Below are 144,179 nucleotides of genomic sequence, written 5' to 3'. Positions count from 1 at the left end.
ATGGCAGACTACACTGAAGGTAAGTTTCACTAAGTTGGACATTTGTATCTTTGAAAGATTGGATTTGCACATACTGTGAAAATAGGTCTGTAGTCTAATAACATCCACATTGCATATTTCTAAGTGCAACTTAACTTGCAAATGGAAACAAGTGTTTCTATTCGAACAAATCTGACCTTAACTACCTTAAAAAAAGGGTTTGTGTCGAGCTATAGTAAACTACCTCCCAGCTCCCTAGAATATAGGATCTTTTTTTGTGATGTTACGGAGCGTGAATTTGATAAGACTAACTGAAAATAATTTTAGGAATTTGCTGACAGCTCCTACTCATCAGGCAAGCTGTCTGTTGTCTGTGATATCTTTTCTTCATAGCAATGCCCTGTAGTTTGAAAATTGTAAGTAGCTGTGAATTTGTGGGGTTTTTTTCTCTTTTTCTTTATTTTTTTTTTTCAAATGTAGCAAAGGGAGTAGTCACAAAACGTGAGTAGTGACAAAACGTAGTCACAGAAGTGTTTAAAAGGTTGAAAATAAATCTGGGATATTTTTAATTGGGTTTTTCTTTGTTCTTATGGGAGTAGAGATGGGGTAGGGTTTTGTCTTGTATTTCACATCCCTTGTACTGCACAAACCTTCATGTACAATTTAATCAACATTTTAGGTTTGAGAGGGTTATGCTTTTAGTTTTGCATAGTCAGTAAGGTTAGGGCTGGTGGCAGAAGTGGAAAGATACATATGTTTATCTGTACAGTCATTTAGCCAATGATCAATAAATGTCTGATGATAAATCAATATGGATGTAATCTCCAATCTGTGGAGTTCGAAGAACAATCTCCTGAGCGTTCTTACCACAAAATCTATATTCACTCCTGTCTTCATTCTAGCTGATTTATGCTCTGATGCTGTTTGCTTTCAAGGACCTCCATTTCTCTAAGTGCTGCCTGGTAGGTAAGCAACAATCCATCAGCGCACTAACTAATATCAAGGAGGCTTATATTTAATTACAGATAACAGGCCCAGTGGGACTGAGAACAAAGTAACCAATCACTAAGATTTGATATACTAAAATATAAAAAGGGAGGGAAGCCATAAAATGCGAAGGGCCTGTATGAAAGAAGTAGGTATTCTGATGTTATGCTCAAAACATATGGAATATGAGAATGAATTATATGATAGAATGTATTTTCAGTCTGATTTTAATTCTTTTCATGTAAAAAATACTCTTGGTAAAGAAAGGAAGAAATCTATTAAGTAAGCGACCAAATATGCGTGTAGTCTACCTAAATTTGGTGTTAATTATGTGTATGTAGAGAATACATATGGGTTAGTTCTGTTTCTAAATATAAACGTGCATTTTTATTTTATTGTTATAAAAAAAATGTAGCTAATCTTCCTTGATATATAAGATGTTTTAACATCACTTCTTCCTGTACATTAAAAGTGATGTCGTTCCCCCATAACAGAGGTAGTACAATGTATTTCCTAAATATAATTTCTTAAATTTGCTCATGTTTGCATATGTTTGAGCTAGCTCTTTTGTATAGGCTTCCTAAGACTGGCCCTACTGATATAGCCAATATCATTATTTAAACTAGCACATGAGGAAGCCAGTATGGGCTGACCTTTAGGGTGAGCGATATGCAATAAGTATGAGCAACTTGTGTGCTGCTTTAAACCTAGTTCACGTAATAAATCCAAACATTCTGAATAGCCTGATGTTGTTAGGAAACTAATTTAACAGAAACACAGCTAAACAATGTCACTCCTATTTGAAAATTCATTTTATCTGAACCTCATATTAGTGCATTATTTATTCTGAGCTGATGAAAATAATTTTTAAGAGGCCTGTTTCATGAAATAAATTCTTGACTAGTTCTAGTCCCAAGTCCTCGCATATCAAAGTCAGAATAGGTACAAATAAAAAGAAATTTAAATAAGCATGTACAACTGTCATAGCTGAAGCTTTTGAAATGAAGTGGGGAAATCTTTGTTAGTTAGATGGAGATAAAAGAGGCAACAGATGGAAGAGGTAGGGAATAAAATGAAACCAAAGGCAGAGAGACTGCAGCCAATATGAAGAAAAGGGAAAATGCCAATGAATATATGTAAGGCACATGATGCAGTAACTATTATTGCAGCTAAAACGTGTATCTCAGCAACTGTATAAATGAAGATAGTTGCTAATCACTGACAGCTGTTTGTCTTTTGTTGAAGAAATCTGAAATACTGACCTTTGGTTTCTTAAAAGACAACCTCAAGTTGAGGCTCTTGGAGGTTATATTATGTGTAAAAATGAATCCGCGTGCTGGTGTAAAAGGATTATTGCTAACGTATCTGTGAAACATCAGTGAAAGCACTAATCTCCAGAGAAAGACGGTTCTGTGAGTTTAATTTACTGGTCACTGGATTTGTACCTGTTAAGGTTTCTGTTTTGTTTTATCCTTTTATTTAGAAAGGTAGCCCGAGGTTTGGCGTACTCTGAGGAGTTTCAGGGTGTCTTTTATGGGTGTGAGTTTGCAAGTACAGTTACTCATACATTCAAAAATCTGTCTAAATCTTTGGGGTTTTCTTAACATTTTGTTGTATTTGTAAATGAAAATGAGCTTGGAAAATTAGGAACTTTTATGAATATGCACTCAATAAAAAGCATAGATGTATAAGCAAAGGCTAAGCTGAATGGTTTGTGTAAATGAGGTGTGATTGTGTGAAGACTAAGAGGGAAGAATATAGATTTGTTTTAGACTCTTAAGGTTTGCTACCTACAGTTCTGTAAGTTGGCATAGTACTAACGATGAGTACCACAATTGGAAAATTACACAGATCTCTGTAATAAAATAATTCTTTCTATAAAGTAATGATGGGGTGGGCAGAGAGGCGAGAGCTGAATCTTGTTTAAGGTTGTGTTTTTCTGATGATATATGAAAGGCAGGCAAGGTTCAGCCAGCTTGTGAACTGAGTGCCCTGACTCTGCAAGAAGGAAGAGTTGAGTGATTCTATCCTAGTCAGCTAAAAATGTATTATATTGGGGTTTAGTAACACTGTTAAGGATGTGTATTAAGCACTCTGTGGATTCTTCAGGCTCTTTTGTGCTTCTCGGCTTCTGACTGTGGAGAGAAACCAGTGAAGAGTTTCCTTTGTTTGTAGATGATACTACTTTTTATAGCTAGTTTTTCTGTGGAATTTTTCCAGGAATGCCAGGCAAATTTGATACTTCTCACTGAAAATAGTTTATTTTATTTCATATTCAGAATGTCTGGCTATTCCTATTAACTAAAGTAAGAGAATGTACAAGCATCTCTGCTAGGTAGACCAGGTACTGTTTGTTAATTCCCACCCCACCCCTTCCTTTAGGTAAATTCCTCATCCTTTTCAGGGCTTGAATATTGATGGTGTGATGGGGAGTAGCATTATGTACTTCTGGATGATTTTTACATTTGTCAGCTGGACCACTGGTATTGCAGGCATCAGAAGAGGAAGAAACGTCTGTAAGTGTGCAGCTGCATATGAGGAAGCAAGCCTGAATACCTGGAGTTCCCAGATAGCCCGTAAAAGAGGATTTAAATTATTGTTTGGTGCATGTCAGTGTATCAGAATCCAGGGCTAGGATAATGATGTTCAAGAAAAGTAACACATGAGATAAAGTGGGGTTGGGAGGACACAGGAGAAGGAGAGGATGAGAGGCAAAGTCCTTTACAGTCCTTAGTTGGTAAACAGCATATGACAGGTCTCTTTATTTTCAGCTGATAATTAGATTTTACATTTTTTCACGTGTTAGATTCTAGGACAATCTGAGAGAGTAGGATTATCACTCATGCTTGGCCAAGACTTACTGTGGTTTTCAGGGGGGTTGTAGAGAGGAACTGGAATTAAGGGGTTAAAAGTACTGAGGATTCAGAGGCAATACACTGGTAGATCGCTAAAGTCATTCAACTTCTTTATCACAGCAGCACAAATATGCCTATTTCCCTGCATAAACCTTGTGTTGCTTGCATGATATTCTGGTACAATCCTGGTAGGTAAACATATACTTGCTCCCAGTACTTGGAATTTCTCTTATGCATGCGCTTCCCTCAGGTACATCATTTAATGTACACAGGGTGTTTGTTTTCCTTTTACTGGTAAAAACTTTAAAGAGACAGTAATACAAGTGTTTTAGTTCAGCTTTGCAAGGAATACCTGAATTGGTAGCTGCATGAAGTGACTAACTTTAGTAAAACTTTAAAATATATGATAATCAGAAGAACTTTCAAATAAGCTTAAAACAATCCCTGAGATTCTGATGCGCAAGTTGACTAGTGACATGAAACATTTTAAAAATTAACGTGTTTTTAATAAGGGTGTAAATGTGTTTGCCAGAAAAGCGCACATGCTTCTTTTCCTTTGTCCTCTGTAGTAGCCAAGAAATCCATCACACTCTTCCTGACTTGCCATTCATTTTTCATATGTCGTAGAAATGCTGTAGATTTCCCTACTTTTATGTAGATTGCAGATTTGTGTTAACTGTTTTCTGCTTCAAATCAATATTCTTAGAAACAAGCAAGCAAAAAGCCTCAAAATGAATGATATTTTGGAGAGGGAGTTTCTGTAAAGATATAATAATATGCAAGCAATTTAATCATCTTGGTTGCTTTGAATCTAGAAGATTAAATTATGTCAAATTCTATATTGGCAGGCATACAAACAAACTAAAATAGTTATCTGGATATCCTATTACAGAGAGCAATAAAAACCTCCATTTGGCGTACAGGCAATCAGATCTTGGATAAATTCTAAATGTTGTATTTTAATAATGTGTGCATATACACAAATTCATTTAACTCTGACTAAAAAAAAAAGTCACGGGCATAGAGCTGCTGTCGCCAACATACATTAGCAGAATGTACTGTTCTTGCTTGAGTGCCAAATAAATGTCCATATTCTTAGCCTCAGGTAATCTCAAGGGCATAGACACCTGAGCCATGGATACAGGGAAGAAGTGGGGAACGAAAGAGACTAGTTGACTAACAGCAGAAAGTGTGATTTATGAATAATTATTTAAAATTGTCAATGTGTGTAACCAGTGGGTAGATAGAATCTGACACGACATGGCTTGTAAATATGAAAAATAATGTGACAAATAGAAAGTAAGGAGAAGAGATGCAAAGTGTCACCTTACAATTACGAATACAAATGTGATGAATGGAATTGGTAGAACTCTCATCCAATTCTCATTATGTAGATAATTACAAAATAAGGGGTTCATACAATAGCTTTACTTAAACTCATATGCCCCTCAGCACTCTGAGAATATTCTACTTTGGAGCTAATGTTGTAGCAAGTAAGGATTCTTGCTCTTGGTTGTGATAATTAAGATAGAATCCCTGTCTGAAATCCTGTTAGTTCTATGGTGTGTTTTCTTCTAGTGCTTGCTTTTGAGGATGATGGTGAGATATAGTCACAGAGTAAATGATGGCACCGTATTGCTAGTTAAATGTTCAGATAATCATATTATATAAACGTAGTCAGACAAATGGTTTATTACATATGCATTTAGAACAGTTATTTAATTTATTTTTTTTCTAGGTATTAAGCTGCTTTCAGTGGAGACATAAAAATATAGTGTACTAGAGGACTTACTTTTGAATGACTTGCATGAATCCTCTTTAGCTTATGGTATACAGTAAAACAGTATTTGATGTCAGATAAATGAAATGAAGGGATATCATCTTATATAGATAAGATATATGATTTATTGCAATACAGTACTAAAGGTAGGAGAAGTTGACTCATTAGCAAATAAAATTCTCATTAGAATGCTTTATTTTATTTTATTTCTTGGGAAATCTTCAAAACAAACCATTTGCATGTGCATGACCCACTTCAGAATTCTAGCGATAATGATCTTTGTTCAAGTTTCAAGACAAATTGCATACAGACTATGCATGAGAATATCTCCAATTTCTAATTTGCTGTTATAAATGTGGAGGGTTATTACTTCAATCAGGCTGTTAAGAACAAGTAAATGAATGAGGCTTCGGAAACTTTAATAGAGAAAAAGCATAGGTGTGAACATGCGTAGTGTTAGCTGCTTCACAGGTAACTGCTCCTGTCCATGCTCTTGCCCCCTAATACCTGGAAAGTCGCTTGCCTTTGGAGGGCAACTGAGAAACTACTCTTGGACGTTTATACAGGAAGCAAATGTGATGTCAGCCGACGTTCAGCAGCTAAGAACAGCTTCATCTGTCACAATCTGAGCCCTGTCATCACTGGAGGTGACTGAGAGACCAAGGCTTGGTCAAGTAGAAAATGAATTAACTTGAGGCAGGTCCCGCGAATGAAGGAAATACTAAATCTTAATTCAGACTGTGTGGTACCAACCAATGTTCTTCCAGTACTAACCAGTACTCTCTTCTACAGTTTCCTTCCTGCTTTCCAAGGTTTTCTAAGTTTCCTCACGTGCTGGCCTCTGTTATCTAGTATCCATGTTCACTTGTTACCAGAAACTGAAATACTGATGACTGCCTCTCAACTAAATCCTTAGGAAGTTCTTGTGAAGAAACAAATGTGAAGGCTCTAGTCATTTTAGTTCTATAGAAGGTTTTTTCCACTGCAGAAAATGATCTGGGCCATCATGCTTGCCCTTCTAATCTCTGGAGCAACCTCTTTCATCTGGGGAGCAAAGGATTGTGAGGAGGCAGAAATCAGAGCAAATTGAGCTCGGGTGTGCAGGCACACAGTGAGATTATCCAGGGGAGCCGGGCGGGCTCTTCACCATGCCTCTGTGGAGATGAGGAAATAGATCTTCCTGAACTGATGTGGTCTCTGAGATGCACATGGACAGTCAGGAAAGAGGTGCTGTTCTCATATGTTTAGGGCAATCCTGTGGTTTCTGATCTTCATCTGCAAGGTGGTCATGGATCCATGGGGGGAACGCAAGCAGCAGTTGCTCCCTTCTCAGCTCTTTTGCCAGACAGTTGAGACTGGAGGGTAGGAGAGGGGGAGGAGGAGATGGGATTCCCTGAGATATCTCAATTCCCAGCATTTGTGACTGGAGCACTATGCATGGCGTATTTGTATTCTCCTTCACTTAACCGACATATGTAGTAGTGTATTCTAAGTGGAAACCCCACTTTTCCTGTCTGAACATTCCCTGTTGCTGCAAGACCTAAGGGAAAGGCTAGAAGGATTACTAAAGCTGAGCTACTCTGGAATCAAAACGAGGTATCTTGAAGTTAAGGCTGATGCAAATAAACAAAGTAGGGAAAGAATGCTTGTGCCTATTCTGTCAAAGGCTTCAACTACTGAGGCTGTCAAATTGGCTCTTCTTCATTGACTTTTTTAGTCTATAGTTTAGACTAAAAGCGAGTCTATTTTAGTTGTCTAAAATAAATAAATAAGTTGGAATGTAACGGGAAGCAAGCAGTGCGCGCAACTAACCAAACCTCAGTATTACAGTCAGCTTAAATCCAATGAACTTCAAAGAGCATAAGAAAACATTTCCATTTTTATTCTTTTTATTTTGGGGAAACAGGTGGGAGGCTAAATATTCTATTTCTTTAGTACTTAGGGAAAAAAAGAAAGATTGCCACTTTTTAATTCAATAAGGCAATAGAATGGTATGTGAAGAAACAAAAATTATTCTTTCCCTTCTATTGTATTAGGAGGCACAGACAAAGAGTGATGCTGTGACTATACTCTTTATTGTGCTGCCTCTGGGTACAGAAGATGATATAGAGAAAGCAAATTCTTCTTTTAAATCTTGGGACCTGGAAAACATTTGCAATCTAAAAGAGCTGTTGTGACTATGCTAGGAGGCCCTAGGGCTTTCAAACCCTAGGATTATTGTTTCCATTTGATTTTGGTAGAGGTGACCTAGTTAGGCAAGGGAGCCCTGGGAACTTAATGCACGAGGAGGAGCTTTCCTGCTGGCTTTTCAGTGTGAGATGAGCATGGGTAGTTCTTTGCATTATGATGCCTTGCTTTCTGCTGACTTTCATCAAACTGGAGGACCAGGGTTTCTGGATTTCCTCTGCTTTCCTGAGTTGGAGGAGTTCTCAAACCATATGAAGATTTGCTGATTGTTCTGTCAGCTGATAGAGATCTCCCAAGTCTGAAGTGGGAACTACGGGCCAGTCTGTGGGTTTGGGGCTTGGTATAATTATTAAGGTGGTTTTAGCATTCTTCATCGTACTAGGTAGTTTCTAAAAGGGACCAAGAAAAAATCCAGCAAAAATACCAGAAAAAAATAACCTCTGTGTGTGGAGGGAGTTACTAAAATATTCTATTCAGAAGACAAATAAATAAATGGAACAAATGCTGTAAAGAAAGAGGGACCGAATGTAGCGAAGGGAAAAATGTATATGCTTTCCCTGAGTTTCATTACACAGCCTTCCTTAAAAAAAACAATTAAATACCGTGCAGGATGGGGAGAAATCCTTATTTTTTTTTATTCAGAAGATAGTCCTAAACTTAGTTTATGCATTAATTTTATTGAATTATGTTCACTTACATTTAAATCTTGATGACCTGCCAAAGCTTTGTGAAAAATATTTCAATTAACAAACAAGCAGGTTGCTCAGCCAAAAACATAATTTTTCTTGAAAAGTGAGTTTTAAATAGTTTCTTTATAGAGTCTTGATGTTTTGGGTTTTTTTTTTTTTATTTTATACTAGCAGTTTATTAACTTGTTTGAGCAAAGATAAAGGCAAGAATATAGAGGAAAACCAAGCAGTACTAGTTGTTTTTCCTAATGATTTCTCTCTAGAGTAGTGTGCTTTTTGTAGAAGAGAGCACATTTCCTGCTCAGGAAAAAAAAAAAAAAAGTATTTTCTGCTCTTGCATCAGTACAGTGTTCCCTTGCAGCTGTTCCTGCCTCCCTGTGGGGAATGCAATAAGCTGCAATTAAATGCAGGTGCTTGGAAGCAGGAGTGCCCTTGCTCTGTTTAACACTCTGAGGCAACAAACAAAAGAACCAGAGAGACAGGAATCTACCTTCTGTTTAATGGGGCATGAACACTTTTTCTTGGCACCAAGATAAGTGTCTACCTTTTGTTAGAAGTACGTTTCTCTTTTTCCCTTGGTGAAAAGACAGAGGCCTACCTCTTGTTTATTAGTTCACTGCTAGGAGAGAAAGAAACTAAACAAGACCATATGCTGTGAGGGGAAAACAGCAGTCGCTAGGCACAGAAAAAGCTCCTGGCTTTGTAGCGTAACACCGTTTATTTCTGTTTCCTATAAGGAGCCGAGGAAGGGAGAAATAGCCCCCCTTCTTCTTTTCTTCGTCTGTGTGATACAGACATAGTTGAGGGGTGGTAATATGCCGATATCTCTTAAAATAGAATGCTGGTTGCTTTATTTTGGTGTATGAATCTTTGTGTTGGGGAGATACCTGGGTACAAATAACTGGCACAAAATATGGCTGAGGGTGGGGATTGACTCACTCAGATGTTCCTGGCTGTGAGCAGAAGCTCCTGGAAGAGCTGGGGCTCCCATTATCAGCGGAGAGGCAATCCCTGCTGTTTGGAGTGAGGTGGGTGAAAGGAGTCACACTGACAACTGGTCAGAGATTAATTGCTCTCCCCAACTCTTGATCTCTCAGATGCTCCAGTGAAGTCTCAGTAACAACTCAATAACTTCCCTTGCCCAGGGAGGCTGTTGAGGCCCCATCCGTGGAAGTGTTCCAAGACCAGGTTGGATGGGGCTTTGATCAGCCTGGTCTAGTGGGAGGTGTCCCTGCCCATGGCAGGGGGTTGGAACTAGGTGATCTTTAAGGTCCCTTCCAACCTAAACCATTCTATGATTTAGCACAGAAGTTGTGCTGTACCCTGACCAAATAGTTGTTTGCTTTTGTATAGTGCAGATCCCAGCCCACCATTTATCCCTTGATGCTGGACTTGATTAATAGTATGACAGAGGTATAACATCTCATTTTAAGTTTGAACCTTCTTGATCTGCTTTCACTTAAATAAACTTAATTTCTCAACCAAAATGCTGTATGTTTGCCCAAGACCACAAGACGCATCCCTGCACTGCCGTCGCCGTTGACTCCCCTCACCGGCGCACGTGCAGCACTCCTAGCAGTGTCACATGTGTCTGAACCACAGCCAAGGCGGGTGGCGCTGACTCTGCCTGTGGCTGGTGCCAAGCCAAAAAGATGTCTTCTGCCTCAGAGTCCATGCTTTTCCAAATGAGCACTCCTCAGACAAGGGATGTTCCGCCTCTGTTCAAGGGCCAGTCATCATGAAATTTCTAGGAATTTTGTTCTTCTTGATGCTCTTAGGCTTCTGTCAAGCTTAATTGCAATACATCAGTATTTATAGGGGAGCTGGTGTGAGCATATTTACATTTTTATATAATGATTATATATGCCATGATGAAAATACGCTTGAGGAAAAAGCAGAATGTTTGTATCAAGTAGTCTTCTGCAGGGGGGCTCTTCCCTCATCAAGTGTTACGAATGTAGCCTTTTTAGTAAAATGGTATATACTACTGGGAAGCTTGTAAAGCACTGTGGAAACCAATATCATCTATGCATGCAACTGAAAGATTATCTGTAACGAGAGATCCTGATGCAGGTTTGTAGGATAGAATTGCTAAGTAGGATATGAGCAATGCCTCAGTTTCAAAGACAATTCCTTCTAGTGACTTACCAGATTTACATAACAGATTTACTGTAGGTCTTCAAGCAAGCTGTGAAGCAAAATTTTATTTCCTGAAAAACAAAACGGAGAAATGGAACTTTTAAGGTGTTTCAGACTTAATGTTTTTTTTAGCTTTGAAGGTTCAGGCTTTGGGGATGCTCTCATCCTTTGGAAAAGTATATGATGATAATCTTTTATTGAGATTCTAATTAACGCCTGTATGCTATGGATCAACTGCGCACATCCTAGAGGTTCAGCTGGTAGTTGGTAGATTATGAGCTTGGTGTCATTTGGGATTTGGTTGCCTAAATAGCTAGAAGGCTTAGAGTATGCAAGAAATCACTGCAGAGTTGACAGATGCTCGGAATCCCACACACGATGCCTGAGCCCTGACTCCCTTTTGGGATCCCTCATTTTACATGGAGCGAAGATCATGATGTCTGTTCCACCAAGCAGTTTTGCTGATTACCAACAAATTAGGTGGAGGCAGCATGCCAATGGATTACAGTTTGGCAACAGTACAATAAACTTGCAGGGGGTTTGTTTTCTTTCGCTAAATCGCATCTCGTGTTGAAGTTCATTAAATTGCATTGTTTGAAACTAGTTGGGAGAATTTCCCCTGGACAGTTAAAGAAATTTCCATATTGAATTATTAATTGTAGTTGTTTCGGTAGCTGGGAAAAGTTTTAGGTTGATGTTTTAAAATTGATAGCATCATCACTATGGATCTTTGCCTTTTGTTCGAAAAATAAGGATATTGTGGATTTTACCAAGCTGTGTTATGAAAATATTCTTACTGGTGTGGTTCAGTCAACTCTTTGCTTTATGATGTGCAGTTCAGATTCGAAGTATCTTCTCTTCGCAGCATAACTTGTGTCAAAACTTAGTTTATGTAATCTGTATTTGAATCACAAGGCAGAATTTTTTCTTTCCTCTGGACAGCTTATAGTGTAGTGAAGGTTTCTTTATGCATGTCATCTCTCTTCACACAACTGTATTTTATCGATAACTTGAACAACTGGGAAAAGTTGTTTATGCTACTAGGGTAATGTAAATTTGCAGGAGCATTTGCAAGAGTATTCAGGTTCCGGATAAAACTTAGCAAGCTTCATTTTGTTTTGCAGAGTAATTAATGATGTCATTTGGTGTCTCCTCTTTCTGGATTTATCAACAGTTCAAATATGATGAGAAATAAATAATGCTTCTAGGCAGCAGACTCTGGGCTTGACAATTAACAGGCTCTTCTAAGGGTCAGTGAATCCTTCTGCATAGTTTTCCTAATTAGGAGGAAAACTAAAATCTATCTTTCAAAAGAACTAATGTAGGAGATGGAAGGGCAGATGTGTGCATTGGGAGGACAGGGAATAAGGAAGACACTGAGAAAGCTGCATCTGTGCCAAGTAAGTTGAATTCTCCATGGACTGTTCAGAGTTGGCTAAGCTTTAAGTATCTTGTTTTGGAGAGGGGTGAGGGGGATTTCCTCTCTTCTGATACACATCTGGCCAGCATTTCCTCTCTTGCACTCAGACATAGTGGCCAAGAGAATAGGTTTCAGACAGTTTTGAATCCTGTGACTTTTAAGAAGAGTAAATGTCACAGTGGTCTCTACATATTTTCTCTGAAAAATACATTTGTGTACCTGTGAAAGTTGGCAGCCATAGTTGCTAAACATCTTTTTGTTCTTTTACAGGAGGTTTTATCTTATCCGCAGGGTATGTAAGGGGGTGTCTTTAACAAGCTAATTAAATAGCAGTATTTTCCTCTAATGGAGATTATCTAATTGTCTAGCTCTTCAACAGCCTACTTTGATATTTAAACTAATCCATACCTATAGCTGTACATACAGTGGAAATAAGAGCTACCCATAATGAGAAATTTGTAAGAGAGGATAGGCAGAGATGGATTGTTAGGAGCCTTTTCGCACGCACACATGCGCACGCACACCCTCCACCAAAATAAGGAAGAGAAAAACATGACTACAGCTGGGAGAGGGTGAGGGAGAATTCATTCTTTTCTCTCTTAATAGGTTTGAGGCTAAAACACCTTCACAATATTCAAAGAGAATATTTCAGAAAGTGAATACAATGACATGATGAAATAGAGTCCTTCAGGTAGGTCTAAAGTATGAAGAATTGATTAACTCCATGCCCCTAGCCTTCAGAGGTCAAAGTTATAAGCCAAGATAACATAACTCTTGAACAAGACTGTGGCAGAAAGTGGAAGAGACAAGAATGGCTGAATTAAATCTAGAGGTTATGTTCAGGGTTATGAGGCATTCATCGAGTGTTGTCACCTTTATCATTAACGTTTCCAGGAGGAGGTCAGAGGGGACCTGTGACCAGGAATCAAGGAGCCCTCTCCCTTCAAGCACTGTGAAAAAAAACTCTGTGATGTGTGTCTGCCTTTTTCACTTGCAGACCTCCTTCCCTTCGTACGCTGTAACTGATTTTAGTAACGTGTACTGAAGGACAAGCCCTACTCTGCATGTCTCTTTTCCTCACCTGTCATCAAGTAAAGTTGGTTTGACTTGACTCCAGCTGCAGGCATTTGCTTATTTTTGCTGGGAAGTGGATGAAGAGGATTAAAGCCAGGTCATTAACAACAAAAAAAAAAACCTTTTCTGGGGGCTGCAGACAGCTGTCTGGACAGTGAAGCAGCCCAACAGCTGTGGATGCAGATTAAGTAGCACTTGCTGTGCCAGAAAGGGGAGGAAGGGGTGTAAAAACACTGTAGTGGCAATGAAGTTACAGCCCCAGTGATAACTTAGGAAGAGCTCTTCTCCTCAGTGCCATCTTCTTTCATGCAAAAAGTAGAAACTTCTTTTCTAATGAGATATGATATAATTGCACAAAAGGTTTTCTGTTTTTGCTGCACACCATCTCAGTCCTTTACACATCACTAAGCTCATCACAGTGTCAGCCCACTTGGACATGACTGAGATTAAGATCATACCTGAACTTTTTACTGAAGCTTAAAGTCTTTGTTCTGTTCCTCCCTTGCAGTAGTTCTGGTATTGGAGTATTCACTGTGAATCTCTGATGAGTAGGAAGCAAGCAAACAAAAAGGTCTCCAGTTGGTGTTATTTTTCTTAAAAGTTCTGTGAGACCGTTTCTTTTTCCTTATGTTAATTTTTTAAGATGAAAGCTTGTGCCAAAGTACCAGGTAAAAAAAATAACCTTCTTCCCTCCCTACCTCTTCGGTCAAACTTTTTAGAAGATTCCCTGCATGCCACTCATGTGATGTGTCAGATATTTTTAAATGCCAAATAACAGTGTGATTAATTAAAAAGTGAGGATATAATTGCATATGAACTACTTTTACAATCAGTATACTGATTTAACTAGTAAATAAAGCTGCATTTCCCAAAACTTTAAGAGACATTATTAAAAAAAAAAAAACATAGAGAAACGTAAAGCTCAGTGTGCATGTCCTTCTTGTTAGGTTGCTTTTAGAATGGTGATGGTTTTGTTTGTCTTTAAAGTTTGACCATTAACTTCATGTCTTACAGAAGTAACAGGAAATGCTGAAAAGACAGTGTAAAGATGATAAAACCTGAAGTTCTCTGGATCTCTCCAGGATGATTTTTCAGTTTTGATTTTCAGGTTAAAAACTGAAAATGTATCTCCATTGAAGTGTACTGATTTATGCCATAAATAAACCTGACCTCGGGTATCTAACCCTTGGTAGGGAATCAGTAGAACTACTTTCAAAATCATACCGCATAATGCACTGCTTTTGCCTTTAGGTTGGTGATTAAACCCTCGGTTCCTTTTCACCTGTCTGATTCTGGGCTGCTGTGAGATTTCTAATTCAATTCTATAATTAGGTAAGGAGGGGACATATTTGGAAAGAGTGTGTTGTAATTGCACAGCATTTAATGTAAAGGTCATGCAAGATCTGTATCAGGACTTTCCAAGTTGTGCTTCTTGCTGCTGTTACACAAGGTGTTTTTATTGATTTCCAAAAAGCGGTACCCAGTACCACAGGTGGCATCATGCCAGCCTGTCCTGGATAGATTCAGACAGAGGATCCAGACAAACGTGCAGAGATTATCAAAAGTCAAGCTCGTGGTTGCAACTTTGGCCAGTTTTCCTACTTTGATTTCCCTGCTTTGTTATGGTGACTGAGAAAGCTTTGTTGCAGGCTGGTAGCTTTTGGCAAAAGGATTGAGCTGCTGAGAAATGCACCAATGGGAGGATTGAAAGTGATGGAAATCCACATGATAAAATTGTGTTATTAGGGTTTTTTCCCATGGTGAGGTAGTGAATGTTGAACAGTGAGAAGCTGCTGTCGTGGCAGCAACAAAGGCTTCAAAGCATTTGTGCAAAATCAGAAAATACAGCTTTTTTTTTTCCATTCATAAATAGTATGCCTGTTGCTGGGCCACATTAAAATTTTGTCCTTTCCATAAAGGAACTTTTTCATTCAGTAGTCCTGATGTAAATAGAAAGAAAAAAAAAGTATTACTGTCTACTGTAATATGAGATATTAAGAAGTTATACTGTAAATGCCAAATGTTAAATGTGATGATTGTTGTGACCGTTTTTTAATTTGCTATGGTGTAGCATTCTAACTGGCTTCTGGTCTTAACCCTTTGGATTTTTGAGGTAACAAATTTTATAGGCCTGCAGACCAGGCAATGTGCAATAAAAATGCAGAGATCCCAGTCTTCATGCATGAAAGAAGATAGCAACATTTCCACTGAAATTAAATTGGAACAGGCTTTGAGATGGATGCCTGCTTACACATGCAACACAACAAATAAATACCTAATTAGATAACTTATATTTATAGTCTTGTAGACCTCTATGCAATCTTCATAAATGCAACACAAGCTGTATACAATGATAACAGCAATAGAAAAGTAACATAGCAAAGAATCATTTGAGCTATATAAGGTCAACAGTTGAATCAGCAATTTGCTCCAGGCCATTAAATATGTTAGCTGTTGATAGATCGCTATTCAGATGGAGGTTCTTCGTTAGAAATTCTGTCTTCAAGATCTGAACACGAGGCACGTAGCAGCAGCCAAATGGGTTAACTTTGTCCGGTTGCCTTCTGTTGGCTGAAGGTTATGCTGATTTGTAATGGTGGCATCATTTCTGTTCTCAGGTTGAGGTGAGGAATTTCTTCAGGCATAGGAATATATTGCCTTATCATCTTTAGTTTTAATGAGTTTGTTACTCAGTGAAAAGTGACAGCGTAGTAGTCGACTAAGTTCTCTGCTTTCTAAGAGGCATATTTTCATTATCTCAGTGCTATGGGCAGGGTAGATGTCACTGTTTTAAGCTGTTTTGATTTGCAAGGGTTTTTGTACTGTGACATTAATGATACTTTATAAAATGGAAATGTATCAGCTGCCACCTCACGAAGACTGTATTTGTTTCTTCCACGGCTACACTGAATTAATAGCTCAGTCAATCAGTCTGAAAAAGAAACCTAAGTCTCTGTATTCCTTTGTCACTTCCAAATAATTCATATCTAAAACTGGAAATGCTTTGTATTGATGGATAAATGATCTTGCACTTCGACTGAATATCATCAGTTTTACTGCTCCCATCACTTCCGTGAGTTATTCACTGTTACATCCAACTTTTTTTTGATGATTTTTCCTGATCAACACACTTTACAAGTCCATTCCATTTTTCTCCCACAAAATTATTAACATTAACCAATTAATATTAGTTTGAGACTTGTCCTTGGAGGAGTACTTGAACATCTCTCTTCCAGTCCAATGCAAATCACTGTTATTTTTCTTTAGTTAATTCTTCATACAATTTACAATTCTTGTACTACAGCCTATCTTTTACAGCTGAACTCATGATTTTTGTTGTAATGCTGTATTGAACATGGAGTAATTCATTTGAACTTAGTTACAGTTTATCTTGTTTATAAAGCAATTATTGCATTAGTCTGGAACAATCTTATTTTCAATAATATTCAACACAATTTTACCACACTTTCACTAACTTAGATGCCTGTCCTTTATACACAAGTTTTGAGGGGATACAGTTTTGGTCAACTGAGATAAGACTAATGATCTTAAATTGCCTGCCTAATGTTGCTTTTTCCTTTTTCTCTTCCTTCTTAAAGAGAGGTACAAGATCTATAATTTTCCTGTTGTTACATGTTATAGTAATAGTAAGAGCAGAACAATAAGTTCCTATAAGCACATTCCCTGTTCCTTTTTCGATCAACTTTAATTTGGGGATTTTATTCTTATCTCAGGATACAGGTTCACTGTCTGGTATTTCCCCTGGCTGTCTTACCTTTGATCATCAGCAATGTCCTTGCCTCTGTTTTCAATGCAGAAGAGTCTTTATTTGGTTTTGGGAAGATACCTGACATTATCTTTAATCTCTGTGTCATTCTTAGTGAATGCTATCCCTTATATTGCGGTCATTTTTCATTTTACTCTCTAGGCTTCCCAATACCTCCACTACCTTCCTAGGGAAAGTTCTGACACTTCTTTAGCAATTGCTTCCCTGCTTAGACAGAAGAGTGAGTTAGAAGCACACTTTCAGCATTTCTCTTTTACTTTTGTCAAATTATGCTGCCTGCAGAGAAACTGAAGTGTGAAGGAGGGGCAAGGACCAACGGTGGGACTGTGTGAAAGAGAGACCTACTGTCATCACTGTGCTTGCTAGTTGCTACTTACTGAAGCTAAATTAGATGGCTAGTTCTTAAAGAAAGTAGTGTGTTCTCTAATTTACTTATAGCAAGGAATCATTAAAATAACAGCAAGGTATCAGAGAAAAACTTGTCAATGCGTGCAAACTCTGCAAGGGAAACTTTAAAAAGTGCAATTTAAAGTCATCAGTAACAGACTAAAAATTTAAACAATTAGTTAGCATGGAAAAATGATGTAGAGTCTATGCAAATCTCAGAATCCCACAGAAGTCTCTCAAATGTATGACCGAAAGGAAGGGCTTTTCAGTCTCTGTGAGGGTCAAAAAATACAGATCATTTTGGAGTGTCGTGTAAGATAATGAATTCCAATATTGAAGTTCTGGAATTAATTATTTGGAGACTATATTCCAATGGTAATCTCTTTTATTAATTCTACCAGGTTTCCTTTTTCTGTGTTTTATATGATTTACCTGTTCCCTGAAATATAAATGCCTAAGAAGGGGAAAACTTTGTCCACACCTCAGTAACAGTGCAATTAAAATTATTGATGTAATACAACTATCCTACTGTAACAGACTCCATGATAAAGTAAATGAGATGACCTCATTAGCATGAAAAACTCTGTTCCTCAGTAAACTTGCATATCATCAGCTGCAAGGGGATTTCTGACATGTGTGTACTTTCTTCCATAGGGTGACTTCGGAGTGATTGTTATTCAATTTCATTTGGTGTTCAGTAAGGAAAAACAAAACCATAGCTACAAAGAACAGGAATGGCATTAAATAGCCCATAGGCATGCCAGTCCATACTAAGTATGTGCAAACTGAAAACCAATGTAAGAATAATTTAAAAAGAGAGACAAATAAAAAATAATCTGCATGTTCTCACTGCATTACCTTATTTCTCAACTAGCCAGGAAGAGCAGGCCCAACTTTATCCTGAACCGATGCAATTTTACAAATCCTTCTGCCAGCTCGAATTACTTTGGGCTCCCTTAATGCTAGACAGAGCTATTTTAAAATCTTCTGTTTCCTTACCAGACTGGGAGCCCCGATGGCCTTAAAGGTGTAATATCATCTTCTGGTTGACAGAGCCTGATCTGATCCCAGATATCCCACGACTCTCACTTTTCTGCTATTAAGTTCGCATAGTTGCTACTGCCACTCTACTTACCTTCCCTTTAAATCCAGCCAGCTGTCTGTCAATCTCAACTTTTAATACATCTCTATCTTTCTAGTATTTGGTACATACTACAAAACTGGCTTTCCGGAAAGCTGCCAATGGTTCAGGTTCTGAGAGAGCTGAAAGACATGCTAAATAATAGCAGTGTAAATGTATTATTCAAACATAACTTACTTTTTCTGGTTGCTGCTTGCTGTCACCTGAAAAAAATTGAAAACACATAGAATAACACTGCTGCAATTAGATATTGTTAAAATATTAATAACAAATAGTTAAAAATGTGTTGTGTAGAGACTTTTAGTTTTTTAAACATTTGGCATGTAATTCAAATTTCTAGAGACTGTAAGAAACCTGGGAATCCTAAAGTAAGAGTGTGCACTTCACCAAGAATATATTAGTATTGTCTATCCAACCATACTTGAAAAAACATCAGTCAGGATATCGCATCTTAAAAGAATATTATCTGCATCTCAAGACCAATATACCTTGGTAGATGGTCCACAGAGGAACAAGTTATTTATACAAGGGACCTGACAGTGCAGGTCTGAGCAAATGTTGTATTGTGGGTGCAATAGTGCTAACTGATACAGGACTCTAACCTGCTTGAAAGGACTACTTCTTAGCAATTGTTTCTAAAGATTTTAATTTTTTTTCCTCCTCTCTGTATGTTTTTTTTTTTTTTCTTTCATTTCCCCCCTTCCCCCTTATCTCCTGTCTTCCAAAAGTGAGTCATGGCTTAGCTGCAAGGATGATAGAGCTCTTCTAATTGAAGAAATGGATCCAAGTAAACACACTGAGCTTGCTGATGGACCAGACACAGGTCTGGGGAGGTATTTCCTAGGCAGGCATGGCTCAGTCTGTGAGTGTTTGTGTGTGTGAGAGAGATGGCTGGAGCACAGCAGTATTTCAAGCAAAGACCATTCTGGCAAACCATCTGGGGGGCGGGGGAGGGTTTTTCCCCATATTTAGGAAAAATTTAGAATCCAGGTCTTCTCTTCCCCTTGCCAGGATGTCCCTTGTTATGTCAAGATAGGAGAAGCCACAGATACCTTGCCAGGGCTTATGTCTTTCCACTAAATAACAGCTATCCCTGGATTTTCGTTTGCTAATTAAATTTGCAGGCATCTATCATTTATCTCATGTTTTGAACTCTCCATCACCCTTTCACCTGGCATCACAGCCAGTCACCTGGGAAAAGATAAGATATAAAATTAGTTAATATTGAAAGGCTGGCCTTGTTGCTGATGTGATCTTATCAGGCATTATTGAGTGATCACTTAGAAAGCAAAATTACTGGCAGCTTCTGCACAGTTAACATACTTCTACATGGCAAACTTATTGCAGTGCTGGAATACCCAAGCTATATTTAGAAAAGGTCATTCAGAAAACTTTACAGCAGCATTTTGCTTAAGCAAATTAGTCCTTTGAGTACCTCTGTGATATGGACTGACGGTTTTGCTCTTGACAACTCACAAGATTGTTGCAGCATAATGAAATGGGCATACATCTTTCTGTAAGTATTTTACGCTGAAGTTTGAGTTCACATGCTGGGATAGTGCTCAGACAGAATATTCATCTCTGTGGCACAACAATGTGTTCTGATTTGTTGATATGAAAGATAAAAAACATGATATAAACATAAAATAAGCTAGTTTATTGTGAGGAAGTAGCGTTACAATTTTCCTCTTAAAAACCTCGTAAAGATTTTTTTTGTCTTTGATAATTTAACTGTGTTAGTGTATGGCCAAGATATCACTCGGCAGTAGAGAAAAAAACCTAGGTTACTTTAAATGAATAGGTCACACATGACATTTGTGTAGATGTCCTTTTTCCTGTCTTCAGCAAAAGATAAACATCGTTACACTTCAACCTGTCTTTTCAAGCCAATATTAACATCCCATCTAATCCATCCCATTAATATCCCATCTTCAGTGCTGAGTATATTCTACCTTCAGAGCAAAGGGCAGATAAAGTTGTAGGGGTCAAACCATTAGTAATTGTAGTTATGAATTCTGAAGCATCATTCCAAGTGTTTATACAGGTACATAAAGCAGGGCGAATTGTCCTTGACCAGGCTAAACCATTCCTTTGGCAAAAGTAACATATTATTCAATACTCTGTTATGGGTGACGGTAGTGCTTTGTGATTTGTTTGGGACTGGGGTGCACTTGGGGTTTTTTCTACCCCCTTGCCAAGTTGAAGGCTGTCAAGGAACACGGTCTCTGTTGGCAATATGGAGAGCTCTGGAGAACGTGCATCCTGATGCGAAATATCAAAAGCCTGCATGCTGTTCTCTGATCTTGACTTCACAAGACAGCTGGGAAAGCACTTTTTTGCACTTTAGTTTTACCCAGTCAGAAAGTATTTGCCAGTATGGCAGCACCGTACAAGAAAAGGACCTTATTAATTCAGGCATCTAGTTTAAAGAGAGGTAGACTCTAATATGTATGTGATATAATGACCACTCACGCTGTTCCTGAAGTGTTACCCTTGAGCAACAGAAATTAAAATTCATCAATGCGGAAGAAACTGTGTCACAATGGATATCAGATATTTGAGTGTGGTGGGATAGCAAGACCAGTGTGGAAAAGACTCCTATTTCGTTATTTCTCTGCCTTCATAATTCTCTTACATCTTTAATGAGCGTTCATGAATGAATTCAGAAATAGATTTTGAGACGGACAGAGTGTCATTCTCCCTCCACTTCAATCTCAGAAGCCACAAACCATCTGAGAGCTGGACTGCTTTTTACTTCACGAGGAAGAAATTGGTAATATTTAGATCAACCAGAAGAATAAGGAGAGTGTCTTGGGGGGAAAACACCCAAATCCTCAAAGGGCCACTTACTGCCAGCATGAATCCAAGAAATTTTCATATGCTTGGAACAGGCTTGTAATATATTATAGTTCCAAAATGCTCGAATAAATAGGAAAGGAATCAATTGTGCAATTCTTACTTCTCTATTAGCTTAAAACAGAGGTGTCAAAGTTCTTCAAAGTGTCTGTTTGTGAACCAGTCAGAACCTTTGACAGGAGCGTCAAAGACTTGAAAGTATCTGTTTGTGAACCACCTATTTGTATACATCAGTGGGTACGTAACAACAATATATTTCAGTTTCAGAAAAGCACCAGAAGGGGACAAATAATGTACTCCACAGCTGAGCTTGGCAAATTTTAAGCCTCCCTTTAGCTCTATTATGGTTTGGACGGTATGTCTGTAGTCAGGATTGTGAAGCAACAGCCGTGCAGCCGCTGCTTTCTGTTAGCACCAGTAGAAAGTTTGTGCCAGGTCTGCTGGGTGGCTGAACCCTTGACTCCAGTGTAATGGGTAAGATAAAGAAATTCCCCAAATTGTCTGTTGTGTTCTGCTGCTTCAATCCTGCTCTGTCTTCTTGAATTTAAGACGTGTCCTTTGTGCCTTACGGGCAACTAAAGGTAAGAGCAAGCGTGAAGCAGCAGCCACGCACCAGGTAGCAGAGTGGCTGCCGTGGTCCTTGTGCTGCTGAGGTCCTGCGGCGCAGCCTCCTCAGCTCTCCTCCCGCAGTGCATGGGGTCAGCTTGCCCCGGAGGGGTGCAGCCAGCAAGCCTTAAACCCCGCTTCGCTCCATCGCTGGATTTCTAGTAGTGACTGGGAATGCAGGTCAGAGACAAGGGCCGAGCTGCGCTGAAATTTGTGTAACCACAGAAAAGGCCCTCATCCCCAGGGCATCGCTGTCTAAGCAGTGGATCAAATTGCACCGTGGCCTGTATATGGCTGGAGAAAAATACCACCTCATCTTTCTTTTTGCTTTTTGCTGTTGAGTAATCCTACCATTAACATCGCTGGCTGTTTGTACAGAATTGAATATGAGATCAGTAAAATCTTTGTGTGTTTGTTCTGGAATTATTTTGATTGTAGTGTCACAGTTCCAGGTCAAAACATTAAGTTTTCCTTGAAAGGAAGATGTCTCTGTACCCAAAGTTACCTTCTGTTATAAAGATGGGTTTGGCTGGCTTGTTTCTGTTTATAAGACTTGATATTTCAACTTTCAAATGGGGAAGCAAACATGAAAGATCCCTGGTTACTGGTGTGGCTCATTGAAACTTCTGCTTGCCTGAGAATTTTTTCACTGAAAAAAGGTTTTGATTTAAAAAGAGAAAGAATAAGGCTTCAGGTGCTTATTTTGATGCTACATCTCAGCTTCTGACATGGGATAGCCATTCATTTCACGGCATTTCTCTGGCAGAAGCTACCTTAATGAATCTGTCCTGTGCTTTTGGTAAGTCTCCAGCAGCTGTCAGCAGGGAATGGATACGACTTCCTTGCTCTGGCTGGGAGGGGTGTGTATGTTCTTGGGTGTATTAAACAGTCTTTACTGGGAATGCCGAGATGTGTTGTCTATAGCCTGTAGCATTCCTATTCATAGCTTCCTTAAAAAATTAGATTTTAGTTTGCGTTCCACAGCCGTTCAGCGGGCAATTGATTATAGTTCCACTGATAGCATGGAAGTCAGTATTTCTTATTTGTGTAATAACTACATATAGGAGAGACCAGCAGATGAGTACATACACATATCGAGGGCAGATAAGAAGTAATACTCTGTTCCAACAATCCAACTTCATATCGATGATGAACGGTGTAACGAGAGCTCTGTACTGCTCTAGGAAAAGGATAGCTAGGCACTAAAGCTCCCAAGATTTGTGAAGGGAAAAAAGTCACTAATTCTTATTTGCAGTCTAAAGAAATGTGCATTCTGTAGAGGGAGGCAAAAAATCTGTTTGTAATTTTTTTGCAGGGTCAGTTTAGTGCTTCTTTCTGTATTGTACCTGTTCATTAGTTACATTAAAAAATTTGTCTCCAGTGCTACAGATTTATTCTTTGCTTTTGCATAATGTTTGAACTGTTAGAGAAGTTCAGTTCAGTGCTTATGTTCTTACAGCAACTCAGAGATTTTTAGCATGTTACTTAGTGGGTTTTTTATTTTTGTTTAGTTTGGGTTGTGGGGGTTTTTGTTTTTTGTTTTTGTTTTTTTTTTTTTTTGTTCCCCCTTGCATTCCCAGCGAGGAGGGCAGGCAGGTACAAAATAATTCCTTGTGCCTTCACCCAAAATGATGATCAACACTCACTTTTGGCATCTGTTTTAGCGGTTATTGGTAGGATTTGCGTTTTTCCAGTTCTAGAAAAGGTTTCTTTTGGCATATTAGTGTATAACAATACATTTATTAATGTTAGACTATGCTTAAACTACAACTCAGCTACGCATGCGTATACATACACACATAAATGTTTTTTTATATATATAAAAATCAAAATCCTCACTTTAGTAGAATCAATGATAATCTTGTCCTTTTTTTTTAGTGGAGGACTACATTTCCTCCCAGACCTGTAACATTTCAACTCAGACTATACAAAATGACATAAATACCTAAGTGTAATATACTATGTAGGGCATGTTCACCTACGGAAGTAACGGCACTTATTACTCTGAGTATTTAAAGAAAAAATCTCTTATAGGGAAATGCTTAAATGTATCTCCAAGTTTGTGATGCATTTTATCCATTCCATATTTATTTTCTGCTGTGGTCCTAGTCAGAAGGCAAATTGAAAAGTGCCCCATCAAGTGAGTTATCTCTCCTGCCACTTCCTTATCTTTCAGAAGCAAAATCCTTATCAGCGACAGGATCCGTAGAAGCCAGCCATAGACCATTAGCTCTTCATATGTATATCCTTCAGCTTCACCCCACGCACGCTTTGTAGCTAATGGCATTCTAGATAAGCATCTTTCAGTTCTGTGTTTTAATTAATGATCATTTTTGCCATTATCAACTGTCTACTTCATGAGTGTATGCGAGAGCTTTGCCGCATATCATCAGTCAAATGCTCTGTGTATGTTTTTGCTCACGCATACACACTGACAGTATTTAATGCAACCTTTGGTGACTTCCTACCTTGTCTGAATAATTAATGGACCATCACATTTAAGAGTCTGCCTAAACATGAGATTTTGTATGAGTCCTTTTTATGGTCAAAAATACAGTTCTCATCTGGAATAAAAGGCCCCTCTGTCACTCATCACAACAGGGCAAAATGCTTAGCATCTATTAAACTGATCAGCTGTTACATCAGAACTGCTGTTTAAGATCATTTTATGCTGAATATCGCAAGATTTATGATGAAAGTACATAAAAGTCCCTGCATGTTTGCTTTATTCTTGCACATTGTCAGTTTTCTATCTTTCAGCCTGACTTGCTGACGCTCTCCTGGTCGTAGTCACTGTCTCAAAACATTTTGAATCATGAAATGAGACAGAATACTTACCAGTTCATCCTCTATTGCCTCTTCCCTTTCCTCAGTGATGTACACAGAAAAAAAAAAAAAAGAAAGAGTAAATAACTCTGTTACTTGTTTCTTTTTGAAAACAACTTGTCACTATTTTTGTGTGTGACTGGAAGGGGAAAGGAATTTATTATTCTGTGACAAAAATCTTCCTTTTACTGACATTGGAATTAAGTGTAGAAATAGTGCCAGACTAATGAACAAAAATATGAAGAAAAGGATTAAGAAAATGGATTTTCTCCTTTTAAATGAAATGATTTCTCAAGGAATCGTACGAATGCTTTAATTGCAAAGCAAAAGTATTTTCACAAAAGGTAACGTTAAAGGTTTCTGAAATAAAGCATCCACTCTCCATGTGCTGAAACACAGTAAGAAATTCAAGTTGTAGGGAGGGAAGGACAGTTTGCATTCTGAAGGGCAATTCAGGTAAATGAAAGCTTTTTTTTTTACTGAAGTGGGCATTAGATCAAGGCCTAAACACCTGTACTGTCAGGCAGAACTTAAAAGTACAACCCAAAACATAAGCATATTTAGTAATGAAACATAGTCAAGATACTTCAAAGATTGATGAAACATTAGAGCGATTGGGGGGGGTGTACGTCTTCAGAATGGGGTTAGTCTTGCACATAAATGTACGGAGTTAAAAGTGGAACGTACATGGGGATCCATTTTGCGTATAAAAATTAAATACATATATGTAGACACACATAATATCCAAAATGTGTTAATATCTAAATGTGTATGTTTCATATAAAAGCGTATCTTGAATAACAAAATTCTCATAGGAAATGAAATTAATAAATATATTCTGTTTCTGTTACTTAGGTAGAAAGCATTATATGGTAAAACCTGCTAAAATAAGCTCGTTAATGAACATGTGTAGTAATTATGTAACTTCTGCCCTCATTGCAGTTTTGAAGATTTATCCTTCAAAACAAAATGTGTTTGATTTTGTGTGCATTAATAATATTTCTAGTGACAGGTAAGCATGAATGTAAATGTATATTGGGCTTTTTTTTATTTATATTTTTTTAGTTCAAAAGCTACCAGAGGCGATAAACACTTGCTCATCAAATGCAGCTTTGATGTGTTTACACCACTGTCTGAATGAAGTTAGAAATGAAACTGTTATTGCAAGGAACTAAAGGACATAATACCAAATCCTTTGTTTTCTAGATGCTGGAACTCTCACTTTAAAACTGTTTCCAGTTTGTAAGCAGGCTGTGTAGCTGGGTTTGTGTCTCTTGCTAGGCACATCTTGGTTAGGCCATTACAATTACTAAAAAGCTCTCTAAACAGTCTAGAAGTGCTTTTAAAAAGAGTAGCGGCAAACTTTATGGTGCAATTTCTTCTGCAACTTAATGGCTTAAGGAAGGTGAAAGAATTTTTTCTGTGGGTAGTGATCCTTAACATTTGCTTAACTATTTTGTTTCCATCCCAGTCCTACAGGACTTGTCAGTAGTAGATTTCTGTTTCCAGTATCTCTGTAATGAAGGGGGAAGGAAATTTGCTGTTCCCAAGGCAATAAACTGCCTTGCTTCATTTTATTGTTTTAGATAATCGAATATCTGTGAAAGACATTCAATAAAGTCATTGGGGATTAGTCTTCTAGCCATAGAAAAGCACAGGGAAAGGTTTTTCTACTGGGCTTGATCTAGAAAATTTAATTTAGTGCCCATCGCTTTGTTGCTGTCACCATCATCATGTATATTGTTTTGCACAGGGCCAGCAAAAAGCAGGCTGTGATATCCAATTAATGTTACCTGGATGAGTGAAGAGCTATCATTTGTGAGAGCTGGCTCAGTTCACAACAGAGAAAGGGCTTGCATCTTATTTCTCACACCACGAGGGAACAGGAGCCTAAGTGCTACTTTTCGTATTTCAAAAAAGGAACTGTTTTTGTAATATTATTGTTAACGTGAGTTCTGAACCCACTTCCTACCCTGTACTCATTGGGTTAAAAGAAAACGATTGAAAAATAAATACTGAGGCTTGAAGCTGCAAATAGCACCAGCTTTGGTGATAATGAACAGCGTAAGAATTATTTCATTGTAATATCCAGAAGATGCTAAAATTGTGAATCCATTGAGGTTCACGATTATCATTAATGGATTTTAGTATTTTCAGGATGGTGGAAAATAGCCAGGCTTTAATAAAATATTAACAGGCAGAAACTCTGGATTAAATATTCATCTTGGTGCCTTTGGAGGTTATGTTCTATTGCTACCCTACAGCCCATTAGTAAATAATGATCTAGTGGCAAAACCTTCTGGGACATAGTATAGCTTCGTACAGAATTGCTGTGTAAAGTTAAATCATAGGGTTTACATATTTTCTGTTTTGCAGAGTAGTTACATTGTTTACATGGAGAAAAGTAGAGTCAGTACTGATAGTCATCTAAATCGCATCAGTAGAGGTAAATTACCAAAGTTGAGCTGGAGGCATTTTTAGTGCGTGATTCCACCAATACTAATGAGGGGTGCCTGGCTGCATACTGTGCAGCTCCCTGGCACTCTAGCTGCTTGTCTTGCTTAGCCTTACTGGCCAGCATCTCTATCGAACAGAGCTGTGCAACTTAAAGAGAAGGAGGTGATGATGCTTCCGTGCATGCCTTGTCATAGTAATCATAATAGAAACGCTTTAATATTGCTAAATTTGTTAGGGGATAACTAAATTTCCCATGAAAATAAAGATGCGAGCATTCCTCTGTCCTGCAGAGCTGATGGAAAGTGTGGTGTTGAAATGGATTAGCAATGGAAAGTCGGGGCTTTGACATACCCATTTTTTAATAAAAAGGATCTTGATTTAAAATCACTCTTTCATTTAATAAGCAAAGATTCATAATGACATTGCAGCATCTCCTGAGAGTTGTACTTGAGCCAAAGAATTTGCAACATGTGGAGAACACGGATAAGTAGCAATCTAAATACAACTTTCAAGATGAACTGTGGCTCAGAGTCGCGTGGTGTGCTGCTTTCTGTCTGCACAAGAGGGAGGGGGGCATAGTGCCTCAGGGAAAATGTATTTCAAGTAGGCAGCCAGTCTGCAACTCACAACTTGCTCTTCATCAGAGTGCTGCCTACCTGTTGTGTTTGAAACAAAATGCTAGCGTGAACACCATACCAGGACTTTTCTATCTTTGGTGTCAAAGAGGATATGATTCATTTGTATTTAAAAAATAGTGAGAGCATAGTGACGTGGATGATATTGGAAATTGTATCTGCTTTGTTTTTCAACCACAGGTATGGACTAGCATAATTCAAAAATACGTAAAGTTATTTAATGTGCGGTGTGGTTAAATTTCTGCCTTTTATGATTTTTTTGACGGATAGTATCAATTGTAACTGGCTGTGAATGTGATGTGGAAAAGGCAAGATTCCAGCTCCCCCACGCTGATGGTGCTGCATCTGCGCAAGTCATAAGCGTTCATGGAAAGCCAAGTCCTCACAGAGACTTAAGGTATACACGTGGTGTCCCGTATGATTTCTGGAACACCTGAGAAAAGAAAATTGGGCAGATAGGAAACCAAGACACTTTTTTCCTTTGACTTGCAAACATACTAAATCACCATTTTATTTTCTTGCATGGAATTCAATGGAGTGTAAACTGTAAATTACAAATATCTGGGAGAGATATGGATGGACGTCTACTGTTTGTGTTGTTTGTATTCTGTTTTGGGATTTTATGACAGTGGAGAAGTTTTTTGTTTGAAAATTGTGGTGAGCCTCAAGAGGTTTAGCAGAGTTGGAGCTTTATTATGCTAAATGGCTTCTTGTGTATTTCTGTGCTCCACTTAAATGATATTCATGAAATATTCTTATTTCCTAGGAAATTCATTGAATGTCCTCCTACAGGGTTTAGCTTATTTAACAAGTTAAGTAAGGATCTCCCTTATTCGTGTACATTAAACTCAAAAATCAATATAATATACTAGTCAATAAAATCTATAAGTGAGGTGGTTTTTTCCCCCTAGGGAAATATCTTTTGTGTAGTCATCAGTTGTGCATGGTAACACATGGCTGCCATGTCCTAACCCAGAATTTAGCTATTTCGTGTAAATAGTTCAGAAAACATTGCAGAGTTCAGTGCCAGCACAGCTCAGCCAGGGTTTGTTGGACCCAACTCCTTCCACATACAGCTTTTCTCACATATGTGCCTCTCCTTTCCCAGAAGTTAGGAGTCCATGAGGGCTTCGCCAGTCCTGCGGCAGCTCCATAGATTGATTTGACAATTTGTCCTGGCTAATAACTTGTCCTCGAGTGCCGAGGAGCAAATTGTAGCAATAGTAATGTGGTTTTCGATAGAAACATCTTAGATTGAGAAGGGACAACAACAGGTTTTGCATTTTAAGATTTTGCTGGACGTGACTGGAGCCGACTTTGTGTCAAGCCATTTCGCATTTTCATATCCAGCGGTTTTGCTTGCCGGAGCCTGGTGCCGAGTGCCGTGTTTTACTGAGCTTTTTAGTTTCAGCTCTGTTTTATGTAATCTAGCTATATACTTGTTACACAGTTTCTTCTAATAAGTTCTCATGCTAAATCTGGGTGCTGCCGTAATCTTGCCACTTATCAGGAAGTATACACGGCAAATGATTTTAACGATTTTAATAATACTTGAGCTAAGTATGAAATGTGTATTAACATGATACATGTAGATAAGTATATATAGATCTGTGTTTTTCAGTTGATTGAATAGGTTCTACACTTGTGCTTATGAAGGAAATGAACAGTAATGCCATAGCTCTATAGGACTGTTGCAAATGTGAAACTAAATTTATTTAACTAGTCAGGCTTTGTGACTGCTGGAGTAAGAGGAGGTTAATGAAGTTGCTGTACTAACTTATACACTATGTTCAGACTTAGGTAATGAAGAAATGTGTGCTATAATTCATATCTAAAGGTAAAGGTGCCACTAGCAGATGTGTCTGGTACTTTTGTTTCTGTATTGTAAATGTAAAATGGTTGTATAAAGTACTTGAAATGGCTTCATTTCTTTCTAGGTAACTGCCCTGGTTTTAGTTTGCAGCTGATTTTACTCCTGATACAGTGTGAGGTTACATTCAGGAAAATTAGTTGCTCGGTTAAGTAACTGTGAAACATAAATACTTCGAGTTGTCAACTACTTCTTATCTTTATATCTATGTGTGTGCGCACGTGTGCATGTATGTATAAATATGACTTAAGAGGAAGATGTAATACTTCTGACTTCTCAGAAAACTATTTCCTTACTGCTTAAAATGATCTCTACTATGGTTGTTTCTGAATCTCATGATAAAATTGCCACTGCAGTTACTTTGCCCAGCGTTGAGAAGATAATCTTTGAAGAATTTGTTAGCCAGCTTTTAGGAAGTTGCAATACTGTGTTATAGTTGCTGTTGACCAAAGGTTATGTAAACAAATGTCTGGGAAGTAAATTTTGAGTAGACTTTTATTTGTCTTTTAACAAAGGACTAATCAGCATCTGGAATCTTAGTTTACTTCATGGGTTTTGAATTATTTACTCTGAAAGGTAGCATCTTCTGGGCTGTGATTATTATTTTTTTTTTTTCATAGCAGTTTGTAAGTTGTGCTATCAGTTTAGATGTTGACAAGTTCTAAAGTTTTGGGTAGGTTAAGAAGTCTACCTGATACCATTGACCTCAAGTAGCTGAGAAAGTGTCTATTCATCTTTTCTGAAAAACTGTTTTTACGAAGCAATTATAATTGTTTAGTACCTTTATAGCACTGTAGTGAGAGTGCTCAGCCAAAGCTCTGTTCCCTTGACATTTTTTTAAATTATACTAGCTAAAAAGATCTATCGAGTTCCCAGACAGAATGAAATAATCCACTAACGTAATACATATATTTTATTTATTTATTTACAAATTGTTATTGTATTTTCACATTTCTTATGTTGGCATCCTTCTGCTTGATTTATCTGAAATATCTCTATTTCCTGTAGCTCCTGGATTTTTTCTGTTGTGTACCATCTGAACGGTAAGAAAGCCAAGCCTTTATGTATTCAGCTTTTAAATGGCTGTAATTTTCATTTGCTAACTAGCAGAATAACCTTATCTACAGCTGTATCACAGTTAGTTTCAATCCAATTAATCTTCATCAATATTGCCACCCTTCACATCATCCCCTGGAAAACTTAAAAGGAAAATAGCTTAATTAGGAACAGCAATGGCATTTCACTTTCAGAAAGATGGAATGTTCAACACACTGTGTTGAAACAACATTCTCCCATTAGAATAATTTACATGGCAAACACTAAATAAATATGCATTCGATGGAAGGGCTTTGTGTAACCAATGTACACAGGGCAATGTTTTCGTGTGCTTAGGAATTACAAAATTATCTTTAGAAACAATTAATATTCTTGTACTGTTACATAAGCAAGTCAGCATCTTGTGGTATGAACTGTACAGGTGATACAACTTTTAAAATAGAATTAAATTTGACTATATGCCTTTTTGTACTTTATATTGATGGCGTTCCCATTTCTATCAATAAATTTTATTTGGCTTTTTAGTGGAAGAGTAAACGTTTCATGGTGATCTTGACTCTATGCGCGCTGTGTGATTATGGATACTGTCCCTATACAGCGTGCAGTAACTCAAAAAAGGAAAAGGCAGCACTTGTTTTGTAATGCTCAAGGAACATATAAGTTCTTTAGAATAGGGAACGCATATTGCAATTAATTGCCTTAGCAAAGAATAAATACAAAAGAAGAATCTTTTATATTTTCAAAAACAGATTTATGGAGCGATATTAGATTAGTGTTCTGAAGAATAATATTTAATTATTGCAAGTGATTAGGGAGCTTGATGTTATATTTTATAAAAGTTATAATTCTGGAGATGGATTGATTACCCACTGCCCTAAAACTAGCAAAAAAGAACATTAGAGGTTGACCATAAAGTCTGTTTCTTCTACAGATTTGTCCAAATGACTATCAAGGAGACTTCTGACCAGAAAATGACTCTCAAATTCCTGATAATCTGATTTGTTAAACTTTGGAATCCTTTTACAAAACCAGAGATTACGGACAGTGTCCTCCAGTAGTTTCTGTATTCCCTGTAAGTACTGTCTGCATCATCCACATGTGCTTAAAAATACATTGTTAATGCAAGTCAGATCTGAGGAAGGTGTCTTGTAAGTTCTCTATTTGTATGTTCTAAATTATTTCATCTGCTAGTTGGATTTACGATGCTTGTGGAGCCTGACATCCGGGGGGTCTGTTAGCATACCATCTCCCTTATAGAGGGACCGTCGCCTCTTCAGTCATGACTAGCCAAGCATGAAGTGTGCTTTCTCTTCTTGTCCCTGGCTGTAACAAGCTGGATGAATTGATAATTGGTCTAGTAATATGAGTTATGAAACATCATCTGAAAATAAGAATCACATATGTAATATTCTTTTCCCATGTAGTACCTTAGTCTCTTGAGTAGGAAATCAAATTTCCCGTTTCTGTTATTGTTTCATTTAGGAAAATTGGTTTTCTCCCTTGCAGTTTTGCACAGAGGCAAAGAGCTGCTGTACTTTACTGGCTACTTTTAACAATGCAGGTCTTCAAACTGGGAGGATAAGAAGAGAAGTTTTCAGGACATCAGGAAGCTCTGTCTGAGTTTGTTTTGCAAGAAGAGAAGAAACAGGGCGAGATCATTACTGATGCGCCTCAGCCAGTTAGAGGTGTCAGAGTCATAAGGAGATGGATTCACCCTCTTGAGGAGCTGAAGGAGAGGAATTTCAGAGGTAACTTTTTTTAAACCCAGTACAGCCATATGTCAGTCCCCAAATGGAGATGTGCACTTTTCTTCTGTGCTCTTAAGAAAGCTCCCCAGATATGATTTGAAACTGCATTAGTTTTCCAGTTGCAAGAAAGCTGGAAGCTCAACCTACCTCAAGAAAAAGGAAATGCAGCAATAATAAAGAAATATGCCAGTACCTGGCTCCAGCTTAGTTTTTTAGAGTTGTTGATTCAGAGCAACCAAATAATATTTGATATAGGTAATGTAATAGAAAACACCACTTTTTTTTGTTATCTTATCACTTGCAACTTCTGAAGTATTTTGTTTGTAAAGCAACACCCGTTTTCTGAGATTGCTCTTTGCTACTTCCAGCACTTTTATGCTGCAAACCACATGGCAAGTAAAGGTCAAATATAATTAGCTGGGGGAAGGGACTGTTTGTTTTCATCCTTACCAGAGCTTTTATTTTTGTAATTATGAATAGAGAATAGGTAATTTTACAGACTGAATCTCCAGTGAAAATTTAATACAGAGTGGAAACAATCTTTCATACAGTAGTAGCAAATTTAAAGTGTTTCTTATACTCTGTCAAAGTTTCATTCATTACTAGCCTGGAAATATAAACTGACTTCACAAAGAGAGAAAACAAACCTCAAGCTTAATTTAAAACCCTACAAAGCAATGCTAAAACAATTGTACGTATAAACTTTACAAGTGAGAAAGGAGCTGGAAAATGTATGGAAAGCTGGAGAGAGAGGGGAAGTGCGCTGTGTCATGACTAATGATACAGAAGCCTTCAAATGCCATGAACTGTCAGGAACGAATAAAGAACTGTCAGGACCATTTATTTAATCTCCCTTCTCCGTCCTCTCTACCTGGAGGTCTTGGATATTATTCCTTCTTCATATTTTGCTGCTGTAAGGTTATTTTATTGGAAGCAGGAGTCCAAGAGATCACCTATCCAAATGTCATCATCACTTTCCAAATTACCTCTCTGGTTCGTGTTCAGTTCACTAGCAAGTACAAATGTGAACTTCTTGAATCTAATGAGAACAGCGGAATTACAGCAAAAAAAGTCAGTTAGAGCAAGTTAATAAATGAGTTTACCATTTCTATTCCTTATTTCATTCACGATGGTTACTAGTGGTTGTGTGCATTTCACAGTACACTAAGAAGAATTGGTATCTGTAAACAAAATTTGCTACCAATGTGCACCTATAATTAGGATGATGGGATGCAAAATAAGTAGGCAACTGTCTGGATTTTAATCTCTCTGTGTTTGAACGGAGAACTGTGAGCGTTCAGTATGGGCATAATAACCTGACAGCTTAATGTGCAGAATTCAAATACTTATTTGCACGTCTAAATACTATTTCAGTGGTGGTTTTTTTTCTTGTTAGGAAATATGGTACAAGACATCAGAAAAAAAACCATGAAATGGCAGCTTCCAAAATAGGAATGTGTGTGAGGATCATGTAAGTATTTGTAGTTCTGGATAAAATGGAATTGCAGAAATGTAAAAATAATCATATATATGTTATCTAATCTCACAGAAGCCAAGTCCAAATGGAACCACCTTCTTAAACTCTGAAACCTTCTTGGTTTCAGCTGAAGTTGATCAAAGTGCCTTATATTTTAGTAAGAATTGGGTTTAGTTTCAATATTTAATAAAAAAAAGTGTTCCTTTTTAAACTTAGATTTTTAAAAAAAAAAAAACACAAAAAAAATCCCAAACAAAAACACAAAATGAAAAACCAAATGCATGCCAAACAAACATCTCCCTGTTCCCTGTCAGTATGTTAAATGATATTCAATTTTTCCTCCCAAACAAGAATGCATGCACATCTGTTTTTAAACAGTGGAGCTGCCTCTGACTCTTTTAAAATAATGTCTTAATATAATCATAAGCACATTTTTCACCAAGTGTTTATCAAAGCTACACATTTCACAGCCTCCGATTACAGGTTAGTGCTGCATCCTCGACAGTTGTTTCAGTATATGTTAAAGTGGTGAAGGTGAAATGTAATTAACAGTGTATATCACATAAATGTTTCGATCAATTTAAATTAGTCACTAGGTGGCCATGTATCACAGATGGAAGTGTGTTATTTAACAAGATGAAAATCCTTATTAATAACGTAGTTCTTAGTCTAATAATGGATTAATATACATCGTCTTAAATGTATGCATTCTCTGACTTGATTACAGTAATGAGTCTGAAAACGTGAAACTTATTCTTCACCTTCTTAGTAGCTGTATCTACAACACTTACTTAAAAATAAAGTAGGCATTGGGATCATAGGGAAGGCCTGCTTGAAGACAGAAAATTAAATTTCTTTAGAATGAAACATTCTAGTGTGTGTGCGTATATACATACATATATATTATATATAGTGTAGGTCCAGATTCTCAGATTTCAATGTGCTTTGTTCAGCGTGGGGCTTGAGAAGGCAACTGAGGGGTTGTTGAGTTATTTTGATAGAAGTTACTTCTACTTTGTTTCCTCATGAGGTGGCTTCAGGAAGGACAGGACTCGTTCCCACAGAAGTTCTTACGTGTGCTGCCTGTCCTTTCAATGCTATTAAGTGAGCTAATATTTGCCCCGTTTGTTTTCCTGGTCATGTTTATTCAAGAGTTATTCTTCACCATGTACAGGATGATAAATGTACTGTCCATCTGTAAAATATTTAGTTTATCATCTTTTGTCAAAAAAAAATAATGGTCAGGTATCACGCAGAAAATATCAGCTGTAATTTTTATAGCTTTAGCAGGTTACATACTCTGTATTTGGTTAACTCTCAGAGGGTCTTGATTTTTGTTTGGTTGGGTTTTTTTATTAAAAAACTAAAGCATAGCATGCACTTCTCATTTGTAAAACATGAATTTCAGCCTGCCAACATCTGCATATTCAGACTTTTCTGAAACGGGAAATGTATCACTTCTGGATGTAACGAAATACATGTTTAATGTTAGATAGATCAGATGGAGTTCTTACAGATACTAGAATTGAAAATACATGTTTTCTTAGCTACGAACACCCAAAAATATATAGAGTTGGGTTAAAATAAATCATGTCATTACTTTGTTACCTAAGGAAAATTGTCGAGTTCTTCCATGTTAGTATAACAAAAACGGGAGAGACGCACTCTGCTACTTGCCCGCATTTCATCATTTTTTGTTTTAAAGCGGCTGTTTCTTTTTACGATTTATACAAAGTAAATAGAAAAAGTAAATATTTTCTTGAATGTATTTACAGTAGGCTATCTGAGAAAGTAAATAGAATTACCTTGTACAATTTATATGATGTTAGAGGGAAGGAAAAACAAAAGCTAACCAGCAGATCATTTCCAGCAGTGTGTTAGGCTTTCCTGTTTTGGTTAAATATTCCAGCACAACGTCATCAATCAAAAAGTTTCAAATTCCACACAGAGAAATGTTACCTTTTTAAGCATTGCTAAACACTTTGACATGTTTGAAAAATTGAGTCCTAGATCCTAAAGGTTATTTGTCATAGGAGAAAGAGAAAATATGCTCTGTGTATGCCAGAATGGCAAATAAAGACTGTAAAGATGATAAATCTTGAGTTGGATACATAAACTACTCAGATTCATAGTCCCCAACTTCATCACACGCAGTTGTAGTTTAATTTGGCCTTTACTGACATATAACTATATACAGCAGGGAGGTGGTGGTCAGTAGATCATGTCCCAGGATGAAGCCTCACGAAGGAAATAGTGTAGAAGGGAGCAAACGTTATATAATATTTTGAATGCTCACCAAACTGAATCCTTTTGACAATGAGTTGATTTGGCTTGGGAGGGTTTTTTTTTGGTTGGGGGTTTTTGTTTGTTTATTTATCTTCAAAGGCACACTAGTTCAGGTAAAGCAAGCCTTGAATCCATCCTCTCCCATGGTATTTAAATGATGAAATGCGTGACAGGCCTGCAAACTATTTTATACTAAAAGCAGCTGGTCAGAAGAGCACTCAAGGTGACTTGTTGGTACGATTAAAACAATTTCATTCAAAAGAAACTTTATAAAGGCTTATTCTGACAGCTGATAATTTTATACCCTGTAGGTAAAATTATTACTTTATCCTAAATAATTTTGCCAGGTTACTGTGAACACATAAAATCTGGAAGAGCTTCAAGGGAAGAAAAAAAGGAACAGTTAAGTTTCTCTAATTGAGTATTTTGTGCTGTGGTCATAGCATGCAATTTTGGTATGAGAGAAATAATTCAAGTTTTCTTCTAACGTAGCTGCATGACTTGGATAAAGAATTGCTAATTTTACAGTGACGGGTAGTCCACAGTGATGCTTGTAAACCTCTCTAGCATTTGACTGTAAACTAATTTCAGCATTTGGCTTTATGTTTTAGAGTTCTTCCCCTTTCAGCAATACATAATTCTGTCTTTGTTAATGTAGTAACATCAGCAAGTTATTATCTAATGTCTTTTTAATAATTTACAGGTAAATTAGTTCATATTAGTAGGCATATAAGAGAAACCTCTGATATCATAATTTTCAACAACTGAACGCTCTAATGACAGAATAATACAGGTGAAGGAAATAAGGACTGGCAGTCGCTGGTGGTCCCCAGATATGCTGCAGAGCAAAAAGCTCTCACTTGCTCTACTGAATCTTACACAAAAAGATTAAATGAATTTTCTTTCTCTCTACTGTATCCGTAAGGGAAAGGAGTCTCTGCAAGGAGGCAGGTGAGAAGTTTGTATGCTTATGAACCACACTTCCTAGTCCAATTAGTAGTGCGGGAACACGGGCAGGAGGACTGGATGTGCACAGGTTGTGCACTCTGAGCCCCCCCTTAATGTGGAATATTGACCAGCCTCCACCAGCACTGGGCTTCGGTGGAAGACTAGAAACTTCTCTGGTACAAAGCGTTGCCCAATGAATCATGTGCTTAGATGCTAAGGAGTGTTTCCTTCCTCACCCTCTGAGGTTGCAGTCTTTGCATGGTAGTACATGTTTTGTATTGGACACAATATTTAAATGTTTTGGATTTTACTTAAATACTTCGGCGTGGTAGTAGAAAAATAAACTGAATGAGAAATACTCTAGACCTGGGTGAAACTGTAAGGTTCTTCAAGTTTCAGGTACAATGCCAGCTGCAGAGAAATGCTTGCACACTAACCCACTGGTAAATAATAGCTTTTATTTTTGGTTCCCTGGTATGTAAATGTCTTAAGCTCCCTTGTTTGGCGCAATTGCTATATATGCATACTCTTATTCAGAATCAAGAGGATAAAATGTACTTTGTGACAAGGTAATAAATGTACTGTACATCCATAAAATAGTTAGTTTGTAATTTACGGTGAAAAAAAACATTAATGCTCCAATACCATTCAGAAATATCAGTTGGATTTTTTATAACTTCAGCTACTTACATGTTCTGTATGAATATTTTCATTGTTAAACTAACTCATAATCTTTGTTCAGTCCCTAAATAGTCTGAGAAATAATTACAGCTCGTTATAGCTCTTGAAAGCGAAGACTGGCACAGAGATATGTAAGGGCAAAAAATGTGTGACCATCAGCTCTGAAGCCTATACCTTTAGACTCTGGACAAAGAAAGCAGTTTGGTTCTGAGTGGTCCCAATTATTTTCATAAGAAAGCGTATGCTCCCTCTAAAGAGAACTGTAAAAGATCAGTTGCTGTTAAGTTATATCACATTTGCAGCATACAGACAGGATGCTAATACAGACCCTTCTCACCATCACACCTGAGCATGTTCCTTCAAAGGATGCAGGGCAGCTGTTATCGTTGACACACCAACTCTTCCATAGAAGATTTTTAAATTAAATTATCTGGCCTAAGGATCTGCCCCATGTATTTGTTCTCTATAAAACTACTTAAAGTGGGAGGGAACAAACATTTCCATTAGGAAGTTACTTTCCAAAGTAGAAGTTACCGTGTTAACTGGATGTCCTAGTTTGACAGGGAGCATTTTGATTTACCACTGGTGAGATTAATCTGCCATACTTGATTTGAAATCTACGCTTAAATAGATTTGTTTACAAAATTGATGTAGTGATTGCCAAAAAGAAATAGGTTATGCTAAAGGAAATGTAGACTTTCTTAAAGTCTGGGAAAGACAGAGCTCAATCCTAGCTTATATAGATAAGTTTCTATAAACCACATAGCATAAGAAGCTATTAATATTCAATGATTATTAGTACAAATCCCTTTATAAAGCAGCCTAACTTTAGCTTTTGAGTGACATTGCAACATTGTTTTTCAATGAGACTGTCCTTGAGAGTCAACAAACTCCATTTCACTAAGAGGGTTAATTAAGGTCAAGTTTATAATGGGGTAGGAAGAAGCACAGACTGAAGTAGCCGTATATCAGATTGAGATTTCAAGGTCTCTGCGATGCATTAATAACTGTGAGGCTGTCTAATGTGGGCGGCATAACATGTTCTGCAGCAAAAAATCCTTGGAACAAGCCTGAAAAACCAAATACGGTTCCTTTCACTGGAGGGTTTTTTTTGACAGTGTTTTTCCGTCAGAAAACTCCTGCTAGTCAGCCTTGTTTCTGAGGGATTGTACCAGGTCAGAGAGCAGAGTGCTGATCCGGCAAGCTTTCCTGCGTTTGTCCAGGATGTGTGAAATGCATGATCTCTGTCTTACCCCAGCTGCAGCAGGGAAGTGGATCTGGTTCTGCTGCATCTCAAGGGTGTGGTGTTCCGTCTATAGTATCTGTGTATACGGTGGTTCTCCGTCTCCCCCCAAGCATAAATTTCAAGGGGTCAACCACACCTTCTTCCATGATGGTGAGCTGCAAACTGGGCAACACCCTGCCTGCAAACGGGAACGACCAAGGCCGGAGCTGCTGGTGAAGGGGCAGAGGCACTGTCCCCATGGAGCGGGAGCTTCTCTTTCTCCTGGTGATGGACAACAAACCACATGGCAGTGTGCCTGTCTGGTCCAACTCTGGTGCTGCTGCTTTTCTTGAAGTGCAGGAAGAAAGCTACCCTGGGGTAAAGTTTACATGCTGTGAAACTGCAAGAAGAGGAGAGGATATATTAAAACCCATAGGGGGAGGGAGGCAAAGCAAGGGGTGAGTGTGACTTTTCTGTTTATGTGTGTATATTTTTGCCTATTACAAGTAAGTGCAGGGCAGGTTTTGTTGTTTTTTCCCTCCAGATAAAGTGCCCACTAGTGATCAACATAACTTCCCCAGCACAACTTCTGTGGTCCCTTCTGTAAAATTACTTGTCTTGAAGGGAGGACTCACCAAATGGATCACCTAGATTTTTCAAAGCAGTGTTGATGATTTCTGTTTAATTTAAATTTTCAGACTCCATCTCTTCAGTTTCTGGAAATCTACATTGTGGTACTTTTGTCTTTTTGTCATTTTTATGTATATAGTAATAAGGACAGAAACTTTTAAATCCAAGCAAATAAGTGTCATTAAAAAAATACAGCTGTCAAGGACAAATGGAAGAGTACTGTTGTTGAGTGGCTTAGCTTTATAGAGCAACTAGAGCTCTCTCCCTCAGTCAAATAGTAATTTCAAGAAGTTCAGGCTATGACAGCTGCTCTAAGACAAGATGTTTAATTTCTCTTCAGGGGCGCATTTGTCACAGGCTAACGTTGTTTTGCATAGTGTAAAGGGAGCTTTTCAGATTCTTTTCAGCCATCTTCATGATACAACTTTGTGTTTCACAGAAGTAAGTTGTGTTGTACAATTTCTTTTTTTGTCATTCCCCATATGTGTGCCTGCTTCATATAGATCTCTATATAGAATAAGCTACTCAAAACTCTATCACATTTATTTTTAAGTAATCATGTAAAACATTACACAGCTTGATGATATAAATGATTCTTTGCAACAAAGAGAGAGCGATACAAGTGAAAGAATTATTTTTTAGCAGGCATGCCATGGGAAGACCAGGATCCTTAGGTTTGGCTTGCCTTTTTTATACTCCCTTTCTTCACTCAGTTTTTGAAAATTGAAGTATTCAGCAGAATGATTGTGTCTAATCAACATCAAGATGCACAGGATGTGTATCTCTGTCATTAAGGTAGCGAATTGTCAGGAAACAAATGTTTAACATCAAATTTCTCAGTTTCTGTTCCAAGCTGTAGAGAAACAAGAATGATGGACTCGAACTCTGTTTCTCCTGCCTTTCCTGCCTGTACCCTTTGCAATATGGAATCACAGCATGGCTCCTGCTCATTTTATTTCCTAAGTCTTTCCCCAAAGTCCTAGCTTATTTTTTCAGTATTTTCTTGAGCCTAATTCCTTCTCTCATTCCTTCCCAACTTGGCCCCTTTTTAAATCCTGGCCTTTCCATGCGCTAACCCTTCTGAACCTGTGCAGCTCCTGGTCCTGCCTGTGTGTAAGTTTGGCTGCTTCCGGCTTCCCCCTGTGTGCCTGGCAGACAGTGAGCAGGGAAGGAAAAAGGATCTTTGCTTTCAGTTGCAGTGCTTTGTGCCACAGTGGCATCTAGCTGCCGCAACGACAGATGAAATTCCACACGGTCCGTGCGGACCTGGTTTGGAGCAGGTCAGTGCAGATGGGCTCTTTAGAGAATTCATCTGCCAAAATGCTGAGCGTATGCAAAGTGCGATCAAAGTCTTAGGATGGCTTTAGCATTTGCTTTTTCCCACATCCAGCAGAAGATGAGTCCTTGTAACGAGAGACAATCCCAAGTGAGTTTCAGGTCTCTGCTGTGAAACTGGAAGTGCTAAAGCTTTTGAAGGAACTGGCTACGGAATTCTGTGTATATTTTTAAAAGTATTTCACCCTAATTTAGTCTTGGAAATGGTTTGAGAGTTTTTTAATAAAGCATTCTAAAAATATTTTTAAAATAATCAGCACAAGGTAAATTTTCCCAAGTAAAGATTAGAGACTGAGTGGAATGAGCCCTCCCTATAGATATTAGAAAATATTTAAGCAACTAAAGAAGATCATAAAAAGTAGGATCTTCTAATAGTTATAGGGGGCTGGTGAAAATTCCCTTGGAATGCTTTCTGTTGGTATCATTTCGACGTACGCTTACGTTATTCACAATTATTTTATGCTATGACTTTACAGCTAAATGTTCACCCAAAATATGTTTTGTTTATATCCAGATTTTAGCAACAAAGGAAAATAAGACAATAAGCACAAAACATCGTTTCCACAGGTTTGAACCTGCAAGGGTTTCTTAGCATGTCCAGCGTTTGCTAATCAGCAGCCCTGACACTGCAAAAATCGTATTAGCTTGTGCTTGGTTTTCCTGTCAGGGAGACGTCCATTAAGATCATTCGGGCTTCTCAGCTGCATGAAGCTACTCCAGGTATGTAACAGTTTACAGTGCCAGTTTTCACTGAGCCTTCGGTCTTGCACAAGTTTTCTAGTAATTTTTTAAGTTAACATTTACAACTTCTCTAATGTTTTTCCTTGTGATTCTGTAAAATAGTTCAAAAACTGTAATCACTCTGAGTGCGGAGATTTGTGAAATACTCATGCCAGTGAAGAATTTTACACTTAAAATGATCTTAAGGTTGGGGGGAGTTTTTTGCATCAGATAGATAAGAATGAAAACTTGACGAATGGACTGTGAGGGGAAAAAGTGTTTTCATTATTCCTGTGGCAGACTGTCCTGGCATTTGTCATTCTGGAGGCTGGTGGAACACCCTGCGGGGCATTATCCTCCCCACAAAAGGCAGCCACAGGGAACCCGCTAAACACAGCACACTGGGTAACGGGGCTTTTTTGTTGAAGTGTATTCTCCAGTGGATTCGGGGACTTTTAGTAGTTTCTAATGGTAATATCCTTAGCCAATTTTAAAAAATAAATTAAAAAAAGACGTTTTGTTCATTTTTAATGTAGTGACAATTTTGTGACATTTATTTGACAAGCTCCTTTGATCATGAACTGAAGCTAGGACTGAGGAAACCTCAAAACACATTTATGTACCGTGCTACATCCACAGAGACAGGGGGACTGACATGGTACCTTGTCAGAACAATCCTTTGGTATTCTTAACACATGATATTTATGTATTTCTAATTTGTTTTGCAAGAGTTTAATTTTAATTAAAATTTAAAGATTATGAAATCAATGATTTAGTTTCAGGGCTCTGGAGCAGAATGAGAATTTTTTAATAAGCTTTTGCATTTTTTATAGGAGGAAATGAAAGTTACAGTTTACCATACATCGTGCTTTCTTTTCTTAAATTGAAATGACTAAATTAAGATGACATACAGCTCAGGTTCTGAGTCAAGGAAGGAAGCCCTGTCTCTTCACAGTACTAGCCTAACTGTGGCCTACAGGATGGTGGAAGTAAGTCTGTAGGAAACAGAAGGGAAGGGTGGTGTACAGCCTTGCAGTATATATAATTTAGACACCTTTTTCTTCTTTGTGCCTCTTTGTCTTTCTTTCATTTTGTTTCTCCTCATAGATAAAGAAGTTGTGGGGCAATTAGCTCCTGCCCTTCTGTTTGCAGGGAAGTCAGTGGCTCACTATTACGCCAACAGTGTCAGAAAGGATTGACAAAGTGATGGAAAATATCAAGGCTCCATTTCCTCTAGGCTCAAGTTCTCTGTTGCTTTTCTCAGCTACATTGAATAAGGTATATCCTTCTGTGCTCTTCCCATTCCCACCCCTACGATATGTGTTTTACACAACTACTGTGCGATTGTATTTTCACAAGTAATTTCTATTTGCAGTTTATTATTAGCCCAAGATTAAAAAAATAAATAAATCACTGTGGTGCAATAGGAAGTGTCACCAGGTGGAGGAATTAAAACTCCATATTCATGTACAGGTCATTTGCAGATACAGCCGTGAACTATGTGGAGCATCTGCCAATAAGCCGTCTCATGGAGACACAAAGGTATTATTTTATACTCTGTTTGTGTTACAAAAGTGAGAGGAATTTTGCAAATCATATGCAAATGGTCAGCCTGACTGAAAAATGATAAAAGGAAGAATTTCCTTCTAGCATCATTACATTTAAAGGATGAAAGTGGTTTTTCTTAGTATTTCAATCTGTTAGGCAGGAATTTCTCCTAGAAGTCATTTTTGGGGGTGTCTCATAACTCTTGTTCATATATAACTCTTGTTCATGTATGTGTAGGTATGGGGGGAAAGGTATGAGGATGACAGGAGGAGGATGTAGGGCTGAGGGGAAAAATATAGAAAGTCCTATCAAAAATACATATTGGCTCCACACGTTGGTTCCATTTGAAAGTTACACTTAAAGAAGCCAAGAAAAAAGAGACAGGACCCTTTAATCTTCATGGTTACTTATGCCTTTAGAGGTATGGTTGAAGAGAAATTATTGAAGTAGAGAACAGGGTGCAGATCCTTCAATGGTATTATAGCAAACTTATATAAGCAGAGTCAGTGTTTACCAGCTGTGGATTTGATACCCAACCCTGATTCATTATTTCCTTTGCTACCAGTTTTGGTTTTTATGTCGGGGTTGGGGTTTTTTGATGGCTAAAATCTGCATAAAGATCTTAATGGGCCATGCTGAAATATGAATGAATAGAGCTATGTTAGGACTGACAAGTTAGTTTTTAAATCATTAGCATAAAGATTGGGGGCGGGGATCTCATCTATTTCAAAATAGTGGAATTAGAGGAGACCCTTTGAAAAACAGAAGTGGAAGGAAATTAACAATGATTTCATGATGAAGAGGCAGACTAATATGTAGGAGGGAAATCAAGAGAGCAAATCACTGCAAAAATAGCAGGCTTTCAGAATAAAACCTTGATTTATGTATTTCAGTACAGCAGGAAAAAATCACAGAAAAACAGAGGGAGACCCTAAAGCAGGAGGTTGAACATGTTGACCATAGTCACAGTGTGATTTTTGGTAGAATTTTATCCTTCAAAGTATACTAAAGGAATTGCTGGTTTGTATGAGTTCCTAGGGAAACATTATCTGAAATTAAGAAACCAATCATATTTGCTCTTTCACTGCTGGTAGGAAATCTGCTGTTTCCCATTGTTCTTTATTTTCAGATTACCATTCCTTTGCATCTCTCTTGTGGTTTACTACTAGCAAGTTATCAGGATCAAGATGAGAAAGTGTGCTGCAATTACGCAGGGGTTTTAGCTTGGGATCTCTACCTGTTTGTCTTGTAGAAAAGCCTGGTACTAAATGTCAAAGATTTGATGAACGTTCTAAATTAAAAAATAATAATAAACCATGAAATTGGAGTGGGAAATAATTCCTGGGTGGATTCTTCTTGTCTGTGTATTGAGAAGTTTCCCTCAGAGCTTTAGAAATTTCAGGATGAATAATATGGGGCCTCTGTTCCTGAGGTCATTAAGTCATTCTCTTATACCGTATAAGCCCAAGCACGTCTTGATAAACTAGTAGATAAATCCGATTGTTTGTACCAACAAAACCAACCAACCAAGCCGCTAATTAGGTTTCGAAGATGGTATATGTGCTTCAGAGACCAACACTGCAGTGGCCAAAGCCTTGCTATGCAAATATTGATCAAAGAAATTTGCAAAATGCTTTGAATTAAAAAAAAAAAAAAAAAAAAAAGGAAGAAAATATTATAATTAAAAAAACAAAATGGGGAGGGGGACACGACGACGAGGGATGGGACACCAAATGAAATGGCATCTCTGTTGAAACCAACAGTAAAACTTCATTGACTTCAGTGAAGATTCCTGGTATACCGCAGGTTCGTCTGAGGAGATGGCCACTGTTACTACTGTCAGGAAATACTAATCCTTTAATGGCAAGGATGATGGCAAAGGCCCAGGTACAGTACAGTAGTCTGGCATGGGTTCTGCCCTATGAGGTGCTCGGTTCTCAGGCCCCAATTCGGCAGAGCCCTGAGACACGGGGAGAGCTGTCAGCACGCCAGGAGTCCCAGCTGTCCTCTAAGTGCTTTACTGGATTGGTGCCAACATGCTCGGTTCTTTGAACAATTGGGCTACGTACAGTAAACATAAATTTTACCCTATGGTTTCATTGTTGATGGCTGCCAAGTTCACCTCTTACTTGTAGACTTGTGACTCCAATGATGTTATCAGCCTGCAGGCAGAAAGAGGAAAAATCTTTAACTTTGGGAGAGCCTCAGAAAGCAATGCAGCCAGATACATCTGTTTTGTCATCTGCCTGTCCTAATTGTTTTTTAGGGGTACAGCATATATGTCCCTACCCAGGGAACAGCTGGTGAGCACAGTGAATATTTTTCAAAGAACTTTTTTAACTAATGATACTGAATGGTAGTTTAAAATTGTTTCTGGTTTTCACAAGGGAAAAGCGTTACAGCAGAAAAAGTTGCTTCGCACTGCTGCTCATTGCTGATCCCTGGCCAAGAGAAGTCACTCAGTATTGCATAGATGAGTGACTCCAAAATCTATATCAGCCGAATCATATTTTTAATTTCTTTTTTCAAAGCAGAGGCCACACTGTACTTGTGGGATTGAGCTGGGAACAAGTTCATTAAACTAACAAAATGAGACAGGTGTGTAGCAGAACTGTCAGGAAAAGCCAGCAGTGATCCAACCCAGTGTCTTATTAATGAAGTACTGTATTTATGGGGATAGCACTAAAGGTTTTTAGGGTGATGAACCATTTATGTCATTTTCTGTGATAAGCATTATATTTTGCAAGTTATAACTACTTGTGTTGAGTGTGCCCTTTGGATGCCACGATTCAGGTATGCATGTGAGGCCTCTAAAAGACAGGTTAAACAGTCTCAAAAGTAATGATTTATTTTTTTAAATTGGTTTTGAAAACTAACACAGAAACTGGCCATTGAAGTGATAGAAATATTTTCGTGAATGTTGATTTGTTTGCAGCAGTGTCTGAGAGGTAAAACTCACTCTGGCACCTCTGCGTAGAATTCTCCTTCTTGCTTTGAATCAACATGGTGATGAAATTTCATGGTTTTTTTTTAAAAAAAAAAAAAAACAAACCTGGCCATTTTATTCGTTTGTTCTTGTATGCATTACAGAATCAAGATCTTCAAGGCAAGGGAGAAAAATCAAAATTTGAATATCAGTAAATAACAATGAAGCATGTAGGTAGTAAATAGCTTCAAAGCATGAAGAAGGACTTAAAGAGCAAGATCCTTGTTTTTGTGAAACCCAACTTGAGACTGATCACGTAATGGAACTCTTCCTGAGATCATTGGTGCGGATTTGAAAGGTAAAATCTGAACTCTTCCATTTTAATTTATTTTGTTTCATATGTCTGATGGAAGATCTACAGGCAAGTCAGATATATCTGAAGTTTCCACATGTATTTTTTTTTAATTAGAAAAATAAATGTAATGTGATATTTTCATTATTTGTGTTTTATAGTGCTGTTCCTCTCCAGCAAACTTATCTATTCCAGGTTATAATGATAGGTAGTGTTTTGAGGTGATCTCAGCTAAGTGTTATGATTAATAGTCTCTGTTCATTTTGCGTCCTTCCCTTTCAAGTGTGGGGACCAGAATAAAAAACTCCAAATATTAAGTAAAGCGTTCCTTGTGAAAATTATGCAAATTGCAATCATCTGCTAAATTAATTAATTGCATTCATCAGAATAGCATATGAAAAATGAAAGATATTTCCAAATGTTAAATAATGGCTGGATCATTCTGAAATTAAAAAAAATTAAACAGATACATGGTCATAGTCTGCTATTCACCCTGTGAAATTGCATTTGACCTCCATTTGGGTAATTGTATTATGCCTGCCTAAATTTCCATGCACAGTGATTTACAATTGAACATATTATTCTACTCCTCCTGTTCTACTGTACTGCATGCTGCTGCCGTTTATTGCTATGTAGGTATATTTATTTAGAGGATGATCGTGTTCTAGTGGCTGACTCCCATGGCTCCTATATAGATTTCCTTGGCAAGTGCGTTTTCCATCCAGGTAATTAATACCGCCTAGACAAAAGATTATTTATATATCATATGTGTTCTGACGTACTTTAGACTTCTGATGAAAGAGAGAGAGAGAGGTTCTAGAACAGAAGGAAGACATTTGCCTCTGTTTTTTCATGAAAACTGTTGGGGGCTCCTTTCTAAGGATGATTCCTCCTAGAAACATCCCTTAGACTTCTTTGTCCCCTTTATCAGCAACTGAGACAGTTTTCATGATGCTGGCCTATGGCTCCATGCAGTACCTAGTGAATAGAAAGGTAGTGCTCACTGCCTGAACAGAAGCTCAGCAGTTATCTGACATCAGTCTTCAAACATAATTGCAAGTTTAAACTCATTGAAGAGAGAGGTATTTTGTCATAGAGAAAGTAGCGTATGCTCATTTTTTATTTTTAATCAGGCTTTGGCTCTGTAGCTTCACAGTCTAAGAAGAATTTATATCAGATGGGAATAATAGGCTAATTTCAGCGTAATAATTTGAATCCTAAATTTACTTCTGGTTAAGTGTGTTGGAAAATGGATTGCTTTGTAATAGCTGAAGCACAACGCCGTGGAGTTGTTACAAACAGACCTTTTCCCCCTCCGTGGACAGAGCATTGTATTTTGCAAAAGGGTAAGAACTTTGGTGTAAAAGTGTGGTTAACTTAGACACCCAAGCTCTGAACTGTACGTAATTCCTGTTCTAGCTGTACCTGGGTTGAACTGTAAAGTCCTAAATAATGCATATTCCAAGTAAATGTTAGAGCTGAGTGGCATTGGAACTCTGGAGACCCGTGAAAACAAACAGGATCTTACTTCTTTTATTAGTAAATGTTTGGACGTTAGTGAGAGAGAAGAGTACTTCTGTTCTTGCGATACCTGTGAAACCTGCCTAATGTCAGCCTGTTAAGTAACCTGAAAGTATCTATACAAGGGGCAGCTTAGATAAAGTACGAACTAGTCTGAGTCTGTCCCTGAAATACAATTCAGGCATGAACGCGTTCTGATATTTGAAGATGTCCGGAATCCTGATGTTTTCTGTTTGTCTCCACCTCCTGCATTAGTATTCTCTGCTTTCAGAAAGATTGATGCAAAATATCAGATTCTTGTTCCACTTACTAAAGGGACCTCAACCCTGGACTCAAACCCAGTCTTTTTTTCAATGCAGGAATTGCACCATTCCCAAAATTTTGAACAGTTCCCAAGAAACACGTCCAGCTCTTCTTTGATTCCACTGTTCTCAAACACAGATACTGGTTAGGCTGAAGGCCCACCTGAAAATGCAAACTTCCGTAATTCAAAACTTGAAATGTGTCACTGAGAATTACAAAAATGCTTAATGACATCAGATTTTGAACTAGAACTATTGTTTTAGCTAGAACATATAATGTACATCCTAAATTCCTTAATTTACTTAATTATCTCCTAATTACAGTCTAATTAATTACTAATTTATCTTAATTTCCTCTGGTAATTTCCTTATTAATCCCTACTTTAATCTGTTACATTTTCGTCCTTCCTCCTTTAATTGGGAAGCAGACTTTACGGTCTTTGCTGTGAGGTATGTTTCTTACCTGCTGTAAAACAGCTAAATGTGACTTTGCAGTTAGCGTATTTTCACTAGAAACTTGAATGACCATGCAATTGTCAGTCTCCCTGAGAACACAGCAAAACTTACGCTATACATTTCTCACAACTTAAAAAAAAAAAAAGAGGTAGGTTTTGTGTGGAGACCAAAGCGTCCTGAAATTTCTTCATGAAATATAATCATTTCAGTGTTTAGGACCTCGGTTCCTACTTAGCTAGTTATCATTCCTTCTGTGTCTCAATTAAGCAGATCTTTAGTGAAACACTAATTTTTCTTTCAATTTCAGAAAGTACTGCTGTGTATCCACTGCTGTGGGTTTTCCATCTTGAGCTTTTTCCAGGCATTCTTTGAGACGTGTTGGTTAATTATCTCATTGTTAAAAAAACCAACCAACGTATATATATAGACAATAGGAAAAGCCTATTCCAGAGCTTAAGATTCTTCTTGCTTGAAAAACTGTACATTAATTAAAAGATCTATTTTTACCCTCATTGAAATACCTCAGGCTGGAGGTGTAACTCTCAAATGCTTATATCTTGCATCCAAATTGGGGAAAAATATTTCTAAGTGAAGCAAGAGCTCAGTTCAAGTGAGCTTTCACGATACAACACAGCAACATTTTAATCAAAAAGGATTCTGTTGTTAGCACAGATGGAGGCAAAGCAGTGGGAACAGAAGCTGTCCAGCAGTAGCAGAGCCAGGAAAAGAGAGGTCCTCAATTTAACAGTGTTGGCAGAGTGTAGTTGCCTGTAATTGTGCAGCAAGTTTGATGTTGCATACGGGGTTAAGTTGGAATCATTTTATTTTTGTTGAAATTGTTTTTAGGAATAGCTTTTGGAGTCCATACCACACCATTGAAAAATAAGTAGATTCATTATGCTGCTCAACCAGTCAGCAAAGAAGACACAGAAATGTTCCTTCTCTATATTAACAGCCATCACTGATTTTGACCATACAGATCTAAGCTTGGAGAAGAAAGAAAGGAAGAGTTAAGAGACAAGAGCAGCGAGGGCCGCAGACAGGTATTACATCTCTTTACGGTTTATGATGGTGTAACTTAAGGATGGTAATGAAGCCTACCAGAGCTGTAGGTTGCTGAGAGGCTTTTGCCTAGGTAGCGTCTATGGTGAACTAAAAGCTGTTGTTATTGCCCGGGGCACTGCCGTTTCTGCCAGGGTCAGGGCATTGCCTTGAAGGCAAAGTCTGCAAACTCAACTCAAGCGGCCAGTGACAATGGCTTTTAACTTAAGTGCTCGACTATAAAGCAGCTCTGAAACATTCTCCTGAGAAGATGATAACCTCTGGCAGAGGGGCAGTAACAAACAAGTCAGGCTGTGGCATCTCTAACAGCCACAGCTGTTTGCTAATTAAATGTGTATCAGGCCTGACAATATGGCCTGAGGTGAACTAAAAAGGGAGCAGGGGACCATGGCCCTGATCCGTACCTTCTCCAGAGGGTGGCGAGAGAGCAGGGCTGGGGCATCTACAAGCCTAAAGCTTCCAGTGGCATTCTTCATAACATATATTTCTGCAGGCACCTAAACCCGGGCTAGATTTTGTTTCCAGAGGCATAATTTAGAATAAAAATCTAAATACACAAAAGCTTGCAAAAGTGGCTGTGAGTTACCCATTACTCCTGGGACTTGTTTTGGTTCACTGATCCTGTGCTCTTAGTATCTTCCCTATTCCTTCTGGCCTTCAAGTGTAATTTTATTAGAAAAATGATTTGAAAATTACTGTTTGCATTTGATTTCTCAGTTACCTTTACATCAGAGGTTCAAGGTTGTTTGGGCAAGGCGTTCTTTGTTTACTTCATGAATAAGATTATCTGCTGCACCTATTAAGATGAAAATCTTTCTAAAATCTGTAAATACGGCCGTGATCTTTCTTGGTCTTCTCATCTAAGCTAGACAGAAATCATAGTTGTTTTCTTGCCTCATAATGTTTTGTAATATAAACAAAGTGGTAGTGTATGACTAAAGAATTCAAAGAGTGAAGAAGTGCTTGACTTTCTTTTCTTTTCTGGTGGTGGGGTTTTTTTTAGCATTAAGAGTGGTGTGCTTGTCTCCACAAAGCCAGCAGCAAGCAGCCACATTGCTGTGAAATCCAATCGAGTCCTTTTTACTCAGTGACTTCTGCTTTTGGGGATTGATTCTTGCTAACTCCCAAGCCTGAGTCCAGTTCAAGGGAGGAAGATCGGTGAGTAGAGCAGAGGCTAATAAGCCACCTTCTTAATCATCAACGAGCATTTAAACTTTTTGTTGCTGTGAGTATTGAAGGTCACGGGGCTGTAGGAGTCTGCCTTGTGTTTTACTACTCAACAACTCAAGCTTCAAAAAATTCTAATCCCTTAGCTCACAGACCGATTAACTTGTAGCACAGAGCAGCCTGCAACAGAAAGTAGACGCATATATTTAGGCAACAAACTCAAAGGAAGCCAAAAGAAAATCTTTGTAGATAAATGTGCATTGAGGTGCTTGTTGTTTCCAGCTATGTTGTATGTAGGATTAAAAAAAACCTGAAACTATTCCCTTCCCTAAGACAATCAAGTATATCCACATACAAATTTTTGAAAGAAAACGAAAAATTGAATTCTCTTCTAGAATGTAAGTATTCCCTCTTATTTATCTTATTGTTGGAGGAAGAGAAACATCAGTTAGCATATTAGTTAAGGGTTTCCCCCCATTCGAAGAGTACAGTGCTTTAAAGGCACTTTGTTTCGTGTTTTACCTAAAGGCAGGAGACTTTGGTGTCAGCAAAGGTTCTCAAGACCTTGAATTATCCCCCTGGGCTATCTTTTAATCTAATCTTACCCAAGCACTTACTAGTTATATGATAAAGTCAGAGATTACGGGCCAAATTCTCTTTTCAGTTATTCCACTGAAACCCATTGAAATCAATGTGAGATTGGACTCGTGTAACAGGAAAGAATTTGGGCTACTGTCTTCAAGAGATAAGAACAGGGCCAATACTATAACAGCCTTTTTCAACAGAAACAGATTCAGACAAACTTAGGGTCATGTGCTGTCCTTGATGTGCATATAGAGCTTCAAGGGTTTATGTTGGGCACGTATTTAGAAAAATACTTCTTTGTCTTGTTGTTAGGTACAGAAGGAGTTTGGGTGGAAAGCATCCCAAATTTAAATAATTTTATGGTTAAGCTTATGAAGCCCTACATTTATTTCATAGGTGAGCAGCATTTTCAAAGTCATAGTGTGGCACAGTGCAAGTGACCCTTGCAAGTGACCTAGCTGATGTAGGTGTAGGTGATGAGGGGCATAGACAAAGTAGGCTTTGCCGCATAGCGTTTCAATATCTTTTGTGGAAATAATGTGATCCCATCTCTTCTCCCTTCCTTTTTAAGCCTTCACTACAGCACTTATGAGAAATATTAGTACTTGGTGCTGTCATGGAGTTTCAGTCTCCAAATCAAAGCACTCCAAAGGGATGAATCTGGTAAATGAACAACCTTACTGTAAACCATTTCGTTAGTTTAGCCATGGAGGTGAGTAGAGCACAAGTTCTCATAGTGTCAGGGCCTTCTTTCAGTTGTGAGCTAGAGAGACAAGAAGAGTGGTTTTAGTTTGCATTTATGCTAAGCAGCTCACCTGCTTCTTCCATGGATCTTTAAATTCAAGCTCTGTGCATTTCTTGTTTGAGGGTTTAGGTGTTTGGATATAATCATGATTAAAAATGCACCTTAGCAGCTTAGACACTGCTCTCTTTATTGTTGAGTCCCTTTCATCCATTTTTACAAGCAGTGCCTCAGACTTCCCCTTAAATCTACTTTTTTTGGGCCAGCAGACCTGTGGCTCTGTCTTCTTGGTAGCAGTGGCCATGGGAGCAGCAAATTGGTCCGTACTGATAGCTTCTAACGTTGCCCAGCTGTGCTTCTGTGCTGGGATGCTTGTGATACCGTCTTCTGTAGCTGATGTAGTCATAAAGGCATGTACAAAATGGTGCAGTGCTGCTTTGTGCCGTTAAGCAGATATGTTGCATGTTAAAAGGAGCTGTTTTTTCAGTGGCAGGTCAACAATCCATAGCATTATATCCAAGGAAGAAAATTTTCATGGAGTATTTTAAGACTCGTGGATGAAAGGGGATTTATATAAACGTAAGGTAGTATTATTATAGTCATTTTATTAAATAACAATAGTAGGTGTCTTTCTTTAGGCATAAAATCTATGCACATGAAAAACAATAGTTGGCAGCCTGCAGTAACAGCACAGTATGCTGAAATGATGACAATAATGAATAGCTCGGGAACACCAAGAGAAACCACTGTATTGCATGTGTAATGCACAGGATTTGAACATGAACAGACTGCAACAGCTTTATCGAGGATTGTAAGGAAGTGTGTAAAACCAAGCTGCAACAGCGTAAGAAAAATACAAAATAAAGTGAGCAGGCAAACTACAGCTGGGGCTCTTCTTAGAGCAATAAATTGGATAGATAGTAAAGCAGAACTTGTGTTGATTGGCAGCTGACACTAACTCTTCTTTAAATTGGAAATTTATTTGGGATTTTACTGTAGCGCTGAACACAGGGAAGAGACCCATACGAGTTTGTCGGTGTGAATCAGAGGTGGCAAACCTTTGGGAAGGACCTGCCACACTGGAGGGTTTGTTTATTCCCATTTGTACAGATTTTGTTCTCTGAGATGTACCTACAAATCCTCATGATAGCTTGACCCCTTTTGTTTATTTCTGCCTGTTCTCTTTTTTTTTTTTTCATTCTCCAACGAATGCCTGGATTTCTTTAGGGTATTGCTGAGTGTGAAAACGTTGTCTTGTTTTCTTAAAGTGAAGCAAGAGTGTTTCTTAAGAGAAGTAAAGATTTTGCTAGCAACTGCAAAGCAAATGTTGATAGATTTGGCTGGAAAAGAAGGATTCCACATATAATACAATATTGCATTTTCCACATTTATTTTTGTTCTTTATTGGAGAGAGCACTGCAACACTAAGTTCCAAATTATCATGAAAACCCAGAAATAGAGCCCTAATTACATAGCCTGCTGATCAAGGCAATCATCTCGGTTTTGGGACCCTTGTATACACGTTCCTTTCCAATTAGTACATTCCAGATGAGGTCCCAGTAGCTGGCCTGAAATCAGCTTGTCATAGATTCAGTAAATATTTTTCTGTACAAAGGGGAAAACCTCAGGTTGTCATGGAATAAACAAGCAATACCTTTGCCTGTGCTGTTAGTTATTACCCCCTTGCTTAAGACGTACAGCATGCAAGTGTTTAATCTGAATCTGAGATCAAAGGTGGCAATTTTTTTTTTCTTCAGCTTTCTATTGTTGAGTCTAAATACAGAGATTTGACTGACGTAATGCTGTAATTTAAACTGTTATCAAGTTGTCGTAAGGTTGAGTTTCTTGATAGTGCTCTAATTCAGGTTTAATTTTACTTTTTCAACTTTTTGTAGTAGCTTTGTTCTGCATTAAAGATTCGAACAAAATCTTTTAATGAGTGTATGTAATTCTCTGTTTGGCTTAAACCAGCAACTTTCCTGCTAAGTATAGGAATAGACTTTTTTGTTGCAAAAGCAGGGCTATATTAACCTTCTCTTTCTATGAGAAAAGCACACGTCAAAACATGCTAGTTCCATAAATTAGAAGTGTAATCAGATTAATAAAGTAAGAAAATCAGTATCACGAGAAGAACTTGCATTCCTGCGGCCTGATTTCAGGAAAGCCTGAAATTCACAGAAGCAAAAGGCTTGCAGCTATGCCATGAGAGCTAGCTGGAGGGCTATACCCTGCTATAGAAGAATTCAGAGAGAAGAGGGAAAAAGCCGTTCGTATTTAAGAAGTATGCTAACAGAATTCCCATTTATCTGGAATAGCACATTTATTGGACAAGTCAGAGAAGTGCCTACATATTTTATTGCTGTGATTTAATTTTTCCTTTTCTTGGTTTTCATCTCGCTGCATAGGGTACATAAACCAGCTTTTCAAGAACAAAGGCAAATGAAAACTATGATTTTCCTTTTTCAGTCTGCCCCAAGTGTTCTTAAGCCAACAAATAAAAATATGACTAGGCATAATTTTAAAATACAACTCCAGGTAAAACTTAAAACTAAGAAGAGTCATTTTTCAATCCACAAAGCCTTTGGGGAGGGAAAATGAGTGAAGATAAAAATATATATATATGTGTATGTCGATATATACTTTTTTCTGTGATGACAGCTTCTGCCAGAAAGAGTCCAAGTTAGATTTGCCTGTCTTACTAAAATTCTGCTTTTCTGTTTTCCTGCATGTTTCTAGTCTGCAGTTTCTACCAGTCCATTAGTCTTTGTTTCATGGTAGTAATTATATGCCCAAGCTTTTCAAGAACGAGTGTGCATCAAACACAGTGGTGCTCATGCTGTGGGTGAATTAATTAAACCACCAAGAAATTCATGCTCAGCAATGAGAACAATTGGCTTGATGCACTCTAATGTAGATTTACTCGCAAAGACCTAAGGGCATGTGAAGTAACTGCTGTGAGCATCTACCACATATTGGAGCGTACTGTAATTTCTGTGTCTCTGTTCTGAACTTAGGCTACTAGTCATACAGCAAGTGGCTCTTTCGCCCACATCTGTTCATCCTGTCTCATTAATAGTGAAGACAGCTGTCCCCATTATGCTTCAGTAGGGTGAAGTATAGCGAGAACAAAAGTCTGGAGAAGACATTATGCGTAGGAAAGAAGGGCAGGAAGGTGTCCAGGAGCCTGGAATGGAGGTAATTCAGATGAAGCTCCTATCTGACAGCAGGACCTGGAGGAGTGTTACTGCCAAGCCATCTGGGATGAAAATTCGGTAATGAGATGACAGTACTACACCATTCCATCATCTGTGAAGATTTCCTGGAAATTGCAAGCCTTGATACAAGAGGAGGTCCAGAACCATAGAATAAGAGAGCGAGGACTGGATTGACAGCCTTCGTAAGAATTAAGCTCAGTAAGAAATACTCGCTTGCCCTAATGCGATTAGATTTTAACAGCCTAATTGAGTTACAGATGAAATTTCAGAGGTTTCACTGTGAATAAACACAAGGTGGGTGTGTGTCACAGTTCATCCATTATTTAGCCAGTTATTCTTAGAAACCAGGTTCCCATTAGGTTACTGGGAGCCTGCCTGTGGACATGTATAGGCAGAAGCAATCAATAGCAAGGGCCTACTGCTGTCCTTATCAATGTCAATGAGTTTTGCAAAATTAGTTCAAAGAACAGGGATAGCATTTAGGTCCTCTACCACATATCCAAAAATAGAACAGATTGAATGCAAACTGATCAAATAAGTCTCCGTCTATACAGTGTCTGTTATTGCTGTTCATCAGCATACGATCTTATCACTCACTTTCACATGAGCTGCATTGCTTCTGTTAATACCATTTTTAGAGTTTGCTTAAAATTATGCAACTTCCTGTATGAGCACTTTTATTAATTTAGTTCAAGATGCCATTGATTTTGTTTTATATGAGGAAGAAATAACTTCAAATTGATATGAATTGGATTTAAATTGGATTATGATAGATTGCCCGTAGACACTGGTGAGTCCCAAACTTTGGCAACCTAATAATAACTTCGAGCTTTCCTTCATTTTCCCTCTTTCAAGCTCTGTAATAAGTCAATTGTTTCTCACCCCACTCATCTTTTAGCAAGACTTCCCACAGTGAATCAGAATTAAGTTCAGCATCCTTTTATGCCTAACCTTGTAAAACCATAGACAAATATTGCCTAAAAGCCAGAAGCACTGAACATATAAGATAATGTGATATAATAGAATTTCAAACAGTTAAAATCTATTGGTTGCATTTAGTCTTCTAATACAGCTGGGGGGGTGTCTGTTTTGTTTATACCGAGGAATATTTTTTTCCTATCTACTGTGTCTTCATAGGAAATTTTAAGAGAATTGATTCACTTTCATAACTTCAGACCAAGGCTTCTGATTTAGCACAGTGCAGGTTTAGCACAGCACAATGTACTGTGCTGGAGTCAGCTGGCTTTGAGCTACTGTCACACTCCTCTTGTTCTAAAATTGGCCATTGGCCAGTCTGATTTGCTTCATGAATTAGAGAAAATTAAAGCTTATTGCCCTAGTGGTGCTTATTGGCAAATAGGAGTTACTGGAACTTAGGGACATCACAGATCTGTCCTTTTTTCCCCGATTATGTTCTTTGCAGTAGAGGCCCAGAAGAACAGGACATGGCATCACACCAATATTCCTGCTCATCGGTGACAATCCTTTCCCTAGGGAAACTGTGCTATTGGGCATGTCCATTGATTGGCTTCAAAGCAGCTAAAATGGTGCTATGGCTGTGGTATTTAGGGGATTATTGCATAGCAGTGCTGCTGGTTGTATCCAGAAAGTTTCTCAGACCTGAAATACATTCCTTTATAAATATGTGAAAGATGAGATATTGGAAGAGAGATAATTGTTACCTTGTACAAGGTGGGCTGTGACTTATTACTACAGAAGCAAGAGCGAGGATATTTTACAGGCTTTTGGTTTTGCCTTTTTGTTGCTGTTGGCCTGAGGGGAAACAAAACTCTACACTTGCAAGCAGAAACTGCCAGTTTAGAGGAAAAGGTACAGGGGAATGAAAGTGATAGGAGGAAAGCAGTGAGGCTTGTGGCAATGAGAAGACAAAACCAGATGCAGTTGCAAACAAAAATCTGTGTCTCACCAGTAGCAATTCATATGTATCTTCTTTTTCTTATGGTTAGGCATCCCATTCCTGGAGAATGTGTAAGGCTAATGTCTAAAATATGATGACAGTGAAATTGCATCAGATTTGAAAAAGGCTATTTGTTCGAGGAAGCAGTCTGCAAATGGTGCAAAGATAGAAAGCTAAATAATATGAAGTTGTTATCATGTAACATTGGACATCAAGATGTGGCATTGTCAGACTGAGGGGCCTGAATGAGAGCCGTAAATACGTTATGAACTAAATTATTTTAGGAGCACTCAAGTAGTAGATTTTCATTTTAGAAGGTAGTTTCCCTGTCAGATGCAGTATGAAAGAATTTGCAGGAATTATGATGTCTAGAAACATTTGAAAGAATTTGTAGTATTTTTTTTTGTCTGCACAACTGATATATCTGTAGCCTGTGACAGAAAAGCAGACAAAATTGCCAGAATTTGATCTTGCAGGATTTCTATCCAAGACAAGAAATAGTAATGCCAGTATCTCCTAGAAATTATATTCCTTTTGAAAATTTTAGACACATTTTTCAGACTTAGGAATTCAAAATAGTTAACATTTACATTTCTAAAGGCATGTCTGAATACCAGCTGGTTGAATCAGAAAAAGGATCTGTATGCAGAACATGCCTTGTGTTAGTTACACAACAGGTCAGATTAGATGGTCTTTTCTTGCTTCAAAAATTCTATGAACCAAATCCAGTTTCTGAACTTTGGAAGCATCTCAGATTTTTCTTTTCATATGCAAATTATGTCTAATTTTTTCCCAGAGTAGTTACAAATCATCTACAGTCAATGTCACTTGGATGGGATCAGGTTAAATTCAGTTCACTGAATTAAACCATTTCATTGGCTTTAGTTTCTTTGAAGACTACAGGAACCATTCAAGTAAAATAATCAAAAGTATTAATTACTGCTGTAAAATATACACCTGAACACAGTGTAGACTATATTACCATGGGCAATGGAAATGTGAACTCACTCAAGGGTTAGATCATGACAGTTGTATCTCAAATGGGGTTGCCACTTGTCCTATAGAAAATTATACTTCTCACAATACATTCTCAAATCCCACATCCTGTTTTGGAGGTGCAGACTATCGCTTATCTTGTGTTTGCCAGTTCTATATGAAAAAAAGAGTGAAAGCTGGCAACAGTACTGTTACAAAAATCTTTCGTTTGTCCCTAAGGTATTGCTGCTGCTTTCCTTGATGGATGGGAACAGCTGCTGTAGCCAGCGTCACCCCAACAGAACTGTGAACAATGGGATTTTCTCCTCTTTGCAAGAAGTGCCCAAATGAAGATCTTGTGATTTGTTTACTGGATACCTCCATTTTCTTCTGCATCTATCAAGGTGAGCTACTACAGCAGTCTCTCTCTAATCCTGGTCTAGCACATCTGGCTGATCCAGGAAAATTCAGCATTGTCCAGGGCTGGTCATTAAGTGATCGTTACACCTAAGTGCATTTTAAAAATAAATAAATAAAAAAAAGATAGACACGGTTCTGGGAGAGGCCACCCCTGATCCACGTGCTGCTTCCCCAGCTGTTGCCAAGGCTCCATAAAGCTTTGGCAATGTGTCTTGGAGAAAGTAGATAGTGCATTGGCACTGTGGCAATGGTATTTATTTTCTTTATGCTTAGCAACTTCTTTGTTGTCCCTCCGTGAGAGAAAGGGATGATTGTGTCCAGTATGTTTTTAAATGTCTTTTCTGGCACTGTAATCCCAATCGCTTAGCAAATGCAGAGAATGTGGGTCCCAACGTCTGTATGACCCACCTGAATGACCCTTTAGCTTCACCTAGATAATTGCTGGGGCTACTGTGCTGGTGAAGCTTTAGAAGTAGGTAAGTGAAGATGCATCCTCTTCAGATAATGTTTTCAAAACGAAAAGACCATAAGAGGAGGTTTAAACCCTAAGGATAGTATGCTTCATGCAGTACTCATGCATTATAGTTGAATAGGAGGGAACTGAAGAGGCAGAAATGAGTCCTGAAGGCTGTTACTTTACAACGTAATGAGGCAGCTTAGTGTCCCAGCTTATATGAACAGTTAACTGAAATAGTTTGATCCTACAACTTCATGGTGATATATCAAATACAATATTATTTTACATAACTTCAAGTAGTAAACTTTATTATAATTATAAATGATAAACATTAATGGATCATTAATCCACATAATAATGCTGCATTTTCATAAAACAATTTCATTTAAAATTCTCCCAGAGAACCTTTCTGACACCCTCTACCAGAAAATGACTTTATTTTATTTATCCCTAATCGTTACACACTTCCTTGCTTCCACTAATTACTGCTTCGATTCTCAACTGTTTGTTCAGATCACCTTTAACCATAATTCCCATAAATTAAAATACAGCACCAGCTTGTCAGGCTTCAGATGAATGTCTGTGAATGTGAAGTATATTCTATAAGATAATGCCCAGGAAGACTCCATGCATGAATCATATGATGATACTCTATAGAATATGGTTACATGTATTGCTACACTAGGTATAATTACTCAGGCAGGTGTTTACTCTCTTAAATAATCAGTCGATTAATTCAAGTCTCGAGATAGCCTGAGATCGGCAGTTAATGATTATCCTCTTGCTGAATTTTCGTAACTTGATTTTTCTAAGCATGACCTCATCAAATGCTGATCGTTAAAGTTCTGAAGTCATAAATTGGCACAAAAGTCATTGGCTAAAAAGATAATAAATGAGGTTGTATAATCTGATCCACTACTTTTGAAAGCAGTGGCCTGGTCTTAAGGGAAAGAAAAAGCCCTAAACCCCAAGTGCTCATTGTTTACCTTTGTGTACTACGCAAGTTTTAATTGAAGTCCATGGTTTGTGGTTGATACCAGTTGTCCAGGTTCCACAAAAGTCAGGAAACTAAGCTCAACCTAATGCAATAAAACTGCTCCAGAATAAAACAAGTAAATAAGCATAGAGACAAATCTTGAAGATCAAGATCCTGAAATATGTTGCATTTGCTTGTAAACTAGATTAGCATATTGGATCTAGAGTGGTATAATAAGGGCTCGAAACTATCACATGAATTTGGAAAAAGTCTAACTGTTTCCATCTTTTAAGCTCAGGTCTTTTTTCGTGGTTGATTGCAGTCTGAAAATGTGTTCCATGTGTGTTTTGTTTATTAAGTCAGGATAAAGAACACAGTGGAATAAATTATGAACTTGCGCAGTCATGGCTGGGAAGTTATATTTAATAAGTATAAACCAACTTTTTCATTGTTCAGATTCTTTTTGCCTTTCTGTAAACCTATTCCTAAATGCACTTAAGCAGAGATATATCATTTATAGCTGCCTCCACTACATTCCAGCCTCCCAATCCAGTTGTATTTCTGGGTTCGTCTTTGTCACTCGGAGAGTTACAGTTGGTAAAGATTCAGTATATTACTTGCCTTACCTCTATTCACGTACATTGCTAAAGTTGGACTAGTACCGGGAGCAGTGTGCCCCGCCAAGTACTGCTCATGCTCCTACTTGTCTCTAGCTCCCACTTGCGAAACAATGACTGCCTACTTACAGAGTAAAGCCCTTTGTGTCTGTCATACTGAAATTCTGTTCATAAAGCTCTCTGGAGTTTTATTCTGACCACTTCTGTAGCATTTCTATCCTTATTGAACTACAATGGTCGTCACCCACATAAATAGGCATACACAGAACCATATAAATAGGCATCAACAAACTCCCAGTAAGTTAACAAATGCTGTATATGGAACAACATATAAGCAATTTTATGATTTCTGTAAGTGAAGCTGTCAAGAAATGGGTTTTCCTCTTTTAAGCTAGAGGATCAGACTTGTAATGCTTCTGGATCCAAAAAGTTTGTCAAACTCGGTATAATTTCATAGCCAGGTATGGGGAGATCTGAATTAAACATACCAAGATTCTCTTGTCCTTTCATTTTAGTAGAACAAATGCATTCTTGCAAAGCGCATCTTACTTTAACTTTGAAAATTAATTAGCAAATTAACCTAATATCTCAGGACAAACTGCCAGCTCATCAAATAGCAATGAATAAGAGTAATCTGAACAAGTGTATTCGAATCGTTTGATCTTAAATTATGATCCAGTGTTCTGAAAGCAGCTATGTGAGGAACCATGTGAGTTTGCTTAGTTGAGTTATTTTTAAGAATTACTATGGAGGTCTCATTCTATGAGATTTTAATTGTACTTTTCATCAAGCTTGTGTTCACTTTTGAACTTCTTATTGGGCTTTTTTCTTTCAAAATTTTCTTTGAATAGTCCAAGTTTACTTCAGTATTTTCCAGCCAGATATTCTGTAGCATTCACTTTGGAGCCTCTTTGCTGTAAGCTGATTCTTGACAATACAGAAAGTATTTCAAATATATATGGAAATGCTTCGGTATTTTCCTGCTGTTTCCCAAAAAGATTTCTGCTTTTGGAGGGATGTTTTTCCCTTGATCTTCACGTTCTGATTGGCACCATTTTTTTCAAATATGTGGGGTTTTTCCTTACTGTATAAAATTAATTTGAATAATTATCATATTTCTTCACGGAAGTATTGCTGCGCTTTGAAAAATGCTTTTTCAAAGAATATCTGCAGTGACTGTTTTTTGTTTTTCTGAAGAAAGATGATCATGAATCAGTTACTGGATTTCCCAAGGCTTGGATGTCTTGGAATTAAGGCACCATATGCTTCTAAACTTTATCCAAGATCCAAGGACAAAAGCACTTGAAAGAAATCTCTTTAAGGAATCAGTTCAAAATTCATATGAATCCAAAACTAATGCTGCTTTGAATTCAGCCTGTGTCTGCAAACTTTCCACTTCCTTGGATCTGGACATGTTTAGAAGAGATGGTCATAAAGAAGTCTGCGACCAGTTTCTTTATTGGTCCAGTTCATGTATGAATCATCTTCACAGAAATAGGAGAAACCTCATTAGGTATTTGCGATGTCTTTGCTTTTCCACATTCGGAGAGAGAGACTCTCTTTTCAGGCATCTGTCTCGCAGAGCACGAGAAAGGGTGGCATACAGAGGCCATGTGCATACATTTATTGTACGTAGTACAAAAGATTTAGGCTCTGTCCCTATGAATGATTATCTATAATGTTCCAAAATTACTAGTTATGGACTATGTACTTAATTTCGCTACTTTTTAGCTCCTGGTGTGTAAAGAATGTAGTATGCAAGGTGGGTAATGCTCCTCTACCTAAAAATAAAGATTTGTAAAAGTATTTATGGGAATGTCATTGTTCAATGATAAAGCTCTAATTGCAGAATTCAGTGAATGTTTTGCAGTGATTAATTTATCTACTATATCTACTTTCTTGTTCTGCAAGCAGAACAAGAATAAATATTCATTGCAATGACAATTTATTGTATACTAAACCACAGTCTTTACAATTGAAAGGCTAAATGATAGAATTACTCTAAGACACATAAGGAAGTCTAGAAATAAGGATTTGTTTGTGGGGGTTTTTTTCTGCCTTCCTTTTAAAATTCTAATGTATGTGCTTTGCATGAGCACTGTAAAATAAGCTGGTTTTAGGACATTTCTGAATGGGAGAGAAGTCATTTGATATAATAGCAAATACCTTTGTAAGTCTTAAAGCTGTTCTATTCAATAAGTGTTATAATTTTGCCACATAGGGCGCACAAGGAAATGATAAAAAAAAAAAGCTGAATTACGATGTGGTGATACTGTAAATGGACTGTGATTTTACAATGGTTATGTTTTTCTGAATCTGAAAAGAATGGAAATTATATGTAGTCTGTTTGGGGTTTTTTGCAAACCATCATATTAAAATTTTATTATACATTAGAAGAAAAATAGTGAGAGTACTGGAGGAGGCTGGCAAAGAACATCTACCTAAAGTTATCCAGACACTGTATTTTACATTTGTATTCTTTAAAGACTCATCTGTGCCTATTTCTTCTTGTCTTCTGCAGCTACAGAAGTAATTTCAGTAGTTGTATTTTAAAATCAATTGAAAATAAGCCTGTAAAGATCAATAAAAAGCTAAATTATTCAGTACCGTGCAGAAGAAAACTTTTTGTTTCACCTTTTTTTGTTATTAAATATTGAAATAAACCCTCTGAGTATTTCTTAAGTAGAGGAGTGTTTTAGCATCTTCATAAAAAAAAAAAACAACTCCGATTCTAAAATCCATCTAGAGTTGAATGAGAGTGTATTTTTTTAAATTCTGTTCTTTCTTTAAATTGTAGAGAATTCAAGACTAAACTTCTAATGCTAAACTTAGAAGTTTAGCATTATGTTCAACTTCTCATGTAATACAAGGGGTAGATGTTTGTTATGAATTAATTTTTTTGCTGTTATCCAATCTCCACTTCCTCTTAATTTTTACCAGCCACAAGATCTTATGAGGAACTAAAAAAATTGTGTTTTCATTGAGGAAGGGCTGTTTTGGTTTGTGTGTTTTTTCTTTTTTTTTTTTTAATCAAAGCAAGCCTACTTAAAATACATTTGATTGGAGAATATTCACATTTGCAAAGCAAGTCAAAAAACATTGGCTTTCTGCCTATAATGCATTTTGTTTTGCCTCTGTAAATAACATTTTCATATAGCATTAACAATCCATTTTCCTTCCCCTATGATGATAAATATTTTTCATGTCTGTATTTGGTCTTTAAAAAACAAACAAATAAAAAACCAACAAAACCCCCCCAAAACTAAAGTACTGCAGTGACATAAGACTTGTACATGCTAGGTCTTTCAAGACAGATTTCGCTGAAGTCTAGAAGATTTCTTAGGTCTTAATAGTTTTTTTTTAGTTGGCTCATTGGAATTCAGACCTCTGACGTGCTTCGCCTTTGCAAAGTGCACCACAACGCCACAAGTTTCTTGGGTTAGAAGACTGTTCCAGTCTTCATAAACTGTAGCATTTTTTGTTGTTTCAGTTAATTCTCTTCTGTTGTTTTTTCTTTCTTTTTTTTTCCCCATTGATATAGAGAAGTGAAAAATGGAGAATTTGCAGTTTTCTGTTCATGTGATCATTGAGTGCTTTATGTGAGGCCTCATATAAAATTAACAGAATTTAGAGAGGAAAGTAGAGAACATGAATATTCCAGTGGTTGGAAGAGAGATACTGAGATAGAAAGCAGCCCGTTTTTAATTTTTTAATAAGCCTTTAAAATATACTGAGTCTTGCACCATGTAATGCAGTATAGTACATCATAGCACATCCCCCAGTGTATGGCCAATGGCTAGAGTGGAGATATCCTTGTATTTCTTTTCTTTTGACTTCTGATGGCCAGTTTACAAGTAAAAATCAGACTGGATCAGACTGACGTACTGCAAGATGACATCAGTCAGTAGCCCACACCAGGTAGCAAACTTCTCTTTCACAACTGATATGTCAGCAGAGGTGTAATCTTGAGATTTCTGTTGATTTTTCTCTGGTGAACAACACAGTGTGACACTGCCGGCTCTCGGGGAGAAGACAGCTTGCCATTGATGACAGTGAATTATATAGCAAGGTGATGGATACCACTGCATGGAGGACAAACCAACAGTCAGGTAAAAGGCACAAAAGCAACCTGGGCTGTACAGGGAGAAATAGGCAGTAAGGCACACGCTGTTTAAGGACGTGGATTAACATGCCCTGTTCAGGGCTGTGGGGTTTTGAGAAGAAGTTTGGTGGAAGAAAGCATCATCAGAGGCTGAGGAAAGCATGCGTGCTCTGACCACTGTGGAACAAGTAGGTGATGGCAATGGAGAGGCAAGTTGTTTGATAATAGCTGTTGTGATGATGGTGGAGGCAGCCACGTGGTTAAAGACCCTAAGGCCCCTAAGGAGAGAGTTGGGTGCATCTCTCCATACATTACGTGCTGCCAGCATGCAATTAGGCTGCAGTGAAGCAGTCATTAATTGGCTAATTGTGTAACACGCAGCATTATGGGGGGCACAACCCCAATCTTTTTCTTGCTCACTGTTCAGCCAGCGGGAGTCTTCCTCCTCCCTCTGCTTGTGAAGCAGTTACGTTAATACAATGCAGCTTTCAACACAACAAAGATGACTTTGGTTGAATGAAATGACTTTTCATGAAGTAGATGTTGAAAACAGTTATACTGTTCTGCCCTGGTCACTGGGTGAGCTAGCACACATGATGAGTTAGGAGCTGCATTGGATGCTTGCATAACCGTGTGTACTACACCATTTAGGTGGAAAGGTTTAACTTCCAGCAGCTTGCAGCAAACTCATGTCATGTGTGCTGTTTTTCCAGTTGTTAAAACGCAGTCATTTTGGTCAATGCTTTCTTTCACATAGCCAGGCCACACCATGTGCTGAAATAACAAACTATAATTTATTTTGATCAAGAAAGGTAACTGCTGAAATTTGCAATGCTTGGTGCTTGTTCATTTTCCCTTTCTAGCAATGGATAGGGGTGTACAAGTTCAGAAGTTTCTAGCCTTGGAGAAAGAAGGAAATCGTGACCATTTCTCAAACTGGAAGAAGGTAGATTTAGATTAGCTATCAGGAAGAAATTTTTCACTATGAGGGTGGTGAGGCGCTGGAACAGGTTGCCCAGGGAGGCTGTTCAGGCCCCATCCCCGGAGGTGTTCAAGGCCAGGCTGGAGGGGCTTTGAGCAACCTGGTCTAGTGGGAGGTGTCCCTGCCCATGGAACTAGATGGTCTTTAAGGTCCCTTCCAACCCGGACTGTTCTATGATTCTATGATTTCTACTGAAGTTTAGTTTAGTATTTCTATCACAAGATGTAAGAAGGAAAAAATGGATTGTGGAAGTAACACAAGTGACTTAGAACAGAAATGCAGAAGGCAATTTAAAAGATTAATTTGAGCCTTAAATATATTATACATCTCAGCACTGCAATGGTGTCACTTCAAGTGTCCCTATCGCAGCTAATACCAGTTTGAAAATGTGGCTTTCGTCACATTAATTTCTTGTTCGACTAGTTTACCATGACTTCATGCTTTCTGTACAGAGGGGTGTAGCGTTGCATATGTTGATCTGAACGCTAGTACCAGTTTGTCACTGACACCACCTAAATAGCCGCTGGTTCTTTCAATATTATGCTTTTGCAAAAGTGCAGGGCTTTTTATTTTATTTTATTTTTCTTCTCATTTCTTAGCCTTGTGATTCTTGCTTCTTGGCTTAAGCCTTGTCAAGTATATTCATAAGGTGTTTCTGACCTCCTGCAATTCAAGAAGGAAAAAGAAAGAACCTTACAGTGTGTGTAAATATCAACGGATACATTTATCCACACGGAAAGTTCTGGCATTGTAAAGACAGCTCTGAACAGGTTTTACTAACAGCTTTAGTAGGCCTCCTCTTTTTCTATGATTATGGAGATTTTCGATTTTTTTTTTGTTGGGTTTTTTTGTTGTTGTTTAGTCTGGAAGTACTAACTGATGGATAAAATAGGTTTATGTTGTATTATTTATTTGGAAAAACTGCTGCCAGTTTCTATGGCAGCTCAGAGATCTAAAAAGGTGAATGAATTTTAAATATTTAAAATCCAGTGCCACCACAAATAGCATATATTGGAAACTCCAGAGATACTGAGGAGAATCACCTTGTGGACATTTGTTAAGTCTAATGCTTAGAGGAAAGGAAGAAGATACTATCTGTATGTGCAAGGAGGGAGGGAGTAATTCAGTTAGTATGTGGACATTGAGAGCAACACAGTGCGTATAGGCATAAGAGCGCCAAGGGAGTATATTAGCTTAATGTGGACCCTGATACAGTATACCTGCCTTTTCTCATATGAGAAGATATATTTGCGGATGTAACCAATATTTCTTAAACGCCAAACTTTGCTGGCTTGCAAATTGCAAGATGTTTGTCATCTATCATACCTTTTAGACCACTCTTGTGGCCTGTCACTATAGCAACTCTATTGGCTTCTACAGCAACACCTGGTCCTATCAGTAGCTTTACCCTGTTGAAGTTTCTTCATAAATAATCCATGTGAAAGTGAATGTAGCTGTCATGTTAATTTGTGGCTAACCTGGTTCTGGCAAGTTTATAATTATATTTATGAAGCAAATAAAGCAGATTGTTTGGTTTTTCTTCAGCGATGATTTAACACAAACTGACAGAAACAAATAAAAAAAGCTTTACTAATCACAGTCAAAGTAAAAAAAAAAAAAAAGTCACAAGGATGTTCTAGTTGCTATCTCACCAATACATTCCTAAATCTGGCCTACTGTCTGTCTGACCTCTAGTTAATAGACATAGTGGTACTATTTACAAAGTGTGTTTACCTTCACATTATATACAACCTTTGGTTGCTTGATTCCCTTTCTCCTCCACTTTCCCCCTTCAACTCTTTTCTAATTTTGTCCCCACCCCTTAAGTTGGGGTAGCATTCGTGGATGGCAAAATAACAGTTATGCTTAAAAATACTACCTTAAATCTAGGAGGACATAGTTGAGCTAAGCTTCTCTTCACCACCCAAACTAAATGTGGGTAATAGTAGGCTCAGGGTTCGCATCTTCCTTGAGTTCCAGTGTCTCCTCTCCAGGTTTGGTATTAATTCTGTGGCAGACCTTTTCATGCGTAGGTCAAAGAATCACTAGCTTTAGAAGGAGTCAAAAAATTGTAAATTGTGCTAATGCTTTTTCATTGCGTTTGATACCTGAATATATGGATGGGAGGTAGCTGGAGCAGTCTGCAGTTCTACCCTTCTGTTGCTTCATCAGACAGTCCGACTGGAGAATGCAATATTGCTGGTATAAAGTAGTAGCAAATAATCTGGGACTGAAAATAAACTATTTGAGAAACTGTAAGGGAAAAGTGTGCCCACAGGACATAATATCCTCCGGAATTACTCCTTATACATCACTGTTCAAGTCTGATGAAAACTTTCTGATTGCTTTCAGAGGACTAGATTGTTATCTCTTCAGCCAAGATAAACAGCTAAGTTCACAAAATACCGATTGTTATCAGTGGGCACTGCAGCCTGGCCCCGAAAAAGATACGCAGATGACATAATTATCATTCCTTGTCTCTTTTCTTGTTTGACAAAATGACTGTTTAAACTACTAGTAAATTTTATGGATTATATGTCTGTTTATACAGATATTGTGCACTATATTTATCTCTCTGGCAACTGAAATAAACTTATTTTATCTGTTATGGGATTGCTAAGGCATGTTTAATTTATTTGAGATTCTAGTTTTACTATTTCCTGTATTACAGGAGACCTTCGTTAATTTAGAGCAATGCGGCACTTTTTTTAGTTCACATCATACAGAACAATTTCTCAGTTCGTAATTATACCATCCTGCCAATTATTACTTCTGCCATTCTCTGAAAAGAATTCTTTAAATACAGTATATATGACCTGACTTACAAAACCAAAGTAACCAAATCTGCTGAAATCAAAGTAAACCTTTTTTCGGGAGTTAAATGAAGTCGGTCTGTACAAGACAGATACAACTCATTGTAGGATTTCTGCTGTAGAAAATTAGCTTCTTCAGTTTGCTGCCTCTTCTTTTACAAATGCCAGTTCAGTTAAGAGTGTCTGCAAGTTTCTGTGTATATAATTCATAGAGGAATTACATCTGGAGATGCTGCCTACTGAAATAGCTGACCTGCTTTTATCCCCTGAAGGATATTCGTTCAACGCATCCCCTGAAAAAAAGGATTTGCTACTTCATCATAGTGTAATACTTAACAACAACGAAACACATGCATAAAAATCTTGTTGAACTGAACAAGGCCATTAATGCAGGAGCAGTGAGCGAGAATGTAGTAGAAAATGAGAGACAGAGAAAAGAACCTCCTTGACAGCTTCCTCTCCATGGTGTGTGGGCGAGTCAGAGAGGACGGTCTGCCTCTGTCACAAGAATGCAAAGTCCAGCTGGTGACTCTGACCTTACTACTTCCAGGGTGTACAGAGAGAGGACAATCCTTACTAACTGTGTATACCGTTAGCATTTTGAAAGAACTCCTTTCTGAAAGGTGAGGGCAGTTACGAATACGGCTGATAGAGTGCAATTCTAGATATCGATACATACGCAGGTGCAGAGAGTTCTTGTCTGAGCATCCTATTGTGTGAAAATAAAGAAATTAGACCAGACCTTGATATATCCGATTGAATAATCTCACTTGTATTGGATATCAATTCAATGACTCCCTGGCCAAAAATTTAATTACCACTGCATGTATGTCTTTAAGATCGGGTTATCATATGATCATGAAACAGTATTCAAAACAGAATCCAAAAGGTATCGCATGGAAAGGCTTTGCTATCTACATGGGACAGGGTCCCAAGTAGAGCCAGCATAAAGATTTTCTCTTGGCCAAACCGGTAACACCACTTATTTCAGAAAAGAAACGTCATGCAGTTCTCTGCTCTTCCCAGGCTCAATACCCAGAGGGGAACCAGAAGCCACGTGCCCGCTCCTTTGCCTGTGCGCAGTTTCTGCTTGACCTGTCTTGGGTTTTTCCTTCAGGAGACTGACTTGTGGGGTGTAGAGGGGCTGAGAATTCAGAAGTCATCTACAAAAGGAAGAAATAAGGTAATTACGCGTGTACTTTCATCTTTACAGTGTACTGTAAATCTGTAACATTTGGCAGTGAAAGAGGCTGAAGTGTGTCAGTAACGTCTTCCATAACAAGCTAAATTATTATGGAACGTTTTTCAGGGCAAATGAAGGTCAAGAAATGGATGGGGGGAGGGAGGGGAGATGCACCTCCAGAGTCTCTATTAAGAGCAACTGGGTTTGAATTTTACTTACATTCCTCACACATGTGTCTATGCGAAGACGGTAACACTTCTCGTGATAATTCTTAAAAAGATTGCAACACTTTAAAATGTTACGTAGATTTTTCTGGTATAACTTACCCCATTGTCTACAGCAGGACTGCTTATGTGAAAAGGTGAATGAGATTATTTGGTTATCTTTTGACTTCTTGCTTAGTCTGTCTACTCTGATTCTAGTATCATCTGTCTTTATGAATCAGCATTTCTGCAGTCTTTCCAGTTTCTTCTTGATTTTTCTTAGTAATTTTTAGATTCAGATTTGGAAAACATCATATACAGTCCTGTTCTTTCCTGTTTTTTTTTTCTTACAAAGGTAGGAAAAGTACACAATGCCACATTTGTTATATGAGAGAAAAGGGATGGCTTTAAAAATTAGGGAAGAGTTTGGCTAAGTCTGCTTTTTGAGTACAAATATGACTCAGCAATTAAATTTGATGATGAAAAAAACATCAGGAACAAAAGGCAACTAAATTATCTACTACATTAGGGATAAACCCTCCCCCCCAATTTTATCTCAACAGCACAACCTAACAGGCAGCTTTTGAAACTTCAAGACTTTCAAGAACTAGCTGCAAATAAGCAAGCCATCACAAATAAATGTTACTATTACTTTGTGAAATTCCTACAAATCTCTTAATTTATTGCTACTTGATTGGGATGGGAAAAAAATGCAATTTAAAATAATTATTTTCAAAATTTTTAAAATTTATTAACTTGGTATTCTGGTATTCTTGGTATAGTGTCAGTAGTAGTTGTACATTGATATGGAGCTGAGCAATGGCATGCTTATATTTTGCTGGAACAGCAGAAACTTATTCTAATTGTTATTGATTACTCTAACCTAATCAGTTTCACAAATATTTCTGAGCTTGTAAAAATACTAAGTTTCTATTGTATCGCTTTGAATTTGCAGGATACATTGTACTTGTTTTTCTTCAAATGTTTGCCTCTATCTAAAGTTACTTTATAATCATTATTTATTTTTGCTCCTTGCTTTAGTTAGGAGGAAAATGTTGCACAGTGACCAAGTGATCTCAAAAATCAAAGCTTTTCCCACCAATTGATCAAAATAGATCTTAGGTGGAGAGCTGCTATTTGAGGTTATGATTCCTAGGTGTTTGGTAAGCCGATTTAAGGTAGCTAATACTATTCATCACTGAAATAAGAAAAGCCTATGGGACTAGAGAACCGGATAACTTTAAATCTCAGTTTAAGTAGGAAAGTTCAAGTGTACATCTGAAATAATAGCAAATGCTCCACCCCAAATATTCTCAGCATAAAGCACAACATATTTTGATCAGAGAGTATCTAAATGTGATGCTTGCAAGCTTCATAAAATATACATATCCTTCCCTGTCTGATCTTAAAACATTTAGGCTTTAAAGAAATTATTATGAAGTGTCTCATGTTTATGTGTTTTTGCTCTTTTTATTGCATTTTTGGGTAGAGGGAAAGATAATAAAATAAAAGGACCTTGTAAAGAGAGAAAGCAAATTCTTGTTTATAAAATGGAAGTGAATACTACCAAAAGAAAAAAAAGTATAAAGGAGCTTCTGTAGGTATGATTGTATCTACAGTACACCTCAAACTAGGTATTTTAAAGGTAGGTGTGAATAGGGTCCAATTCAGAAGATTTATTGAACAGACTGCAGTTTGCTTGTATACACACCTGGGTTTCCTTTCCATGGAAATCGAGGAGCGTCAAGCCACGTCTTGACCCACTGTGTGCAGGGTGCAGGAAACCCAGCATGCACTTGGGCCTAGCAATGGTGAGGTGCACCTGCTTCAGATGTGTCCAGTGCCTGCTAATTTATGCTCCTTCTCTGCAAGGTAGATTGCCCACAGGACTCTCTGTTAATTAGGCAGCATGGCTACTGCTAGCATCCAACAATTGTGTCCTAAACTGGATGCGATGCTACATTGAAAGGGATATCCACAGCAAAGAGAGGATGGAAGCAGTATTGTGTGAAATATCTGTGTTAAAAATACAGCACTCTAAATGTGTCACCCTTGGTAAAGCTGGTAGTGCAGCGCTGTGCCTTCTGCTGGAGGGAGGGTGATGAAAACAGGAGGGAGGAACCAGGAGCAGTCTGTCTGGGAAGAGGCGGCACTAAGAGGTGAACAACAACCATTGGCATCACTCTGCAGGTGATGCAGTGAACTGTAGGAAGAGGAAAGAGACGTTCAGCTAATCTGAGCGGAGCAGGGAATGCTTGCTTTGGGATGGGGTACTTGCCTTCTCTGTTTGCTCTGCTTGTGGCCACTTGCTGGCCCTCAAAATACGTGGTTTTGGCGTCTTTTCTCCCATTGTAGTACCTGGCATACTGTGGCTTATTACCAGTAGTTGCTGGGTCCTAATGTATCCTCTTTGAGATCTGGTTATGGAATCAAGTCCCACTTCAACGGAGCCCGCAAGCTCCTTTCTACGCTGGCTCCTTACACCATTGCGCTGCAGCGGCACTGGTGCTGTGGCATAGTACAGAGCTATCTCTGAAAATTGTAGGATGTTTTGGAAGAAAGATGTCTGCAAAAAGGTGAAAAGATGTCAACCTGAGTAACAAATTCAGGAATTATGGGAATAAGTATAATTTTTTTTTTAGGAAGGGCCTTCATCTGTGCTTCAAAATTATTCTAATAACCAGATTTCTTGGCTTCCTACATTTATTTAGGCTCATTTATCCTGGTCATCTGGTTTTATTTATTCTGCAAACACCTTCTAGGTAATTTTTCAACCTATTAAGCAGTATGATTTTGAGAGAAAAAGGTTTTTCAAACCACTTACTACAATTTTCAGTGGCTGTCTTGAGGGAGGACACTATATCACTGATGAGAATTAGAGTCAAAAATTAAGGGGAGTTTGAGTTGATCTGTTTTGTTGATGTGCTAGATGAGTTACTCAAAATATTTGTGGTTCAGAATCAGTCATGGCTGTTTCTTCTCTCTTAATAGGTTTTGGGGGAAGCTGAGCGAAGGATGGGAGAGCAGTGGGAGTTTAGAGCATCTGGAGGAAGGACTTAATATTGCAAAAGTGAGAAAGAAATTGGAATGCATAGGGAAGAACTGGAGTTACTATAGAGAGGGACAGGGAATAAAAGGATGTAAGTCATAAATCTATAGGAAGAACTTTGATTAGCCATACTCCTTATGAGAGAAGTAATTTAAATGCAGAAATTTTCTGAAGTCTCAGATCTTTTCATTAATCTCCAGGTTAGGACTTTAAAAAGGTTTGCTATAAATTCAGCACTTGATAGTCTCCTCCCATTGGTGCAAGACTTCCCTGTATTAGGTTTTATACCTCCCCCCCTTTTTTTTTTCCCTTTCAGAATTAGCACCAAGCAGCTATATGCCACATGCACGTTGCTCTATTATAGGCAAACCCCAGGAAGCTCATTAAGTTTTCTTTATGGCTCCTATGCACTGCTGGAACCATACCTAAGTGGAGTGTTTGACTGTCAGTGATTAGATAGCACAAGGGTATATACTTTAGAAAATATCATAGTTGGCATACAGAAATAGACAAGTGTAACAGCACTGCAGAGGACCATTTATTCAACAGGCATTTCAGTTGCATAAACAGTAACACTTACCGAGTTCCTGACATTGGCTTCCAGCTTCAATAGTAAAATTGCTTCTGAAAGAGCTTCTGTTTAACCATACAGTATGGCAGAAATACATAGATCCTAAATTCAAGAAAACTTGGGATGTCAGAGATGAACAGATTCCTACTAGTTTAAAATTTTACTTTTTTTTACTGTTTATAATTCTTTTTTGAGTGGTTTGATGTAAAATACTTCTTTGAAGGGAAATACCTGTGTGAGAAATGTGACATTGGTGGAATATTTCATAGGGTTTTGAGGGGAAAATGGTCTTGTTACTCAGATATTTTGGTTTAACATGATACTTATTGTAAAGACGTTAAGTGACAGACTGGAATAATACCAATGGGAAGGCTACTCCAGAAGCAAAACAGGCCAGGTCTGTAACTCATAGTAAGAGTTTTAACTAGTTCTTGTGTTGGTGATCATGAGGAACTGGTGCTGTTATCAAGCTAATCTTTGATAGTACTCTAGTAAAAGCACTACACAGAAATCTTTTCCTTCTTCCTTTATTCCTTCCCCTTTTCCCAAAATTTCTGATTATCTGTTAATGTTCTTGAACTGTTTTTTTTTTCATAACCAGCCATGTTTTCTATTTTAGATCTTCCTGCTTTCTTCTGCAGACACACTGCTCTAGATTCATTGCACAGTTTTTGTTATATTTGACTGGATGGGCTGATCTTTCATACTAAAATTAGTTTCCAACACTTAAAAGAAGACAATAATAAAATGACAGAGAAGATTGTAGATCTATGCCCTAGACATGCCCTACACGTGCCCTACAGCGTGTGTACTTTACAAAGTTACCAGGCAGGGCCCACAAAGGTGCTTGTATCACGCGTGTTTGAAACTGTCTTGTAAAAAGTTAGCCAATACATTGCAGCTTAGTATTGAGTATTAGTATTGAGTCTAGCAATTATTATTAGTATAGTAGTATTATAATTTATTATTATAATTATTAGTATTGAGTGTAGCAATGCCATTAGTCAGTGTGTGCTATCTGTATCAATCTCACTTAGAAATGAAAGTGTATTTGAAACATCTGTCCCCTTCTTTAAATTGTTTGATACAGTCTGAGTGGCCCTAAATAAGTCATATTCTCTGTTTCACAGAGCAGCCCTCCTGTTTTTATGTGAAACAACTAACAGTGCTCAGTAACTTTTAATACAGTCTTATGCAATGAGGTGTAAATTGTACCAAAACCATAAAAAAATCGATTAGCACAATAATTTTCTGAAGTTTTGCCACTTGCATCGTTTTATTAGGGGCGTTGCAGTAGTTGCAGGGACCAGTGGGATGCACTCACAGGAGGACAGAACTGGGCAGCTTCTGCCGTGGCTCCTCCGCGCAGCCCACCCGAGCAGCGGCAGAGTGCAGGTCGTAGTCGGCACCTTTCCAACCCCTCAGCCCCGGGCACGGCTCAGTTTGCCCCATACGTTAGAATAGCCATGAGCTGCTCTGATTTCTCTTGTCAGAAAGAGCTCCCTGGAGGCATTCCTCTGTTTCTGAATACTTTGTGTTAGTCAGAGACGCTGCTTAAGATACTCTCTGTCTCTGTGTCAAGGACAGGGAATACGTTGCATAAAGCACTTTGCTCAGAGGCCTGTAAAGGCACCTTTATGTCTCTAATGGACTAGAGCAGTGCATGAGGGATTATTCAGAGGGCAGGAATTATCTTCCCCTTGTTTCAAGAAATATTAGTATCTCACAGACCACATTTTCATTTTCTTACAGCACTTCACAAGCCAAGTGAACGCTTCAGGACAAGCCTGTTATTACTCAGGGACAGTAAAGGATGGGAGGCAATATATTTACTTCTAGGAAGAGTATCTTCTGTCAATTCTCATTTTCTCCTTGTTTTTGAGCTTGCCTCGGAGCAATTCTGGCGAGATCTGAAGGGAATCGCCACGGGAGGTCGCTGTGACAGGAGTCCCTAAGAAGGTCTCAGAGGCCCTCCACTAGGAGAATGGGGGACATTTTTTACTTTCTCTAATAGCTTCTACAAAACTTCACCACCCCCCAATAATAACCCACATACTTGTGTGAGATAGTATAGTTTTTCTGTACCTGAAATAAAATTAGAGACGATACAGTAATGGGTTCACAGCATGGATTATTTCCATGGCAATATATCTTATACTTTGGAAACTACTTGGTCTAGATGATAACCCTTTGTTTTCTAACTAGATGCAAAGAAAGATGCCTGAATTACTACAATCAGCTAATTTGGTACTGTAACTCTTTTTTTTCTTTTTCTTTTTTTAATATCCCCCTTTTCTGTATCCTCCCTGTATCTTTCCTACTCTATTAAGCTGGCATAATTAATTTTCACTCCATTGTGTATTACTTTCTTGCCATCAACTGCAGGTAAAATCGCAGTTCTCCAGCATCTATATGAGACAAAAGAAGCACTCTTAGACTTTCATGTTAAGTACCAAATACCTTAGAGGTGTAGAAGGTGGAAGCTCTGAGCATGTCTCTTTCCCCTTGGGCTATCTTTCAGTGACTTCTGTGCTGTTCCAGTTGGCCCTGGCCTGCTAATACCTAATTAGAAACCAAAAGAATAAATGAACTGATGATGGTTAAATATTTACTACCCCAATTCTATGGTTTTTATATTCTTTGTTTTGTAACCCTGTTGCCAGTGTTGGTTTCCAAAAAAAATCCATAGCAAAGCATGTTACCTGTTACATTTCGACTACAGGGAAAGGGCAAAGAGCCTTTTCTTAAGAGACAGTTTCATCATCAAAGTAATGCACAAAAAATTAAAGAAAACATTGGAGGAGAATGCTAGAAATGTTGGTTGAAAAGGAGGTCACCCTGTGGAGCATTCCTCTCAAGCTAGGACTGTCACCAACCTTAGATCAGGCCAGCCAGGGCATGGACTGCTGGAGCCTGGAGAACTTCCAAGGATGGAGTTTGCACTGCCTCTCGGGCTAATGCCTTCCAGCCCTGCCCTCCCCTCCCAATGAGGAAATCTTTCCACCAGGATGTTACAGTATCCACCAGCAGAGCTGGCCTGTGTTATGTTTCTAAGTGCCCTCCAAGTAGCTGCAGGCTGCATAGCCACCTACTCCCTGAACTATACAAACCCAGCTTCCTCAGTCTCTCCTCACAAGTCATGTGCTGTAGGGCCATTATTATCTTAGTAGTCTTCTGCTGGATTTTCTCTAAATTCTCAACATCTCTCTTGAGCTGGAGAGTCCAAAAACCGGTCACGGTATTTCAGGTGAGCCTCAACAAGCGCTGAGTTAGATGGGTATAATAATTTGTCTTGCTCTGCTGGTGGTTCTTGTGATGTACATGTGGAGTTTGCCTTGTTCTAATGAGAGCACACCCTTTAGCTCATTTTCAACGAGGCATCCACAGTAACCGCCAGACCTTTTCTAGGATAGCTGGTACTCTGCAGGTTGGCTTCCAGCCTGTACTGACACACAAGGTTATTCTGCCCTAGGTGCACAACTTTTTGCTTTTTCTTGTTGAACTTGAGTTGGCCTGATTCTGAAGCTTTTCAAGGTCCTTCTGGACTGACTGGGTAAATCTCCCTGCTCAGAGATTGAATCTCCGAAATGTGGTAAAAGTTCAGACTTAGCCAATTTAACCACATTGAATTAAGTTTATTAGAAGGGCAAGTCTGTTGTTACTAGAGACACATCATGCAGTTAATTTCTTTCCCCTTGCTATAAAACATTTTGAACGAGAGTGTTCTGCTGAAATAGAAGATCTGTGCCTGATCTTGACCCGTGGGCTCTAACTTGCATTATCATCTATTCTGTAAACTCTCTAAGGCCTGAGTTTTATCTTCCTTATTTGTTGTACTGCAGTCAATCCAGATCAGACTAAACCAAAAAGTTTCACCTAGTCCAGTTCAAAACAGGCATTCTGGATTCTGGCTGGCCCATTTCAAATATTATGAGTCTTGTAGGTATAGTTAGTTCACAAGCTAATTTATTTCAGAATTGTCTTAAGCATCAGCAGTTTTTAAAAGGCTACGGTACTAAATTCTGCCAGGACCAAATGCAGCAAATTCTGCTAGTAATTATTGCATTTTATTTCACTGATCAACATAAAGCTATTCCTCATTTTAAAACACAAAAAATAAGAACAGCATTAAGATCAGTTGGGTTTTTTTCCTATTTTTATTGACTTAAAAGGTCTATTTCTTGCTTTGCTTCACCACTGAATCATTTCAAAATCATTGAAGGCAAAGGTGTTACACTAGTATAAAATCAATAAGAAGGGAGCTAAAAGGGAGGTTTCTACATGCAGAGAATGAGAAATGAAAGAGAGGTTTATAATATCATAAACCTTGGAACTCCGTCTGGTAATTACCCCTGATATGGCCTGCCAAGGAAATGACCGCCATCTGCTGCTGCCCACCAGTGCTCTGGAAATACAGTCAGGCTGCTGGTATTCGCTGGAACTAGCAGAAAACTAATCCTCTCCATTTCGGCTCGTAGGATTACATGTAATTGTGTGTAAGATGCAGGCTCAGTCCACACAGATTTTTCAGGCTCTGAAGTTGTGAAGATTGAAGTAGATCACATTTGTCCTAAACTTGCTGTTCAGCTTCCCCCTCTGTATTTGTATTTCGTTGCAGCTTTTGTTTTTAAATTGCTGGCAAAAAGTAGCTACTTGCTGAGGTTTCAGTGTATTCTCTCTGGTTCATGCATTTACAAGTGCGACTTTTTGTCATAGAGCGGCTTTGAGCTAAAGTTAATCTTTTTCTTTATGAAACTGAGATAGGACTGCTTTTAAAATACAGAAGAAGTTTCAAGGTTCTGAGGGAGTTTCGGTAATATACACACATCTCTACAAGGAATATACAGAAACTAGTCTGTGGTAAGACAAAGTGTGATAGAGAAATCTGCTGAAATGAAAGAACTTAGAGCAGGAAGAAATGGCACAGAAAAGTTAGATTACGAGAAGGAGGAGGTGAAATAGAAAAGGAGAGAATTTGTAAAGAATACAGGGGAACCCTGATTCTAGTTTGGCTGTTCCTACGTGCCTCCGACGTTCAATGCAATAATAAAAGGGTACCTTCAATGAAGATTTTCTTAGTAAAATATAAAACAATAGGACTTAGAACAATAATAGAAAAAATACTGTGCAAGTTCCCTAGTTCAAAGTACAGCAAAGAAGTACTAATATATTCAACCGCTAGCTCCTAAAGCTAGAGAATATGGAATTTAGGAAAAAAAATGGGAATATGAATAAGGCAGAAAGGAGAGATGCTGCGGAGGGATTCTGTTTTGTTTGCTCTCCCTCCCCCATTTCAGATGGATTAAAGAATTATTAAAAATTAAAATGCAAAATCACTCTCAGACAAACCAAGTGAGAATGGCTTCAGCTGAGCTGGGTAATATCGGGATCCCAGGGGGACCCAGTTCTTCTTCATCTGTTTTTGGCTATGATATAAAGGGTGTCTCTGAATCATTTGGAGGGGCCCGCAGCAGTAATAATGTATTCCTTAGAGCTGCGCCACTCATTGACAGAATGCAGGACAAAAGAGGCAAAAACCACTGGAGAAGCTTTTTGTCAGGGTGAAATGAAGCACTTCGGCTTCTGTGAATGAAAACAAGACTATGGTGGCATTAGATACAAATTAAGGATGAAAATCGGTTCTGCCGTAAGAGGTATTTCCCAAGGGATAGCAATCTCAGTTTTTGGTCAGTGTTAGGAGGTAAAAAGGGTGTAGGGCTCCAGCTGAACTCGACTAAATCGTGGCACGTGTTTGCAAAATTAGGGTTGTGAATATTTTAGAAAAATGTTGTAAAGTTTTGTTCATTTAATTGTGAAAGTATCATTAGTGATTCAGGTGGAAAATGTTACATTGATAGACAGTAGTGGCACAAGGAAAAATAAATCCACGGGCCTTTCAGGCAGTAATGGCCACTGAAGACATAATTTCCATTCCATGACACAGAAAACCCTGTTCCATACACAAATAGGGAGGAAAATAAGGGTTTATGTAGCATGCTAAAACAACCCAGTAATCTATATTAGGGACTCCCATGTGTGAGCTTATGAGAGTGGAAGAGTGGAAACTCCTGTTGCGTACCTGGTGGCTGTTAGTCACACTGCCTTATGCAAACCCTTCCGCTCCCAGTGCGGAACATGCAGCCGGCCCTACAGAAGGGAAGGCGGCACAGCGGTTGCCTCTAGCAGCGGGAGGCAGAGGGCATGGCAGAAGGTACTCTCTTTGGTATTGGTCTTCTGGGACAACTGCTGCAGCTCTTTGCTGCTTTTTCCCCCCTCCGTCTTGACTTTCAAGTCCATGCTTTCCTTCTAATTATAAAATAATAAAGGAACCTCACAGTGGTTCTGTGCAATCATCTCAAGGTTTTAGTCCCAATTCTCAACTCGCAATATTTTTATTTCAGCTTAATTTCCTTCTCTCCAGCGATATTACTCCCTGGTTACGTTGAAACACGACTTTCTGAACTATCTTTATGGATAACGTAGAGATGCAAATTCAGCTAAAAGTATATTAAGCAATTTATTGCAAGCGCTGCAGTACAAGGAGGAAGATGGAACCTAACGTGGAAAAAAGATCGTTGTAACATAATTCTATTTCTACCTTTGCCTGTAGTGAGTGAAAGATGGCACAATGCATAACTGTGAAGACAAAGGTACAGTATAATACATTTATCCTTATACCACTCAAGTGAAACAACTGTGAGAAAGATAAGGGTCCTAACCTCACAAGGTATATAAATGATAAATGTGCTATAATATTTCCTATCCTGTTTTTCTCCTTTGATAATGCTCTTATCTCAAGATCTCTGCCACAATATTATAGAATACATTTTATTGTTTTATAAGTTGGTATGCTATCTTTATAAATAAATACATTCAACCTATCAATATATTAAATGAAAATGCTAACATTTCTCTTAGCATGCCAACAAAATGAATAGCATCTTTACAATGCTGTTTGATACACTGAAGCCTAATGATATTTCTTGTTCAGAGTCTGTAGCCATTAAACTTGAAAACAAATAATTAAAATAAATTATACCCTTAGCGTCTACAAACTAAGGAGGCGAATAAAAATAGCTGTGCAGGAGGGAGGTTAACACAGGGATATCTGTTGACAGTGTTATGAAGACCTCAAAGGGATTCATACGTTCACTGCCTGCAGTGATGTGTGTGAGGAATCCCATGTCAGACTGTTAAGTTTAGCAAACAGGATTTCCAGTAATAGATTTTCAGAAAAATGTGGTTACCCAGGGGTATTGTGTACTTCCCAATTACTCGAACGTTCAGAGAGACTTTGGCCGTTTTCTTCTCTGCTCATCTATGCGTGTGTGTATATGCATGTAATTGGTGGGTTTGCTTGTTTTCTGTGGTTTTCTGCTTATGTGGTGTTGCGCTCGGTGCAGTGAGAGAGATTTCGTGACCTTTAACACAGCTGCCAGTCACTTTCTATAGGTGCCAGCGCAGATACATGCCAGTTTTTCTGATGGTGATGAGTGACTCTTGCCGCCGTTGTCGTTTCGCCTCACAGCTCCTTTTAGTTTTCTTCCTCTGTTATCCTTCGCAATGCTCAGAGGAAAGTTCCCGTGTTTGGGAAACTTTAGGTCCTGAATATTATTAATGCTGAAGGCTCTGAGATGCAGGCTCCTCCGCCGTGCTGAATAGCTAATGACCATGAAGTTTCTACTGTGAGAAAATCATCATTAACAAACCAAAACTCTCAGCTTGGGGCAGGCCATCCTCTTTAGTCTTTTCCGTGTGTTCCGATATCTGTTTATTGGCGCTCATCGTTTCAGAGGAAGGAGCCAACTGAGGTGATATACAAGTAGAAACAAGGAGAGAATTTTAATAAGGAAAGCAGCATGGGCCAAGTGGCCGTCTCTGTACTTTAATATGCCTTGTGGTCTTGTTGTCTCCAAACACATCAGACTATAAATAGCTTCGTTTTCACCAATCTGCTACTCTTGCAGAAGAGAAAAGAGGCACTAGGCAGGGCTACACCATCTTGCTGGGCAAGAGCAACCCACGTCAGCCCCCTTGGTGCATGAGCCGGCATCTGTCCTGCCCACCAAGCATCTCTTTGGGGTGTTTGTAGGCACGACATATGCCCCAAAGGGCTTATGTCACCCCCAAAAAGGCTGGATCCATTTGCAGCTGTGTGCATACTCAAAAAAAAAAATCAGTCTTTGACAGCTGATGTGACTTACCACCAACCTAAAAGGGAAAAAACGGAGGGACCAGGACAAATGGGTTTGCGGTGGACTGCAAAGGAGGTCCTGTCCCCCTCCACCCCAAAGGATGTCACTAGCTGTGCCAGAGCAAGCAGCCCAGCCTGTTCCCAGTCTCTCATTACCTGGGTGCCTGAACAGAAGATGAGAACCCACACAACGACTGGAATCCAGCCTAATTTGAGATGTGAAAGTTAATTTGCTGTTGGCCTGTAATCTTTAGATGATCTAGGCTTCTCTGAATAAGGCTGGTAACAAGATGTCTTTTTCTACCCTGTTCTTCTTTTGTCCCAGCTGCTTTCTCAGGAGATCCTAGTCCATAAACAAAAAGTAGAATAATAAAAAGCCAGAGGGAAATGAAGGAAAGTTTTCCCAGAAAAAATTAAAAATTCAGATTCAAAAGATGGGAAGAGTTCTGGCTGACTTCTGATTGGTTTAAAAATCACTTACTTTTCCTAAACTAATGTCTGGAAATAATTTTTTGGCATTTAAAAGGGAGGTGGTATTTTAGACTTAGTTCTCCTTAGGGAGAACTATTGTTAGCTTGAACTTGTATCAGACTTCTTTTTTTGATATAAGTTTCATAATTTTGGGCATATCAATGAACAGTGTCACACGTACCTGTCTGCCTCTTTGGATTTGAAAAAGAGTAAGAATGCTTCAGTGATTCAGTTACAAGACCAGAAGTCAGAAGATCTGGGGACAGATTTAAGACTTGTCTGAATTCATCTTAGCTATTTATGGCTTCAGAGTAAGTAGCCTAATTTACATCAGCTCAAGACCTGCGCTTTACAACCTGTTCCCATCTATTTCCAACTCTGACCAAAAAAACTACTTACGTAAGAAGTCCAGCAAATGACTTAACCCCTGTACCCCGGTTTTCTCTTTTGTAAAATAGGATGATGATGATAATTACATACGTTACTCGGACAGTGATAGCAAACAATAGAATTTGAGATGTTCAGAATGAAACGTTTGTGGAAATATGAAACTCTATGGGAATGATATCTAGGAATATCTTACAAGGAAATGGCAGTTTGATTTTAGAAACCAAGCCTGTTTCATCCATGTTTTCAACCAACTTAAATCACGACTCTTCAAAGGTGGATACCTTCCCCTCCTCACACTGGTTTCGGTACAGCTCCGGACACACTGATAATAAATATAACTAAAAATGCTGAGTTGCTTATGCCATGGGAATGTGCCTAAAGCACACTTCTTGCATTCATTGCCTTTGCCGTTTCTTGGCCTATATGTGTCTTTGTAGAAATCAAAGGTTATTTCAGCCCTGAAAATGGTGTTGCTGTTATTTCATTGTGCTGAGCCTTTCATGCAGTGCGGTAGGTAAAAGAGGTGAGAGAGCTGTCCATTTTGGAAAGAAAAAGCTGAGACCATCCATTTAATGCCACTTAGGACGTATTACAGCAGAATAATTTGGTCATTTAGAATTTTAGATCAAAGTATAAATAGTCTAAAGCTACACTGCATCCCAGAGGTGAGAAGATGGAGACTATTTGCAGTCATAATACCAGATGTTTAGCCATTGCTATAAATTCAACAACAAAAAGTGAAAATAAAAAGCGAGCTGTTAATTGGGGATATTTGGAGTCATGTCACAGGTGAAAGATGATCTAAAATGCTGCTTCATAGCACAATGCAATAGTGAAATTAGCACATGTCTATTATCACTGCTTGCAACTCTGCAGGAAACTAATGGAAAGAGTTTAATCTTTTCAAGCTCCTCTAAAAGGAGAAATACAGGATTTCACCTGTGTTACTGAGTTTTCCTTCCTCTCTTATTCCTTGCCAAATTCTTACCGCATAGCAGATTTTTATTATTTAATAGTAATAAATTGCCTTGACTGTAGATTGAATAAATAACTGTAGAGATCAGGGCCCTGATTGTTCATTTTTGGAGGCAGCTGTAGTGATCCATTGTGGTAATGGTTAGAAAGGGAAAGGGTGTAGAAAGGAATTCTAAAATTCCCCCTCTTGAACCAGTTTCAGTGAGATCTCTTTCCAAAGCAGTAAAAGCAAAGGCATTAATTATACATTTCCATTATGACAGAGCCAACATCAGCAGTGACTAAAACATAATTTGTTTAGGTGGCAGTGCAGGCTGTTCTCTGATCAAGTTTTGTTTCCCACAGGGAGGCATCAGTCTTAAATTACACAGCAAGCAGGCAGGAGAAAGGAAGCAAACAATAAAACACTTCCCAGAGGAAGAAAAGAGGAAAATTTGTCTCTCAACGTCCTATTAAATAAATAAATCTACATTTTTTTGTCACTTGGCAAAAAATCAGCAATGGGGTTCAACTTTAATTAAAGGAAGTATGTTTTCTGTGGGGCTTCATAGGATTCTATTTTAGATTTCCAGTGATAAGTTGCTTTTAATGCAAAGGAACTTTCCCACTGGAAGGAAGGAAAAGATGATAGAAAGAAAAATCCTTGGGCAGTGCTGACAACAGGGAAATATGGGATATCTTACTTGTCCTACTGTAATCCATAAAGATAGAGTAAGGTAAGTCTTTAGTAAGGTATGCACAAAACCAGGACCAGTCTCTATCAGCATATTTAACAGCAACACTATATCTATATCTGTATATTTACATACAATTGTATGTAATTGTACATACAAAAGTTAGACATGCATCTTTCTGAGGAAATATGTTTTAAGCTAGAATTCAGTTTAATGCTGTTAAGCAAGGGCATAGTTTTACTTTATCTTCCAGTGGATCTATTATTTTGCATAAATATATGAACATATTTTAGTACCTTACCGAATCAAAGACCCCAAAGGAATGCTTTTGTTATTTGCTTTTAATTTTTGACTGCTATAAAGAACCGTTGGTTGTGATTTTCTATTGTAATTTGACTTTTAATATCATATCCCCTGACTGCTTCAGCCTCTCTTTATTTGGCGTGCATAAAGGAAAAGCAAATATAAGCTGATTTCTTATTATCTCCAACACTTTCAGGAGAAACAATAAAAAACTAGGATGAGCTATGTGCCATTTAACAGGAGCATCTTCCTGTTCAACATACCATTCCCCCTCCAGTGGAGTTTGCTGGCAATTTCAAATGAATGAATAAACAAATCCAAAAATGCACGTCATTTACCCCATGTGCAGCAAATAGTCCTTTGGAACTGCTATTGTGCAAAATTAGATTCTCTCTAATACAAGTGAAAACCTTACATGTCATGAAAATGATTATGGAGAATGTTGTGTGAGCTTAGCAGGTTTGATTTAATTGAAGTAGTTAATAATTTCTGGTTTTAAAAAAATAAGAAAAGATCCTTCTGACCACTTAAACATTCTAAAGCGATTAGATACTAAAGAGAGTCACTGCCAAATATTACTTTGAAAGGGAGTGAAAGCAGCATTGTCTCCTTATTGCAGGCTTAAACTGGTGTGGTTTATTTTATAATTGAAACATTTAGTCATGCTTTAATTATAAAATTAACTATACTATGCTAGTTATTTGGAACCTTAAAATACAGTGGTCTGAGAGCATGTATTTTGATACATCTGTCATTCATAAATGGCCAAGTTGCATCATTGATTCCCCAAAAGGAATGATGAAAACACAGATAAAATGCTATATAAAGCCATAAAAAAATGCTAAGAAAGTGGTCTGGGAACAGAAAATCTCAATCTTTTACATGCATGAACTGCCTGCCTGCCACCAGTAATTTTCCCCTGAACATTTCAGGACAGCTAAGACAAAACCAGGGTGTCTCGCAGGCATGTTGGTTCACGCTTCCTGTGGTGGAGGGCGACTGCAGGAGCGAGGCAGTTCTGCACTGCTGATATGTGTTTGCCCGTCTTTAATCAACATGGTCAGATAATAAGAGAGATCCTACGAAACTGCGGCAAAGAAGTAAAAGATGTGACTCAGAATGAAACATGAGAAAGATATTCAGCCAAAAATGTGCTCAAAGGATCCAACTTTTAATAGGCGGGATTCATTCCAGTTGGTTTGGTTACACTCCTGAAATGCAGAATGGCAGAGAGACCAGTGAAGTTGGAACCATGAGGTTCAGTCCATCAGACCAAGAGGGAGACTTTACAGCCTGACACATCCAACCCATCTGTGAAAGCCTTTTGCGAAGGCAGGAAATCAAATGAGTAGATGTTGGAAAGGTTTGCTGATAAGTTTTCATCTGTACTGACTCTCTCTTGAGTGCCTAGCTATGGTAGTATAGCTAGTGGGAAGAAGATTCATTGGGAAGAAGAATTAGCATTGGGAAGAAGATTGGGAGGAAGATAAGGCCATAGGAATAGAACGGCTGCTCTTTCCTTGTGTTTTGGTGCACCTGCTGTAAATGAGGTGGTGAGAAGAGGGAACACTTCACTGTCCTGGCAGTGCTCAAGGGCAGGAATACTGCCTGTTCCTGGGAAGACCATCTTGTCTCCTGCCCTGAACATGCCAGTTCATTAAAAGAAGAACTTTTCCTATCTAATACGTACAGTTAAACCTTCCCAGGTGGTCCAAACTTTCACTTCCATCCTTGTTACAGCAGAAATTAAAACCTATGAGTGGAATAAGCATGAATAATTGGTTCCTACGTTGCTCATAGCAACGATGTTTGCACCATGGAGCAATGGATATGATGTTCTACATCCAGGTCACCATTGCTAATCTTTTCACTTAGTGAAAAGCACCTTTTTTTGTCTCTTTGCCACAGCCTTTTCAATGGATAAGACAGAGTTGCCCTGATTTATGTTACTGATTTTACTTCAAAGACAGAAAATGATTAAATGACTGGATGGAGGTTTGTAGGTGTATCTTTACAGGGGTATGTACATGCAATCTCATCTGTTGAAAATGGATAATAATATGACAATGAAGTATGTAAATGGGACAAATAAAATGAACGATGCTAATTAGAGCTGAAGAATAATAATCCTGGTCCTGCTAAAGTCAATCGGAAAAACTCCCACTGACTTGGTAAGGTCAGGATTTCAACCAAAACGTCAACACTGAACTATAACAGAATTGTGGACTGGGAAATCTTGTTCTGTACTTTAATCTTGCCGAAGGAAATAGTAAAGAAGATTCCAGAATCAAAGCCCTGAATGGAAGTACCTCAAAACATGATGAAAATTCAAATCAAAAATTCGATGTAGTAATTCAGGACCAACCCTACATATCTGTACCTCAGTACCATCTTTGGTCCTTTATAAAGTGTTCATGTTACTAGAAAATTGCTGTTGAGAAATCATTCCAAACTGCGTGACAGTTAAGTGCAATGCCCAAATGGTCTTGCTCTGATTGTCCCTTGATTTGGTTGGGGCAGGAGATTGCGGTGCTGTAGGAGGCAAGAAACTGTTCAAAACAGGAGAGCGGGGGCGCGAGTGCAAAAACACAATTGCAATGATAGACGCCAGCCTGCTGGAGTAACTACAAAGTGAATTCCTGTGTCATTTGGATAGTTTTTGTTTAGTTTATTTTAAAAAACCAGTACAAACCCCTCTTATCTCGCTTTTCTGTATGCCTAATTCTTCATAGTCTTGCCATGTTTTGATAGTTTAGAGCTAAACCAAAAAGAACCAAGTAACTTCAAGAAGTACGTTCATATTTTTTTTTTTTATGCTGGAAACTGTGAAATTAATTGGGCTTTGAATTGTTTTCTGTATTTCAGATTTTGTTTGTGAGAAGTTAATATTTCTAGAGAGAATTTTGCATCTTTGGTTTTGCTTTCCCTCAAAAACCAGTTATTTAATGATAATATATTATGTGACATTTTACATTCTGTTTGAAAAGCCATCTTTTATTTAACAGTGTTCTGACAGTGTTTTTAAGATAATTTACCTACAGTCATTGTCATTTATTCACACTGTTAAAATATCATGCAGTCTTCATGAATAGGGGACACTAAGATCATCTTTGAAAGTTCAAAAATGCATTTTCTGCAACAGCAGCTGTAATAGAGTTGCACTTGGGGAACATTTTTCCTCTGAAGCCTTGTGTTTATGCAGCTTTTATGACCTTAAGGAAAGATCTCAAGCTGATCCATAGTTGTAAGATTATTTTCCTCCTCATAAATATGGCACATAAGACTGACTACCCTGATTTACTGAAATCGCTGAAAACATCTTCGGTTTCTTCATGTTGCAGATGAAAGCTGGGCAGCAGGAAGAGCTTTCCCCCTGCGTAAATGTTCTAGTTTTCATCTGTAGACATCAGGGCTTCCTGGAAGATGCCAGACTGAAATGGTTTGGATGTGAAAAGTGCCATTTGGTTATTATCCAGACGTAGCGAGCCATTATCTAAATTGTTCTTTTTTGGGGGTACAATGAATGCTGGAATCTCAGTAATCTCCTTTCCAAGCCCATTGAAGTGGACGAAGTTTTGGACTAAACACTGTTGTGAGCAGATTGGAGACCCAGATAAAAGGAATTAAGAAGAGAGGTTGCTCTGGCTGTTCATCTCTCTAATGTGTGTATTTGAAATTTGGAAGTCTGCTGCTGCAGATTGGCTGCTTGTTTCCCCGGCACAGGCGTTCTTAAGTCCCCTTTTAACTTGCTCTCCTCAGCAGGATTTCTTCTACTTGCTAATTGCCAGCAGTGAAAAATCTACAGAGGCAAATTGATGAGGAAGAAAAGGTTTCCAAACCAAAGTGGCTGAAAGAATTCCAGCCGTTGGCTGGGGCGGGGAAGGGGCAAAAAGAAAGGCAAAAAGCTTTTGGCGTTTTACTTTTTCTCTTTTTTTTTTTGGGTTACAATAAGGAAAAGATCTTTTCCTACTAATTCTATTGACAATGATTTGGCACGTTGGGAAGTATTTCTGCAGAGTCTCATGCTCCCAGCTCCATAAATAGGCAAGAGATCAGTAGTTGAAAATAAACATGGTAACTACAACTTCTAGATACACGTTAAAGATTATGTATTTGCTATTTTTTTCAGCTCCGAATCACAGCATAGCTTGAGCAGAGAGGCGTACAGCCTTTTGGTATGGATCAGCAAGGACGTATGTTTTACAGTTTCAAGTAAGTGCATTTCTTTTTCCCTCCTAATCATGCTAAATAGCAGATATTTGTAATACAGAGTGATAGACCTTAAAAAGTAATTGTACATAGGAAATCATCTGCTGGGAGAATTTCTGACAGTTTCTGCAGTTGTCTGTTCTTGGCCCAGTACTAGCCAATATCTATATCTGTTAACTGAAGTCATAGCCAAATTGGTATTGTTCTAAATGAAAACAGCATTTGGCTGCACTGGGCTGGCAGGCTTACTCGGGGCCACAGCGTTAAAGCGAAGTAGTAAATTTTACAGAGAACTGTAGTTTCACAGAGGTAAACTGAAGAGATGGGTAGTTTTTACAGAATTGTCTAGGTCATCAAATATTCTGTATTTCCAATGTGGTGTTGTATCTATATAATCAATTTTTCTCTTGAAAGAAGAATATAAGCCACACTTATTGAGGAGACTTGTAGCATCACAGGTTTAAACCAGGCTCCTTATTTAAAATTTTAAGATAGGATTCCTGGATGGAAACTCAGGAGAACATGGAGTAAAAGTAGGTATTTACTGTTCTACTGTTTGTAACGTTCATGAGAGCATTGTCAATTGTTGGGTAAAGTTTCACTGTAGTTTTAAAATGAGCTCAAGAAAGAGCTGCAGGAGTGATTTGAAGTTAAAAATACCTGCTTTTCAGCAGGAAAGTAAAGAAATACTAGGAAGCATACTCCTTTAGTACTCACTCAAGAAGGTGGGTTTTGATGATTTTTCAATTGGCGTGCTAACTCACAAGAAATTCTAGGGACAGAAAGCTGAATCTAGTTTCAGATGAAAAATAAAGTATGTTTATAACATAAGATGTAATTAATTACTGAAACAACTCTATCAGGAATATTTTGGTTGAGGTCTTCAAATGAACTTTTAGCTAAACCAGAAATGCTAGATTCTTTGCAAGGCTCACAGGAAGTCAGTTTCTAACGTTCAGAGCTTTCTGTGCTTTTCTCAGAAAAGTTGGGAAGCTTTTTCCATACATTGTCCCTATTCTAATCTCAAACATTTTTCCATGACTCTGTAACAAAGGATGATGGCTTCCTTTTCTCCCAGACAAAAAAGCTGAGTCGCTTTAACTCTTGCACTAGAATGAGAATGAGATCTGGATGTATTTTTTTTTTTTTCTTTGCTGGATTCTTTTCCACACTCATTTTGAACTGTTTGTATCGTTCAAAACAAGACAGAGATGCTAGGTGTTTAATACAGATCTTATCAGCATTGTGTGCATGTTCTTTGGTGTTAAATTCTCCTTTTTTTATATATATCCAAAGACTTCCTCAGACCTTTACCAATGGCAAGCTGTATGCACTGATGTGCTTATAGTTGACGACTCATACATCCTGTTTTCTTAGAAAGGGTCTTTTGTCATAGCTTGAATGTTTTCTTCACACGTATCTTACACTGAATTTTTCTGTATTAAAACTTACTTATTGGCATCCAGGCAATCTGATAATTCTTCAGTGGTTCTCTTAATTGCTTATTGTCCTTAAAAACTTTTGTAGATGTGGCAGAGATGCTGGTAATTAGATTGTAGTCCAAATTACTGATGAAAATACAGAAAAGCGTTTGTCAAAATACAGACCCGATAAGGGTTGTTTGTTCTCTATCAGGAAATTAACTTGAAATCTATTTTATTGCATGATCTGTTCATTCCATTTAGAAGTTTTCTTTAGTTAAGTAAAATGACCTGGAGAGTGGAAAATTAACAGAGGTGGCTTTATCAATCAAACCTGCGATTTTCAAAAAAAACAACAAACCCCCCCAAGTTTGCTAGAAAAGATTTAAAGCTGAAAGAACTGTATGAAAAGCCTTTAATTATCATTACGAAGGTTACTTCTCTTAGGGGCATAAGTAGATAGCCCCTATTGAAGATTTATCAGGACTTCCACTTACTGGTTCCCCGGGGCAATTATCTTATCCCATTCTTTTTGGGTACCAAAATGGATGGATGTTATTCCCACTTAATGCAGAATCACACTGCAAGGTGAACATCTCAGAAATACTTCAAGCTGTACAGTATTTCCACTTTCACCAAGAGACTGAAACACCCTCCAGGCCAGGACAGTTCCCCAAAAGAAAGCTGAAGAGCCTGGCAATCACCTGACACACGCCTTGGGATGGAAGCAGCTTTGCTAAGGAACGCTTCCCAGAGAATCAGCGATTCCTGTCATCTCTCTGTAGTTCAGAAAGCAGAAGAAATCAGGAAGGTACAAATATCTGAGGGGGGAAAAAAAAGACGTTTAACCAGCCACTGTGTCTTAGGAGGTCACTCCGTGGACTTTTTCTCTAGAGGCTGCCAGAGCCTTGTAGAGCTCAGGTCAAATGCAATAGCAGGCGTGAGGGCACGAAGTGGCCTTCCTGAGCTGCCTCCCCTTCCTTTAGAGTAATACGTGGTCTCTTAAAAGAGCTATATGGGAAAAGCACTGCTGCTCTCTGCACGCCCTACATCAGTGCCAGTAGAGGTGAATGGGTGTGCAAGGAAATCGTTCCGTAACTTATTTTTCTCTGAGCCAAGGCAGAGAGCATGGAAGGGGGAAGTAACCCATTCCCTAGGCTCTCCTGTTGTGATGGCGACTGGTAATTTGCCAACTCGCTCAAAATGCTGAGAGGAAACTCAGACTATCTCAAATAAGAAAAGGGGGATGCTGGTCATTTCTCCAAGATCTCAGTGTGAGAATTCCAAATTTGATTTAAAATGCAACATCTGTTCCATCATCCAAATGTACTAGACTATTTTAATGCCAAGTAAGTTTTAATTCTTGTACATATAGGTTTCCAAAGTGAAGACAAAGAAAAGCCATAATAAGAGGTGAGAAGCATTCTTGCTGTATCTTCAGAAATGAACTAGAAATAACACCCAAGTAGGGGAATTATTTATAGATAGCAGAATCTGAAGAGAAATGCCAAGAGATGTCAAAACTGATTGAAACATGCAGCCTTGACAGCTCTGAAATTCATAGGCTGACTGTCTGCCAGAATTTGTGCATGATGCTTTATTTTCTTCAGTCGCTAGGTTTGCCTATCAGCGTGGTATAAATGGGTGAAGGAAAACAAGAAACGAGGGAGCATTTGTTGGCTCTACTTCCCTCCCCCAGTCTTGCGCGATGTATACTGTTAACCACTCTGATGCAGTTGAAATGATAGAACTAATGCGGCCCACTGAAATACCGCTCTTTTCATTTAGTGCAAAAAAGCAGTTTAAAGTAGAGTTCAAAAAGATTAAATTAGACAAGCTTCCTATGCAAAGCTGATTCTTGATTATGATGCTGAATAATGACTGCATTCTGATCGTTTTAATGCTTCGCCCAACAAACAAAATTATATAGAGAAGCAGCACCAGGTGGGAATGATGTACCACAAGCTCTATTCTCCTGTCAGGGCACACGAGTACTATGCCTTTGCACTGAAATCTTTGAAGTTACACTATTATGAAAAATGTATAATAAAAAGAGAACGAGATATGGTAGTTTTTTCACTGTAGACGTAAATTAATCATAGTTCTATAAGAGTGGCTACATGACATCAGTGTAACTGAGGCAAATTATATAAACAAGCCTCGCAACACCACTGAAAATATAAATATTATTACCCTGTATTATTAGGTCTTTATCTACCTTATTTTCCTTTCACAAAAAGGCAAACTGAACTGTACAATAGTTAACTGACCTATTTAAAGTTCCACAGTATCTTCACAGGTACATCTGAAACTAGATCTCAGATCATCTAACCCCAATTCTGCATAAAGACCAATAAAATGGCTTTCTTTTCTACAAAAAGAAAAATAAATAGGCTTTGAACAATGACATCTTACATAGAAAGGCTTTGTCAGATGTAACACTGTAGGGATTCTCTCTTATTCAGGACCCATTATAATCCAAATCATCCCAGAGACACATATGAAAGCAAGATACATGCCTTGTTCTTGTCCTGTAAACTTTAGAGGTAAACTATCTTAAATAAAAATAGCTATTATAATTATTCTACAGTTTTAATTTACATGTAAAGCTCTTACAGAGATACAGTAAAATAAGCTCAGAAATATTTCAGGAAGTATTCATCAGATTTCATTACTATACATTTCAAACTGGTATTTTCAAAGAACATCAGTTATCTATTCATAACCACTTCTTAGAGTGGAAAAGTACCTTCTTATAATAAAAGCAAATTCAGGAGTAATACATTAAAATTGCAAAAGAGATTTTTCTACTGATTCGGTGCAAACAGAAGATAAATTAAACACTTCAATATTTCAATAATCATCAGAAATACCTTTCCAGTTTCAAGACGTAGATATGTAATCAATTTTATCTCTCTTTAATTATGTTTCATAGCATAACCTTCTGCTGACAGACTACTCAAGGCTTATGTCAACCAGAATAATAGGTTGCACTTGTTATTGATTTAACTATCACTTCTAGGAACTGATCTTGTGGTTTTATTAGACTGTTTTTAACAGTTCCTTTTGGACAAGCTAATTCTACAGTTCTAAACAAATATAGATCATGTTCTCTCGAGATGTGCGATCGTTATACCTTCCTTTTAATCATCTATGATAATCAATTAAAATTATGGAGCATTCAAGCAGATGTTCAGATGCGTTATGTTGCACGCAGTAAAGATAGAAAGATGAAGTTAAGAAAGAGCATGTATACAAGACAGGTTTACACAGAATTATTTTATCTGAGAATTGATCCCTTAAAGCTTGTCTGTAGAGTTTTTGACTACAAATCATAAGGATTTTTTTTCCCCATTTCAGTTTCAATATATACCCAGGAATTAAGGAACTCCACCAGGTCCTTCAGGGTAGGAACACCTCCTGACCTTCCATAAAATAACATTCTTTTAAATTTGCTTGAAACTGCCTTAGTTCATGTTTCAAAGTCCTTTCTTTTATATTCAAATCCTAATTCAGTGCTCAGTAAATTAGAAATAGCGAGGCTTTTCTTTCACTGTTGATGCATACCTGTGTTTTCTCTCTTCCCTCTGCTTTTAAACTTTCCCGGCTGTGTGCTTCTGAATAGGCATTTAGATTTCTCCTTTATGGGTTTGTGATCCTTACCTCTAGGTTCATGTGCGCGCATTCACATTCGTACACCACTTGCTATGTGCCCACAACATCTTTCTGCCATACACAGGTGGTCACTACAATCTCAGGAACAGTACTTTGTAAATACACCTTGCTCCACTGAGGTGCACGAGAAGGCTGCTGAATTATGCGAGCTGAAGGTGCCGTTTACGCTGCAAGCCTGAAGCCTCAGCCTGCAGCACTGGGCTGTTCAGTACACTAAAACCCAGGAAAGTTTCTGGGGTCCTTAAAGCTCAGTTACGTGAATGGCCAGATTTATACCTGTATTTACGTGCTAAAGGACACACACGCCTGCCCGGTTCTGTTGGGAACCAACGTCCTCGCATACAAGAGACCAAGAATCCGCAGGAATGGCACCAGGCTTTTAAATACTCTCTTTCTCAGAATTTAGGAGTTTTTTTCCAGAAGGCTCAGCTCACCTGTTTTTCTCATTTGAAACTTCTGGGGTTTTTTGACAGGTGAGGAAAAGGTGAATATTTTTCTTTTCATTTCCATGTTTCCTATGTTTAATTTTCTTCATTGTCTTTCTTTTCCTTAATAGAGTTGAATAATTAATGGAGTTTCTGCCTCCTAACTTTGTAGTACAAACTGGTGAATCATCAGAGATCTTTTCAGTGTTACCTTTAGGGAAACAGGGAACTACCTTCAAAAATCTCCTATTATAGGTAAGTAATTTGATTTCTCTTCTCCATAAATCATTCTTTTTTAGAATATAAAATTAAAGAGATTTCTTGACATTTACCTACCCTTACCTAGGAAGAAAACAAAACTGAAAGACACTTCTTTTATGTTCGCTGTACTAAAACTTTGCATGTCTTTTCAAAGTTAGATGCGTATAAGCTTTACCTTAGTTTAAAATAAAAATAGTAAAAATAAGATAAAATACAAAGCTTTCCTGTGAAACACTCTGGGACTGAATTTCCTTCTTTGCACTTAGGCTGGGATGCTGATGAAATGTCAAGTAGATCATATCTGCCTCATCTTCTGAATATAAAGCTCTTGACAATCCGAATCTTCTCATGCGATAGTATGTAGGCTTGTTTTGAACCATACTTTCCATAAAGTTCAGAAAGAGCTGAACTTACTTTACTTCTGGAACTCAGCAGGAATCATATGGAAGTATTTGAATTACCTTCCAACTTACTATTGCAACGTTTTGGTGAAGTGGGTCAGCAAAATTATTGACAAAACTCCATTGATGTAAAAACCCTTGACAACTTTACATTGCGTTATTTGTTTATACTTACTGCTGTTCCTGTTGTACAGTAGTATTAGTGTTACAGGAAAGAGGCTGACGATAGTCAAATCATAGCAGAATTTTTCTTGCTTTTCCACCTTGTTAGCTTCAGCAGAATAACTACAAATGTGTTGGGAACAGATACGTATAGCTGGCAGATTTGCTCAATATGCTTCCATCTTCTGACTCATGCTGTTGTATTTCTGCATATTATTCAAATCCACTGATGTTATTAGGTAGACAAATAATAGTAATGATTGTATTCAACCCGCTGTAACATGTCCTATCTCTTCGAAAGTTCTTAAAGTTCATTAGAGTATCTTACTGTTTGATCCTTGTAGCAGACTTTGTTTGAGGTATGTTCATTGGTTCAGATGAAAACCTACGTGTATGTATGTACTCTCCTTAGTTATCAGATCTACTGTGCACATATATTATATACTGTTACGTTTATATACATTGATTCCATTTCAGTTGCTTTATCAAAACGTACTTGCTTTTCATTAGAGTCAAATACAGGCAGCCTTTCTGATGTTTTGCTTCCCCGTTTTAAAGAAGTGTTTTGAAAATACCTTTCCGTATGGTATTGCAAGCTTTCTAAATAGCTCCATTTGCTTAGCTATTTTGTTAAAAAGAAATCAAAACTAATACTGAATTTTGGGGCACCAAAATAGGTCCATGTATTTGACAACCGAAAGGATAGCAAAGACCTGTGAAACGTATCGGTGGTAGTCATTGCTATTTAAATTATTGTGCTTCTTGCTAGTTAGCGGAGGGTCTCCTACAACTGTAAAACTGTTATGATAACTTCACTATGTAAAAGTTGTACTAAGAATGTGCTCTTTTCTTTTTCTCTAGTTATTTCATTGGTGTAATACATTTTAAAGAACAGGCAGAACATTTTGTTTATATAATTATGCTTATTTTAATTACATGCATTGCTATTTTAGGCCTTTTCGGTAGAAAATCAGACTTGTAAAATATAGATTTATTTTTTTTAAAACTCAAAAATAGACAAGTTACAGCTTGCAGGATCAATGCATTGCTGTGAAGAAAACTAAGGGATGAAAAATTGGAGGGCAAGACTGGTGAAAGCAAAAGCGAGATCGTCAGGTAGAGATGTGCTTTTGGAATATTTTAATTACTGAGTGTGTGCTAGTACATAGAGCATCAACAGGGTGTAAAAATAAAATGGTTATTCATAGTTACTTATTTCTGTTGTGCTGCTTTTTCTATTGAACAGAATTTTTAATTAGCTTTGCAGGTTTTGCATGGTTTCTAGTGACTATACAATGCTTCTTTCAAGATATCTAGGTCACTATTTTATACTTACTTTATATTTTATCAACCTTTTTTACGGTAAAGTATCACGGAACATCTTCTACATAAGTACTAGTTTTTCAATTTGAAAGCTTCATGAATCCCAAGCACAGCTGGAACATAAGAAGAACTTTGCGCTACTTTTTGTTAAGAACACTGTAAGTAATATTAAAACTGAATATGTGGTTAGAGTTAAGAACAAACAAGGTCTGCAAGGATTGAGGCTGGTATTTAAAACTTATATTTGAGGTAGGCAGAGTGGCAAGTTAGTGCTTTCTATTCTTTTTAGGTACTCGATGAGTCAAAGATGAACCGCACTAGGTATACGGTAAACAAGATTTAATTATTTTTTTTACCTCAGCAAAGCGTGTCCATAATATTGTATTTCATTTTTACATAGTATGTCTTAGATTATGTTTTTTTGCTGGGTTCAAGAAAAAGATTCAAAGTAAAGGAATATGCCTTAAAGAAATAACTGGATATCCATATCTTTAGAACATGATACTGCAGGAGTTCATTTAAATACAATCGAAAGACACATTGGAGAGTGCAAGAACTGAGCAGGTTCCAAACCCACGTGGTTACCTGGGGTGCCGTTACAGTTCACTGCTGGAGCTGCACCTTTCCCTTCCAGCAAGAAGGCAGCGTAGTTGTGTGTTTCTGCAAAGCTTTAAACTGCCTTTGTGCACCTGGTAACAGTAGTTGGAGTCAAAAAACTTGCACTATCCAGAAAACTTGCAGTGATCCTAAGATACTTAGTGCAAGGGTTGTCTCTTAAGGTCCTGAATATACTGTATGTGATCGATATTTGAACTATATTCCTTTGAGAAGTCAATAATTTCGTTGTACTGAGTCTCATTGCATTTTTATGTTACCTTCTGCCCTTCTAGCGCACAGTGTTGCTACTGGGTTGATTCTGAACTCTCTGTATCTTCCGGTTACTAGTAAATCTGGCAAATTCTTCTTCCTTTTATTAAATAAAAAATTGTAGTTAGAGCAATCTATGATTAATCGCATGTGTGATGTTTAGCTCTTCTGTGTCTTTCAAAACTGGGGGATTTTTATGGAAAATTTTCCCTATTTTGATTTCAACTAAATATATTTTGTTTTGCCACCCAAGAGATGATGACAGCCCATTTAAAATGTTCATTGTTTCAGCGAACTGAGTTAAAACTGCCTTAAATCTTGCCTGAGAGAAGGACCTCTGTGGGCGCACAAACCTGATGCAGAAACCTGAAGAAGAGGAACATGGATGGCGAATTTCCATTGCTTTTACTGTGTATCCCAGACTGATCTTTTGGTACGCATCAAAGTGTCACAGTGAATTAGATGTCGTGATGCCAAGCAACGCGCAGGTTAAATATGGGACTAGAAAAATCAGGCTGTGGTCTACCTTTGCCCGGGTCTCCCATTCCTGGACGAGGTGAGGTTCTCACTCGGTACAGCTGCAAACACGGGGTTTGCTTTCTTGGTCTTCCACTCCCCCCGGCTGCGCCTGGGGCATCGCCGCCCTCCAGGGCACCTCTGGGCCCAGGTGAGTCACTTTTCCTTCAGCTCAGCTCCGCCGCTGGCACAGTGTGACACAGCTCTGTGGTGAGGGGACGGGAGGAGCGGGGGGTCCCACCGGGGGGGGACACACTGAGCATTTCACCTTTATTTCTGTCGCCTGAAAATTTCAGCTTGTTGCAGACCGCCCTGCGCTTTCCTGACTAACAGTTCTCCTGATTTCAAATAAACCAGTGACCAAACAGAAGCAGGTCCTAATTACCTAGATCCCATTTTTTTTCTCTGATAGATTTTAATGAGTATGAATTGTTACTATTGATTTCCATGGGAACAGGAAAGGGCTTGTGTTATCCAATGCATACCAAAAATTCTATGACAGTTACTGGAAGGCAAAAAGACACACTGACTCTCCTTTAAATTGCAGGATGAAAATTGTGTATTAGAACAATTATGCCTCAGGGTGAATGTGTAAGTATAATGATACTGAAACTTGGCTTCTTTTCAAAATATACGGGTCTGTGACAGTTCTGTGTTGAAAAGCTAGTGATTCACATATGTAAAAAATAGAAGCTGAGCAAAAATGTCAAGGTGTGACAGAGGGCAAACCTAAATTACTTCCAATAAGAAAAAAAACCCCAACGTTCGTTTTGAAGAGAATAATTGCTGAGTTTCCTTCTAGGAATATGTTTATAGCATTAAAATATCATTTATGTATTAGACATAATTGTAAGTTAGATGGAATAAATTTTTTAAAAGGTGCAAGTATGCAAAAACAAGCCTCCCACTCTGCACATTTACCACACACGGCAACAGGAGAGTAGGAGTTAATGGTCAGTTTTCTTGCTGGAAGAAAATCACCATGGAGTCCCACGGGGATGTATTCATCAGTGATCTGAAAAAGAGAACGCGCACTGAAGTGACACGGTTTGCTAAGTTATTCAGGGTAATGAAGGCAAGGGTAATGATGAAAAAGATGCAGAAGGTGCTCTCAGGGAATGGGTGGTAAAACAGCAGCTCAAGATCCACGTTGATATATGTGGCGTGGTAAACATAGGAAGAAAACCAATTACAATTTAACATGCATAATGGTAGGTAGTGAATTAAGTCTTACACTGGGAATCTTGTTACTGAGTATTGTAAGAAAAGAGTTTTCATGAAATTCATCTTAAATTTCCTTTGCGGTCAAAATCCCCGAGTATTTTTAGAAAGAAGAGAGTAAAGCAGAGAGCTTTGTGAGCCATTGTACATACACCTCTGCCATGTCACCTCAGTTTGAACACTGGGTGCTGACCCACTCTGCCCTCTCAAAACACTACAGTAAAATGTGATGCTGTAGGGACAGCACAGTAAAACAAGATACAAAGGAAGGTGACCGGGATAAGGAAAGGCTGGGACAGATTCTGGGCAAGCATTTGGGAAAATTCAGCCATGAAAAATGGGGCAAAGGAGGTGGGAATAAAGTATATACTCAATAAATTGCCTGCACTCCTGTGCTCTTCCAGGGATATCTAGAATTGACCAGTCACACCCACACTGGTTTGTAGACCACACTAAATGCTTCCTTTTTAGCTTATGCCAGTATCGCTGTATTTAGGAAAAGTACGTACCTGCATACTACGCTGTTGAAACATTCTGTTTCTTTTCATAAGGGAAAATGGCCTTTTTATTTGCACAAACATGATCTTTAGATACACTTGCAGAGCTGCTACTGAAGTTACTGGCTGACCTCCAAATTCCAGAGAGATAATAAACAACTGGGCACTGGACTGAGTAACAAAGGAATTCATATAAATCCGTAAATCATGAGTAAATAGCTCAGCCCCCCTTTGGGCCTCAAATCTTGCATCTCGGGCAGTCAGTCATCTATAATAGTTATATTTACTACTTCTACTGTTATCCAATTTACAAATGAACTATACCACTCTGTCACATCCATTTATTTCCTATTTAATTCCTTTCCTTTGGCATTTTCAAACCATTCTGTTCTTTTATTATAGTTCAGTCTAGGAAAAACTGAAGAAAAGAGAGTAAATTACAAATTATTTTTTTTTTACTCTATCTCCATTTTTAAGTGTCTTTTTATCTTTTTTCCCCCCCACCAGATTACTAATACCAGCTGTTACATTTTGTGGAAAATGTGTTTTAAAACAACATGGAATGTGTGCAAGCCGTGGGAATACATGGGTGTGTCTGCTGTCAGGCTTAAAGTGAGCATACTCTTTATCGCCAGTCAAAGAAAGGTTCAATTATGAAGGGCCAAGATTGATTTTCAGGCCTGGCCGAAATGGTGCTGGTTCAGAAATGCACAGCACTGCTTTGCTTTTCAGCGCGCCTGGTTTGAGGAATGTCTGAAGTAGGTGTGGTAAAAACTAGCCTAAAAAGATAAGCTGAGCTTGTGTTGGCAGTTATTGCTTTTGAAAATCTCTCTCGAAGTCCACGTCAGTATTTTGTTTTGCCATAATGAAGATTTTGTTCAATGTATTGTGCTTATATCTCATGCAATTAACACTGTATTACTTTTTGCTTTTGATTGCATGGGATAATTTCTAAAGGGACACCGTGCTTTGTACTTACGGGTAACCCTTAGGTAATATTTTATTAAACCATCGTACCTGTTTACTGCAAAACAGAGTGTTAGAGTTAATATTACACTTTGTGACCGGATGGTTATGGTTCGTACAGCGGTGATCTGGCCAGAAATTCTGTTCTGCTCCAGCAGAAAATGAGATCTGGGGGAGTTCGCTGTTCTCTGATCTTTTCCACGTATGAAAGGAGTATTTAAAAGTATAATGTCTTCCATGGTCTTATTTCATCAATTTGAGGGGAAAAATAATAACAGCATTAAATGAATTCCTATGCAGAAAATTGCCTAAGGACTCAGGCCCCAAATGGTTTAATTTCAATATAAAATGAGAAATAGCTGCTTTTCACCTATCACAGCAATTTTTCCCTTCAGCTTTTCAATTCTGCCTCTGCATGTTGTGTAGCTTCAAATGTAGTGATATTCTGAGCATGAAAACAAGCTCTCACAGATATTTTGAATCCAAATTTTTATGAATACTCCACTGAAGTTGCCTATTTACACACCAGCCTTTTTCGAGCTTTGCGTTCAAGTCAGCCACTCTCAATTGAGCAAGTGGGGAAATCGGTGTTGATTCATAGTAGATCTATTAATATTGCTTTTATTCAGCTACATTGCCTGCTTAAGCGTACATTTATTAGCATGAAACCTTCGAATGAATAAGATATTATTCAGCTGAGCGGTAGGGGTGGGACACCTAAGAAGCATAGGTGTGTAAAAATACAGGTGCTTGTGTCGCTATTAATTAATAAACCCAGTATAACCCAATCTGACTATTTCTTAAAAAAATCTTCTGCAACATCTTAAAGCCAGGTCAGGAACACTAGGAACTTCTTCCACTTGCAATGAAAAACTTCTAAACCAGCCACATTAGATGTTCTAGCAAGCCTGGTTTGAGCTGCAGGTCCTCAGTGGTTTTGGTTTTCCTTGAAAAAGTTTTAAAAAGTCAAAATAGGAAGAATTTAGTCTACTTCATATTGATAAATCACTGCATTATGAACCTTTGCTTTATTTATCAGGATTTGCTACCTCTTTAGCTCACACTTTATTCTCCAGTCTTCTTTTTAATCATTTGTAGTTTGAATCCTACTTAGTATGAAATAATTGCGTGTTATGCCAAAAAGCACTTTGAAGCACTCTCCCAATCACGTATAATTTCCCATATATTTTTTTTTAAAGCTTCTGCATATTCAAACCAGCTGTTTCCAACTCGATATGATATTTAGCAATACAGGCTTTATTAAGTATTCCAATTTAATTCCAGGCTAGCTACTAGAAGGATCCTGGATTTATTTTCCTTTTAAGTCTTCCTTCGGAAACAGCCTTCATGCTCTTCTGACTTTGCAGATAAGAATAGGCCAAGTCGTTATAATCTGGTAGCAAATATTCAAGACCAAGGACATACGTAAAATATAACACAACAGGCCCCTCTCCTGTAAGCACAGGATCAGCTACAACTACTACAGCTTGGATAGATTCCAAGGATCATGTATTACTTAAAATAAACAGCTGCCCTTACGCAGCACAACTGACCCACCGACAAAAATAACATCCGCACGATGCCAGAACTTGAACTCTGGAAGCATCACACATGAGGTGAAATGGTACTGCTTTATTTTTGATTCCAAAGTTGCATGCTCTTTTAAATAAGATTAAAACATGACATTCAAAGCATAAGGGCTAAATAATTTCAACCAATGTGCAGTTACTAAGAACTAGAGAATATTACCTTCCAATCTTGCATGAGAAAGCAAGGAGAGTCCTTTCAGAATAGCAGAAAAAAGTATTTGTATACTCAAAGGGGACCCGTGTGCTTCCCCAGCTGATGAAAGGGAGATGAAGGTCACTGCTTATGCAAGGTGTTGACTCTCGAAGACAATACCGGTAGCTTATTACGAGTGAAAAACATTCTGATTTGACCAAGGTCATGCAGAACAGCTCATTTTGTTTTTTCCAGAAAAAAAGATTTTACTTATTATGCTACATATCACATGATTTAGATCTTTTCAACTTTGTGCCAAGCGTGCTGATGATCTTTAAGGTCCCTTCCAACCCAAACCATTCTATGTTTCTTAGGCTGTATTTTCTACTGCAGTACACTTATTTGTAGAAATTTCTTTAAGAAAGAAATGTCCTTGTCTTTTTCACAGCAGGATCATCTTCACTGAAAAAAAGCCCTTGGACGTATTAAAGACGACTTTCTTCTCCGTAAGACTAAGGTAAACATTCCACTCCTCTGCTTTCACATCGTTAATAATAATTGGTTAGGGGGAATACATGAAGAACTTTATTTTGTAGTTCTGTAGCTCTTGGATTATGCTTTGTGGAGTCCCAAATGCCTAATGACCTCTTCTTTTTCGTCAACAGACTGAGTTTGCGTACGTTGTATTGGTTCATGAGCTTACATAAATTGCACTGCATTGTGGAACGACACGAGAGCATGCTTTTTTAGGAACTCTGAAATAACAGAAGCAAATGTGGACCTTTAACCGTAGAGCAAACACTTAAACAAAGAAACTATGCAGTCTTCAGTTTACTGAGTCAGCACTACGTGAATTCTAGTTTCTTGTTTCTTATACAAGTCTTTAACTTACTTCTGTGTTATGTGTGTAGCTCATCAACCTAAATTACGGTAAGATGTGGTTAGAACTCATTTGCTCATCCCTACACACAGATTTGCCAAATGTGAGGACCAGCCAATGCCAAATCAGTGTCGTGTCTGTGGTAAGAAGTGGCGACGGTAGGAACCGGGTGTGAAATCATGGCATTCGTCCAAGCTATGCCTGAGGATGCCACCCGACTTTCCACACCCTGCTTTGAGGTAGGCACAAAGGGTCCCCTCCATGAGCAACTTCAGACCATCTCTCCAGAGATTATTGTATGTTGTTGTCACTCTTCTCTGCACGGTGGCAGCACCAGCACTGTTGCAGAGCTTGTGCTGGAAGAGTGGCCACGGGGGTCTCCTGGTTCCCGCTTCTCCTTCACTCCAGCTTCCCAGATGACTGAAATCCCTGAGGACACTGCTGACTCCTGGTAATTGTCACCTTTGCATTATGAACAAAGAGTTGCGACTTTGATGATAACGATATTTTCTTTGGGATCTCATTAAAGACCGTGTAAGCTGGGGGTTAGCCCGAAATAAGATCCCAAACATATTATCTGTGGTGAAAATCACCTTATTTTCTTGAGTTTTTCCTGTGCTGGAATGCTTTTCGTATCATAACTGAAACTTTGTCACAGATTCCTTTTACAAGACGTTTAACAATAACATAAGCTTCAGCTGAGCCCTTTTATGGCAGATATAAGGTGTTATACATAATCTTCTTAGGAGCTTTGCATGCACTGCCTTATACAGGCAGAATAATAATAAAGTTACGTTGACTTGCTCGCCAAGAAAGAAAAAGTTACTGCAGCAAATTAAATATTCTCCTAAACAAGCATTTAATTAACAAAACAAGATACAGTAGTTATTGTTGGTCAATTAGAGATGTAATAATTACTCCTGATTAGCTGACGAGAACAGGATAAGTAGGCACTTACCATAAAAAACTAAAGTGCAAGTAAAAGCAACTAAAGCATATATTATGTTGAAACAAGTAAGTGGTAACTGAAGTACACCATCAAGTCTTGTGTTCATCCTTTCAAGTACACATTAATTTTTTTTTTAAAAGTCAGTATAGAATGGTAATGTAGAGCTATTATTATAATATGTGTTACATGTAATCAGTATATATAAAACTGTAATACTATGTTCTTAGTATAGAATAGGAAAGAGCCTCTCTCTCACTCTTCACTTTCAGTTGCCCCAATTTCTGTAAAAACAAGAAAAAATTGGGCTTCCAGATTGTGTCAGATTCTTCTCAGAGAGAAATTCAGGCTCAAATGGGGATATATTTTCTAAAGAATTTTATTTTTAAAATTCATTAGAACTGGGGAAACAACTTACAAAAATTACCATATTCAAGAATGTCTGTCCTTATTCTGTTCATAAATTATTTCCAAACAGACTGAAATTAAGGAATTCATTCTTACTCAAAATTACTCAAAAATAGATTGTGCAAAGATAGACTAGCTGTTCGCTAGCTCTTTTTATAACACTTACCTAAATCATATTCCATTGTTCCTTACTTTGATTAGATCACTAAAATATTTATAAATCTGTACAAGGATAATCAAAGACTTTCTAGTGCTGAGTTCTTGAGGCTATCACTGAGACGCAGAGACTAACAAATCCATCCATTAATGAAAAATAAATTTGATTAGCAAATATTTAATCACATGTCATTGACAGTAACTTAACCTCTCCCTTTTGACAGGAAAGGGTGCCTCTATTAGGCACAAAGTAATTTTTATAATATTTCAAATAATTTAAAGGGAGACACTGACTCTGGACTGCACTGCAGTATATTATTTTTTTTTGTCGCTCAGCTGCTGTAAAGAGATTACAAAATAAACTCCATCTGCTCCAAGGGATAGCTTTAAAGCATGTTCAGAAGCGAATAAGTACTTTACACTTCTTCTAAGGCTTGGTTTCCAGGGATCAGATTAGGGGTGAAAGTGCTCATAGCCAGAGCGCTTTTATAGCGTTGGGGTCACGGTGCAGCCTACGCACAGGAGGTTTTTAGCAGCCGTACAACTTAGATGAGGAGCATGGACCCTTCCCAGGGACAGATTTCTCCCACTGAAGAAGGGTGCCACCTGCGTTTCTTTGAAGGCATTAAACGTCCTTATCTGTATAACCACTGCTCCCCGCCCCTCTTGCTGCTGTGCTGGGACCCATCTTTCCACAGTTTAGTCCTGAACTGCACAGGGGAACCGATGCCTTAAAAAAAAATACCAAAAAGTGGTGGTCTGCTTTTTGGTTGTGGGGTTGGTTTTTTTTTGGTGTGTTTCCCCCCCCGCCTCCAGGGGGGATCACTTACCACCTTTAAACCAAGTATTTCTTTATTCTCTGCCATAATGTCTAAAATTAAAATATTTAAAAATAACAGATGTGTGTATTAGATTTCTGTTTTTAGAACAAGTTATGTACTTTTTAGAAGTAATCATATTTCCACTGTCATACATGTTAAGATAGACATGCAAAAATATTTTCTAACCGTAGCCAAGTCGTCTTTTTAAATGAGGTTCAGATCATTTTCTTATTTAATTATTCTTAGTTTAATTGAAATGTTCAGTATAATTATGTAGATCAAATAATGACCGTGAACCTGTGAAGTGATGGATTCTGAATCCTAACATCAGGTCCATCTATTGTTTTACTATTTTCCATTTATCACGGGCAACTTAAGAGGGAAGCCATCGATTATACAGCTCTTCCAGTTCTCCAAGTCCTCTAAAGATGCTCATCCCTTTTTCCTTTCTGAAGCTGCAACTTAAGAGCCAATGTTCAATTTATGCAGTTGTTGTAGTCCCACCATGGGAATACAGAGCACCACAAGTTCTTTATAATGATTATCATTTCATTGGTATGGAAAATGATGCGTTTAGACCTCATTGATTAGATACTGTCCTTATTTATCACCTTCTTTAAGTAATTGTACTGAAAGGCTCCGGGGAAGTTAAGCTAGTGAAAGGTCACTATTGGGTGCAACTAATTTTATTTTCCTACCAGGAAACGAAAGGCTCCTGCTTTTTCCTGATGGTGGTAGGATGCAAAAAAAATAATTCCATTATACGTTCGTTACCTGCGTAACAATCACCTTGGGTAAATATGCACAAATTATTTTTTCTTTTTCTCTTTTTTTTTTTTTTAACTTAAGCATCTTTAGTCCTTAAATTCATAGGAGTCCAAAGTACAGACTCAAACGTCTGACTCTTTGTAGAGTGTTATTTTGCAGCACTTGGTTACATCTTGGCAAGAAATGTTACAATGCCAGCTTATTTTCCATTGTTTTTTTAACTTTATTTCTTAATCATGTCTAGACCACAAATTTGATGAAAGCAGAAATGTGAAATGGGCAACTATGAATGGAGAGTTTAGGTCTACAGTCTGCTGCACTCTAGGACTGGACAGAAGTCAGGAATCCCTTCAATGATTGCTTCATGTTACGGGCAGTAAAATCTTACCCTGGGAATTTGGAAGCTCAAGAGAATAATATGATCTCAGAATATGTTCTTTAGCATGGTTTAGAAAATGAAACCATTTGTATTTGTTATGTAGATTGGCTCCAGCTGGTTTTCCCCATAAACTGCATTTTGAACATGAGAACCAGAAGGTTGCTGAACCTTCCAGTATCCCTGTTTCTTTATTGCATCTTTTGAAATTGTTTTCAGAAATACCTGTGGTGCAGTTTTTGCTAATTAATTTTTTAACCTTAGAGATATAGATTATCTTGCCTACAGATCCATTCAGTTTTAATTCCAAATAAAAGGTATGCATACAAATGTTTGTAGAAGTGAAGTGCAGTTATTTCAACAGACTTGGAGACAACTCTTAAAAATATGGAACACCCTTTTACTGCAGAAGTCAGTGGATCCAATAGTGACTTACACCGGCGCTGCTTAATCCCCCTCACAACAAAGGCACTTTCAGCACAACTGCTCTGCAGCAAAAGTATCTTTGGCAAAAGTTTGATGGCATAGAACTTTCATAACTCTTAAAAAAGAAAAACCTTTCTCCATAAAGCCGATAGGGCTACCTGGACAATCTCAATCTGCTGTTGGCGACTAAAATGAGTAGGATCAACTTTTGTGTTTCTCTGGCCTTTAATTGTTGGATCAGCCGGCATTGAGCATCGCCAGAATCCAAGGTCACTTTCTCGCTGCGCTTTTCATCTGAGCAAACTTGGCTACGATGGGCAAGAGCCTGGACCAATATATACTGATATGAGAAATCAATCCTTAATTCAGCAATAATAGCTAATTAAACATTGGTCATTTAAATAGATAGTCAGAAGGAACATTTTCCTAATTAATGTCCTGGCAAGAAAACTCTCTCAAGGAATGCCAGATTTATGTATTTTGAATGCGTGTTATATGTATGTAATTTGTTAATGTGACTCTGGAGAAACTTGACATCAGAAACTGTAGAAAAGTGGTCTGTGCTTTAAAATGTTTAGCCTAATGGAAGTTGGAGCGCTTAAAAAAACAGATGGGAGAAAACTGAAGGGAAACCATGAAGAAAAGTACATTCAATTTCTAAGGTTCCAGCACTTTAGAAATACTGGAACACACATTGAAATCTTCATAGTTTTAAAATCATATCCAACAATCCCAATATAACTGCTTGTTGAAACCCAAATTTAAGTTAACCTTATATTTACTAAAAAGCAAAGAAAACCAACCCTAACGTTTATATATTACCATGGCCGTAGAAAGGTTAGTACGTCAGAAGAGAGACACTAAGTCTAATGATCTTCTAAGTGTTATAAAGCACAGTCATTTTGCATTTTTTGATTAATTCAATAAGTGTATTACTATGTAAGCAATTTTCTTGACATAAATCCAATATTTTCTTGTGTAACCTGGATTTTCCACAGTGAAGGTGTCCAAACCATAGAGCGTATCTAGTGCAATGGCAGGATATAACGGTATTTGAGTATTCATTATCATCAATATTATTATTACTATTAGCAGTAGATTAAAAACCCCATATGCTCAATTTCTGTCATTATTGATAGCTATCAAATAAATAACAGCAAGGGTCTGCTGTGTTGGTTTTTTTTTTAACATTGCCTGTTCTTTAACTCTGTCTTCCTGAAAAAAATGTATGGATGTACTGCAGCAGTCTGGTCATTCATATAAAATTGGAAGCAACTTTCTTTCCAAATTCAGAGTTATGACACAAAAATAAATTCTGCTTGTGTGCTCTTCCACAGGAAGGTGGACGTTTTGGCTAATGTTGCTGTTATTCTGTGATTCCCAAAGGATTTTTCTTTAGAAGTCGGGCTTTTGGAGTGATAGTTAGCCATGACAGCTACAGAGTGTTCTTGGATAACTCAGGTTTTTGTAGGAAGACCTGTCAGAAGCCAGACAGGCTGAAGTATTTCACAAGCTGTCCATGTTTAGTAGAGAATTCGGGTAGTAGTCATAAAATTTATAGTTGAGAAAAGCAACCTGCTGCATAGTCTCGTGTTATTTTAGTTTTAGTTCACAGAAGAAAGACATTATTTTCAGTTGTATTTTGAAGAGATCAGAAACCAATAAAAAAAGACAACAACATCTTTTTATACATTATAAATTCCCTTTTTTGTTTTTTTTGAGGGGGATAGAAGAGGGAGAATGTGTGACTCCTTTGTGCACTTACGGATATTGAGCACCACTGTAGCTCTTTCAGGTACCACGCTGGACGAAACTGCGCTGAGACAGAGACATAGAATATGTTTTTTTCAGCAGGAACGATGAAGCCATGTCTCATCTGGTACGTGACTCAAAGCAACTTCAACCCTGAAGTCAGATTCCCCTCCAGAGTTGAATGAGGTTGCTCAGCGCCTGGCCCAGTTGCAATCTCGGATGCGTGTTCCAGCCTCTGTACACAACTCAATGGCCTTCCACCTCATCAGCAACCGGTCTGCACAGGTGCGTGGGGATACTGCCGCATCCCAGGCGCAAGGCTCTGTGTTTTCCTTTGTTGAGCTTCATGAGGTTTTTCCATCTTGTCAAGTTCCCTTTGAATGGCAGCTTTACCCTGCAGCTTCTCAGCCTTTCTCCTGATTTAAATAATTTTATATTTCACCTTTTATTTAAAGTCTTCATAGAATATTTTGTGAAGAAGGGTATCCTAAGAAGTATTCAGGAAACAAGGAAACTGTAGCACGGAGATGCAGCATGAAATGTCCAAGGTGACTGAACTTTGGTGATTGTACTGTGCAGTCAAAATGGAAATGAATAATAGTTTTTATATGTCTTTTCTGGTCAAAAAATGTACTAAAAATCAGTATGTAAAGTCTGAACTTACGGCTTTTAGGCAAAAACTCCATTCAAATACCATTGTAGAACAGTCAATGACAAAAATGTGATAGCGAGGTAAAAGAAACGCAGAACACAGATCTGGAATGGAAACCTGGGGAGGAACATCATGACCGAGTCACAAACTGTGTATTTATTACCTTCTTAGATATTATTCTCTTAGTGACTTATTAATATGTAACGTGTGTATGTCAGTATCAGTAGAGATTCCACAAATAAAAACTTTTAGATAATAGAAAATATTTTTAAATGTAGCTCCTTTTTTCTTTTAGGTGCCTGAGTTTGAGTGCCTGAACTGCAGCAACTTCAAAGGAGCTGATTTTCAGTGGGTGAGTTGGCAGGTTTTTTTCTGTATATCAGACCTTTTGACACTTCCCCTTAGGCCAAGTAAAGCAAACAAAATTTATTAATAAAAATCTAACTTTGTATTTAGTCAAGTACATATATTTATCAACATAACTCTACTTCTACATAGACCTATGAGAAAGTCCGTTCTTTTTAGATTTGCTTTTTAATGCAACTGTAAAGTCTTCTATTTAGATCCTCTTTCACACAGGAATATTGGAAAGTTTACTTATAATCCAGTTAAACACCAATTAAAAAACAGTAATTAACAAGCAACAGTAATAACAGGCTAATAATGAACTAGTTATATTCGTGATGAAAAAATGAGAAGAGCAATGCCGCCAATTTGAGTACCGGATATTGAATAACTTTAGATAAAATCCTCCAGTGACAGGTTTGAAAGAAATGCACTGAACACTTAAACCTACAATTTAAGGTGAAAACCACAGCAATCAAAATTGTCATTAAGTGTAACTTTTATGGAACCTGAAGTTCTCTTTTATTCTCTATAGACTCATATATAAATAAATTCTGCAAATCTGTACTGATGAGAGAAGGTGATGTACTATGTTCTATAGTTAAAGCGCTTATGCAAATACATGTTACACCTAGGAGACATGATACTGCTGCAGTACTTGCAATATATCACACTAACGCATATGGACATACACAAAACGTAGGATAAATGAGTCATTGAAACATAAAAATGGTGCTAGCTGTAAATGATGCATTAGTGTGCTCTTCAAACATAAGAATGTGTGGATTCATCAACATTAAAGGGAGAAGGGAGCATTACATAATTTAGCTTGAACTCTTCTTTACCAAAGGTGTTACATTTCACCTACTGCCAGGTATCCTGCCCAAAGGAACAGAGAATCTCTATTTTCATCTGTCTCATAGTTAATCATTTTCACTGCTTACAAATGTATATGTACGTGAGTATATCCTTATAGTCTCCAACAAGCCAGTCTGAAGTCATTAGATCAAAATCATCTCAGCTAGTTCAGCCGTATGAGGCAATCATACTTTTGTTTGTGTGGTACGCTGGTGTTCAATGCACCTTTCTCCAAGAGATAAAAAAGAACCTTTCAGAATTCAGTATTTTCCTGTTCCTCACATGTAATTCTACAATCAGGTTTTCCCCAATGCTTCTTCTGGAAAGACAAAGAGACTGAGATCTTTTTTCCTAACTATAAAAAATTTGTTTAGTAATTGTGACTTCTCATTTTCATAGTTTCATAATTTTCATAATGGCTCCCGTCCGTTATTTCTGAGTTTAGAAGACAGTAAAATAGCTTTATTTTAATGTAATTTTTCCATACCTAAGTTTGTTTATCCAATATAATCCCCACGATAGACTTCTGTCCTTGGAAACCACAGCTCTGTCCCCTGTGCTGTAGGTAGGACTCAGATTTCTTTCCATTAGATGAAAACCATTGCACTTTCTTCTTTTAAAGCTCATTTTGCTGGAATGAGCCCATCAAGGTTTGAAGGGATTTTTAAGGAAGACACAAATGCTTTCTACTAATACTCCAAACCCAGAGAGCAGCAAAACGGAAGCTGTGCAGGTCTGCTCAATAAGCTAATGAACGCTGCTGAGAGTTCAAACACACTTGTTAGGCTGACTACATCTGCACGCCTTTGGAATCAGAGCTAGCGGGTGTCTGGCTGCCTCAGAGCAGAGCCAAACCCAACAGAAGTCAAATAAATCTAACTGTTGTAATCCAGATCATTCCAGATAAATGCGAGGCCTGATTATAATTATCTACCACTCAACCAATCTTTGCATCAGCCACAAACTTTATCAGCAGTGATTTTGTGCTTACTTCCAAATCATTGCTCAAAATATTGAGCAGAATGTATCCTAGAGTCCTGTAGCGGAGGCCTGTATCACTCCACTACAGACAGCACCATATGTTTAAAGTGCTTGACTCAAATTACTTAAGAAACATGCACCTATAGATGTATACAGGTTAGAAGCATATATACGTATATATGGTTGGAAGCATTCTCTAATAGCAAGAGATGCTCCTAGACAACTAATTATAATTCACCTATAATTTAGACAAATCACATCTAGTAACCGTATACAAAGCTTACCAAAAGCGTGCCACAGGTTTTATCATTAAAAGGCTGTGAAAACAGCTTGCCACACGTGGGAGTCGCACAGGACAAAGAGACACACTCATACTACAGAGTTAAAATTCTTGTCCTGAAAGTAAGGAAGTCTGCATACCTGGTTATTTAAAACTAGTAGCCTGGATTCTGGCATCCATGTGAAAGTCTGAAATGGACAACATGAGTGATTTTATATTCTTTAGGATCACTCCAATTTATAAGTCTCGAGCAACGACTGGATCCTTAGAAGACTGCCGAAATACCATGTACTCTGGTCACTCCTCCCCCCTCCCCCTGGACAGTCTTTTCTTTGAGATAATTAAAATACTTGTTTATCACTCAGGTCTTCAATTATGCAGTGAGTATCCCCAGCTGGCCACTTAATCCAGTTTTGGGTTTGTTTTCACCAGTAGTACAGCATAAAAGTACCTTTTATGCAGCTGTATCTTGACTATACTTTTCAGAAAATCAATTAAGTATTATTTGCTAATTTCATTACTACTGTCTAACTGATGACTTCACAGTTTTTACAGTGTATTAAGAATATGCACCAAAATCAAATCTCTGCATAAAAAAAAAGTACTGGTCCAAAATGCAGCTGGAAGAGTAATAGGAAATAATGGCTGTTTTGTTTATTTTTGGCTCTAGACATTTCTGGCTTTAAATATCTATCTAAGAACTGTCTTTTGTCTTCAGATGTAGCACCAATAGAGAAATATGGAGTGTTCCAAGGGTAGCTCCTCCGACTTAAGTTTTCTTGCACCGGTTTAAATTTTCAATGGCAGTGCCTAGAGGACGTGGAGGGATAAGAATATCATTAGCTCAGTAAATCAGATCACATTAGAGTGACCCGGCTGTCCTAATTTTAAAGGTTATTTTAATTTTATGTAAATCTGTAGCTGCCATTCAGAAAAAAATCTGCATAATATGCCTTGCATTTTAGTTTTACTTGTCATCCACTTTTGTACATGAACATGAGTTAACTTATTTTTTTGCGTCTTCTGGTACACCAGTGTCTTCTCAAGTGAAACTTGAAGAACTTAATTAAAACTGAAGAGGCTTGTCTCTCCCCTCCTTATGAGACGCAAACTTGTAACTTTCCATTCTTTCTTCTTTTTCTTCACCAAACAATTTTCAGAATTATGTGCAGCTAGAACAGAAAAAGCTGACTGCTTCTTATCTACGGGAAGAATAATCTGAACCAAGGAAAATATTCAAATGCTTAGGCTAGACTCTGACCCCAATACTCCTCATATTAGTGAAGGGTTATTCACCTTATTAAAATTAATCCCATGTTCATGTCACTACCTGCCCCAGAAGGCATTTCTTTATTTTAATATTTATTATATTTCATATTCTGTACTTTTAATTAAATTTTATCTTTAATAAATCCCTTTTTGCTTTGTTTCACCCCCTTCTGTGATTCACTAGAGAAGGTGCATGATAGGGACTCTAATTTCCTGATTGGTTAAGCCTACTTCCAGAACAAATCTCTAAAACGGAATGACCACATTTTATATGCTACCCGAAAGTCAAAGAGAAGAGAATCAACGTAAGAAAATGCTCCCTCCTCAACACCAGCAGATGATATCCTCTGTTTGTACTTCCAAGTTATTTTTTACTGTTTAAGGTTGGCACTGGCCCTGGCTGAAAAAAATACCAGAACACGTTCTTTGAAAATCACCTACCAGTCCTTTCCCTGTTTGGTAAAATAACTATTTTTCATGGGAAGACATGAACATATGCAAAAGAAGCATATGCTTTTTTGTTTTAAACAGAGGACAAGAATTTAAGGAGGCACGAATTTTCACAGATATTGCCACATGGTAGCATGTATGAAATTCATTACATCCAGCCTCAGCTGTGTAAGAACTAGACATCTCCTCTCAGTGGGTCCCCCCAGCCTTCTAATCAATGCATAGAGGGTACAAAAGGGTAATAAAATAAGGCTGGAAGCCTCTATAAGACAGTTTACCTTTTGTAAAACTCTGACTACCTTCAGTAATGCTAAATATCCAAAATATTTTCCATATAATAGAATTATTTCAGTTAGTTCTGAAGTATTTCAATAATATGGATTTTAATCGTTACTGGATTTTAAATGTCCTGAGTATCTCGTTTATTTTCACATCACGCTCTTAAATTGTTAAACCTTCCTGTCCTTTCACACCTTTGTTTTGACTAGGAACATGGTGATAATGAAGTCCTCACAACAGCAGCATCACGTTAATCTTTTATCTGTTGCTGTTGATTCTGGACTTTACCATTTTATAGTCCTTTTTAGTTTAACTCTCACAATGACTTTGTTCATTGTTCTCGTTTTATGTTCAGCAAGACTCGTCAGGAGATGAAAAAAACCTTGAAGCGTCAGAAACATCACAGAGACTGTCAATTAATATCTCCTTAATAAAGAAAACAACAACAAAATGAACAAACAAACAAGGAAAATAGGCTAAGTGGAAAGGTGTTAATTGAGGAAGATCTGAAAGGCTTGAAAGAGATGAACATAAAGTATTAAGAACGAGTGAGTTTCTCCTGTGAATTCATCTGCTTGGAGGTTTGAGGAATTGGTCCTGCGCAGCTGGGATGCTGGGAAACAACATGAAGAATGCGGGCACAAGCAAAATCGGCAGAACTGGGAAAGAGAGCAGATGGACAGTCGGGATTCTGGGTTAGTGTAGATGGAACAGTCACTCAGTTGAAAACTTCTCCTTTTCAGATATTGTTGGAAAAAAATATGGCAGTCATTTCTACTAGCTGAACACCAAGCCAGTGACCTGAAGTGAAGAAAAAAATAATCAACATTCAAGACTCCTGCTTTTCTTGAAGGGTTTGGTGTGAGGGATGTACAGCACATCTCAGGTTCTTGGAACCCACTCTCCCATATTGGTCACTAAAAATTTTACATTGTTCCCTTGACCTAGCTATCTTAAATGACAAAATGGATGAACAAAATCTGAAGACTAATTTAGTTTGCATTTTTTTTGGTTAGGGTTTTTTTGGTTTGGTTTGGGTTTGGTTTTTTTTTTGAGAATGACCAGGAGAGTTGGGAAAATTGGAAAAGGAGGAGGGAGGAAAAAAAAAAGAGGGAGAGACAGAATCCTTCACATGTAAGTCACATCTATTTAAAATCCAGTTAGGACAACCAGTGATAAAAATGAATTGCTGTGTGGTGACTTTCAAGAAACGATTTGTCCGACGGAGATTACAGGTGAAAGAAAAATAGTCAAACTAGACCTGTGACTGCTGCATTACTGGCCCTTGTAGAGTGTCCTAATTAATTAAAGGAATTCATTTTGTTAAGGAACTTGTTTCACACTGTTGTGTAGGTCTAGCTATGATTAAGTAATAAAACGTATCAACAAAATATGATGGTAATGTTGATGCGTTATGTTTAAGAGAAATTTTAGTTTCAGTCTCCTGTATGATTGCCATTATTAGCATAATCATCTAGTATTGTCTGTTATTTTTCCTCTTAGTTTCACTAAAGCAGAAAAAGTGTAATGATCTTGGGATATTAGTATTTTTAAAGCTTTTTTTTTTTTAGTCTTAAAGATTTTTATAAGATGGAAAAGACTAGCTGAAATTGGCATGGGGAAAAAAAAAAGCATGATTTATTTTTATTTAGAGCTGGCCTCTTGGGCTGGGTATGGGCATTTCAGCTGAATGGAGAAAATCTTGCAGTTCCAGTCTCGTGCTTTCTCTGTCTTTGCGTATTTTAATTTCTATTGCTGTCAGGTTAAAGCATTTTATCAAAAGTGAATTGCCTGAACTAAAAAAATAAAAACAAAAACAAAACCAACAGCAAAACCTAGACCTTCTTCATTAACCATAGTGGATAAGGTGTACAGTATTTTTTGCCCAAGACCAATTTATTCTGTGAACCATGCGTGCAAGCTATCAAAAGCTGTAAATTAGTGGTCACCTCAGGCATTAGAAATAAGAGCTTTTTACAGGAGCTCCCATTGAGTCAGTCTTTTTCATCTTTGCTAATTAACACTTTTTTACCATTGCCTTATAATAAATAATTGAAACTATCATGTAGGACATGATTCAGAAAAGAGAGAGCAAAAACTTTAAACTAGATCATTTTCAAAGAAATCTTTCTCTGATTGGCTTCTTCAGTAAAACCCCGAATAATTAGAAAATAAACTGTTTTCTGGCTTTAAAAAGTCTTTGAAACTCTCCGCTACCTGAACAACTTTAATTTATGTGCATATAGAAAGTCTTACTGGTGCTGAAAACCTAACATTTCATTCCCTGAAAAATCCAGGTAAGCCATAAAATACTTGACAGCAGGCCAAGGACGACAGCAGTGTACTCTGTGCTATGGACGAATGCTGCACTATCACAAGATCTTCTAAAACGAGGAAGCAACTTTTAGTTTAAAAAGCAGAGAGTTAATCTTAAAGCTTTTGGATTGCGTGTTTTTGAGCCTGACTATAGGATTTCCAGCTAACTAGAACTTCTTCAGAGTGTGTGAACATGGTCTCCCAGTAATCTCTTAGGCTCCTGTCAGCTCCCATCCTGTGTTCAGGCGCAGCATCCTGTAGTGCCGTTAGCACAGTGCCGTTAGCATGTCGGTAGCTTAAGATCTAGGCAACAAGCAGAACGCCCAGGACACCACACAAGCAAGGCTTTGCCCATATCTCTGAGCAGCTTTTAAAGCATCCCAACTTTGTACTAATTCTGAGCTGGTATTAGGTCTCGAATCCCACAAAATTTATGTATTTTGAGCTACCTGGTCACAAAAGAACGTTTTTATGGTCCCAGCTCTCACCCGTACTTTCGTGTGCTCCAAGCAGTTCTGCAATAATTAGACACACCTGCATAGCCCTCATTTGCAAGGAAGAAGTTTCTGCCGTACCGTGGTTGTCAATACGAAGACTGGTTTGATTAAGCTGTGTTAAGCAAACGTTGAGCGTGCCTTTTTCAGGATTGGTCCACAGAGCTTCACTGCAAGGAAATGCTGTATGAATAAATATAATTACGGAGAAGGAAAACCTAAAGGTAATTTGATAACCCTCTGCAGAATTTAGCAAGGTGTCTAAGAATGAAATGTTGACATTTCTATGGTTACTTTACATATAAAAGAGGTACCTTTCATAAAAAGCAAAGCACTTACTTAACATTCCTCAAAGGTGGATCTAGTATTCTTCATTAGCTAAGTTTCAATTGCCTTTGTCAAGCTCGTCTTCCCAGCAAAGGTCTCTGTCAACTGTGAAATCCACTTAAGGTAATTAGTATTCTGTTAGATTTAACAGAGTCTGTGAATTAGAACTGTAACAAAAGAGAACGTCTACTTGTTTCTTCATTATCAAACAAGTGGAGCTTCCAGCTCCTGTGGCAGCTGAATCTGACTCTCTTTCATGTCATAAAGGCCACGCTTAGTGTAGGGATTAATAGCCCTGCTCAAAAATTTGATTTTCCATTTTACCAGAAAAGATGACATTTCAAAATGTTTCCATTTTGATTCATAACAAGAGTGAATCTCACCCTCTTCAAAGTCAGGCTTCAGTTTCCCCCAGATTAGTGTAGCGTTTTATTTCAAAATTTTCTACAGATGTTCAAATTTTGTTTTAAGAGTGTTGATATTTTCCTTGAGTTTTATTTGTAATCTATAGTCATACTGTAAATTTATATTTGATCATGTCACAGAGCAGTGGCCGTGTACAAACGTACAACAGTTACAAACCTCTGAAAATCTGACATAATGTTTGAATTATTGTAACGCATACTTTATTTTTAGTATCTGCCACTGAATGTTTGCCACTTGTTAACTGGAATATTTTCTCTTTTCTAAGCCAAAGAGAGTTTTTTTGATCCAAAAAAAGCACGATGGAATAAAATGGAAAGCTTCGCTAGCATCAAGCCTGCACAGACTTAAGAAATAAAAGGTCCCATGCAATCATAAGCAGATATAAAGTCTGGACAAGGCTTTAAAACTGGGAAAAGACTGGGTTATTGTAATGTAAAAAGAGGCAAGAAGGAAGACAGCGGCTCAATTGGCTGAAAACCATAGTGTCTGTATACTACTGCCAGAAATACGGTGAATAAACAAGAGAAAGAAGGAAATCTTAATAGTTTATGAAAACATACATTTTAGTCTAAATTTATTCTTTCAACAGCGTAACAGAATTTGATAGGGTAAGCATTCTGACCTGAATGTATTAATATTAAAACTCGATATATTATCAATAAAAAATTACATAACATGAAATGAAAATGTGTGGCCCTGCACTAACATTACATGTGCACCCTCCGGACTGCAGACTCTAAAACAAGATGGTTCTGTTAGTAATTTGTTAGCCACAAAGAACGGCCCCCTTTTATTCCTTAGCAGCCCAAGGGAGCATCCCCATCAGGTTTCTGCTGGTTTCTCCTTAGACATGCAGGCTCTTAACGTTACCCACGCTCGCTAAATTCAAACTAGAATGGATGTCTGTACTGCCATCACACCTTCACTACGTTGTGTAGACATACTTTGAGATCAAAACGTTTTCTGTTTGTCTTACAGTGACACAGTTTGACACTTTGAAGTATGAAACCTCTTCATTACAACACAAATGGGAGACATCTTTGACGCAGAAAATCTGTTTCAGTCACTAGGAAGAGTTTGTCTACATGAAGGCACTAGTGAGAAATTGTGTGAATTGCAAAGCAGTAGCTGTTGCAGACTCGCTCTCTGTGTGGGCAGTCTTTGTAGGTGCTTGCAGCCTTTCCACGATTTAGCTAAAACCATTTAGAAAATGTTTTTAATAGGAAATAGTAACAGCCACACCAGGGATTAGAATACATTAATGACCCAGCTCGTTTCAGAAAACAGGGTTTAAGTAGAAAATTCTTTCCTTGCCATGAATTAAACTGACAAAAAACATGAAAGCATGACAGACGTCTGTACTTTTGAGTTTGAAATTCTGAATTTTTGAGTTTTTCTTAAAATTTCACGTATGATTTAGTACTCCGGGACCGGGGGGGAATCTTATCAAAATAGCAGCCAGTGCTCCTCCAGGCAGAGCCTTCACATTCCCAGTCGTCCTGCGTACATCCTTTGGATCGCCAAGTCCTGCTCTCTCAGGGAAGGAATTAATTTGGTCCATCCCATTTGGGTGTTCAGGCAGTTGCCCTGTGACACGCTTACCACTCACAGAATTCTTTAAACACCTTTCCTATCTCTGCTGATGTATGGATATAGCTTGCCTTACTGTCTTATTTATGTATATATTTTCATTTTAAATGTACCGATACTTTTTCCTAAGTGCCTGCTATCATTATGAATTGTCCGGGTGGCTTTCCAGAGCTCTGCTAATGCATAAACATGCAGTGGGAGAGCAAGAAAGAGGGCGTCCAGCTCGCCATCTTACTTATGTATTTATTTTCTTTTAAACATACCTATATTTTTCCCTAAGTGCCTGGAACAATATATGCAATAAACAATATTAATCAATAACCATGCTCAAATCATTCACTTCCTTCAGTTCAGCGCTGTGAAACAAACGTGAGAAACTAAATAGACCTTGTAGAGTGCCCTGTAGTTCAATAAATCCAAGGCCTGCCTGATCACGGAGACAAGGTAATTTTAGCAATTGACATCTCATCTACAGTGCTCTCCCTCTGTTTAACTTCTACTGGAGAATTCTGAACCTTTTTTTTTTTTCTGCTTTTCAATTTATTTTAACTGTTATGATATGAGATAGGAGGAGAAATAGTTAAAAAGAAGTAAATGGGAAAGACTCAAACTGTTTCAAGACTGAGAACTATAAATAGCTTAATTTTTACTCAGGAAAAGAATCTTGGACAAAGAAGAGAAGAAAAAAAAAACCAAAAACCTCTTAGTGGTAATACCAAGAAAATACGGAAATCCAGAAGCAAACTGGAATAGAAGAGAGAGGACAAAAGAGGAAGAAAGTGCCAGGCAATAAGTAAGTACAGCTGCATGTCTAAAGTCTTAGTTGTATTTCTACGTGTGTTTTCAGTTCTTCTGTACACTTTGCACAGTTAATACTGTATTCAATATTACTCCATAGTAACTTTTATTCCCATAAATCTGCGAAATAATACAAAAGCAGTTTCTTCTCATCAAAAGCTGAGAAGAAAAAACAAATAATTTTGTTTTTCAAAACCATGATCATACCAAGCACTAGTTATTATAAATATAGATTATGCTCAGAGTTTTCACCTTTGTATGTTATAAACTTTTCAGTTGCTGAAGTTTCAGACTATTAAATGGAAAAATGCAAATGTCAAGAGATTCTTGTTGTAGGAAAATTAAGACATTTGCACAGCTATTGTATAGTTAGCATATAAATGCACTAATAGAATAGGCCTGATACAATGGAGAAAATTCATCAAGTCTACATAAAAAAACTGTAAAAAGTGACAGCTAACAAGAGTTTATCAAGTTTTAATTTTTATTACTCAATATTATTTTTTTATATAAACGCTATGATATCTTTGAAGAGTTAGAAATTGAAATTACGTGAACCCTCATAGCCCTTGAAATACAGTTCCTTTGACAGTGGTCTTTAACTGAATTATGGAAAGTGAAGCCAACCTTTCCCCTCCCTCAGAACACGTATCTATGCCAGCAGGGTGTCTGTGAATTTATGTGAGAAAGAGAACAGGCACGTGTCTTTCTGTTGTACTTTTGAATTTATTTTCACTCTGAACATACCTGTATATTTCCCTGTGTGTCAACTACGGATATGAATTGTTCACATTGGTTTTAAGCCTATGCTAATAACTATTTTCTTCATGTGCTTGTACTGCAGTAATGCTCAGGAGACTCAATCATGGATGAGGTCTCTTTGGGCTGTGGAGGGTGTACAAACCCAGAACAAATTACTGGTGATCCACATAATCTGATTTTGTACACATTTTCTTCTGTCCTTTAATAAGAATATATTTAAAAACTGCTTTTCATCATTAGGTTTGGAGTTAGAATAATCCTTTTCTTTGCTGTGGCCTGATGATTTATTTAGCTTATGTAGACTTTGCAATTTCAAAGTATATATATTATTATATTCTTTTTTAAACTGCAAGACACATTTGTTTGCAGAGGTTTTACTGGTAACTGAGTAATTACACCAGAGACAATATGTTGCAGTGGCAAATCCATCTACAATTTGTATGCACACAGCTTGATATTCTTCTACAAGGTTGGTATTTTTGAGCAGCGCAGTCTAGATGTTCAGGTTGATATCAGTCAAACAAAAGGAAAAACTGAGAACCAAAATGCCTGCTTATCCTCAGGGATGCCACGACAAATTAGTAAAACGATCTCATAGTATAACAATGCTTTCTGTTGTTATGACAGTTGTCATATTTTAATTCTTTTATGAGCACTATCATACATTTGGGCACCATCATCAAAATTCTTTGTGCTAGCTAATTTGCTTTTGAGGTAAACCTCCCTTCTTTCCCGGTTCTTTGGAGTATATGCCAGGCTGGTCCCCTGTGAATTGGAGCATCCTGAGAACCACTCCATTTTCTGAGAGACTCTCTGTGTTCCCAAGGCATTGTTTTGGCAGCAGCTGACGATGGAGACGCCGCAGCCATCCCCGCTTGTCCCTGGCTGTGGTAGCGGTGCTGCAGAGAATAAAGCAACTCTGCGCCACTTACGGATTAGGCAGAAAATTTGTCTGAAAGCTATTTCAGTTGGGTTACAGCTGTTCTACGCTTCCAGCATGCCACGAAACGTCTATAAAACAACATTTGGGGCATGGGGCAGGGGGATTGTGACCGTCCTTTTGTACCGTATTCTAAGCTGTTAAGTGATGCTTCTGTTAATATTTGTCACCAACCTGACGAGCTTCAGACTGAGAATCAGGAGATAAAATGATACAACTGTCATTCCTAATCCCTGAGTCACTTCGTCACTCAACTCTTTGAAAATACTGTGGGTTGGTACGTTGGGCTTTTGGCAAGAGGTTCCTCAGATTTCTACTGCATTCCTTCATTTAATTTGGAAAAAAAAATGAACCCATAGTGAAAAGTCCATTGTGTTTATTCTTAAGATATGAAGTGACTATTTATCAGCAGCCTTCAGACAGTGTAAATGACACTGTCCTGTACAGCTGCATCGTGGAGCTCCCTCCTCTAAAATAAATCTAAATAAACAAATAAAGCAGCAACCCCGATCTTACTCTGAGATCATGCACTGAGTGACTAATCCATTCTCGCTAGACAGTGGAAGCCTCTGTAGACTGAGAAAAGGTGTCATTAGCTGATTTTCATTCCAGGACCAAAAACAAATAAAGCCAGAGCTGAAAACAAACAAAAATGTATTAAGCTGACAAAAAAGTCTCCAGTGGGAAATGGAAGACAACTAGAAACAATGATAATAACATTTTCATGTGCTTTCATTACATGAGCAATTTGGGGATGTGCTGAACAATTCAGAAATATTTCAAATTGCTGGGTATATGCCATAATTGCTGGTTTACAAATATGTCAGCTCCTTTACCATGCAGGCTTGTTTTATCTATTGCAAACAATTCTAGATCAGATGTTTTCCATTTAAACTGTTAGAAGAAAATAGCGCAATCCAGAAAGAGTATTAATTTTCATGGCTGCACTGATGAGGATTACTGAAGCACAATATCATCCTGGCATTTATCAATACGTAATCTTAATTTCCACAGTGATCTCAATTAGTTTCACTCTATACTAACTCAGTATAGCACAGAATATACATACTAACAAAACTTAATATAAAGCTGAGTAGCCAAGGACAATAGTTAAAATGGACGCTTGAAAAGATGCTAGAATTAAATAGCAATTACTTTTCTTTTAGATTATCTGGTTTAACATTAATGTAAACAACTGATTTAGAACATTTATCGGTGTTTGTATATATTGTAGCTGTAGTCACCCAATCTGAGGGTTTAGCATAATACTAAATCTCTTTAATTGCTTATTAAATTTAGAACATTTTAAATATCATTGTGGCTTTCAAACTTTGGTATGGTAAATCTTATATTTAAAAAGGAACAGAATTGTCCCCTGACCCCGATAAGTGGTTACTTAGAGACTACAATATCTTTTCTTTATCTGATTTTACTGGTTGAGGAGAGAGAGAGGCAGGCAAAGGAAACCTTTTGCAGTGAGCTGCCACCGCAGGCCTGGAGGAAATGCCACCACTGATCAGAAGTGTTTGACAATCAATGTGCATTGAGCAGTTCTCGCTGTTCACAATCCCACTGAAGATCAAGACAGGTGATGTGTTGTTTAGGAAACACCCTGCCTAGAACAAGTTATTCTCACGTGTTCCTTAATACATTTTTCCAGATTCTCATCTCCGTCAAAAACAAATGCTGTTCCAGCGTGGTGAAAACTCCAGTTTCTGTCTGCTATCTCTGCACAGCGTTGGTGGGCCATGCAGGCATTGGGCAGTTGCTTTGCAAAGCATCTACACAAAATTAAATCTCCTGACCCATCTCTATTCAGAGAATGTTGGTTCACGTTGTGGAACAGCCTCAGAGCCTGAGAAGCACCTCTTTTTGCGCAAAACAAAACTGGAAGATACATGCTCCAAGAGCTTGCTTTCTGCACTGCAACCATCAAAGAATGCTCAGTCCACAGGGTGACTATGAAGTAGCCCCTGCAAAACACATACTGTGTCAATATTGAATTCTTGGCACCAACTGTTTTGTTTTACTTGTGTGCTTCCACAATGTTGTAGAGTTTGCCCTGGTAGCCATTGCTTTTGGCTGGTGGAATGGTGCCGGCACCAAGAGTTAGGTGAACAGGCGGTCTTGGGATTTCTTGTATTGCTGTGTAAAAATTTGGGAATTCTCTAATTTCCTTCACCTTGTCACAATCCTAAAGTAAAAGGAATCTGGGAAAAATCTTGCCAATTTTTAGTCTGCTTACATCACCAAACAGTGTCATAAAATATACTGATCCCCCTGTCTTCATATGATAAATTAACAGATACTTGTCTGTGAATTGTTACTAGAAATGAGCTTTAAATAAGTTACAGGAAATTTTCATTTCCTTGCAATGCCAAAGCCGTAGGTTGCAGTAAACACAATGTCTGAGTAAACATTTTCTATGAAACATGCATAAAGAATCATATTTTAATTGGAAAGCCTAACCCAGTAGGTGTTTTAGAAATGGAGTAGATTATGAAAACAAAGATTTGTTTGGTCTGGATTGTTTGCAGAAGATTTAAAAAACAAAGAGGTTAGAAAGAATAGGAATGTATTTATATTACTTTACTTCTCTCTTGCGTTCTCTGTAAATAGTCTGGAAGCAGTATCCTGTTAACATATCCATTTGGTGTAATACAATTACTATATTAAAATTTATGTTGTTGATTTAAGGATGTCTGCTAAAACTGCCAAAGCCTCCCACTTGAACCTTCTGTCACCTTATGCTACTTAATGTGACATGATTATCGTAACTGATTTTGAAATTCATATATATATGGATACACAACGCATTTGAATGGCTTCTTTCTTATATAAACAATTTGCATGAGATGGCATTGATATAACTTAATTACAAGATGACTGTAAGCAAAATGCTAAACATGGATATAACTGTCCAGTACTGGAGAACTGCCAACCAGAAACCCCATACTTAAAAGAAGCTTAGATTTCCCATTTATAGCTTAGGCTTGACTCTTGCTGTAATGACATTTTCCTGTTTATCCTATCATATCACTTTCGAATCTTCCCATATGGATTTGAGGGCGCCACCAGACTAAGTGAGTAAATTCAGAAGAGATTATCTAGGTCTGTGTCTATAAGTATTGTAAAGGATCACAATGACGCAGCGAAACTAAGCTTATCATCATGATACCTACTGGCCACCTAAATAATGACCAATGTTTTGTAGGCCAAAAGTATGTCATAAGCTTATTAATTAATAATATCAATCCAAAAATAGGTAACTAAGCATACAGGTCAGTAATCGTCTTGTAGTATTTTCCATTATGGTAAATAAGCAGTTGCCGTGTGTTTGGGGAGTGAAACTAGAGAGACGCTTGATGAAAATAAGCAAGCAAGGGTTCTTGTGAAGGTGCAAACTGCAAGCGATAGATTCCTCATCACCGATTCTGTGCTGGCAGTAACAGTCACAATCAAGATCAAAGTCTGAGCTTTGTTTAAATTTTGAAGCATTTCAGACTTAGGTCCTTGTATTTCATTCACTCCCAGACCTACTTGTGAGGGAGAACTGGTGGCGCATATACATAGCTCTCTCTATATATCTCTCTGTGTGCGTACATGTACATATATACCAACATATAAATCTTAATTAGAAAATGGTAATCCCAAAACGTCTAAGTAAAGGAAGTATTTAATTTGTCCATTATTACATTCCATTGTATGTGCTTCCCTACGGTATGTCACGCAATGACTCCCTGCAGTGAGTTCATGTTTGACTGGGCAATAAGAAGGTTAAAGCAATCCTGTGTTCGGATTATGTTACAGTGATCTGTCAAAAAACAAATATTGTATGATAGAAAGAATATGCCACGGTAGAAAACTATAGGGAACACAGCAGTGAACAACTGCAACGACAATTTCAACCTCACCCCGAATAACATCGGTAGGGCCCTGTTCAAGAAATATTTAGGGTTCTTTCAACCGTGGTCATTCCTAACATTGCTCGTAAAGTTAGAACCAATCAACGAAACAAAGGCAAATTTTATTTGTTTTGTGACTCAGTACTTCAGCAATAATTGCATATTTCTTATTATCAATATGATAACATTTGTGTGCATAAAAAAATCTGAGTTCAAAAATCAAATTGTATTTTAAATGTAGGAAATACACTGAGAAGCATCAAGTCAGCGTAACCTTCAATACCATGACCAAAACTCAGAATATTAAACTTTGTAGTTTTGTTTACTTTTAACATTCAGTGATGTGCTTGTATGCAATACTGTACTGCTCTTATCAATGGATATATGGTGGAAATACATCAATAGTAACAATGCACATATTCTTATATCTCTGACACATTTCAAGAATCATTAATTAAAATATAAGTAAATATATAAACTATATCAGATTGTGGATCAGTTTCTTTAAAAATTAAAACTTCCTTTCTTCTTCTTGCAATCATGAGGAAAATACTATTCTCCATTTAATCTCTAATTGGAAAAGCTTTCTTTTGTAGGCTTTTAGAAAAAGGGGGAATACATTGGCAAATTATACATAGAGAGAGATCCAGAGTCTTCTCTATTATTTCAAACTTTAGATAATAGCTTCTTAAGTAATATATGGTAAATGTGCTGAAGTAGTATCATTTTTAAAAATCAAATTGAATATAAAATGCAAATATAATTATTCAGTCTTCAATAATGACTAATGCATTTTAGTGTCTACCTTAACACATGAAAAAGTACAGGTTTTTCAGTTTGTCTTCTGTATTTTCTTTGAAATCCTGGCCTTACAGTTATTGCAGTTATTATACTAATTAGAAGAAAGTACAGTGAAACTGTTTATAATTATATGTAACTAACTTAAGTACAGTGAAAATTTGGAGGACAAGAAAAATGTCTGAATAGTTTCCATACCCTGCTTTGTGAAAATTTCCATTCCAAAATCATCTTGAGCAGATATGCTCTATAAGGAAGTCTGTCTAAAAAATAAGACCTTTCTATGAGAGCATTATTTTTTATCAGCTGACTAACCTGTATGGCTGTTAGTTTGGTCATGTTTTAAGAAACGTGATACACGGTGGGCCAGTTCACAAAAATGAGCATTCTTTAGTGAATGAGAAGTCTTTATAAATAAAGAATTATAAATATTTTTATAATTTTTATATATGCATATATAATTTTTAATTAAAATTATAAAGAATGAGAATCCTTTAGTATCCTTTTACTATGTTTTCTTCCTTATAGACAAAGAAAATGTTCTTTTTCTTAACAACAGCGGCTGCACTATGGAAATGAGGTGTCGGGTGTTTTTTTGTTAGGGAAATTTGAAAAATTTGAGCATGTTTTCTTGGAAATTAAAAAATTTAGTTAACAAATGTTGAAAAGCGCTGCTGTTTTGAGTAAAGCCCACGTCCACGGGAGAGCTTTTCTTGGAGGACAGAAGATGAGGCACATGGGACTGATGCTGTCAGTCTTTGTGGCAGCCGCACCATGGGACGTTTAACACTGTCTGTGCTCTTCCTCTGGTGAGTGCTAATGGTAAGAAGCCATGAGGAATTTTATTAGGAGAGACAGACTCTACACAAATATTCTGGCAACCTTGACTTTTAAGAGGAATCCTGGTATGCTTTGGTTAAGAGTTTTATTTAAAATGTTGATCTTTGATAATTGACATAGTCCTAGGGAACTACTAGTTTTGTTGTGGATTTGCACTAAAAGTAGAATATTGTGCCGATTCCTAAACTGCTGTGTCCTTACTTGGTTTTAATTGCTCCCGGTTCTTATGTTGCACTAAGACTCTGTAGCCCGGACATTTTCCGCAACGCCATTCTCAACATCCATGTTTTAGATAGTGTTGTGAAGAACAGTTTAGCAGCTACCCAGGATTGAGGACTGTTGCCTCATTTGTCTCAGCTCTTCAGCACAAGCAGAAGGCAGCAAGTAATGTTCAAGCTCCGCTCTGTATCCTGAAGTGCAGCTCAATATAATCAGAGAGATTGGTAGCCAGCATTTTCCCCCTAACACTGTGGCAAGGAAAAGCCTGGAGCTGAGAAAGAACCGAAATGGACACAGAATGGGGATGGATAAGCAAGAGAAGAGATTCACTATCTGAAATAGAATATATAGAAAAAGATTGTACTGTATGGAGGGAGGATTCAGAGATATGGAAAGTATGCGGATGAAGACTGAAGATTAGGAAAAAAAACAGAATTCAGAAGAAAAAGACAAAAAAAGAAGAGCAGAAATCTCAAAGTGCAGAATCTCTTTTAGGTGATGCCCTAAACCTCATCAGTTCATCAAGGAAAGAGAAAAGCTTTATATCCCCCCAAGAAAAAGAAATACTGCAGACAAGAAAAGTATTTATCTTTCTCCTAGAGAGCAGGTTGTCTTCTGCAAGAGAGAATACCAAAAAAAAAAAAGAAACAGAGAAATGCCTGTTCCGAGGTATATCCTCGCCAAGTATACGTCACCTACTCCAGGAAACATGAAGAAGGAAAATAAGAAAAGGCCTCCTTCAGCCACACCAGCATTCAAATTTATAAATGTTTAAGCATTCCTTCAACTTTCACAGGTTCTATATTTAAACCTGCATTTTTAATTGACCCCAGAAATAATTTCAGTTTATATATAAGCCTGGGGCCTACCTGTCCTCAGCCTATTTGAAGACTTATCTACAGAAATCTTTTATGAAAGGAGGAGGGAGGATTTCATTTCCAAAGGCCTAAATCCAAAAGCGTGTTCTGGAATTTGGCTTAATTATTGATGTGCTGTTACACAGGGATTTCCCACACAACCTCCCAGCAGCATCAGATTACCGTGAAGTTACAGCAACCACTGTAATCTGAAGAGGTCTCCTGTAAAGAGCAGAAATATAAGTCTGGATATGAAAAAAATCTTTAATGCATTGCACACTGCCAGCCTGGGACCACACTAAAGGTGTTCTTAAATGATGCAGGTAGTGCCCTTTGCTACTTCAGATCCTTTCTTAGCTATTTCTTCAAGGAAGAGAATCTCACAGGTTTAACAACAGGAGAGAGAAATGGATTTGCTTGGTAAAGCAAAATTCTGTGCAACCGGATAGTTTCAGGCTGAGGTCATAGTATATGGGGAAAGTCTTTTAAAGATATTTGGGGTTGTATTTCCTTTTAAAAGCCCTAGCAGGGTTTCCAAAAGCATATGGGGAAGAGTCCTCCACAGTGTGCCTGACATAGATACTGGCTTCCTTTCTGAGGCTTTGAGTGCCTAAGTATCTATAAAATCTAGCCTACAGTTCTTTTATCTCTTTGGTGGGGTCATTCCTATACCCGTGTGGCAACGCGCCTACAATTTGAGGGCACTATTCTTGATGATAGTCCCTGGAAATGCTCTGAACATGTAGGGAAGACAAGTCCTCCTGTTTTTTCTAGAGCGCTGTTAATGGGACACTGTGGGAAAGGTTTCATTATCGTTACCCTTAGAATGAGCATAAACACGGGCATTCAAAAATAATACTTAGCCATCATAAAACTTATATTTACCAACTTCCATCCAGCAACAATTCAGTTTGTTTTAGATATTGTGTTTTGTATATAGGGATCAGTTCAGTCACCTCTGGGGCAAAATTCAGCAGCTGTTTAATGGTGGCAGCAATGCTGCAGAACAGTTTTAGGACATAAAGAGTAGAAGAATAACTTATCTAATTGAAACTGTGTGGGGAATTTAAGTAGGCAGAATGTAATTACTCAAGCTGGAATTTGGCCATTCAAATATTGAAGCCTTTAAAGAAATGCTAATAACTATTCACAGCTTTAGGAATATATCTTCAAATCGCAATTTTAATAAGAATAAAAAAGAGGAAAATACATTTAACAGCTTATGTTAGGGAAATATTGTATTAACTGTAAAGGACAAAAATGAAGGTAAATATTTAAATACATCTGTTATCATGGGATAAGACTTTGATGTATCAATCCCATCTCCACTAAAGCCTCCTACTATAAAAATAAAACTCCCACATTGAAGTATGTTTCTGTTTTGCTTTTGCTATGATAAATAGCTATCACAAAAAAGGAAATTTGGCATAAAACACGGATAATAAAAGAAGTGATTTAAGAAAATAACTTAAGGCGGTGGTTTTCATTACAAAAAGGTACAAAAGATGGAGCAGAGCAGCGATTTGTTTTGCATAAACACTTTAAAAAATATTGTCTTTGTGATAGATGGCTTGTATACTTGCTGTTCTATTGTATTAGAGATTGCTAGCTGGTGTGGTTATTCCTGAAGATCAAAAAAATTGGCAGAGTTAAAAACATGGCCTATAATTATATCAGAAGATAACTGTAGTGTCTATTAGGTAGAATTAATTCACACTGACAATTTCTAGACAACCTAGTCTTCTTCAAAGTTTCACTCTGGAAGCTTATATAGCAACATTTATATACGTTATCGGGTTACTGACTGTGATTAGAATTTTAGCAAGACTCTGTGTTAATTCTATTTCATTAAAAAAAAATTCCAAGTAATATTTAAAATGCAAGTTGAAATTTGTTTCAGTTTGGCTGGTTAGCCAAAGTTTAGCCAGACTGCACAAGAATCTGCGAGCTGGCTCAAAGGTCTCCACTGGCAATGGTGGTACTTATATCTTCTTCAGAGCATGCCCTGAAGTGTCAAAATGTCTAGATTTGACACTTCAGGGCATGCTCTAGTGGCAGAGATTGTAGGTTGGTTGGTTGTACTCGATGATCTCAAAGGTCCTTTCCAACCATGAAGACTATTATTCTATGATTCTGCTAGTCAAAGTGATACCTATTGTTACCAATCTCGTCACTGATGGTGCTGAGTAAGGTAAGTTTGTGAAATCCTCCTAGAAATGCAAGGTTATGCAAACTAGTATGAATATCTTCCACATGGTGCAGTGCAGCGCATTCCTGTGCAATAGCGACTGTTTGTCTTGAACGCATCAGAGCTCTATTAGTGCAGTACTTTGTCTCAGCTTATTATGGCTGAGCTGATGAGCTTTATTGCCACTGGTTTCGTCACGATGGGTTTAGAGATTGCTGCCTGGTGCTCCAAAACACACTGTACACAGGCATCAAATTTATCTTAGGCTTAGCTACAATTAAAAAACAATAACAACAAAAAACACAAAAGGAAACCTACAGTGCAGAGGGACAGTTAAGCATTTCTGTTGGAGATTCAAAACAGTCAGCATACTGAGTGAGGCTGGCTGCAGGATATAAAACTAATAGGCTTTTTACGCATTAGCTGAGCAGTTAAGGACCAGAGTGCTGTTCCCTCCTCATGACAAAGATTTCAAATCTCATCTTTCCCGAGTCTGCCCAAGGCTCACTTACCTCTTCCTGTTGAGACGGGGACTACTTACTGTACAAGAGTTGTGGAGACCAGGGAAAAGGGCAGGCTTGCATTCGATACTGCAGTAATGTGGCGAGTCTGGGTTTGTCCCTTGGGCCAAACTCTCCTTCCCATCGTTCCGCCAGGTGAGAGCTACATGCATTCCTCTACATAATCATGCTCATGCTGGTTTTCAGTCTGAAATGAAAATAAGTGAGAGAGGAAACACTCAGGACAGTAAAAATATAGGGAAGGTTGAATGTCAGTACCTTTTTCAGCCTCGTTCCCCACTGTTGTCATCAGACTGTAATTATGTACCTTTCCAAAGGCATCTCTGTGCCCGTCTGTGTGCCTCCCACATCCCCCAATAACTGCTGATAATTCCTGCACGGTTCATTGCAGCCAGATTTGGTGGAAGGTAGAGTCTCAGAAATAATTACATGGGTTTGAGTTTTGTAGCCATAGACAACCTACAGAGGGAAGCTGCATGATCTTGCATAAATGCAATACTGGACACCAAAGAATCCTCCCTGGAGAAGGCTCCTATAAACACCTTTATGGCAGGAAAAGCTTTAATGAAGATTTAATTTTTCTATCACTCTAAACCAGACAACAAAAAAAAGCATCCAAAACATGGGAAACTTAGTTTCCTTTGTTCTGTTGGTCGTGGAATTGCCTTTTTTTTCTTTAAATATGGCTTAATCATCCGTAATTGTTGTAACAAGCCTCCCAAAAGGTAATAATGATATGCTATGACAAATTTTATACATTATGATACATGTCCTTTAGGCTTTATAAAGGCTCCTTGTGATGGGTTTGACAAGCTTCCCTGAGGCAACTAAGGCTCCTTTACATAGTTCATTAGTTGAAAAGAGAAATGGGCTTCAAGGTGCTTTAAAAAGATTAATATTTTTTCAGTTCACTCTTCATGGGGAAAAGTGCATGTAGAATAATTCAGGGCCAAATTTGGCTTTAATCAGAAAAATATGTATTGTGGGGAAAACACAGATTTATAGCAGTTGCATAGATTGATAGATGACTGTTCACGAGAACAGAATGTGCCTCTAACAAGACAATTCCTGTCCTTAATTTTAAAACAGAAGTAGTTTGTCCTCTTTGTGCCAGATGCTAACTTCACACTTTCTTCTCCAAGATCACCGTTTGCAACATTTATATCAGAGAACATTTATAATAAGCTAAGAGCATTTATAATAGGATAACCTAGGACAGGATAATGAGTGTTTCTCAGTCACTCAGGGAGAGAGAAGTACAAAAACCTGACTCTCATCTACAGCTACACTGCCTTGTCTATAGCTCAGCCATTAGTAAAGGCCTGTGCCGTAACATATTAGCATAACCTTTCCTTGTATTGTAGGTCAGAGAAAACTCCCATTTAAAATCTCCCTCATTTGTCAAGACAATTTCTCTTTTGACATCATCCAGAAGGTAGTTGCTCTTATTGCCGTATCTCTACTACTTTTGCTGGAAACAGATGATGGGAGCAGCATCCGTGGTCTTCCACGTAATTGCTCCCCTTTTGCCTTGCCACCAATCTTGATTCTTTGAGTGTGTCATTTAAAATGAACCACCGGCTTTTCCCTCATGTAAATCCCACACAGGAGTCTCCTCAGTGGCAACCATTACAATACATCAGACAACAGTAATAAAACAGGTAATTAATGTTTTTATACTCCTTCCTATCTCTCTTGCAAGTCTTATATTTACATCTATCCTTAATTAGGGTTTTATGTTAATGCTGTAGAGCTTCAAAGGTAATATGGCTGCAGTATTGACTAACGTCAGCTGTTGCTGGTAATCAATCTTCAGCAAGTTCATGGAGATTTATTCCAAACAAGCTTTAGTGTATCCACTAACGTGTGCGTAACTCTGAAATGAACTAGTAGCAACTATTAATGTCAGAAAACATCCCAAGGAACTTACGTCTACATGCGATTTATGAAAATATTCTATAGCTATTAAAAGACCATATGTTAATATTCCCCATCAGAAAAAATTTAGAAATTTATGTGCTAAATAACTGGCAATCTTTTGACATCTGTTTTTTTAAATTTAAGTCATAATTAAAATGGCCTCAATAAATTCTGACTTTTGGTTATCAGATAAATTGTAATCCACTTCCTTTCCTTCAGCTGTTTTGTCAGAGTACATTTTGTCAGAGTTACAGTTACAATACTGTAAAAAAAATTTAAAAAATTAGAAAGCTTATAAGTTAAATTGTTATTTAAAGAAATATCTCCAATTTATACAGCTTACATTTTTTATTATATTTAGAACATTAATGAACTGTGTTTGTTATCATATGCATGTTTAGTTATTGCTGATAAAATCAGCACATACAGGCGTAACAAATCTGTGAGGGAAAATCTGTAAAGCTGGTCACACAAAGGATTGTTACCTCTGTCTCTACCAATATTGCTAAGTAGTCAAGCCTGGTTAAAAAAAATGAATACACGCATCTTAGAATACAGACTAATACAGCCATAGGCTTTTGCATTCAGTGGGACTACCACGGACCACCACTCAGATTATACAACGCTACATATATCGGAGTGTTACTGGTTTATAGAGATCCCTGTGTTGCAGTTATGAGTATTTGCATTTCAACCAAGTTTTCTATCAAAATAAAACTTTCAGTAGCTTGCTAAAGATCAGTGGCTAGAATAAAAAAGGTCCCGATGTTCATTTTTTCCCCAACGGCAGTTTCACATGACTTAGTTTTAAGAACTGACAGAGCTAAAAATTCCTCCTTATTCAGTATTTGAAAATGTCTACATACTGTTTGTTTCAGTCCCAAATGTAATATTCTTTTAAGCACATCTGTACTACCATCTACTGGAAAGGTGAGTAACTATGTATCAGCAATCGCCGTTTCCATCTCTTACTGAACCCAGACTAAAAATAAAAAAATAAAAGACGAACCTTACATTTTTCCCACAAAAATTGCATCTTTGTGTGCACTTTAAGTTGCACTGGCACTAGAAATCTCTCACTGGTAATCTTTTGCAGAGATTAGGTTGAACTAAGGCTGAATAGTTTTCATGAGGATATATTTCAGCCAAAAGTGAGATTTCTTTATCATTTTCTTATGATAAGGTATTGCACATTAACAGTTCTCTTTCAGCTTCCGAGATAAACAGCGGGAGGACAGTGTGTGTGTGTGTGTACAATTACAGTTCTCAGGCAAACAAGGGAGTCAGCAGAGGCAGGTACTGTACATGCTATTTTATACGCTTCTGGACTCTGGATCTGGGTTACATTTTCTCATGATTCCGTTATGCCGTTCTAGGATAGCTTGAAACAGCTCTGCCAAGACTGGTGAATTGTTTTCTCGTTTAGCGAGATGAAGAAACATCTTCTGAACTGAGATTAGATTACTCTTTTTTTACATATACATAACAGTCTGCGCTCTTTGCTAACCAGCTGTGCGCACACACACACACTCACACACAAACGCAAACGCAAACACAACAGGAGTTTTGCAAATAGTACAGCTGGATGCCATTGAGGGAATATGAAAGCAGTCTCTAGCTGCCTTGCATGTTATCAGCCTCCTAGACAATTACATCATTTCTGCAACTGGCCACACAGACACACTGTTACCTGCTTCTAGGCAATTAAATAATATTTGATACTGATTACAGCCTTTTCCATTTTCATTCTTCAAAACCATGCACAGGCAGACGCAGGAGAGATGTGTAGGAGTGTAAGATGAGTGTACATAAATGAAAAGCAGAGGATGGCAGCAGTGTTATTAGTTTCTGGATATGAGGAAATGGCTATTCTCCATACCTCTATTTAAAACTGTATTTAGAATACTGCATAGAATTATTTTAAAGAAGGTCACTGTGTTGTTCTTAGGCACATCAAGGACAGCTAAAATAATCATCATTTCTTCAAACAACATTTAGATGAGGAACTATTAACAATGTATACTGTTATTAACATAACATTATTTCAGCACATGTAAAGCAACGAAAAGTGTTGCAAAGAAAACTTTGGAAGATATATTTGACACGTTAGACCAAGCCTGTAACAACCAGGCTATAGTTTACCTTTGTTCTTTCGCCATCTACCAGTGAGTGGAAGAAGGAGCCCTGCCTTTCATTAGGAAGCCCTGTAAGACGCAGACCCATTGTGCATCATCAGAAATCAGTCTAGCAGCTCATTCTGTGCCTCTGAAAGCAGTGGTAACTTATTTCCAATAACACAGCATGCAGCCCTTCTAAGAGGATATACAGTGAAATGTCTTCCACAAAGGTACCTTCATGACATCAGGACAGATAGTGAATAATTTCCCTCAGTCTCAAAAAAAAAAAAAAGAAAAAAAAAAGGAAAAGGGAAGGGAGAAATGAAACAGGCTAACCAAACACACTCCTATCTTTCACACATTTGGAGTAATCTTTGCTGGATTTTTCACCTATTCTGCAGCGTCCTGCCATACAGGGAGAGCACAACACTTCGTGGTGATTAATATACTTTACGATTGCATAGCCTTCCTTCAGCTTTAAACCTCATGTTTTCATGTTTCTGTTCAGACTTCATTAGTACAAGTTCCTCCTGTCCCTAACCCAAGACTGAAGAACCTTCTCTGATGATAAAGAAAACGTAGGTGGCCATTGCGATGGGACAAGGGGTAATGGTTTTAAACTAAAAGAGAGTAGATTTAGACTAGATACAGGGAAGAAATTTTTTACGAGGGTGGTGAAACACTGGAACAGGTTGCCCAGAACAGGTGAGGATGCCCCATCCCTGGAGACATTCAAAGTCAGGTTGGACGGGGCTCTCAGTGTCCCTGCTCATTGCAGGGTGGTTGGACTAGATGACCTTTGGAGGTTCCTTCCAGACCAAACTATTCTGTGATTCAGTCTCTATTCTCTTTTTACCTTTTCAGCTGTGACATCTGCCCTGCCTTGTCTTGAATTTGTCCTTCATGCTTTCCTTTCTCCAAACTGGATTTTACCTTTCTCACTTCAGTGGATGCTTTCTGATAGAGTTACATGTTCTCTCCTCCTTTAATATACTTAAAATTAACTTCCTTATAATTTTTAATCCTGTAAGCTATTTTTTTTGTACAATCATCTTGCTTGATTGGCTTTCTTTGTTCCCACACTAGTCATCTTAAAAAGTGTTGTAACGTAATCTTTACTTGCACCTGCTAAATTCAGCTGCCTTTACCTTTCCTTACCAGGTTTTATCCTAAATATCCTGTATTCCCTAAGGTTGCAGATACCAAATTTACTGGCAACAGTATTCACAGATGTAATACTGTTCCAACTGATAAATATCTCTAATACTGTCATTTTTCTTTGACTGTATTATCTGTGCAGGATATGACTTAAAAGTGTGAATTTTTTTCCTGATGTGATCTATAAAAATGATATCTCTTTCAAATACTTCCTCAAGACTCAACTCTGCCCTAAGGCCTACAAAATTCGAGCTGTTAATCATGTTGAGGGAAGTGATGGACTGTAACAGTAATTGCCTTCCTTTTCTTATTTCTTTTTTCTAATTAAACTCTCCATTACCCTCTCTCTAAGTGAAAAAAAAAGCCCAACAACATATAATTAATAGTTATATCAGTTCTTCCCTTTCTTTATTTACTTCAACATTGTAGCTATATTTCTTACCTATCCATCTTCTGCACCTTTTAAGACTCTAAGTCTGCTAGAGACCAAGGTTTGCTTTCTCCCTGTTTGTACAGCTAGCACCACCGTTCCCTAAACCTGAGGGAGGCTGTTGAATACTGCTATCAAATAAAGGCAACATCTTTTCACTAGCTCACTGCTGTCAATTAGGCTAGAAACTACTCTACTTTTCCCCTTTTTTTAATGTTATGATAGAAGAAGAGAAGAGGGAAGGGAAGAGAAGGGAAGGGGAAGAACCTATCAGTTTTATTTCAGGCTAAAATACATGTCTAGTCATACTTGGGCTGGTTGTATCCGTTTAATCTGAATCATTTGACAAGACAAATTGTTTGGCTGATCTGCACAAGAGTTTGTAGAGGAATGAACTGAACTGCTGTCTGAGAACGGGATTAATTTCTCTGAGAAATTCCAATATAAATGTAAATTTCAACATACTCATTTCCACCATGTAAATGGAAACATGTACATAGAAACATGCAGTTCCCAATCTTCTGACAGCAATTTCGGGCTATCCTTCAAACTGCTCACAGATTTTTGACACTAACTTCCAGACCCATATATATCAGATGTAGTTTTGACCTAATACGGGAAGGTGTTCATGTAGCAATGCAAGAATCGGTAAAACCCTATGGCATTCAGAACATTTCTTCCTTCAGGCTTAAGTACAAAGTACACCACCACCACAACCAGCATGTTCCACCCACAAAAAAAAACACCACACAAAAAACCTCCAACAACAACAACAAAAACCAACACCAACCTCCCCCAATTTAAAGCCCGTTAAATTCTAAAATGTGATTATAGTTTCCAGTTGAGCAGGGGGCCCAGCAGGAGAAACAGTAGCAAAACAACACCCTACACCCACTCCTGGGCTGCTGCTGAATTCATGAATATTGCAGAAACATTTTCACTTGATGAAAAGGAGAGTGAAAAGATCAAATAAAAGCACTGAGTAGGAAAAACAGTTCTCTAAGCCATTCACAGTGGGAGGAGAAAAATATAGAGAAAGTGAAGAGAGGTCCTTTTAGACTAGAGAACGTTTGAGATTGGAATGACATGATTTTGCTGTCATTATTAAAATTCATTGTTTTAAAATAGCACATTTATACAGCTGTTTTTTGATCCAGGCATGTAAAAAATGGGGGCAGCTGTTCTTTAAATTACCTATTTCTGAACGTTAAATCAATCCTATTTATTGTTCTTTATGTGGCAGGTGTGAGTGTGTGGATCCAAGAGTGAAGAGTGCCACCATCAGGACGACTGGCCAAATGGAAGCAATTTTTGCGAAGGTTGGTTACTCCCTCCTTTTCCAGCTTAAAGATTCACTTGTGAAAATACTCTTCAAAGTTCTCTTATCTCATCTTACCTAAGCAATCAAAGTTGATTGATTTGGTAATTTACAGGAGGTGGAGATTTGTCTGAAACCTCATACTCTCTTTATCATTCACCCTGTATCACAGCACACGTGTTTTTTTGAGGTTTCACATTTTTCCACTTGTGGTCTATGTTGTCTTTCGACTCTTTCACACAATGGCAACTAAATCAATCCTGGTCTTTTTCCATTTTTTTCTTTTTGTTTAGTCTTGGGACAACAGTTTCTTTGGTTTCATTTATTGCTAATCAAGAGAATACTAATTGTTCCTTCATTTAGTCTTGATGGAGATCAGAGAAAAGCATGTCGAGAGCCACCTTAACCTCTTAATTAACAATATTTTGCAAGATCTCAACAAACATGGCAGTCTCAGTCCACACGTTTCGTTCACAGTGGGACTTCTTGAACTCAGAGGCATACAAACATGTTTTTGTTCTTTCACAGAATAAAAAAAAATAGTCAATCAAATAAGTGGATTTCATTAAAAAGTTCATTAAAAGTGAAGCATACTGCAACAAGCTGCGTAACAAACTCAATCTTGCCTTGGGCAACAAGCAGAATTTATTTACTTTTTGTCCCTTTATCTTCTAACCCTCTCATGTCAGACTGTGACAGATGAAGTGAAAAGAGTTTCCACACCAAAATCTGAATTCTCAGCAAATTGCTGACAGCTGGTGTCATTCCAAATTAGAGATAGGCTATTACTAGTGATCAGTTTATTCCAGGAATTTTGTCTTTTTGACTGCTTGCAAATTATTTGTGAATTGTTTTTGATTTTTCATGTGGATTTGTTTGTAATTGATTTTTGTTTGAGATGATAGTGTTTGCGTGGAAAAACGTTAATAGTGTGGGAAACTTGTTTATCCCTGTATGAGCTTTGTAGCAATTTTGTGATAACTCATCTTACTATTTTCATTCTAAACAAAAGAGGTTATTTTCTACTTAGCATTTATTCATTAACGTATTTTTTGAGAATTTGTTTTATGAAAAATTCAAATTATGACCAAGAGATCTGCAATATGAACCATTCCACATGTCTTTTTGAGCAAGTATGCTCAGCTTGGCCTCTGTGAGAACATTCCTGCAAATGAAACCTGTCTATCAAATGCTTTATAACTGGACAGTAGAGAAAGGTCACTGGTCACAGGAAAAGCACATTTTCTTTGCAAGAACATATAAAAATAACCTTACGCTGAATTTCTGTAATTCTAATTTTGTGATCTCTTTTGCTTTATCACTTTCTTTCAGGTTTGTCAGCTCGCTAGACACTACCTGGCAGTATCGGCAAAAGAAAGAAATTAAAGGACATGTAAAAACAAAATAGCACACCTGTTTCTTGTTTATATCATTCCTTCCTGATGTGAAGTATATTGTGTCTTTCCCCCTTTTTTCTTCCCAACAGACAGAGATCATTTAAAGAAGCATATAAGCAGCAAAAATCTTCACATTATGTTTTTCTAACTCACTTATTATTCACTCCCTGTCTCCTCTTGGCTCTTCTTCTAAGGAGCAGGGTTCCCTCACATTTGACTTTATATTCTAAATCTCATGCTTCTCATTTCTGACCAAAAAATATAAGAGGGTAAGAAAGACTGAACCTAATTGTGTTGTTCTATGCTGTTTAGATGATTATATACTCAAAAGGAACCCTGCTGCAGTGCCAGGAAATTGATCATCTGAAATATTTTGGCAGGGAGGAGAGACTTCCTTCTACTTTCTGCATGTTGCTTGAACCAGTTCTTTTCCTTACTTACCGTTAAAAGTTTTGTTCAAAAGGGTCTTTAAATGTTTGTATACTGTCTTTACTGCATATTTTTCACAGCACAGCATTCATAGTCATCATTCCTAATCACGTTCATCAGGAGGAATACTCCCAAGATAAATCTTTACTCTCCTACCTTTATTTTTTAGTAGATGATAAAGTTTTGAACATTTTTTTCTTCTCTCCTTTCCCCCTTCAGTTAGATCTAAAATCAAAAATGCCATTCTCTCTATCTAGTTCACCAATGCTAAAAGATGTCAGAAATCTCAGGAGAGTTTTGTCTCATGGGAAGAGACCAGTCTGTATCAAAAGTGAATTCTATTTAAAATGGACTTTAGTTAGTGGAGCTCTCATAAGCACATCTCTAATCAAAATGGAGTAATTGCTGCACCAAAGCAGCATTCATATGGCATATACATTTCAATGCAGCTGAGCTTGAGAGGGAAGATTAAAATGATTTCAGGAAGGGATATGCATGATTCAACACTGAGTAAAGGAATAATCTTTAGAGAACACAGAAAAGTGGCTCTTCTCAGAAGTATAATTTCTGCTGTGTGCAAAATGCATTAGCATGAGAAAAGAGGGTTGTGATAAGGTTCCATAATACTGAAGCTACATTTGTTTGTTCCGATGCTCTTTGTGTGACATCAGTATTTACTGCCTTACTGATTTGCATTATACGTCAATATGCATGCATCATTCTGGGGCTTCCATGAATCACATTGCTCCTTTCATTTTTCAGGTGCCACAATGTCAGCTGGACTCGTGCTGCCTCCATTCAAGGCTGAAAAATTCAGCAATGATAAAGTCACCCTCCTTTTTCAGTATATATGCAGAATGTCTTTGCTAATTAAAAATGATCTATTATTCTAAAGGCACTTATGCCACTGCTGTAGTTTTCATCCCTGTGAAAACTGCACCCCTTAAAACCCCCCACTGAAAGGGAAACACTACTATTATTTTCATTTTACAGATGCAGAATTGCAACAGACAGAAGACATGACTTCTCCAAGGTTATACAGTAAGTCTACAGCAAAGCGTGGAATTATCTGAGATTTCAAAGCTTCAGGCTAGCACCGTTACTATTGGACCAAACATATGTCTTCTTTTCAAGAACATACTGTATCCTAAATAGAGAAGTGACAGAGATCCTTAGAGGAAAGAGAATTAATCCTAAAGCACACATTTCAAATCTGTATATAACATTATGCCTACCATACAATTTTTCCCAGTATATTTCTGAACCTTTAAGAATATTGAGTATCAGACAAGCTTAGATTCAGGTGCTAGTCTTTTCCTTCCCCCCCTCCCCAAGAAAACTCCACATCAAGTCTCCAGCAAAGTAGAGAATTACCTGAGTTTTCAAAGCTTCAGGCTAGCATTACAGCTATTGGACTAAATATTCATCTCCTTTTCAAGAACTTTGAGAATCCTGAACAAAGAAGTGATAATAAGCTACTGCAAATTTGAAAGCAAGTAGGACTGTTGTTTGATTACTTCACTGCACAGTAAGTAGAAACATTAAAGCATGAAATTTTCATATATTTTAAACAGTGGTTGATCAGAGTTCGAAGTAGGTGATATTCAGGCAGGAAAATGAGAAAGAAGAAGGGGAAAGACTCTAACGTAATGCTTATTTTTATTAATTCTCTGTTTTGGTCATCTCTGTTTAAAAGAGAAAAAAGACAGAACTTCAGGTTATTGTTACTACATCAAGGTGATAGAAGTTATTAAATTATAATCCCATTAATTTAATACATTAGCTTCTCTTTTTTTTTAACTTCAGGAATATTTCAGTTGGTCAAAGGAAACTGGTTCTTAAAAATGTGGTTGAAATCTCTTTCCATCAATCTAAAATATAGGGAATAAAAAACTTTTTTCCAACAGCTTTTTAAGTGGAACGGGAACCAAACAAGCAAGAGGCAATATGTGCTTTAAAGCAGGTTGGGTACCACTTGCAAAAGTCACATAACACACCCTGTAACAGCCCAGTTTTATTTCTTCTTCAATTTAGTGGGAGAACTTGGGTCCCTCCTTTTAGCATGAGTGGTATTATTGAAGTAATGAAAGATTGGTAAGCTGGAAACAAGAAAAAGAGGGTGGATAAAATGCACAGTTCTCTTTCAAACTCTAGGATGGCTGTAACATAAGTGGTAGAAAAAGAAGAAATAAAAAAAGAGAATTACGATACAGATGTTTACAGACCAATTCTAGAGTCAGTCTAGTTTTGGGCCCCCTTCTTTCTCAGATCTTTGATAGTCACAGTTTTTAATGTGCCAATCACATTTGCAGATCAAGGTAAAATGTTTGCTTTACTCATTTAGTTCACTACTACATTTTGTTGATGTTTACGTTTTAGCGAAATTCTTAACATTAACATAGATCTATATAAGAGTCTATCCTTTAAAAGAAAGAAGTGAAGAGATGTGCGTAGGATAGTTTTCTAGGATATTTATACTGGCTGTTTCTGTCAAAAAGAATCATACAAAACCACCTTGGTATTCTTAGAAAACAAAAATGTTGACTTAAAAAAATGGGCAGTCGTCTTTGTTGCTAAACTGCCCTACAGACTGCTCTCTAGATTGGCCCTCCCCACACACTTACTCAATGAACATATAATTATTTACATCAGAATGAGATTTGCTTTACTGTCTTCTGCTGAAATTATCTATCAGGTAACTTCCCTAAAGAGTATTGCATAGGAAGTCAGTCTCCATGGTCAACATAGAGATATAACATAGAGATTATAAAGCCAGACATGGCTTTATAATCAATTAATCAAACTTGATTTTAAAAATGACAGAGAACCCCTCCAGGACAGCCACTGCGCTACAAAGCACTCCTTAGGGATATTGGAAAATGATGTTCAAGTCCCTGCTACACATCAGTCAGGTAGATTGCTTTGAAACGGTATCTCCCGTTTCAACGGGAAACTCCCGAAAGTGTTTTCGCCACTGATATTTGAGTGTTCTTTTCAGTCTACACAAGGAAAGTGGCATGTAGGAGGAGATGAATGGTTGTCAGCCTCATGCAGAAGGAGACAGCTCGCTGTCCAGAACTGCTGCCTGTGATACACAGACTGACCATGGACAAATTGCTCAAGTGCCATGGAAAGCATCATGATTCTTTTTTTTTTTCTTTTCTGTCTTAAAGGATTCTTTCTACAGACCTCTAATTCACATTGTATGCAAACCAAACTTCCTAACACAGAACTGGATAGCAACCAAAACTCACGCATTGGAATAGTGAGAAATCTTTGGAGCTTCTTTCTTCCAGGACTACCATCAAGAAGAATAAAATACATGCCTTTTTCTTTTTTTCCTCATCCATTCCATTCACTTCTAAATAGGTTAAGGAAGCTAAGTGGTATGGATAACTGCATCTGTACAAAACATCTTTTCTGAATGCTTTCTTTGCTACCAAATTTCATGTTGTCACAGATAAAAGTTGTAGACCTCAAAGTTACCATCACCTGAGTAAGCAACAGAAGTTCATTTAATTTTGTTGTCTCTCTTGTTGTGCTGTGTTGTTAATAAATTAAGAAAAAAACCAAACAAGGTTATTTTTCAAGTGTGACTTCAGATAACTTAAAATCAAAGCATGAGGTTCACATTGTAGCAGCGTATCAGCAAGATTTGAAGTAGGTTTTTCTGATACTCTAAATAGAGTGTTTCAACCGCATCTCAGTTAGTTAAAGCCTTGATCATTGCTTCAGGTGAGATGATTCCTTCAACAAGTTCAGTTTCGAAGCCTGCTGTAATGCGCTGTACGTCTCCAGAGTCTCTTATTGAAAAAGCTATTTTCACTGAGGTGAAATGGGTTTTGCTAATAGCAAACTTTGCAAAACTGAACTCAGCTGGGTTATGCTATATATAATTGAAACTATATTCTTGTTTCAGTTTTCCTCATGGCAGCAGAGACATACCTCATCACTGTAATTAAGTCATTATAAATATACATTGATTATTCTGAAACCTGTGGTCTAATATAAAATCCCAGCATTACTCTGCTTGAAAACATCACTTTGACATATTACTTGCTATTACAGTATTGTACTCCAGCAAGATAGTAAACTATTCAGTATAGTACCCTCAAGGGAGTGGGGGAGGGAAGAGATATAAAAACAAAAACTTGGTATTGTATACTCTAGTATTGATTTTAGTAAA

The 144,179-nt window shown here is 37.8% G+C and overlaps 1 long non-coding RNA gene across 16 annotated transcripts; it reads left to right on the top strand.

Annotated features, from left to right (window-relative positions):
* The first annotated feature begins 38,949 nt into the window (after window positions 1-38,949).
* LOC141743924 (uncharacterized) lies at window positions 38,950-116,669 on the top strand. Of its 16 annotated transcripts, none has more exons than XR_012587258.1 (23): window positions 38,950-39,554; window positions 41,576-41,781; window positions 42,615-42,770; window positions 42,889-43,059; window positions 43,157-43,323; window positions 46,420-46,613; window positions 49,733-49,929; window positions 50,952-51,106; window positions 55,457-55,855; window positions 58,791-58,954; window positions 69,944-70,100; window positions 89,060-89,142; window positions 94,792-94,915; window positions 97,097-97,135; window positions 97,966-98,107; window positions 98,738-98,781; window positions 100,416-100,520; window positions 103,045-103,113; window positions 103,569-103,715; window positions 106,509-106,601; window positions 109,229-109,414; window positions 110,077-110,133; window positions 114,599-116,669. It is a non-coding gene; the product is annotated as an uncharacterized LOC141743924 (long non-coding RNA). The 16 variants fall into 16 exon arrangements; XR_012587263.1 differs by adding an exon at window positions 80,325-80,573 and having other exon boundaries at window positions 100,416-103,113; XR_012587255.1 differs by adding an exon at window positions 65,025-65,129 and having other exon boundaries at window positions 100,416-103,113.
* The last annotated feature ends 27,510 nt before the right edge of the window (window positions 116,670-144,179 follow it).

The sequence above is a fragment of the Larus michahellis genome, chromosome 5 (genome assembly GCF_964199755.1).
Source record: "Larus michahellis chromosome 5, bLarMic1.1, whole genome shotgun sequence".
Lineage (NCBI taxonomy): Eukaryota > Metazoa > Chordata > Aves > Charadriiformes > Laridae > Larus > Larus michahellis.
Note: the sequence above shows the minus strand (reverse complement) of the source record. Positions and strands in the feature narration are given on the sequence as shown.